Source organism: Lathamus discolor, chromosome 3, assembly GCF_037157495.1.
Source record: "Lathamus discolor isolate bLatDis1 chromosome 3, bLatDis1.hap1, whole genome shotgun sequence".
Classification (NCBI taxonomy): Eukaryota; Metazoa; Chordata; class Aves; order Psittaciformes; family Psittacidae; genus Lathamus; species Lathamus discolor.
The window spans coordinates 54,605,224-54,749,402 of NC_088886.1; the positions used below are offsets into that span (position 1 = coordinate 54,605,224).

Below are 144,179 nucleotides of genomic sequence, written 5' to 3' on the forward strand. Positions count from 1 at the left end.
GTGTGGCTTAGTGTCTGCCTCCACGATTTTACGACAGGTAGCTGCACACACCTTTTTATTTTGAACTACAGGGGCTTTACAGTGGCAAAATTTTAGAGTAAAAAAATATATGAATATTTCTCAGTCGTCCAATAAGCCCCAGTGGGTCAATGTGCATCCAAGGTATGATCTTCAAAGGTATGCTAAAGCTGCAATTTTGACATGTTCTTCTAAAAACAGCCAGCAGGATTTGTGCCTATACTTGTTTTAGATTATCTTCACATGAAGTCTCAAGAGCTTTTTCTCTGCAGGTGACCCCCTCAACGTTGTTAGTTTATCACCTAACACAGCTTCAGTCAAAAAGGCAGTTCAGCTCACAGCGAAGGGGAATCCCACTGCCTCTGTGGCCGTTTGCTGCCACTTACCCAAGTAAGACTGACAGGAAGCATTCGTCTGAGCTGATAACTGTGAATTAAATCTTTGATCTAGAGTAGCAGCAAAATTCAATTAATGTTTTACCAAGTGTGACTGTACATGTCACAGTCACACATTTGCATGGCTCTCTAAGTATTTTCTATTATGTTTTCCAAGGAGAGATTAGGAATATGTAGTGATAAACTAGGAGCACTTAATCTGTTGAGTGACAGTTCCTTTAATGACTTCAAACAAAAAAAAGAAAATGAAGTTTCGTTCCTCTGTAATGCAAGAAACATCACACTTACCTGGATTCACACACAGTTTTTTAAGAATTAAACTATGTTTTTCTATTGAAATTTGTAAATTTTATCCATGTATGGGATAGCACAAGATTTTGTGCATCTAGACGAAAATTATCAGTTTGCACAATACAATAGAACAAAATAATTTCCACCTTGTCTACTATAATCTTTTTTATTTTTTTCTAAAAACAGTAGGCTAAAATCCAGCAAGAAATAGTGAAAATATCACAACTGTAACATATAAAACCTCATAATGAAAAACTAACAAAAAAAAAAATCCTGTACCAATTAAAATCTACAAGGTTTGGAGGAAAAGCATCCAAGTATTTTCCAATTCTGAAAACAGGTCATAATGCATTCATGGAGGGAGTCCCTTCAAATAACAGTAAGCATAAGAAACAGATGTGCAAGCACGCTGTATTATAAGCTGTAAGAACAAAGATGAGGTGTTTTCTATCAGAATGATTGCAACGATTCAAGTGCCAATCTCCAAATCTTCGAGTCTAACGTTGAAATCTCTGACTAATATATGTGGAGCAACAAGGACACCTTGAGGCTATTTAGAAAAATGCAAGAAATTTCTATTCCACATTGAAATGGGAGGACTGAACAGATTCTCTGTAAACCTGAATTCCTTGGAAGTGCCACATGCTGTAAATGCTTAGCTCTTCAGACTATTTGGTAAAGTTTCACAAGTTGCACAGAGTATTGCGAAAGCAGTTCTTGGTTAGGACTCCTGAAATGCTAGAATACATGCTTACCAATTATGATAATTTACTTACTAATACTGCTGAAGACAAACCTGTTGTTGCAACACGCTCATCTTGTTCTGAATTGTTTTTCTCCTTGTTATAGAAGTCAAAAAATTTCCTTCCCACTGCTCAGCATAGTATTACACTGTACATATTTTGAAAAGAAAAAGTATAAAAGCAGCGAAAAGGTTTCTGAAGAAGTATTAAATGCAAATCTACACAAAACTTCAATTTTCACAGTTCTTCATGACTCTCACCAAGTTTCAAGTAATCCTTTAAATTTTTACCTTTGAAATACTGATATAACAGTTTTCATTTTCAAAAAAAAAAAAAAAAGTGGGAAGAAGAAATCTTGTACTTCTTCTTTTGCTTAAATTGTTTTGCACATGAAAAACCTTTTGTTTTGTTTTTTTACATAGCTTCTAAGTTACAACTGGAGCTGAGGGGCCATTTGCAGAGTTTTCTGCTCCTTTAGTGCTATCTGCAGCCTTAGATTCATCACATACTTCAGAAGCCTGATTTTCCTCTGGCGTTGGTGGGGTGATATCAATAGTGATCAAATTGGTTTCCTGATCTGTTTTTTCTACTTCACTGCAAAATTCAACTTTATCTTCCTGTTGACTGTTCTTCTTTATTTGTCCATTCTGTGCAGGGTAGGAGCTGGCAATGGTGTCATAAAGAAATTGATAATGTTCCTTGAATATAAAGAAAAAAAGTTAGTATGACTGGAATGCTCAGAGCCCAAGAATAAACCCATTCTTTCCCTGTTTTCTTAAATTTTATAAATGTAACATGGAGTTGAACATGAATATTGCACATGAAGTCAGCTGCACAGTTTTTGGTGTACAGTATTGCTTCTATGTTTCATTCTGATTTCATGTCGTGCTGGTTTTGGTTGGTGTAGAGTTAACTTTCATCAGAGCAGCTAGTGTGGGGCTATGTTTTGTGCTAAAAACAGTGCTGATAACATAGGAACATTTTCCTTATTGCTGAGCAGTGCTTACACAGAGTCAATGCCTCTTCTGCTTCTCACACCACTCTACCAGTGAGTATGCTGGGGGTGAACAAGAAGGTGGGAGAGGGGACAGCCAGGGCAAGTGACGCCAACTGACCCAAGGGATATTCAATACCCTTTCCATTCTATGTGGTGTCATGCTCAGTAGATAAAGCTGGGGGAAGAAGAAGGAAGGGGGGGGTAGACATTCAGAGTGATGGCATTTTTATTTCCCAAGTAACCGTTACGCCTGATGGAGCCCTGCTTTCCTGGAGTTGGCTGAACCCCTGCCTGTCTATGGGAAGGGATGAATAAATTCCTTCCTTTACTTTGCTTGTGTGTGTAGCTTTTGCTTAACTATTAAACTGTCTTTATCTCAACCCATGGGTTTTCTCACTTTTACTCTTCTGGTTCTCTTCCCCATCTCAACACAGGAGGAATGAGCAAGCGGCTGTGTTCTGCTTACTTGCCAGCTGTGGTTAAGCCATGACAATATGTAATGTCTCTGTAGCTGCTTCCAAGTTGTCACTTAGTACCTTCTTGGTTCACAAGTACCAAACCCATGGTTTTTAGAGTACCCAAGTTGTAAACAGCTAGGTCTGGATTGTTAGTAAATGCACAGTGTATACCACAGAGACACAATTTGTCTGGAGTGACCTAAACAAAACAAGTTGGTGGCGGCTAGCCTGTGAAATAGAGCTAGCAACCTACCTGCAGGAGTTAAGGGACACTGTGCACATCCATCCCTGAAGCAATTGCAGAAACATCAGTTTATGCAATTTGTAATTTTATAAGATGCACCCTTCTAGCATGGTGCTATAGAATTGCAGCTCTGGATAGCTCACAGACTCCTTCATTCTTATCGTTAACAATCAATTCCCAAGTAGTGGTGAGTGGCTGTGAGCGTCGTCATTAGAAGTAGTGTTCCCAATGAGAAAGGCTATGAGGATATTAGTGACTGTGATAAGTAATCCCATAATATTTTTCTGGTAATTCTAACAATTTACTTACAAAGGTGGCGACCACCCCCAGCCTGGTGCGGCGAAGAGCTTTTACTACTTGGAAAACATCTATTACTTCTTCTGTTTCTGCACTTTCCAAGAGATTCATTAAAGCACAAAATACACCAGTCTGCTGTGATCCATCACTAGAAGATGAGGTAAAATGTACATATGAATATTAAATGCAAAATCATCAAGTCCTCTAACTAAATGTTAGATTTATTTAAAATCTACATAATGAATTACTTTTCTAAAATATCTTTTGCTGTACTGAAATTGTTAAAATTAAGAATATTGTTAATATTAAGAATATACACAAGACAGTTTTTCTAGAGGCTACCTGGATCTTATGTGGCAACTTAAGGGGTAAGAGAGAAATCAGAAGCTTTAGATTTACGGTCGCAACAATTGTTAGCAGGATTAATCTCTGTTTTAGATGGTATGGAAGGCTATTCCTGGAAGTGGCCCTAAAAAAGTGAGCTTATGTACTGGAACAAGAGATAAACCCAGAAGCTCTGCCAGATCCTCATTAGTGGTAAGCTACAAGAGCACTCTGACGTAGCATTTATTCTCAAAATACGTGTATCAGGGAAAAGCAGCTAGCTCTGAACACCTGCTCCAGCCCACACTTGCCAAAGTGTGCTCACTTTCCATCACTCCAATCAGAAAGGTCAAGCTTGAGCAATTCAAGGCTTTGGGGAAAAGGTAGGAATCCCAAAACTGTGGTTGCTATGTATATCCAGAATTCATAGCTAGCTTAAATACATGCTAAATTCAGACCCACCGGCAGTGGACGACAAGCGGGACACTGCGGGTATTCTTCTTGTCCTCAGTGCCTGGTCTGACTGTAACTTTTTGTTTAAGGTTGAGAATCATGCTGACTAAATCTTTGGGGTTTTCTGGAACATCAAAGCCACTCCACTTGTGATACTGATACTGATACACCTTCTGCGTTTCTTTCATCTGAAAAACAGCAGTGGAGTTGTAGTCAATGTTCAGGTTAAAGATTCACATAGCACATCTATTGCAGCTGATTTACAAAAGAAAAGCTATATTCCTGAGGAATCGCATGGTGATGCAAGTTCTACCTCATGAACATAAGGTAGGTAGACATCCAAGGTTTGCTTATAGTGCAAAAGACAGCTGAACTCCCAAGACTCCACTAGCATCATCTCAGCAATTCACTAAATGGGAAATCTGACATAATTTTTAGCACTTACCATGATCGTCTGCTGGTCTGGAAGAACACAAACAATTGCATTTCTTAAAGCAGGAGATAAGTGCAGTGGGAATTGTCCCTTCTGGTTTTTTTAGACTAAGTTTGTAACAGGGAAAGAAATTTGAAACTTCCTTTTTGAATTTGCAAAGAAACTTCTACCTTCAGATGTGTAACATCAAATGCACGTATGGTATAGCTAGGACAACAGTTGACATCTGTCATTTGAACCTCTATGCCATCATATGATTGCTTTCCTTCTCCCCAGTACTGTGAACAGAGTTCCTAAAATGGGTAAAAATACAAGTCAGTGCTTACCACCATTCAAAACTCCTTTTATTTTATCCTGCACATGCATTTACAGATGGTATTGACTTTAAAGTAGTAAGAGTGTCATTGTATTATAAAATATACTATCATACACTCTTCCCCTCAAAAAAAAAAAAAAAAAAAATAGAAAGTAAATTAAGAAGGTAAATAATAGAACAAATAATATAGGAAATGCAAATTCCTCATCCTATGAAACACTTACTTGAAGGAAAGGAATGAGAGTGTTGTGCAGTGTTTTCTTTGCTTATAGAGGACCCTTAATGTGCCAGTGTGAAGACAATGCCCTCACCTGATCTCCTTCCTTCAGCTCTGTCAGCATAACAATGACTTTGACTTTTCTTTGGAAGACCATTTGCCAGAAGTCAGAGACAGTTTCCTGCAGTGGTCCCTGTGTTGCAATCATGGATTTCGGACCCCAGTAACCCTATAAAAGAAGGTTTTTTGGTTGCTTGTTTTTTTTTTTTTTTCTTAAATTAATTTGAAATGTGATTGTCAAGCAAAAGAATTCATCATTTGAAGAACAGCCTATGAAATAAACTACTGAACCCTTTTCTTTATAGGGAAAATATGACCATCACAGTAGGCAATGGTTTTACAGGAATTCTATGAGCCAAATGACAAGTCCATTAACAGCAGTATCACTTCCAGATCGACAACAAGGTATACTCATGCTGCAGTGGGAGAGACCTCACCCTGCCATTTTCTGCAAAGCATATTTTTTAAGGGCTAAAACCACTAATAAATTGAGTTTATACCACACAAAGTTGGAGCACCAGCCAGTTCACACTGAACTACCCAAAAGTAAAAAAAATATGTTTACTCTCAATATCATAACTTTGTAGCATTTTTAAGCATTCAGCTTTACCCAATTTACCTAGTAATTCCATTAAAATTAGTTACGCCATTCATGATGAATAACTGCTCTGCTTCTTTTGGAGGTATATATGATACCAAAAAACTGATAGCCCAAATTTTCAGCTGTAAAGTTTTGTATATATTAATAACTATACTCATATTTCACTAATAGGGAAAATATCAGTATGAAACAACTTGTAGGCAGGTGTGCACTACTAGAAATACCTGTTGTCATGAGGCCACTTGGAAAGTTAGTGGTTTTAAACGTAACACACATGTGGGGAAAGGAAAAAAAAAAGACATTTTCTGTGTTTAATCCCACTATTTAAGATTGCACAGACTAAGACCATGTAGGGCTAGAAGATTCATCTTATTACTGCAGCAAAATGTAGACGAATTTGATGATTAAAACTATAAACGGATTTGCCAGTTGAGTGTCAGAACTTTCTCTCTCATTCGGGTAAATCCTGTTCTATATGTGAAGCCAAAAGAATAAGAGCACAAGCTACAATATAGTTTTAGCTTAAAGTTTGTGAAATACTTATAGCAGATCTTCTAAATACATACAGTTATAAAGGAAGCATTGATATATTTGCTTGAGTCCTCACAGTCACTGTCCTCATCTGAGGAATCATCTGAATCATGTTCACCCTCCTTACTGCATTCATCTTCGTGCTTGATTGGTACTCGGTTAAAGTCATCTGTGTGAGATAAAGTGTCACCATCATGCCACACTGCTGCTCAGGTGTAGTGTTAAAGGGGGGCTGTCCCTGCGTGTGCAGGGGGGGAAATATATAGAAAAAGGATAATCCTTCAAAACAGAGTGCAGAACAAAGGCTGCTTGTTTAAAATATATACTACCAGTAATCCACATTTTAAAAAACTAATTTCTTTCTTAAATTACTATGAGAAGTTTCTAATTTTATAGTGTTGAGAAAATTAAATAATCAAATACATCTCAGTAAGGTAATTTACTGTCCTAATTGTTTTCAAAATTTAGAAGGTTTTCTTACAGAAAATAACAGATAAAATAAGGGAGAGTTTATGAAAAATACTTACATGGAATTATGTTGGCATTCCTATTTTTGCTTTTATTTTCCTCACGATTCCCAGTGTTCTGTGTCCGCCACCCCTTATAGGAAGGTAATCTCTAAAGAAAGAGGATGTTTGGTATTATGCTTGATTAAAACGGCTCCTGGGATAATTGTCCCCTCTGGACACCCACATGCAGTCACTTCTTTTAATTCTTTAAACTTTGGTCACATCTGTACTATAGTTTTAAAAGGCCTGTCATACCATGTACAATGGCACAGGAAATCATCCACATAGATATAAGTAATCATTCTATGCTCCACACAGAAGCATATATATTATATCTTTGTTATATATTATACAACAAAGATAAATATCTCTGTTAAAAATATTAACATCAAAAGCAGGAATTAAATTTTATTAATTTTTTTTTTTCCCTGAAGGTGAAGAAACTTTCTGTGCCAGAGAAATAAAACAGCACAGTAGTGATAGATAAAGCAAGGTATCTCTCCCTCAGGACTATTGTGCAAGGCATTTTCTAATGGAAGTGCGAGGCAATGGCACCAGAATGCAATGCTTATTTACCTGAAACTCTGCCTCCAGCAGAGAAGGATCACTCGGAGGATCTTTTCTTTTCAGATTGTTAAGATAGGAATGCAGTTCTGATAGACTGACCTCTGTTTCTCCATACTGATTGTATTCCACTAGTGCTTGATGGATAAGGATGTACTGTGACTGGTGTTTCCCATTTGAAGGTTTTAAAAATGATGTTGTTAGAGAGTAAAGAAAAAAAACAAAAACAAAAAAACCTAACACATTCGTACCACTTTTTAAAACCATTATGATAAACTATTATTCCAATGATGGTACTAGTGATAATAATATTAAGCATTAATGTTAAATAAGCATTAAATAAAAAAAATATAAAAAATCAGACATTTTGGATCTATAAAAAATCCAAATTAGACATTTTGGACCATATTTAGTGTGTTAGATGAAAAGTGCTCTGCAAATAAATGTAATGACATTCAAGAATTATGCAACTGAGATTTAAAATATCTGCAAAATGCTTAAATAAGTTAAAAACATGCATTGCATCAGTCCATAACTTTTGTTATATTCTCAACTCAACTGAACATCCCACCTAGACAGTTTTTAGAATTTGAAAAGTAAGTTTAACTATGCAAGTTCAATTTTGCATTTGTGAATTGTATGGCAAAAGCTGGATTATCAAATCTAAGATCTTTTGCTTTCCTTTTTTAAAGCCTAAAGTTAAAATGTTGAAGTTTATAAAACTAAAAATGTGTTGGAAGTTTTTATCTCTCCATGTTTTTCAGAGCTATATTTTCTAAGAACAGTTTCAAATTAACTATAGCTGTACCCAAGACTGAGCAGTGCACTTCCAAGAAATACTGACAAAGCCCTAGAGAACAGTTCTAAGTGATAGGAGTTCTAGCAAGATACCTCTACTTGAACCATAAGGCATCGCTGCCGACGAAGCTTCACGACATAGCCATAAACATCCACTCTGCCTTCTGCATCCAGCCCTTCCAGCATGGCATCAATTCCTATATATGTCCCGGTGCGCCCAACACCAGCACTGCAAGGCAGAAAGTGATCTGGTTATCAAGAAAGCTATCTGCGTGATCAAGTCCCAGTCTCACTCTTGAGAGGTGAAGAGTCAGTGAGGGAGTGAAAGGGGAAAAGTGTAACACCAGGATACAGAGCAACTGAAAACAGTTCTTGCTGTAAATTAATCAGCAACAGAAACAACGAGTTTGTATTTTAAGTAAAGTATTTTTTAATGAAAGTAAGGCAAATACTTCCAATCATGATGCTTGTAGCCAGAAAAGCACAATGTTTATCTGCCTGCTTTCCAGAAGTCCAAAAGTCTGTGTATTCTCAGATTTTATTGATCTGAATATCCTTTAGATCCTTCAGAAAGCAGGTCTTTTTATATATCAGTGAGTGCCTCACTCTCAAGTAATCAAGTCACAGAATTTGGGATCAGCTAAATACCTTTGCCAGGTCTTTTCTGAACAGCATCACTTCATTTAGCATTAAAAACACTTTTAAAACATAACATATCTACCTGCAATGAACCACTATTGGGCCACTAAAAAAGTTGCTGAGAGCATTAACTCTGCGTCGAAGTTTGAGAAGGAGATGTGGATCCTCAGGGACTCCATGATCTGGCCAGCTTGTGAACTGAATATGAGTGACATCTCTTCCAGCTGTCCTTTCTCTTCCCTAGACAAAGTGAAGTGTGGGGTTTATATATATATATATGTATAAAAAATTATATATATTATATAGAGAGTATATTCATATATATATGTATATATATACAGAAAACCAAAATAAAGTGCAGATATACAAAGCAGAAGAAAAATAAGAGCAATGGTCGTCAAATGTTGAAAAAGAAATTTCAGTGTGTTGTAATGTTATGATCCCAATGGACTCCAGATTATGACATTTTTCATATTAAATTTTAATTTTAAAATATTCATGAATCAAGAATACACAATGACTCCAACAGAGGACAAGCAATTGGTTCAAAGTGTTGCTAAAAAAACTTTTTTCTCAGGTTAGCCTATGGTTCCGAATATATCTCCCACTCTATTCATAAACAACTTGGCCAGTGTAAAGCCCTGCTTACTTCAAGGGGTACAGGTTGGTAATTTTCTTATGTCTCTTAAAAGTAGCCTGATGAGGTTACAATAGATTAATAAATTAATTAATTAATTAAACTGCATCTCAGACTTTTACACACAAATTACAGATTACACACAGAAAATAAATGTTATTTCAGATGTCTAAAACAAAGCAATTAACCAGCCTTAACGATTCTACACATAGCCAAATGGCAATTTTAAACGCTTATGTTTATAAATGCAATTGAGATTACCTGAATTTGTAATCGTCCCACTATATAATTATCACTAGGGTAGATAATGGTGCTCTGTGAGTCACATTGATTTTACTTGCAGAAGGTTATTCCGAGATACACATAAACCAGTGAAATTTGTATGTTAAAGCACAGGCTAAACATCTAAGGGAACCACAGTGTATTAAGTTTTCCATGCTTAACAACATATTAACAGCTTCCTCTTAAATATAGATACCAAAGTACTAAGAAAAATACATTTTTAACTTTGGAAATATATGTCTAACTCCTATTTCTTTAAGGAATGACACCATCTAAGAAGTTTCCTCTTGAATTATATGTTGCTTAGGAAAAAACAGCAGAGCATCATCCACTGATAGCTGACTCTTCTCCTAGAAGGATCTCTCAACAATACCTACAGACTCCAAATAGATGTTCCCATGCCAGTCTTACACTTTTGAATCAACTTACATTTGTGATGTGTAGTTTCTGAATGACATAGTCTGGACATGTTTTACTTTCATTGATCTTCACGATGATGTCCCCATATGTTGCAGAGCCACCCTCCATTGACGGCCAGTACTGGGCACATTTATTCTATGAAGATATGAAGTTAGTTCACCAGCAGTATAGCAAAATGGCAGAGAGCTGAGAGCTAGAAGAAAGTCTGATTTAAAACAGATAGCAATTCAATATAGTTTTTCCTACTTCTCTCAGGTATTTTCTTCTCCCTGAAAAGGCTGTCACTGCTTAGGATTTCAGTGTTAAATATTTCCAAATATCCAAAAATTTAAGTCTCTGACCTGAAGTTTATGCCCCTGAAATTTAACTTGGAAAATATGGTGAAAAGAATCACGTGCACTACTTGAAAAAGTGAACAGCCACTGTTGCTGTTGCCTGAAGGCTGCAGAAAAGTTTGCAGCTACTTCTATGGCTTCTTTTTGAGTCTTCAGTGGGGGATGTCACTCCTGTCTGCCTAAAACATCTGCCTGGGGACGCTGTAAATCTGCATGCTGACAGTATTTTAATCTTTTAAAGCAGTTAAAACAGCAGTTCCCCTGCTGTACATGGAATAAGGAACAAAAACAAGCCAGAAACACCCAACCTTTCAGTTAAAGGAAGAGCAAAGACAACAGATTAAACAAAAATATATATTCTGTCAAGAATTTACTGATGGCATTGCCAGGATTTCAGAAGATAGTCGACAGGAGAAAAATAAAAACAATACCTTTTATGACAGGTCTATGAGGAGCTACAGTTCTATCTTGAGCCCTTTTCTGGATTTATTAGTTGTAATTTGGAAGCTCACCCTCTGCTACTCACAGCTGGGACTAAAGTGACATTTTCTGATAAGACTGGTAATTCCATAAGACAGCACAATGTTTTGGCATGTTTTCCAAAATAAGTTCTGCCACAATGAGAGAACAGCAAAGAATGAAAACAAAGTACTAAGAAGAAAATGTAATTCACCACAGGACAGCAACCCATTCAATTTTCAGACAAAAGATGGATGGATGGATGGATGGATGGATGGATGGATGGATGGATGGATGGATGGATGGATGGATGGATGGATGGTTTCTCACCCTTTTTCCTTCCTCACAGCGAGTCACCATGACAATAATTGTTGCCTTCTGTTCCCAGATCATTCTCCAGAAATCATCTGTGGTTTCATCCTTAGGGCCTAGCAGGAGGTATTAAAAGGCAGTTTTTCAGAGCACAGATACATGAAAAAACACTTGGCTTCTTGACATGCATAGCCATTCAGTCTGAAAAGCTAACCAGAGATCACACAAATAACAGACACAAGCTTGATTTCATTATGACTGTTGCATTTAGGCTACAACATTTTAGAAGTCTCATATAGATCTTTACTGCATAGCTGTGAAATCTGAAAACTTATGGTGTAAAATTATATATCATGAGAAGTCTACCATCTGCATAAAATTGCCTAAGCAAAAACTCATTGGCAAACTTTTTCACATTAAATTTCATAATTTCAGATTTTCAATTTTTCTATAAAATTACTAATAATTTTTTACTGCTCTCTAACAAAAAATGGGTCAATAAAGCATATTCCTTTAAGGTTAAAAAAATACCTTGTGCGGCAATGTATTTTCTTGGTTCTTTAAAGCCCTGTAACAAAGTACAATGATGTTAACTCTTAGAAAGGATGTATGGACAATTTAAAAGATTTTCAACTTTAAAAATAAATTCAATATGCAACAGTGCAATAATACTGAATACATTACAGAGATGGAAAGAAATCAAACAGAAATCATAGAATCATAGACTAGTCAGGATTGGAAAGGACCTTAAGACCATCTAGTTCCAGCACCCTTGCATGAAACACACAGACTACAGAATATCTTCAGTAGTGCCTAAGACTTTTTTTAAGCAGAAATCACTCACATCAATATAACTTGCATTGATATAGTCTGATCCTGGGTCTCCTGGGATTTCTGAGAGCTCAACACGGTTATGATCATCTGTTTAAATCATTCAAAAACAATTTTAAAAATTATCTCAAAGCACTGAGAACATAAATATTTATAAAACATACAGAAACTGTAGCAAATACTCACATGGAAGGATATCAATATAACGGTTTTTGTTCTGATTATGGCTTTTCTTGGCCTCCTTTATTGAAAATTTAGTGAAAACTCTAGGAATACTCTGTAAAATACAATGTTTCCTTTTTGGGTACGCATATATTTAAATTTGCTTCTACTTGCAGTCAAATGGAAGAAATTTACTACTACTGAGTCTTGAACATAACATTCTGTTTCATGTATTACTACATATGTTTCTTATATCTAAAGCCAACAATTTTCTTACCCTTAATATAAATAATATATATCTCCACAATTATATATTATTTATCCCCTGTATATTAATTTATGTATGGCTATGCCGTAAGAGAAAGCATTAAAAAAAAAAGTGTATTAACAGTACTTTAGAATTAGAAGTATTCAAACTGTGTATTTTATACTTTTACTGAAAAACACCTTCAGGGAAAAAAACACCTTATAATGAGAAGAGCTTGGTAACAAAATTAACTGAAGCCTATTTGATCTTAATAATTAACTTAATTTTCTAGATTTATTTATAATCAGTGCAAATACTTCAAACAGGCTCTTGAACAGAAGTCTTTCAACCACTTGGCTACAAATCTGTGGTATTTTTTGAGCCAATAACAAACCTGAAATTCATCTAAGAAAAGTCTTCCTTCATCAGCAATCTTCCTCTTGTATGTGTCCAACAGTTGCTCTGAAGGTATTGGCTCTATGTTCAGAAGTTGCCTATCATCATCTTTAACTGCGTAGATACATAGAACATTTATCATTACTGACTTTGTAGATCACATTTCCGTAACCATGATACTCGGATTGTCAGATAAACTAACAAAAGGGAAAACCTCTTTATTTTAATAAAAAACATTTACTTTTCAAAAAAAAAAAAAGGTGTTAACTGAGCCAGCTGTGAGCAAACAGGCCCTGGGAATAACAGAATTTGTTCAGTTCTGATGCCTGACTGGAGACAAGTGAGGAGGACATCAACAGGGACACTCCATTAACAGCGCTTTATGTACAAAGTGCAAGTGCCATATTCAGGTCACAGCGACAGCTCCAACACCCACAACAGTTGCATGTCATCACCTTCTACTTGAATTCTGATCACTTATCATCAGTGGTAAAATCCATTACTGTGCAAACAACCAACAAATGTAACAACATGTATAGCCTGCTTTTCCAAATTTTCTCCAACCTATTCTCTGAGTCGCAATAACATGTAATATCATCTTGAATGATAAAGCAATGATTGAACAACTTCTAACATCTCTAACTAGACATTAATACATTTTTCATTTATATTGAAAAGCTTTAATTTTTTTAACAACTGTGCATCTAAGCAAATGGATTTGAATATCAACACATTATTAATTCCTATTTAATGTAGTTAACTTCTGTGGCCTTGAATGTCATAAATCTTTTTTTTCTTGGAGCTTTTTGGTATTGACTGATTCTGCCTTTCTTCAGAAGCTTTGAAATCTTGGGAAAATATTACACATAATGTTTGGTTTCAGTCTATAAGATTTGAAATCCTTCAAAATTTTACAGTAAAAAACAACTGGTTTATGTATAAATTCTTGCTTTGAAAAAGGTGCACAAGAAAGCTTTTTTGGGCTATTTTTCCTCCAGTTGAGCTGTTATTATGTTGATATCTGTAATCTACGTATGCAACCTAGAATTTAAGCAATCCAAAGGTGGCAGCAAGAAGTGACTAATTTTATTTCCACTTGCTAAATGTATAAAGATACTCACCTGTAACAAGGTTCACACCTTCAGAAGAATTGCTGTAAAAAGCAAAAGTATCTGTAAAAGCTCTGAATAGTAACACATATATATGAGTTTAAAAAAAAGCAGGTTTGTATGTGAACACCAAGACTGTTTATAATCTGCAGACTGTGTTACAAACTGTCTGTGAAATAAGAGTACTACAACTGGGACTTGCAGGCCCTACACATAGGAGGAGGAGAAACAAGGGAACCACATCAAACAGCTTAACCACTTGCATAATTTTGTCTGTATCACCTACAGCAAGTGTGTTTTTAATTTCTTTACTGGAGTAACTGCTCAGACCATCTTTGGTTTTCTTTTTTTGCTTAATAAGTGACAGAGACCCAATACATAAAATATTACAAAATTAATTTTAAATGCTAGGTAGCCAAGAACAAGCCGGACTCTCTTGGGGGGTAGATGAAACAGTGCTAAAGGAGCTGGAAGGGGTGAGTCTCCAAAGTTCTGCTGTTGCCAGAGGGCTGAGAGGTTCCTGAAAAAAATTGCCCTAGCTCCCCTGTCTCTACCAGCAGAAAATGGCACCACCTCCACCACATTGCACCACCTCCTTCCACAGCAATAGTAGCAGTCAGCCTGGCTTTCCAGGGCACAGTTATCAGGGAAGGCAACAACCATTTTTCTATTACCATCCTCTCTGACCTACAGAACTGCCACACCACCTAGATGACTATAATAACCAACGCCTCCCTGAGATATTGTTTCTGGTCAATAAGCATTTGAAAGAGTTCCAAGAAAGCATGCATTATTTTCAATACTTTTAGCTTAAAATGTGAAGGAAAGGTTTTCCAGTATATGTGCATATTTTTTCACAAACCTAGTGACAAAAGATTTTGTTCTAGCAGATGGGTTCTTGTGCGCACAGAGAAAGGCTATAAGGGAGAGATTTTAAATGCACTTTGTTGTATTTGTGTTGCCAGACAAAATACCATAAACTGTGGGGGGTTTTTGAAAGAATTAAAACGTAAAAGGATGTATTTTCCCATTTTAATAAAATATCAAATTTGTAACATTTTTGTACTACTGATTGGGAAACCTTGTGGAAAAACAGAAAGCCCACACACCACACCCCCATTTATATGAGAGCAAGAAACTTTAAACTTACCTAAGCTTATTTTTGTGAAGACCATAGATTTTGTACAGAACTAGTAGTAAAGCAATTGATGTCACAATGATCAAGAACACCAAGAATATAATCAGGGCTTTAGAATTATCTAACAGAAAAAGAACACAATTATTATTTCTTCAATACATAAGTAATGGAACAAAACAATTATTTTTCAGTGGTTTAATATAAGTTTGTTTCTCCAAAGTGCCAAAACTTTTTAAGCATGAAGAAAATAAAGAAACTTTATTTTTTCATTAAGAAAACTTTCATTTAAACTATCCATATCCACCTGTCAAAATGCTAACAACTCAGTCACTGGTTCAGCATTACCATGCTTGTCTCCTGTCAGAGGTCCAGCTCCTGAAATACAGGATCAGAACACAGGAAAATATTCCTGAAGTGAATAATTTAAGTTAGAGAAATTAATTTCTAGTTGCACTTGAATGTTTCCTGAAGAAACCATAGCTGTGTAATAACTCTGTTCAGTTAATTCCATTAATGACTTGTCAACATGGTCTGTTAATGCTGAGTGAGGATATTATTTTTTCAAGTGCAGATCAACTACTAAGCATAAAAACAGACAGCTTGGACTTTTAATTAGGAGCAATTGTAACAATTCACAATTAACACTATTCATACTATGCTAAAGTCTAAAAGTAAAAATGCTGTATATATATATTTACTTACATCTGGTTTTTATACTTGTCTTTACTGGCTGCCCTCTATATTGTCCATTAAACACCAAGATCTGCGTGCAGTGGGTGAGAATAACAAAGATAAGCTATAACAAGTCAAAATTTCTGCATAAAGATTTTTAAGAAAAATGAAGTACAATGGATATTCAAAATGCACCCATCTATTTTCAATGAATCAAACTCATTGACAGCAAGATCTGCTGTCAATCTTTGTACAGCTGTGCAGCTCAGATTTCTACCTAAGTCATAGCAAGATCTAAATCAAAAAATACGTAGATGACTGGTTAGTGAAATAAGAGACACATTTTACAAAATAAGTACTGAGTGTATCTCAAGGAAGAAATCAAATTATCTCTTACCAAATCCCTCAAATCTGAAAATTAACCATGCAATATATAATTAAACATCATTATTTTATTTGCTTCAACAGTAAATATACAAATAGTCAATGGAGTCGGATATTTTTAATAAAAGTTCCTGTATAGGAAGTAATTAATAAAAGTTTGAATTATAGAAGCCAAAATAAATTTTCAAATAAGCTGCTGTCTTGTAACATTAAATTTGAGATACTTTAATTGGTGTTAAGACACTATCTCTGTGTGGATGTGTTTATATTTCATAATACATATTACATCTATTGAATCTTTCAAATTGCAGTTAGGGTCAAAACATCACTAAACAAGAAGTATCCTAGGTAGGCTCCTGTTTATTCCCTGAACAATCCAGTCCAGACAGAAGGAAATAGTGACATCTGCCAACTCCCTCAGGTGATCTGTTGTTTGTTTTTTTTTCTTGAGCGTTCTATAACCTGACACAGAATTCTTTCACTACTAGTTAAGGCCATAAAGCTTTCTCTCTTTTTCCAGTGAGAATTGGACAAAATAAGGTAAAAGTAGAAGCCAGGGGTTAGAGACAAGCACAAGATAATTTCTTCTATAAAGCAAATTGCTCACTGCAATTGGTGTACAAAAAGCTCCAAAGAGTGCAGGGGTCTCGTACTATGAGGGCAATGCAAGCATTTGTTGATCCTACAGGGCCTCATCTTTATTTTCCAAATACAAAGCTTTCTGAGCAGAATCTCTTGAAAAAATACTGACAAAGCCTTGGAACAAAACCTAGACTATTCAAGTTCTCCGATACTGCATTTTCTCAGAAAAACAGAGAGAAAAGAGGAAAAGATTGTGAAAAATGAACAAAACTGGTTCCTGAAAGTAATAAAACTTCATAATTCCTGCTTGTTAATCTAAACTTTATGGAGAATTGCTACCAGGATATGAAAAATATTCTTAGTGGCCACATTATGGGGGCCACATAAGACCATTGGCTTTGCAAACAACAAATGCCAAAAGGATGAAATGCCTCAAAGAACAGAAAATAGCAGGAGGCCTTCAGGAAAGTGAAGCTTGTAAACAGAGGATGATATATTTTGTACGGAAACAACTGGGAAAGGATCTAAACTGCTTTACACTAACCAGTCCCCAAAGCATCAAAAGTCTTCACAGTGAAAAATATTGAACAATTTATTTCTGAGCAATTATCTCAAGACCTAAATCCCATATTTATCCTCTGATGGAAATGACTTTAAGTGAAATGTGTTTTAAACACGGAAATATCCGTTATACTTAAGGAACTATTTTTAAACTTATGGAACACCCAAATTTCTCTCTGTCCCAAGTACAAAGAATCTATTCAGCTTGTATTTTTCATGCAGTCAGAACCTATGTGGAATAGCACACAAAGGAATGATTGATCGATTGATTGATTGATAGGCTAGGCACATCTGAATTTTGTTTCCAAGGCAGTAGCTACTTCTTTACATCTGTGGTCTGCAGACCGACAAATTAACTCCTCTGACATCATATTTGCTTTTCCTAAGCCCAAGTATAATACACTTAAACAATGAAAATACAACAATATTTATATACTTAATTTAATAAGCCTACTTACCGTAAATGTATAGTTTGTTAAGTATGAGAGATTTTCTTTTTTAAAATCACACTCGTGTCTGGAGTCATTTGTTGCATCATTTTCCCAAGTCAATTCAAATATTTTTTGTGGTCCATACACTTGTTGACTTTTGCATTTAATTTGGACAGCATTATCAGCTGTCAATGTTGCATTAACATCGATCACTTTCTGTGGTTCTGTTAACAAAAAAAGTGTTGCTGGTTCTATTCTCATAATTTCAAACCAAACATTTCAACAGCTGTATCTATTAATGTCTGTCTGTCATCTTTTCTCTGAATAATTTCAAACATTTTATTCCTCAAAAATTTCAATCCCAATTTAACAAGATCAATAAAATCAATTTTGAATTAACCATAGGTTTAACTTAAACTGGAAAAGATGTGAAGTGAAACTGAAAAGGCTGGGAAAATCAGAACTCTACTGACAGTCAGGCTGCAAAGATAAGGATCTCAACTCTCTCTTTTGCATCTGACATCACTTTCTCATTTGAGAATCATGGGACAACAGACAAGATGGGGAACAGACAGTTTTCTGTGTGAGTATATGTTTTAAAACTTCAGTATATGTTTCAGAACATCTGTAAATGAGGTTTCCTACCAGGAGTTACTAGCATATTTTAGTATTTGAAATAGTATCATGCTATCAATTGCTGAAACAGCTGAGAGAAAGAAAGAAAAGAAGCATAACAAAAAAAAACAACAACAAACCACTTCTACAAACTATAATTACATCACTAGCACAAAAGTAATATTTTATTTTTCACTAAAAAGAAACCCAATCTTTTCCTTATTTAGTGAAATTAAAGGAAAAATTTAGTATCTTACTAGGTATTAAACCATCATAGTTCCCTTATAGCTGTAACTGTATATTAGCTGAGTCTGGAGGTGGTGGAAGTAGACTTAAAAAAGTACTGGAAGATTTTAGATAAACATGGGGGTTTGGGTGGGTTTGGGGATTGTGGTGTTTCGTGTGGGGTTCTTTTACCTCAAAGAAGGAATTAAATCAGTATGAGGCTCTACATCTGAAGATTCTTGGCAAATAACACTAGCACATATAAAATACAATGAAGTACAAAAAGAAAGCGCATATCCTCTGTGTTGCTATCAGCCTTGTTCACAACAGTTAGCAAATGAGAAACTTACCTGCTGATTTTGTTCTAAAGTTACATATTCCTGTTTTTCCTCTATATAGTCCCCTATTAAATGTGCTTCGGGTATATGGTGTCACAGACACAGAACCATTGGTATATGGCTCCAATTCGTGGCAAATATGGCTAGTCTTGTCAACAACATTTTCCTCTTTGAGAAAAAATGAAAAATTAAATTAGTGAACAAAGTTTCTTAGTAGCACAGGAACTCACACTTCACCAGAAGTACGTGGAACCACTAGCATGTGCACTTCTATTTTAATTCCCTTTTACTTCATTAGTTTGTCTTGCTTACTAATGCTAAGTGAAAGCTCAGGAAGAAGAAAAATACATTCCCCAGTCAAAAAGGTAGAAAGTTGGTGTTTTTCCGTTTGGTTTTATTATCTTTTTTTTTTTTTTTTTTTTGACTTTCTCAATATGTCATTAAAATGGCTATAATTAAAAACTAGCATAAAACAAACTGATAAGGAGATGCTGATACTTTTGTCTGTGTTCAGCTTAGGGGTTCATAAACAGATGTCAAAAGTCACTCTTTACACTGAGCAAGTGTGGGGCTTTGATGGCTTGTGGAACTGGCGAGCAATGGTCTTTCCATGTTTCATTCTGGCTGCTTCAGGTGTGACCTCCCTGCACCCCAGCATAATACGCTGGTCTCCTACACTGGCCAAGCTGGACCAACCATAGAAACTGGTGCATGGGGCTGCCACTCTTTCAGGGAGTGATCAAATTCAGGGCATAAAGAATGAAAGAGACGATTTATATCTGGGAAGCACAGGAACATGACAGCATTTGGTTTCTGTGGCAGTCCAGGTTTACAAAACATGTAGTATGTTAAGAGAAAGAATAAATTAACTCAGGACTGGTTTAAACCTGACATATATTTCCTGGAATCATCTATCAGACTCTTCATTTCCAAAACATCATTTCCCAGTCCTGTTTTGAAGAAAAGCTCAGACCTGGAAAATATGGTACCAGTATAATGGATACAAGCTTGTCCATCTAGATGAAAGGTGGCCTAATACAGCATACCTGAAATGAGTGACCATTTAGTAGAAGACAACAACCTGGCTTTACCTGTCTAAACATGCTTACGTTAACTGCCATACTCGGGACCCAACTTTTACATGCATAGCTGTTACTCTGCAGGCCAGTCCCTGACTTCTCAGAGAATATGTTAATCAGCAATAGCCGTTTTTTCTGAGACAGAGAGCACCATGCTACCAACTAATCAGGCTGCTGATAATCTTATGACAACTTATTCTTAACACAATATGCATGAGAACTGAATGGTGACAGAATTGTGTCCTGAAATGGTAAACTGAATAGCCACAGGGTTGAACTGGAATATCCTTGACGGAAAAAAAAACATTGTACCAAAAAAAATAAATAAAAAGGCATAGTCTGAAGAGATTCCAAAATGGAATGACAGTGCATCATGCTTAGTGCTCTGTAAATGTGAAAACATGCACTGAATTATTGAATACTGAAGGGGCCTGTACTTACCTTTGTCATTGCATGTCACTAAATAACCATCTACAGGACCCTTTGAAATGTCACTAGGTTTCTCCCATGTAACAGATACATGTCTGGCCTCAGAAATTACTGTAAGGTTTTCTGGTGCTTCTGGAGCTGTTGTAAAAGAAAATTCCTCTTTTTACCTACCTTGATTAAATTAAATTTCATTGGATACTAAAGCAAGATGCCAACAACATGCAATATTTTTTATAGTCTATTTCAGTCAAAGAAATTATACTTAAGTATAAATGGAGTATATGCAAAAGCATCACAGAGTAATATCATAAATTTAATTAATTCAGGACAAGGTGAATACAGCAATATTACATATTACTAAAATTTTCCAGCATTTCCAAATATTATATTGATTTATGCTGATTTCCTTTTTAATTTAGGGAAAAAAAAAACAACCAACAAACCAAAACAACCTGTCCCCCCCAGATAAAACCCCTAAGCTATTTCCAAGGACAATGCTCTGGAAAAACACACAAAAACATTCTTTGCAATTGTTCTATCACATCTTTCTTCAAATCAAGAACTTAACACTTGATTTTAACTAGGCCTACACCTTTTTTTCCTGTCTTCATTCAAGTAAAATTTCCTTATATTTTGTAATGCTCTCATCCTCGAAAATAAATCACACTCTCTGAAAGAAGGAAAGGAAGGCATCAAAATGAAAGACTGAGACTGGGGCTGGAGAAGAACAACCACAAGGGCAGGATACCAGGCAGGAGGAGCTGGAGCTGAACCAGAGAATGCCCGAGCACAGTGCTCAAATATATCTTCAACCCCAGGAAACGTGGATAGGGGGATTTATAGCAGGAGTTTCTAGAAATATGTGGAACATAAAGCAAAGTAAGCATTCCACTTACCACCATAATCTGTTGTTATGATGAACTCTTGGTTGACAACCATCTTTTCAAAAAAATGTATGGTACCAGTGCAGTTGTACTGAGAGTTGGCTGATAAGTTATTCAGTTCTTTACAAGATTGATTTAATTCTGTAAAGACTGGTAAATCTGTAGACACAAAAAGAATTTTACCAATATTTTTCACAACTCCAAGTGTACATTCTAACATTTTAACTGGGATTTGTCTACCACAGTTGTTCAATATAATTTTTAATAAACTGTCATAATATTCCAAACAGAAAAGTGTACAACCTAATCCAATGACTAGGGCATGGGTTCTTTTATACTAAGTTAGCTTGCATAGATCTTTATTCTTTCTTAGCAAAGGTAACATGATCTGACTTTCTAACAACTTTTCCACAGAAATCAAAACATTTCATGGGAATCTGGTAGGACCCTGGAGTGGTTTCTTTAGCTCCTCAGCTCCCTGAAACAGGAAACTTTCAGGCCCAGATACTCATCACACAGTTTTCTGGGACACATGAGGACATCCAATATTTGTACTTTCCCTACCATACTAGCTGCCCTTGTCTCCTCCCACTGGCTGGCTCCAGGAGCAGAGAGCCTGGCCTCTTGCCTCCAGGAACCCCCAGAGAGAGCTGTCAAGGTAGTCTGCAAGGGGTCAGCTCACAGCAGACCCACACATTGCAGGATTTCCAAATTCTCAGCTCCCCCTCAGACCATCAAGCAGGACCTCAAAATGCCCACAAGTCTGCAATTTGTGAAGCTGGTAAACTCAGGAAATGAGCTCTCTCAGTCTGAACTGTCCTCAGATCTGCAGTGTGTGGAGACAGTAGTCATCCTGGTGATCCCAGAAATTCTGAGCAGTCCTTCCCTCAAACTGGCACAGTTAATTTAAATCTGATAGTCTGTCATCAAAAGACATCACCAACATTGCCTTTTAAAATAAATAAATAAATAAACAACATTTGGAATATCTTGGATAAGTCTCACCTTTGCAGCGAACAGTCACGTTAGCTAAGCAGTCAAATTGCTTTCCCCAACATAATGTTGCAGATGTGTTGGTTTGATCATTAACTGTGAAAGGATTCTCAGCAATGTCTGAAAAGGATTAACATTATATGCCACTGTTACACTGACTATATTGATTCTTTAAATAGCAATTTGTTCTTTTATATTTGTTGACTTGTTCTGCAATATGAAGATACAATCGGCACAGAATAACATACAAAGAATTTAACAGGAAATGGAAAGTAAAAAAAAAAAAAGGAAAATTCTGACATGATACAAAGACACTGCTGGTGTTCAAATAATAAATGAAACTTTGAATCCAGCAATCTTTTTGGTGAACAGAATACCCAGCATAAATAGCAGCTTTCAAGTGCTGACTCATCTTGCTATAGCTAACCATGCTGCATATGTCCAACATAGTTAAAGTTCCCTTTTTTAACATCCCACTTCAAGAAAATACTGAAGGGTCTTAAGCTGCAACTTCAAAATATCTTACAAACCGAGCACAAAATATGAAAACCTGTCTGAGTCTCTGAAAAGAGACACGAATAGACTAAAACACCCAGGAAAGCTGGATGACTGCATGTAAAAAAAAAAAATCACCCCAAAACTACCAAACCCCTTCTGTACCTACCAGGTGGAACAGAAAGATACATGTCAGTGCAATTTTTAACACTAACTGTGTATCTCATGCATCTCTGAAGTTCTATTTTATAGATGCTGGATTCCACACTGAAGCTCTTGTTATCCTCCAAAATTACATATTCTCTATTTTTTCTGAGATTTTTCAGTGTAACTTCAGCCACATTATTCTTGCCTTTTACACTTTCTATGCTGTAGTCAAGACCATCATCTAAAAGAAAAAGATAAAATAGTAAACAATTCATGACAATTTTTAAGAACCATTTAATGTTTTATGGCACCCCAAGCACCATATGTGTTTTAAGAATAAGCAAATACAACTAAACTATCTGCCTCTTTATTTTAACTTTTTATTTATCTTTTGCTTTAAAAAAATGTTTTGTTAAAACGGAACATTTCCTTCAGAAAATACTCTTTTAAGTAATTTTTCAGTTAGAAAAACTAAAAAATTAAGAAGCTGAACATTCCAGAAACGGATTTGCTTTAATTTAAATTGTCCATTCAAAGTGAAATACTTTCTTTTGACATATTGAATCATTTGTTTGAATAGACATTTCAAATTTTCTCACTCAAAGCATTTCATAACCATCTAGCAAATAATGGCTAGAGTCTATTCCTGAAAATAAGAAAGGAGAGGTCTCTAACTCTGAAGAGAGAAAAACAAATATCCAAACTTTAGTTTTATTTTAGTTTTGAATTGCAGATTGCAGCATGTGGCTATCAATATGATGGGTAAAAATTAGAGAGAGGAATGAAGGCAGATCTCTTCTGCAGCCCTGATATCAACAGTCTAGTGCAGGGAAATTTAATAGAACAGTAAATGAAGATGAGAAGACCAGAACTGTTGATAACATTAAACCTACACCTACTGAATTGGAAAACAGATTATAAAATAATCTGAGATGCTATAATTGATCGGGTTTACTGATCAGCTCTTCATACTTTAGTTTACTGATTTAGCCACATTTGAAGACTGAGATAAAATAAGTAGTTCGGTTCTTACCACAAGGTTCATCTGTTGTCACTGAGGGAGTTTCTATAAGAAAAAATAAAAGGAAGGTGTAGCTCAGCAGGCTTGGTTTTTTTTTTTCCACAGAGCACTACAGGAGTGTGACTGATACTGCCCAAAACTTCATTCAGTATATCAAATACAAGTAGCTATATTTAGCACTCCACTCACACTTAAAAAAGGGAAGAAAACATCATCTACACAGAACACCATTTTTTAATTAGATATTTTAGGCATCACGTGTCTTTCATAATTTTCCAGTGACATAGCTGCCTACAAATCAAACTGGCTACTAATAACATTTCTACATACAAAGTTACAGAAGAATATTTCAAAATCACACATTCTCATAGTGATATTATGTGATAGCAGCTTCCCAGGATACATACGCTGTGGAACGGCTAACTGAACAGCACCCAATGTCACTAAAGAAACAAAATTAACCTACGTTTTATGCTGTTTAGAATGAGATTTCTGCAACAGTACAGATTGTTTTACAAATATTTTTACATCAAAATACTCAAAAGAAATTACGAGCTGGTATTTAGAAAATACATACAGATGCTTGAGCAAAGAACTTCATCCTAAAACAATTACTGAAAATATACTACAGTATAAGTATTACCAAAAGAGTTCGATACATAATTTTTTCAAAGAAGATTGGCCCTAGATTTGCATCCCTCCAGGCTGGGAGTCATCTGGCTGAGTACTGCCCCTAAAGAGAAGGTAGACTGAGAGGGTCCAGTGGAGAATTACCAAGAAGATTAGGGGCAGAAGACCCACGAGTAAAAGTTAAGTTTAGTCAAAGAGCTGACAGAATGATATAGCTACTTTGAAGGGTAGTTACAAGGATGGTAAGAGTCTGACTCCTGGTGTACTTTGCTCAAGCACACTCATGTATTTTACTGATCCGAGTAATTCCTAACATCCCAATAGCAGTAATAATGTGCATAAGTGTCTGCAATATTAGATCCCAAGAAAATGTTAATGCTGAGTGAAACAAAAAGGGTGCCACCAGAAAACAGAGAAGCACATAGATCTTGGATGCATTCATACATTTTTGCTACTTGGGCAAGTTTCTGTGAATAGCAAGAGAAGTACTGATGCAGTAATTGACAGTTTTACCCTTGTGCTATGCTACTGTGTGGAAATTCTATTTTTCACTTTCTTGACAAGTAGCAAATCTGGTACCTTTAATGCTACTCATAAACTATTAATAAGATTTCTAAAAATCCTTAAGTTTAATGCAGTTGTATGCCTGATTTGTATGCTCAAGTTTGATAAAAACATTCAAAATGAATTCCCTCATTCTAGCACATTTCTGTGCTCTCAGCATCATAACTGTGATAACTGTGTGCAAGTTTGTCACCTATTGTGTAAGTGGGGATGATCCCAGTGTTTGCTGGCATGCTGGCTGGTGAGATGGTGCTGTGCAAGGATGTTGAATTGTAATCATCTGTAAGGAAATAAAAAACATATCAGTGTTAAAATGTAAAATTCATTATTTTGTATGGCTCTATCATCAGAAATGCCTTATACTACAGCCTTTCTCTGCTTATTTTTTTCCTTCCCAGGATTTTTGTAATTTAGAGGAGAGTGCTGAAAGAAAAATCATGTCAATATATCAAATAAACAAGAAAATAATTATTTAAATAGAAGCAATTTTGTAGGAATATACCACTTATTAATGAATTTTGCAATGTATAAGCAGATTTTTTTATTTATTTAGGCTTAATTCAGATAGAATAATCATAAAAATGGCATTAATAATTGTGAACTGGGAAAAACTGTGACATTTTGATATATTCTTACAGTAAAACACAATTATGAACAGTCAGAAACAAGCACTCCATTAGTGTTCATTTGCCAGATCACATACCTTGAGCATTATATTACTCACTATATATCAGTATTTATCTTCCTGATTATAAATCGCTGACGGGTTTCTATGTTCTCTTTTAGGTCCACTCCTATTGCTCTTGCTTTGACAATGGCCTCGTTGACAGCAGCTAGAGTTTCGCTAGTACTGAGATGACTACAAGAACTGGCTATCAGATACCACATCCTGGAAATAATTCTGGTATTGCCACTTTGCCAAATTGCAGATACCTTTTCTATTTGACAAACCATATGCTGGAAAAGGCTTTCCTGAGGCTGAATTACTTAGTTTCCCACTACAGTTTAGAGAGCAGTGAGTGGCATCTAAAGGAAGATGGCAAACCTGAGGAAGCATTCTGGAAGGCAGTGGGAGTGTGTGTGGTGAGGGACGTAGTGCTGCTTTTTGGTGGGTTGCTGAGTGCCGTGCCAGGGATGGAGCCTGCGTGCGTGGAGAGATATGTGTTGTCTGCAGGAGAGAAACCTGTGGTGAGAGTTACAGCAGTTTCGTTAATGCTTCAGAGGCTTCCTGCTCAAGGAAGGACACAAAGCTCCACACGACACAGGACTGCTGTGCTGGAGCACTCTCATACTGAAGTACTGTGAATCTTATTTGCAAGCAAAGACACAAGCACAACAAATGCTCAGGCTGTTCAGAGGTCCAACAGTTGTCAGCTGAACATTCCGCAAGTGTAATCCTTTTTGGCGCTGACTACACCTCTTTCTTGCAGTGTTTTAAAATACACTCAAATTCATGACTCAAAACCAGACTTGTCTGATATTCTTGCCTCTTTCAACAGCACATTTCAACTGATTGGGCTGAGTGAAAAGGCGTTACACGTTCTGTGAGAGAACTGTGTGCAGGAAAAGGAAAGCAGAAATTATCAGTAAAAAACACCAATGCAGTTCTGTCATGTAAATTAAAAGTTTCTTACCAGGCGTAGTCACTGCTGACTCATCTCCTTTAAGAGAGAAAGAGAGAGAGAAATTGTAAATTAAACTTTCAAGGAATTAAACACAATCATATGCCAAAAATAAAAAAAGAAACATTCCTTCCTCCCAACAATCAACTGAGTTTTCCCCAGTGAATTACACATTCTTAAGTAATTACATTCTTAAGTAATATTTAGTGGCATGTAGCAACAACCAGACCCGCAAAATATCAAACATATGATACATGTGGAATGATACCGTCCACATTAAAAATCACTTTTTCTTGAGCCATGCGTTTGTGCTGTGCAGCCTGAGGGGTGGAGACAGCATCAGGAAGGCTGTACCTGATGCTAGTTCAGCTGAAACAGGAGAATAGCAGCAATGCCATGGTCCTGAATTCACCGTTACCTTCAGTGGTGCCTGGAGGTGAGAGTGATGTGGAGCGTGCAGGTGGAGGTGACATAAGGAAGGGAAAGCTGGTGTTTGCCAGATTTTCATCTCCTGCTGCACAGTGGGGAGAAAGATATGACCAGGTGAGCAATGTATGAAGGCAAGTAGCTCATCGCAAGCAGCTGCTCTCTGAATTATATTTCCCTCTCCAATAGATCTGCTTGGATTTACTGAAAGAGCATGGCTTGCAATTAGGTCTGCAAGACCACCTACTCCAAATTCCCACAAACTTGTCTAGAATGCCTTTGTGGGGAAGAGATTTGATCATTCCTTATCAAGTTGTGGGGCATGCACTGATTTCAGGTGTTTCAAAACACCAGCTGAAAGGTGTGAAGTAATGTACAGTTTGCAAAAAGCCCAGACTGACTGGAGTGGTTTTGTTTTGTGCTTCTGACCCAGGAAATACTCTCTTCCAACAATCATCAGATACTGCTGTGGTGCCTGCATGAATTGCAAGAAAGTGCCACTGTGACGACTCATCATGAAAAGCTGATCTGAGACCTCAGGAGGAAGGGGTGTCCATAAAGAACACATGAACTCCTAACAACAGCATGTTACACCCTGAATTCTTTGAAGAATGTGTTTCAAATCCCCACCTTTGATTTAATTAAAATAAAAAACCCTAAATATGTCCTCATTGCGTTAACAGTTTTTTCTGTAATACAACCCACCTCAGACAACATAAATGACTAGACTGCTTTCACAGCAATGGAGTTAACAAACACATGATAGAAGTAGATGCCAGTTCAGCTGAAACAGGAGAATAGCAGCAATGCCATGGTCCTGAATTCACCATTACCTTCAGTGATGTCTGGAGGTGAGAGTGATGTGGAGTGTGCAGGTGGAGGTGACATAAGGAAGGGAGAGCTGCTGTTTGCCAGATTTTCATCTCCTGCTGCATAGCGCGGAAAAGATATCACCAGGTGAGCAATGCATGTAAGTGAGAAGTTCATCTATAGTAGAAAAAGTCCAATTGTTTGTACAGCTTTCTCTAAACCATGTTTTCCAGGACAGATACTGTAATATTTTCTGGGGATACTGAAACATTTTCGTGTTTATTGATGTATTTTGCAATACCAAAAGCTAAAACTCTCAAAATCTTTTGCATCATCACACAGCAATGTATACATGTATAAGCAGCATCAAGAAATAGGGCTGACTTTTCACTGAATGAAGACTTTTGCTAAGAGATACCAATACTCTTGTCAAGAAAAATCCTACCTGTCTATAATCCTCATTATAGAAGAGCTGGAAAGCCAATCCTCAGCATTCCTAAAAGCCATTTGCTTGCTACTAATTTCTAAGTGGCTGTGCCCTTCCTGGACTATCCTGCTGATACTTAAGAATCTTTCCTAATAACTCCTATCCTCAGGTTATAAATTACCTCCTGACTTGAACTGGGAGCTATTTTTTCACAGCTATTAAACAAGCCTCATTTTTACATTCTGTTTTGAAATCCTGACCCAAAGCATTCTGTATTTGTGTAATGTAAAATTTATGCTTCAAGAGTGACAAAAAGAATGGCAATAGCTGGCACCGCAAGTTCGTTCTCAGCACTATATCCTTTACTCATTTTGAGGATTAGAAGCTTCCACTTTGACATGAAAGTCCTGAAATCCACATTGACATAAGAAACCTTGACAGGCTTGAGAGGTAGACCAGTGCAAACCACATGAAGTTCAACAAGGCCAAGTGCAAGGTCCTGCACCTGGGTCAGAGCAACTCCAAGTACAAATACAGAATGGGCAGAAAATGGATTGAGAGCAATCCTGAAGAGAAAGACTTTGAGGTGTTGGTTCATAAGAAGCTCAACATGACCTGCTGTGTGCACTTCCAGACCAGAAAGGCAACCATATGCTGGGCTGCATGTAAAGGAGCAAGACCATCAGGTTGAGGGAAGTGATTCTCCCTCTCTGCTCCACTCCGGTGAGACTACATCTGGAGTAATGTGCCCATTGTGGAGCCCCAAACATAAGAAGGACGTGAAGCTATGGGAGCAAGCCCAGGAAGGCCACGAAGATGATCAGAGGGCTGGAACACCTCTCCTGTGAAGACAGGCTTAGAGAGCTGGGATTGTTCAGCCTGGAGAAGAGAAGGCTCTGGGGAGATTCTAGAGCAGCTTCCAGTGCCTAAAGGGGCCCTACAAGAAATCTGGAGAGGGCCTTTTTACAAGGGCGTGTAGGGGTAGGACAAGGGGAATGGTTTTAAGCTGACAAAGGGTTGACTTAGATTAGACATTAGGAAGAAGTTCTTTACTGTGAGGCTGGTGAGGGACTGGAACAGGTTTTTCCTGAGAAGTTGTGAAAGTGGCACTGCTCAAATGAACACTGGCAGTGTCCAAGGCCAGGCAGGACAGGGCGTGGAACAACCTGGTCTAGTGGAAGGTGTTCCTGCCCATGGCAGGGGGGTGGATAGAGATGATCTTTATGGTCCCTTCCAACCCAAACCATTTTATGATTCTATGAAATACATCCCAAATCAATGCCTCTTCCCTCAAGACATCTCTCTCTAAAACAGCCTGCTATGCTTTCATCAAGGAATAAAGCCATTTATTCACATATGCCTTGTTGTAACTGTTCACAAACTTTTATCTGCTTATTTGGCTTTTCCTTTTCTGCCTTTTCCTACTATTTCTTTCCCACGATGTTTATTTCCTTTTTGTTTTGTTTGTTTTTGTTGTTGTTGTTTGGTTTGGTTTGGTTTGTGGTTGGTTTTTTGGTTGGGTTTTTTTTGGGGGGGAAGCATCTGTGTTTTTCAGATAGTACTTCACTGTTTATAATTTCTCTGTTTCTTCAGCTTCCCTACATGGTACTCCACAAATGTTGTAGCTCTACTCTTTTGAAAATAAACTCCTTCAACCTTTAAAACACAAATCCAGGGTTTTGTGAAAACCTGCAGTACTTATGAGGGATACATGTTCTGTTGCCCTGTTCATGTGCAAGCACCAAAAACACTTTGCTTATCTCTGACACAGAAACTCAACATAGGCAGACCTCCCAGAACTCCAAAGATTTTCTCATTATCGATCCAACAATCAGTGCTACCTGTGTTGGCTGCTCAATAGCCTCCATGGATTCTGCACCCTGTATGGCCAGTTCAGTTGACCAACAACAGCCACTAAAAAAACATGATCAGTGATGACAAAGATAGCCTGTGGAGATTGAGCAATTTCTGTATGCTCAGAACTGCCACGAAACCTGTATAACCCATGATATAAAAATCAATATAAAAAAAAACCCTAAAATCTTGTAGGTACTTTTCTAGTGAACAACTGAATTTGTTGTGGACTGTACATTCTTCAAGATCTTGTCCTACAAATTAAAACTTGGAAAAATCCAGAAATCTGATGTTTGAAATAAAAAGTATCAAGAGAAGTCAAATGAAGCTCACCTAAAAATAGTAACACAGAGCTAGCTACTTCATTCTTTATAGAGGTTGGGATTGTGTTGCCTAAAATCTGGTCCATGAGATGAGGATATGGGCCTGCCTATAGTTTGTCTGAAATTGTAAGAAACTTTCAAAGTAAAATTGTTCTTAATTGTAAGAATATAATCTGTAAAAAATGTAGTAGACTGACAAGAGACTAAATAACACAGGTTTAGAAGCTACCATATTAACAGCTCTAATATGTTAACTCATTTATATTTTTGTATCTATCTCCATTGAAACACAGGAAAACCTATGTTTTTCAGAGCTACAGAATGTTAACCTAACCTGACAGATGCTGTCAAATTACAAAAATATGGATGATCTTTTGATCTATCAATGTATCTGCAGCATCTAAAATCTCTGGGAAGGACTAGAACATTTATTACCAGAAATTCTGTAATCTGACTATACATTAAACTGTCAATGAAGTTTAGAAAACATGACATGTATATTCATTCATATTTGCCATGAGCCATGAATTTTCACCGTATTTTCATGTTTTTTTTAAATTCAGCATTTGAAAGCTGGTGGTTGGTTGCTCTAAATTTCATAATTTGATTTTTCTTTCTTCAACTGGCTTATCAGTTGAAGGATCAACTATTCCCCCTCCTTCCCAAATTTTACTTTGGTTCAGCACATTAAATACTCCTCAAGCCCAAAATTAACTTTCCGTGGGCATCTACACAGATCAACTATCACTTAAATAACTGTTTCCAAGAAAAGAATCAAAGAAGTTGCAGAAAAAGTCCTAAATGAAACTCCACTCACAGATCAGTGAAAGATTTAGAAATATTTTTCATTCAAGCTATTTATTGATCTCTAATGCAAATATATACTTTATAAAGTAATTTTCTCTATCCTCTCCCTTGTAAAGTCAGGAATAATGCTACTAGCTTAAATATAGCATGAGGTTTATTGCTCACTCGTGGCAGATGCTGAATTTTAGTCACATCATAGAACTCAAGCTTGGAAGTGACCTCAAAGGATCATTTAATCTGCCTTGCTCAGACCAGTTCAACTAGAGCAGATCACTTAAAACAGTTTGAAAAATAATGGTCCTAGATTGCCTTTTTTCCCCTCCAAATGAGCACTGGAATTTTAACAGAATTTCATGGCAGTTTTATGCTCTTCTAAGCATTTTAAAGGCTTCCTCCTCTTTTATGATTTTATTCTATTATATGATTTATTATAGCCATAGAATTGGACAGAGTTGAAAAGAATTCAATAGGTGGCACCAGAACACTAAAAAAATCTCAAGCAGCAAAGCAGATGCATTTTGCCATTTTGAGAGGTACTGGGTACACTGAAGGAAAATAAAGAAAAATCCCAGCATACCAGATTGTTACTCCAATATTAATTGGCATATTGCTACAATTAATTTATTTTCCCCAAATGTCCCACAGCTAACAAATATGTCTGGGCTAACCTCGGGTTAACAAATCTAACCTCAAAGTCAAAACTATCTGCTCATGTTTATATCTTAAAACATAACTCTGGAATTTTGAAGGCTGAACTCTAAGAATATCTTTACAATTTAATAAGGATGTCCAACCCCCAAAAAACATGCTGTGTGGTATGAAAACCTGATGATTACAAAACTAAGCAAGTAGGTCTGGTTTTAAACAGGAACTATCCCAAATCTTTGTACAGATTTTAAACTGCATCCATCCGTAAGACATTTTTAAGATAACAGGCGTAGGATAGACTGAGATAACCCAAGTGGTAGAATTAAAGTGTACACCAAGTTCCTACTAATGAAGGAAATTTTATAAATTTCCATTTCCCTTCTCTTGATTTGGCCACCAATTTGTTCCTGCTGACTTACCCAAAAGATTTACAACCCATCAGTAGTATTTGAGTTGATCTGGCTTTAGTCTGGTACCCCGCAAAAAGATTCAACCAGCACAACCCATGAGCAGATGAGAGCATGGCTAATCACTTTCATTCCCTTTCCTCTTTGGCTACCCATTGGCAGGCAGAGTGCAGCTGCTGCATGAAAGAAAAGGTGTTCGTGGAATTGCAGTCTATCAATAAAACACACCTAAAAGGTATGAGCTGATCGCCCTTCCTCCTGAAAGCTCAAAGACATACAGGACCTGGGACTTCTCTATTTTGAAGAAACCTTTCAACGTTCAACAAGAAGAGTAAATTAAAATGGCAAAGAAACTAGGCCACAAAAAAAGCCAAACACTTAAAACCCCAAGGACAGAAGGCTGTCCAGGCCACATTTGGAGGTGCAGGAGCTGCTATATCGCTGCTGTAGTACTGACTGCACTTGCGGAAGTGAGCTACAATCACACCCATATGCAAGAAGTTAACTGCTCACTGCCGTCCTAAGGTGAAAATGCTTCCCAACTCAACAGAAGATAGTTCAGACCCAGAATATGTTAAAAGACACTGTGTTCCAAGGAAGCCCAGGGTCTGATCTTCTCAAGCAGAAGGAAGCACTAGCACAAATTTCCTGTGTGTGTGTGTTATTAAAGGAAACTCCAGCTGATAAAATGAAGGTGGTGTTGAATCTGGATTAAAAGCTTAAAATCATTACCGTGTTTATACAAGCAAAAATACATTAGCTGATGACAGGGAACATGCCTTTTGACTCCATTCCGCTGCTTAATTTGCACAGTGGGTTAAATGGACCCTGTTTTTTATTTCCTGCTGGGCTGTGCAGGGGACTGCACCTGCATGCTAGAAGCTCAGGCTGTCTCCTCTGAGCACAGTAGTGCTGCAGGATTGCATTCCTTGATGCACACAACATAGAGAAATGTGGGAAGGAGGATGCCTTTTTGCTAGTCATGCATTTGGCATTTTATCTAGAGTGGTACCATACCAGCTGGCTCTTCACATCCAGCTGCACTCTGAGTGGCTTTGCGAGACCTGGGGAGTGGGCAGAGGAAGTAATCCTTCCTCTCAGTCTCGTATCTGCAAAGCTGGGGTTTTCTGCCAGAAGAAATGCTTAGTGATTCTGCAGAAGTGCTGCCCTTTTCCCAGGATCTCTTCACCCTTCAACATATTGGACAGACCCCAACAACCCCCACCGAGCAGCACTTTACACAAAGCAGCTAGTGTAGGTCCAGATTCTGTCTTCCCTCTTTTTTCAGCTGAATAGCACTGCTTCATCAAGGTCAGGGCTCTTCACATCTGCACAGAAAGCAACAGGATGTGGTCTACTTGTTCAGATAGGGTAAAGCTCTTTGAGGGGGTCTTCTAGCAAACAGCACAGACATTAGTCAGCTCCACTGCAGGCCAATACTAAATTGCAGAAAAAGAACAGTTCCTGGTGGGAGGTGAAGGGTGAGTAAGGCAAGGAGCCTTACAAAATGCTGCCAGCCACCCTGCTTTGATTTATTTTTAAACTTCAAGTAGGATGGGATGTAATTCACACTTACTTTAAGGCTCCCTTGTGCTGCTAGAACTAGCTAAAGAGACAAAGTAAATGAGCATCAGGGACAGAGATGTTACTCCTTACTTTTTGCTGCTAACATGAAATAAAGGGATCCATTCCTACTTTACAAATAAATCTGGCCAGACCTATAAATAGGCTAGCAAACACTTAAACATCTGAGTAATTCTACACCACAGAGGACCCTTCAAATTTCATAGGTAGAATCATGTATGCTGTAGTGCTCTCATAATAACAGAGTGCAGAATTACACTTAATTCTTTATCACCAACTCTGGGGAAGAAAAAACAAAACAAAACTGGTCCCAGTTTCTGGAAAAAATTGCTGCTTTTTGAAAATTGATTAAAAGAATGCCACATAGAGGTCACATTAAAGATGTGTGAAACTTTTCACGCTCCAAGTCAAAAAGGAAATTACTCACTTGACTTGAACATGTACAAACTTCTCAGATAACTGGGACATTTCAGAGGGTCCTAACAAAAACAATGCCTACGCTTTTGGTCATTGAAGATGCAGGCATGAGATCACTTCAAAGTAATCCATAATCTAATTGGTAAAATCTTCATAGCCCTACGGCAGGCATAGGAATGCTATACATTTACAGCAGCTGAGAATTAAAACTAAATAAATATTACAATTTCTGTTCCCACAGCAATGGTTACAATATTTTTCACCAGAAATTGGGAATAAAAATGTGAAACTGCAAATTCTAATTTAACAGAAAATTTAAAATGTTGTGATTAAGAAATGCCAATTGTTTCCGTTTGGCATCAGGGTGTAACATTCATTCCAACTCTAAACATGTAATTAAAACAGTTTCCCTTTTGAATTTCTTAAAATCTTACCTTTTATACAAATTTATTAATAATTGCACCCCCTCTTTCCTCCTCATCAGGCCAGCCTCAACACGCTGCAATCATCGCCTAAAAGCCCGATTCTGTTACTTTTTCCTACCACTTTCAATCTTTGGCTAAAGTATATACCTGGGGAGCCAAAAGCTTTTTCATTCATTCCTGAGGCACATGGCAGTGCTGAAACCTGAATTGCATTATGGAAGGCCTAGTCTTCCTGCAAATCACATCTCGGGAATAAGTACAGACCCACGCTATAGCTAAATATAAGATGTGATATTATTTTTTTTTTATGAAATTTATGCTTGAAATTTATGCTTGTCTTTGGTTCCCAACATTTCTGACCCTCTCCTTGCTCTCCAGCTTCCAGGGCAGCAGTTGTGTCTCTCCTGAACTTCAGCGTCAATTATAAGCATAAAGCAGCATTTACAGCACTGAATAAGGAAAAAAAAAAAAAAAAAAAAAATTAACCAGCAGTTAAGTATAAGGGCAGCAGCCAGAAGAAAGAGATGGAATTAAGAAGAATCTATAGTTGGCAGATACAAGGAGGACCATAATGTTGCAGGCTCAGGAAAGAGGAGGAAATACAAACACTGAAGTTTGTCAACAATCATCAGTTAAAACAATGTTCATCAGCAAAACCAAAAAACACACAGAGCTTGTCTTAGGGAAAAAACAACAAAATAACAAAAAAGTCACAAGAAAAATACTGTTGTTTTTTTTTTTCCTCACCTAACATGAAATCAAATGAAACATTTCTGACCATTTAAAAAAAGGAATTTTCTGATTCTGATCAGAGAAAATAAATTTATGAGTCTAATGTTTCCAGAGAAAAATAAAATCACAGAGAAAAACAGAAATCCCCCTTAGGAAATATTAATTACATGGAAGCAACATTTGTTACCAATAATATCTAGGACTTCCCAAAACCATTAACCTGAAGTAGAACAAGCACTAAAAGCAGCAATTCAAATACTTTTTGCTGTGTACACAGTTCTTGCAAACTTTAAATAAATATCCAGGAATATTGTGTATTTAGCAGGCAGAAGGACGGTGTTTCTATCAATCACTCTGCACTTTAAATGAGTGTTCATAGGGGGACTTTAACTACACTAACCCACTTGTACGACTACAGCTAATGATGCCTTTGCTGCTCTGTGGTTTCTCTCATGCTGTTTACTTCTGTTTTTCTTCTACAGAACCCTACTCAAAAGGAAGAGGGTGCAGCATACTGTGGTTTAGAGCTTAAGTGCTTCCAAATGGTGAAACTGAGTTACCATAGCACCCACATGCTCAAGCAATCGGACTTATCTTAGTGCTAAACCACAACTTCTCTAGTGCAGTCATGAAATTTCCCTATCTTTTCACCAAATTTGCATTTGTAATTATTTTTAGCTGCACAGGTCCCTTAATATGATACAGTGGGGGGTGGCAATCTTTGGGATACAGTTCAGGCTGCTTTGCAGGGAGTACCTGTCGCCATGTGAATTGTCTGCGAGAGTGGAGAAGATCAAACCCTGGTGTAACAGTTGCTTCAACTGTGAAATACTGGCTACTATTCGCAGTCATTAAGAAACACCTATACATGAGGAATGGAAGATCAGCTGTGATATCTGCTTGGCAATTTTGTGCTACACGCAAAAGAAAACCTGTGTTAATGTTTGTTTTGTCTTTTGTATATTTTCAGTATTTGCACATGTATGAAGTCAGGAGCCAGACTCACACTGATACCATGCTGAACTTGCCTGTTGTCAAGAGCCAGTCGCTAACTTTACCTATGACTTTTCTAGACCTCCTGTAACTTCCTTCATCTTTCTTTCCCACATGTACCATGAGCAGAAAGAAACACTTTGTCCATATTGCTCTGCTTAATGATACTTACAGACACATTCTGGATTTGCTGAATGCATATAGTTCATGGCAAGCAAAAGGAAGAAAGAACATGCAACTATTACATTATCCTCGAATTCCTACTCCCATGTTTCGGCAACTGCCAACATCATTAGTCCAAGGGAGCTATCAAGGACAGCTGAGGGCAGCTCAGTTCTCAAGAGTTTTGATCAGAAAAGGAGGCTGCAGCCAAGAATTGACTGACTATTGCTGAGAGTGTGAGGTAGGGGCTATCTCATTGGACCATGGTTTAGTTACACATCTGACTTGCTTCTCCTTCCTGACTGCACATTACTTTTTACCCAATTTTGCCAGAAATAGCAAATTGGTCCTTCGCTTTGCAAAGAAACAACTTGGAAATATTTCTCTAAACTGCCTTTAATCAGCTCAAATGTCAAACCATAAACAATATAGTACTGTATGATTAGCAGCATTTTAGCCACTGATAATATAAAGCCTTCTGAAATCAGACGTATCTTCTGTTTAGTAGAAATCTGTTAGCATGAAGTCCATGGATCAACAGCTCTGTACCTGCTGGGAGCATTATGTCAGTGGGGACTCTAATCAGTGATTTTCAAAAAGATGCAGCCAGTGATTTTTAAAAAGGAATGAACATTTCTGTCAAGAAATAACATCTGTCTGTCAGCTTTTCCTTTCTGTAGTTAGATTTTTCTCTGGTCTGTTGCTCTGCTAAAGACCCAAACAAACGTAGTGAACTGGCCTGTGGGAGCTGAGGGAGAAGCGCAGATGACACAGATAAATAGGTTGATATTCAGGTCCTCTGAACATCTATGTCTCCAGCTGATATCACCTGGATTTACAAATACTTAGCTTTCCTACAAAATAAGATCAAAGCACAATCAAAAATGGAAAGAAAACACACAGGTTCTGAAAAAAAGACCATGACATTTCCTTTAATTTACTTTTTTGTAACCTTAGATACACGTTGTATTCTGAACTGGTAAGGGGTTTTTAGACAGAAGTCTTATTTTCACAGTGAGATTGCTGTTTTCCTCAATCCCAACCATAACTCCTAGATGCTATATTCTATGCATGCTGTATAAAACACAACAATCCACCAGAGAGCAATGCTCAATACTGCTGCAAAGGTATAGTGGGGTGTTCCTAGGGGCTACTCTGATACTCTGGCAGCACCTGGCTATTGTGACCCTCAGCAGTAGAGGCTGGGGACAGCAGCAGCCCAGAGCCCCCCACAAGTCACAGAATACCTCTGGTTTAGTAACACAGACTGTTCCCACAGGACAGTTCTTCCCCTCACAGGGTGAAACTGCCAGTAATTCAGTATTGCTGCAAAAATCAGAGAGTACCCTGAATACAAGATTCCTCACACTTGCAGGAGATGCCAAGCGGCTCACAGGAGTGGTGCTCTGAAGCCTGAAGTGATGTTTGCTGCTATTGAAGCATCGCTACTACAGGCTGAGGCTGAAGAGAGTCAGCTAATGTCTTTGAAGAGAACAGATCCCACGGTTCAGATGAGCATACTGGAGTCAGAGTGAGGATCTGACTTTATCTACTCACAAGAATGACATGACTGTTTAATTGACTTCTCTGATGGTTGTGAGTTCTGGCTTAAAGAAAACTAGCTGCTTTATTCTGCAGCAGAGTTACGTACATGTCATTGCTTTGTACCTCCAGTGCACAGCACTGGGTTTTACTGTGCTGTTACTTTGCCTGCACAGCCCCAGTCTTTGAAAGACTCTTTACAGCAGGAAGGCACAAATCAGAATAAAGATCTGGCACAAAAATTTCACTTTCCAGTGAACTGTCATTTGTATTTCTACAGCTTCTTGCTCCAAGCTTAACAGGACTCTCAGCAGTCCCTGCGCTCCATGAGCCAAAGTCCCAAGCTCACATCTCCAAGGAGCAATGCTCTAAACTATCCTGCTAGCCTCAGTCATCTCCTATGACCCGGATTTCTTCTAGCATGAAGAGAGGATCCTAACCAGCACTGGCTGATAGACATCTAGCTTCTGTTTCTTAAAAGGGTAGAGAGTACAGAGGATAAAAAACCCACCCGGCTCAGTGGAGAACTGTTCCCATACCAACTCTGCCTGCTGGGCAGCTTCCTCGCCCTCCCAGGGCTGTCAGCTGCAGCCAGCAAACACTCTGTGTTTCAAGGGAGAGTGATTTTACTTGATTACTCTCCTTTTTCTCCCCAGACATTCAGGCCAGAAATAATCAGAATTTAATATCATCCACCAAATATTTTACTGAACAACATTTTTGTTGTTCATGAAATGTGACAAACCATGTTTACTGATCAGCAGCTAAATCAACTGTATGCTTAGAATCACAGAATCATAGAATAGTTAGAGTTGGGAAGGACCTTAAGATCATCCAGTTCCAACCCCCCTGCCATGGCAGGGACACCTCACACTAAACCATCTCACCCAAGGCTCTGTCCAGCCTAGCCTTGAGCACTGCCAGGGATGGAGCATTCACAACTTCCCTGGGCAGCCCATTCCAGTGCCTAACCACCCTTACAGTAAAGAATTTCTTCCTGATATCCAATCTTAACTTCCTTTGTTTAAGTTTTAACCCATTACCCCTTGTCCTGTCACTACAGTCCCTAATGAATAGTCCATCCCCAGCATCCCTATAGCCCCCTTCAGATACTGGAAGGCTGCTATGAGATCTACCTGCTAGAGTAAAACACAGTAAAATATACACAGAAAATGTTGATAGGAAACAGGGTCAGATTCTACCATCATTACTCATGCAAAGAATTGTTTGCAAAGTAAGTCATTCAGTGTAACATATCAATATCTTTCAGGAAAACTGCCCATTACAAATTATTTATATGTATTTTCAATATAATCTAATATGGAAACATTCATATTTTAATTGAAAAGCAGAAATTATCAGCATTTAATCAAAACTTCCTGTATTTGATATATAACCTGACATCAACCTTGTACTCAGCCAGCATAAGGAAAGTTGAGACTGTGACCAAGTCCTATTCAGAAGTTCTGCATTTTCCTACTAGGTGAGTGGCCCTGTAACATCCCCTGCAAAAGGGAGATAATAGCACTATCCTACTAAACTGGAACATTGCAACTGAAATTCATTTAAAATTATGAAGATTTCAGACAAGGGATCTGAAAGTGCTGTATATATGTATTAAAAAAAACAAACGAAACTGCTCATATCATTCTCATTGCATAAATAGGAACAGTCATATTGCTGCAAAGAAGCTCCTAGAACATGAGCTCCCCAGAGTGCCGTGCATGCACATGCAAAAGCCTCTCCCTATCTCAAAATCTGGATGCACAGCCTAGGCTCTGCCCCTTACGGGAAGCTGAGCCAGCACTATAAAGAAGAAACCTGTACTTCATGTCATGCCAGAAGCAATGATGAACAGATTTCAAAAGAGAGATAACATGCTCGACCCCTCTTGAAATCACTAAAAGCTTTGAGTGAAAGTGGTTTCTCAATTCCCTTTCCTTCTATATTTTTCTTCTAAAAATCAGATCATCAATTTTGGTGTGCAATTCTGGGCAGGAACCTGCCTTTTAAAGGTGTCCTTTTTTTTTCTTCCCTTATTTTGCTATTTTCATTAGAAGAAACTGGAGATGTGAGCCCTGACTTTAACTATCTGATAATCATAAACAAAAAGAGGGGAAAACGAGTCATCTGATTTTGCTTTGAAACCTGTGTTGGCCATGATTTTCTAAAAGGCAATGTATTCTGAATGTTTCAAGAGATGAAAATAAAGTCTCAAAATGCAAGGATGCCACTCTTCTCACAGGGATTGTCGTGCCCCATATTCAAGCAGGGAACCTGTGAAATCTAAAGCTCATCTTCCTCAGGATTTGAACAAAACTAATTTTAGTATCACTTTAAATAATTCGAAGCAGAAAGAAAATAAACAGTCTATGTTTCCATCTTTTGTATGTTGCAAGCAATTTTTGTTAGCATTTCATAAATATTTTCCTTTTTCCTATTTTTTATTATAATTTTTTTGCAGTGAGCAGTCTGGGAAAGAAAAGTAAAATCAAAGATATTAAATAAAGATGCTAGACAAGACCATGTAAGAAAAGAATTTTATGGACCTTTCAAAATATGGGGACCCAGGGAAAACCCTTAGGCCAAAGATAAGAGAACATCCAATTTCATGCTCCAAATAATTTTACACTCTTTATATAGGCAGAGCAATACACAAGCCAGCAAATTCAGCAGACCTGTAAATATCTCGGATGTCTATTAATAAGATATATAATATAGTAATATTACAATCTGATGATAATAGCAAAAACAACTCCTACTTGGAAGTGGGAGGTCAGAAACCTTGATCTGTAAAATAGGTCTCAGTTTGTATATACACATAGACGGAGCAGTTTGGAAGTTGCATGTGTAATGTCTTCTGTGAAGACAGATGGAAAAGCTGTAGCTGAAAGACACAGTATGTGCTAATGTGAGTAAGACTTTACTCTTTCAAAGTCTATACTTCAACAGCTTTTGGTGGAATTTATGACCATGTGACCTGTTAAAATTAAGTGCTCTTTCATTTTTAACAAAAGGAATATATCAGAAATATTTCAGTTGTGCAGATTAAGACAACTGAAGAAATTATTTAGCACCTATACAGCATTTTATACATATGCTGCACAAATTTCATAGTATGACCAAACCAAAGACAGAAAGTTCTGGCAGGTACACAAGACAGCACTTCACACAAATTCATCACTGGCTTCAGTAGGAATTAAGCCCGTAGTTTAAATTTAGATGATGCCCCGAATTAGGACTGCTTAGAGTCCAGCTTGTAAGCATGTCACAGATCCCCAGTACCAACCCAGCAACAAATATTAATAGGAAATGGGGACTGACAGTGCTTAATTCAGCATTCAGCTCTGCTGGCTTGGCAAGGCACCTGAGCCTTTTCTGTCCCTGCCACTTGGTTCACGTAGACCAGCTCCAGTGTGGAATAACCTGGCTTTCCATGGCTGCCCTGCCCTAACGTATATGCTGTTAAAAATACTTGGATAAACTGAACTACAATCAAAACCCTGCACAATCTACAGCATCCACAGCCAAACTCTGTGCCAATTTGTGTGTTTTCATAACACTTCATACAGCAAAACTGAAAACTTCAGGGCAGTTTCCTTCATATTATAATTATGAAAGACAATTCATAATGGTGCCAAATGTTAGCAAGGCAACTGAGACCACTATACCCAAAGACTCAGACAGGCTGCAGCATTTCAGTTACGATTTTCAAGATTACCCTCACATCCAGAAAATTTGAAAAATCTATGAAAATAGTAAAATTCTTTTCGTAGGAAATTCCACGGTCAAGAGTTCATGATGCTCTGCCCATTGTAATGTCTGCTGCAAAACCAATCGATTCTGCACTGTTTAAACAGCGCAATTTCTTTCCTTCAGGAAATAAATTGTGCTCTTTACATACATTTACAGAACCAAGACCCAAAGAAATTAAGGGCAGACAAACAACATCTGCAGCAATGACGGTGTAAAGCAGTCTGAAATAGTGTTGTGAAAGATAAGGAAGGAAAACACCAGCCTTCTTTAGGCAGACAGAGCCAAAGAAAACCTTTACAAAGATTAGTAAACTCCCAAGAAAATAAGGAACACGGTGATCAGGGAATGGAATTCCCCACCTGGGACATAATGTGATTCTGTTAGGGGATGAGTAACAAATCCTCTAGGGCCACAGCAGATGGTATAAAAGACAATTGAATTAAAAGTTGACAATTCATTTTGGCAGATGTCTGGGCCAGATAGATGCCCCCAAAGGAATATGGTTTTCTATAAAAGCATTCTCCAAAGAATACAAGAAATGGCACTAAGGTCCCAAATATCTCCTACATTTAGATGACTTTTCCCCTGTTCAGTCCCCCATCATGGATGATTGGGAAACTGGCTGTAGTGGGGGAGATGGCTCTGCAGAGGTGAGTGGCTGATGGCTGAGTGGGATCCCACTGCACTTGGTATCATGGGGAACTTCTCAAATTAGACCAAAAACAGTCTATTTGACCATGGCTTTCTCTCTGTGAATAAGGGTCTACATTACATGAGGAATGTGGGACTCTTGCCAGAGCATCTGCTTTCCAGCCAGAAGTGCAGGTGCTTTTTACTTGCTTAAGCGTACACAACGTTAAAACGTCTTAATCACCAAGCGTGTTTTGGTTTCCAGTTTTAAGTTATTGGCAGTTGCAAATTAAAGTCATCTTTTGCCTCATCAATGTTAATGAGCTTTGGCACTGTATTACCAAATGTGGTTGTAAAAATCCTGCTTCTGCAGGTAGTTGCGTTATTTCTCAATCAGGGGCCTCTCTGTCTTCCTTTGCTGCACCCTGAAGTCATGTCCTTTGGGGCTATGAGTCATTACAGTTAATCAGTCACATGGTTAAACTCCCACTTCAGTGTAATTCAACTTCAGTTTAGATTTGAGTGGCTTAACCATGGCAGGGTGTTCCCATTGTCTTGTTAAGTTTCTGCTTTTGGACCTTAGAGCACAAAACTGAGAGGTCAACATTGGTGTTTACCCATTAACTACTGGGTTTGGCAGAGAGATAGAGACATCACATAAGATGAAGAAAACCCACTGCAATCCACGACTTCGCTAGGAAAGGACAGAAGAATTATTTGAACACCTAAAAAGTAACCGAACTGTTGTCAAATGTGTTTGGTCTACAGTAGTAATTTCGTCCAGAGAAATATCTTCTTGTGTTCTTTCCCAGGATCTGCATTAATGCTGACAAATAACTTGCGATGCAGTGCTGATACATTCATGGGCTAAGAGAAGGGGCTGGGGCTAGCTGCAGGTCCTGCAGGGCTCCACTGCTTCCTGCCTATGCACCAGACAATGCTACCCTGCTGGGAAGCCTCAAATTGCAAAAGCTGTATGCGGTTTGCTACTGCTTGCTTTTGTTTTTTGTCTTTACCCAGCCTTCTCCACCCTCCACCACCCTACCCCCCTCCACCCACCCCCACCCCCCCCCCCCCATGGTTAGAAGTTCCTGATTCTCTGCTGCTTCTGAAGCAGTTTCAGCAGTCTGCCTCTAAACTGCAGTGGTCCCGTGTTCAAGGGGCTGATCTGTTCCTGTCTCTGTTCATTATCGTATCATCATGCATCTGCTTACGTCATGCTCCAGGAAACTGGTCCATGACTCTGATGATGACTTCACAGCACAAATATCCTCATCTAAAAGATATGTGCAGTCTCCAGAGCCTAAACACTGACCCATTCTTACATCAGTTTCACTATGAACTTGCAGTTGCTTCAGAGTTGTCACCTAGTTTGCTTATTTTGGGGTGCCTTGGCAGTTTGATATCTCTAATCTAATTCTAAGATTCACAGATGACAAGATTAAAGAGATTAGTTCAGCATTCTACAGAGACAGTAATTTAGATCTGCTTGCCCAGCAAACCTGTGACATGTGACCATGGCACTGTGTTTATCCTCCTAATATTGACCAGATCTCACTGGGCAAATATTGTTTGACTGCAGGTAATGAGCAAATTTACTGAAAATTTGTGTTTCTTTTCAGATGATAAAGAATTTCCAAAATAGATGCAGTCAGCCCCGTTCAATAATTTTTTAGTAAAGATAAATAAGAAATTAAGTTCCCACCATTATTGCTGCCAAACACAAGAATTAAAAGAAAATGTTCATTTTCACCTAGTCTATAACTCCATCTGAAACGTATTTGTATTCCAGAAATATAACACAGTTGGATTTTTGAAAATTATTTAAAGCTGCATATTTAACAGTTTTTGAAAAAGGATAAGAGCAGACACAGGAACTAACAGCAAATGATGATTATAGATATAACAGGAAGAGCTGGATAGCTATGAATTACAGGAACCTACTCATGTTCACCTGCAAAACTAATATGGCAGACAAGCATCCAGAGCTGGTTTTTGGTGCTGCTCTGACACCACCAGGAAGAGACTGAGTTTCATCACCAGGAGATTTAGCTCACAAGATACACTTAACACCTGTACACAGTATAAGGTAAATCAAGCATAACTAGTCAAGCATTCTGCTGTTTTAACAGCATTTCGAGCTAATGGACTTCTTTCAACTTCCTGGTAAATGGCAGCCTGCAAGAACTATATGGTGTCACAGGATGTGGGTGCCTTCATTTTATCTCCACTTTGCAGAGCACTGGTCTGTACTTAGCAAACCAGCTCTCAGCTTGCATTGTAAGCAAGCGTTTTGCCATTCCCATGGCAAGGCTGCCTGTCAACCTGCAAATGAGTAAGCTTCCTCAACTGAGGTAAGGTAGCAATAGTAGCAATGTACAAAAATATTAACACTTCAGCCTACATAATTTTAAAATCTTTTGCAAAACTAAACTACCAGAAAGTTTAGTTGCCCTAATGCATCAGGTTTCATTTTTAGCATGCTTCTTTAGTTACAAAGCACCACACAAAGCAGCCTCTACAATGACATAAGCCTCGTGGTACGTCACGGAATGAAACAATTATCCAAAAAATAAGATTGATTGCAGTTTATCTTCCATGAGCGTTACACTGTATACAGAATATCCAGTGACTGTCCTAGATTAGGATGATCTGAGGTGCCCAGTACAAACATCCAAAATACTTTTTCCTTTTCTAGCTCTGTCATTGCTATTTCGGGTATTCTTTAATTGCTGAAGGTTCATTGAACTAAAGTCCAAAGAGCCACCTTTAAAAACATAATTACTGTAGCACACTGACTACCTCCTCAATAGAAACTGATGCTTAGGGAGTTGGTTTCTATTTTTATTGCAAGTTCACACTCGCAAGTCCTTGAAGAACTTTTGGGTGAATTCCACATCATTCCGCTCCGAAGGTTACTTCCTGAAAACAACTTCTGCAAGCTTTATGCATAGTTCTTTCCTAAAAGAAAATCTAGCATCAAGACGAAAAAGACGCAATGGGTCACACTTCTTTCCCACTGCTCGCAGTAGCAAACACCCTGTGCTGTTAAACTGCCGTGCCCCCTTTCCCACACCACTAACAGACTGTAGCCAACTCTGGTTTCTAACATTGCCTTACACCTTCAGGCAGTGAACAGGAATCTCTCTGGGGCCAGCTGCATGAAAACTTCGCGAAAAGGCACATTTAGTCTTCTGTTTCATTGATCATGTTAGTTTTTAACAATATAGCAGACCCACCAAGTTATTCACAGCTTTTCTCACTTGCTAGAATCAATTGTTATTTTATTACAGTTTATGTTATTTCCTGAACTAATTTCTTCTTCATTTTAGTAATAATTACTTTGAATTTTACATATGGCAGTTGATAATATCTTTAGTTAGTATCACTCCAGATGGATTTCCAGCTTCAGAAGAAAACCTCTAGTATCTAAACACACCCTCTTAAGCTAGCTTTTATTTTTCTCTCTGGCTTTACAGCTCCCTCTCCTTTTAGGCTCAGGCACACACTTGCACAGTGTGTTAACACAGTTGCCTTACAGGTTCTAGTATTTCAGTTAATTTTTTTTTATATTTTCTTTCAGTTCATTTTAAAATGCTTTATCGTAGAGCCAACTTCCAAACACCACTTGTCCCAGAGACCACTAGTGCTTATATTCTGCAGAAATAGCACTGGGGATTTCAGAGGAGAAGTAACTTTTACTGTTTAAATTATACCTAGAAGATACCATATTTCTTTGCAAGACATTGCATTTATGTAACATCCTCACATCTCTCACTTTCTAATACCAATTGCACACAGATTTGTATAAGACTAACTCAAAATACCTAGTTATAAGATAGGAGCTCTTCATTGTAAGTCTATACGAATGTCCTAAATTGTCCAAGCCCTTTGGTCAGGTATAGTGGAAGCTTAATGCAACTGAGTGAATTAACTTTGCTTGCTTGTATGCCCATTTTCCAGTCTAACTTAGTAGTATTTGCAGTGAGACTCTATGAATTCGTGCCTTGTCCTCACAAAATAAAACTTGATTACTGTGCACTTCCTAAGTACTGAGAACAGAGAAGGATTTTTCAGGCCAATTTTAAGACAGATGTAAAAACAAATTACTGCATCTGCATATTGTTACCTGTGGCTTTCTTAAAGTAGAATATATTCTCTGTAAAAAAGTATCACAACATGTCATTAAATTAAGTCCCTATTTACTTTAAAAAGTGGTGATTCACAGCAACAAGAGCAATGCAATCACTGGAAAAACCACACATTGCCTAACAGGTTTGGGCACAGTATAATAAGAGGCATCCAAGTAGCCTCAGATTTCACCCTTACGCATTGATAGAAATGGATGACTATACCAACAAACCGATAAACACTTCCAAACTGACAGGTGCAGATTAAGCATACAGACACCAAACGGGAAGCACCTCCATCTGCCATACTCTGGTTGCTACATGAAGGAAGCCTAAATCTGCAGGAGGGAAGGGAGCAACAACATGTACCAGGATGTCTCCCAGGACAGTCAGAGGGCCAAGGCTGTGCTGGACAGCTTAGAGCATATTACTACCTTCAGAAGAGATCCAGTCAAAGATGTTTACACCTGGGCATTTCACATCTTCCTTATAAATTTTTATTTTTTTATGTCATAGCTTGCATTATGAAGCTTTTAAAAAAGGTTCCTATTAAAGCAGTTTCTTTAATTTAAATATTATAAAAACCCACAATCAAACAAACAAATAATTCTGTCTGCTTAACAGAATTACAAAAATTAAGAACGGTAAAAAAAAAAAAAAAAATCAGTTGATTTCAATGAAATTCCCCTGATAGAAAGATCATAAATGTCATTGAAAATAAGGTTTCATACCATGGATTAAATGTATATTTATATAAAGAAATATAGACAGTTCACTCTGATAGATTACTAGTCTGCTGGCAGTACAAAGTGCTAGGGATTTGGATGTGACCTTGAAATGCCTGTGGCCTTGGGTTTGCAGAAGATGTACAACCCTTGCATCTCCAGAGAATCCTTTGACTCCCCCAGATCTGGAGTATCTGTACTGTATGATGTTTAAACCTCATGGTTGGTTTTTTTTTTTTTCATTGTAGTATGCAGACAACTCCTGTCTAAGTTGAGAAACTAAGGAAACTTTTCTACTTCCTCTATTATAGCAAGGCTTCACCTACAGAAAATGCATGAGCTGGTCTAGTGCTCACCAATTTGATCATTATATTATTAAATACATCAAAAGCAATATTAAAAACATGCAACAGTAAGATTTTAAACATTGGATACTTAACTAATATTAAATCTAATTATTTTTAGCTAAGAATCATCAAAGAACTAAAATCCAGAAAGGATTTTGAATATTGTAACAACAGCAGGCATATGAAAAGCAAGTGTACTACAAAGATAATGAGCAGAGAGACCAAGCTAGGATCTATTTGCAGTCAAACTGGTTTCTTCTCCAGCAACTGCATTGTGAAGCTTCTAAATGGAATCTGCAGACAAGAAACCAACATCCAACACTTCAAATGCTTGGCATCACACACTGTCAGTCATTCCCAGCATTCTTCATTATGAGTTAAATCTCCTGTCTCACTATGAGGAGAAGTCATGGCGATTTGGTTTTGAGTTTGTTTTTTAGCTAAAAGCTTTGAAGCACTTTTTGTTCTGAAATGTGGCATTACAACGAATTTCATGACAGATCATTTCCCTAATGATCACATTTCCTGTAGTGAGTCTTCTCATCTGCCTCTATGACTGCATCAGCACTGCAACCACACGCACTCTGCAACACCTTCCAGCTCCAGTGAAAATGCTATTATATGTGCACAGATTGAAACAATATCAAAGAGATATATCACTCTGACCTAAGACATAGACTGGGAGTCTGCATCATGAGCACAGCTGAACTGTTGATTTTGGATTTCTTTTACAAGGAGAGTAGATTGTAACTTTCACAGAAATCTGCCTCATTAAGGTCTATTGTTGTAGTCCTTATCATGTTAATTCTCATTTGCATTTGCCTCCTGCAGTACCACAGTATGTAGAGATCATAAAATTAAATGCAGCTGCTAAATGTACTGACCCCTGATGCAAAATTACTAGTGCATTATTGTTATTTCCCTGCTCCTGATTTACTCTTGCTCATACTTCAGAACATCTGAAAGGTGCTACCCTGTGATCTACTCCAACTGCCCAAGCAACCCTTTTATTTATGCTTCAATCTGATCCCCCTGTCTGGATGTAGGCTGAAATTTTCTTTTGAACCTGACAGAAATCTTCTCCCAGGAAGAGGGATTAATACCTTCATGTCTTCCTCCACTAACCTTTGCTGAATATCAGATTAAGTTCTTATGTCCACCCATTGGTAGGGTGACAAGTACATTGCACAGAAGGTTAACACAGGATTTCTGCAACTAGCTGAGGTGATACACAGGCCTCCTACCACTTTGCTGACTAACAGGATTCGCTAAATGAATGGTTTATTGGTCACAATAATCAATGTTACATTCTCCTCATGTTGCATTGTTCAGTATTGACTTTCTGCTTGAGTTTGCTACAAAATATTACTTCCTTTACGAAATAATTCACAACCAACCAACTTAAAAGTTTGAATTAAAAAATGCTCTGTCTCCATTTCTCCTCTTTTTTTTTTTTTTTTTTCCTTTTTACTCTGCAAAAGTTCCACGGTATTTTTCATGCCTAACAACTTTTCAGGTGATCTTTCAGAAACCAGCTCTCTGGATCTGTTTCCATTTACCCTGGGAATAGTGACTTTTCTTCACTAAAGTGTTTTGAGCTTTGTTACAACAAGATATTTATGAAGGTGCATTGAAGTCCATTTACAAAGAAGAAATATTTTACATTAGCTCTACAGGGTGACAATTTGCTATGATGAACATTTGTCCCAAGGCTCTTTTGTTTTGCATTTCCTTTAAGCACTGATGTTTAGCAGCACTGACTAAATAAACACACAGTTTGATTCCCACAAATACATACTTTTCCCTGTAATGACACAAATATTTTGCAAGGTAATGTTCCATGAATGAAAAATGTTCCATGGTTGTTTTAAGGGAATTGCATTTCTTTGTTTCACCAATATGTATTTTTGCAGGCAAAACTCTCACAGCATAGTTTGAAAGCTTCTACAGGTAAGAACTTTCTGAAGGGACACTACAATCATTTCAATAGTGCAGTTCTAAGATACAAATGAGATGCCTTCCTGACTGGAAAAAATATGTATTTTCTTAACTAGATATTACTTCTTCCCCCTGCATATGCTTACTCCCCAGAGAAGGGGAACATTCTCAGCCACTTCTCTGAGACAGAATTCCTCCCATCCCCTTTAAGAATTGCCTTTACTCTTTGTTATAAATAGAAGAATGATAGTATTCTGCCTACACTTCCTGGAAACTCAGGCTGGGCCCATGTATCTGCTTTTATCAAAATATCCATCAAAGGTCAGGTAATTTTCCACACTCATCTAGAGACAAAGATGCTACCTATCTTGATGAATCAATGCAAGAGTGTGAATGCTACTCCCTCAAAATGAATCAATTCACTAAGAAAGTGAAGGACATTATTTCCATGACTATAAGTGTGCTTGGAATTACAATCTTATCTGATTCCACAGCTTCTTCCACTGTGGGCCTTCATTCCAGCTCTTGCCTGGCTTTGGAGTTGGTGACAGGAGACAAGGGATCAAACAGCAAACCAGTCAGTAGTGAGCTAAGCTGTGCACTAGTTCTGTCTGCTGTCAAAAAGTATGAGGTCAATTAGAGAGCATGAGGCACCAAATGCTAGTTTAAATAAATAAAATAAATAAAAAATAAGAAGGGCTTTCTTCATGCTACCACTGAAAAAATGCTGAAGATATTAGGTTTTCATCCTTTTTAATCCATTTTCTCTTAACGCAGTTTCACTGTACTTCATCTGATGTTCTGGGGTAGCAATAGGTATACCATCACATCCTGACTCACTGTCCCACAGCACTGATCTTCCCCCATTTGGCTCCATATCTGATCAACACTTCTTTCTGAATGTTAGCTCTTGTAACTACTAGAAAATTTCACTAAAGATGCCAATTGCATCCACTAACACCGTAAAGATCTGACAACAACCATAAATTAGAAGACTTATCACTCTATCTATCACAGTGCTTTTCAAAGACTACTGAAAAGATCTTCAGTGGTTTTTTTTTAAAAGGATGTAGGGTTATGTACCTGTTTCCTGTTACCTGTGGTTGCTCACTGCCACAAGGACAAGCTGACATAACAGACAGAGCTCAGATTTTACAAAAAGACAGTTATTATTAAGAACAGATACAGAAAAACATCCTTAAATAGTTATTACACATCAGCTTCATTCAAGACTCTACTCACAGATGTACCTTATCATTAACTACTGTAATAACAAACACAGCTACTCCAAACCCTTAGCATTTCACAACAAAATCCTTTCAGTCAAACTTGCAGCCATCTAGAAACCAAGTGCTTACGACCCTGAACTACAACCCAGCAAATGAATCACAACCAATTAAAAGGAAAAGAAAAAAAAATAAATCTGTAGAGTTCAGCAAACATTTCAAAAAATATTCTATACTGTAATATGGATCCAGGTCACACTTGAATTAATTGCAAACAATTCCCAGAGCTTGTCTCTACACAGTTCATCTGATATTCAGGAAACATGATGTCATCGTATGCAACCCTGAAGATAAGTTCCATATTTCTTTCTCCTTGCTTTTTTTCAAGAGAAAAGAGTTATAGCATGATATTTTCCCCCTCAGTCTAAATAAACCTGTTAGGTCAATTACAGGTAAAAATCAATTTATTATTGTTATAAATATTTATGAGCACTTAGATATGAGCATGCTGAAAGCAACATAAAATTTCTCTGAACTGAATAGAATGTGGTCCCTCTCTTTCGTATACAGATGCTGTTCAAGTTAGCTCATCGTGGATAGACTATCTGCTACAATACTTAAAAATCAGACGAGTGAGCTTATGTTCTCTCCCATACAAGAGTGAATGTGTGTGTGTGTGTTTGTAACACATTATCTACACATTCTGTTGTTTGTTTACCATATTTCACTCACTGTTGGGAGAACGTAATATGTTAATGAAAGGATTAAACAGCTGGAGAAAATAAGAATTGCAAATAATAATAGTACCTTTGTATGTGACATGATCTTTTACTGTTTCTTTATAGTGAGAGAGGAGCTTTGGACCACTCTAAGTTTTTACCTGCAGCAGTTATAGTTTTAAGAGCTGTCTTCCAGAAATATGCGCATCAGTTGCTGTCACACAAAGAAGTTATAACAGCGCAATGAGAGACCTGCAATACATGGACCTATGTAGGAGAGTTTATTTCAGATCCAGGAAATAATTTATTCAGTTGTACTCTGCTTTGAATGAGATGTTGCATGTCCCCTTCTCAGAAAACTAAATAAATAGCACAGGAGATTACGAAAGCTCTTTGGCTGGGCACATATGCTACTGCTACTTTTTCCTTTATGTGTCTTTCCTCTTGCCTCTATACCATTCCTTTTTAAGAAATACTTACAAACAGCTCCTTCCTGACTTTCCAAGCCTTTAGTATTCATAATTTCATACAAATTTTCAGCAGCTGCACCCTCCTATTATTCACATCACCTCAGCGATGAGCACAGGAAGGCTTCCTGAAAATCTGATCATTTTTGTCTATGAAAAAACAGTTCTCAAGTGTTTTGGAGCTTACAGACAAGACTAGGGATGTTTCCTCCAAACAGCTTTCTCAGGACAGCTCACAGGAAAACAGAACCTTGAGTCTGAATACCTCCAATATGTAAAAAAAAAAAAAAATAAAAGTGGACTTTATTTTCCTGATCTAATATAAAGCCAAAGAAAATTCAAAACACTCTAAAAAGACCGCAATGGTAAAATAAACCCTGTAAGACACTTGAAAGCCTTTTCAGACTTTCCACTGACGTCACCACTGAGGTGAGACTTAGGTGAGCAGCAATTCTGTTACAAAGAGAAACAGAGAGCATAAACTGCCAAGAGAGCAACAGAAAATGCCATATCTAACATGCAATGTTATTAAAATGTCCTCGTTGCTCAATTAAGAGAGTTTTTTGAGAGGCTGTGATTTGCAAACAATCCTTCCCTTGCCATTTAAGGCATGCTCCTGCAATGACAACACACTTGCTGACATCTCTGGAGCAGAATCACTTACTTCCACATTGCAAATGGCTCTCTCCCCAACACTGACACATAACCTTAAACCAGCTACTGCGCTATACGCTTGCCCGTTTATTCAGGGTCATGCAAAACTGCATCTTAGCAGACCCTTTAACCCAGGATTAATCACAGAATTAAAAAAAAAAAAAATGCTTTTTTATTAGGTTTTGGAATAATCTGATCCTCAAATCTCGGAATTTTTGTGGAATCTTTTCTCCTGAACTCTTCTATGATTTCTAGAGAACTTGATACATCCTGTGTTGATTCAAAAGGCATATGTAGGGAAGATTTCCATAAACATTATGCCTCTATAAATCTTACTACATATAGAAACTTACCTATTCTCTCACTTAGAAATCCTCATGGCCAAACTGGCCAACCTTCAGAAAAGTATAAAGTACTAAATTCAGGAGGCCTATAAGTATTATGAAATGGTGAAGTATCACAAAACCTTGATCCATTAATATCAAGGATAAATAACTCTTTACAGATCTCACATTCATCTCCTTGAAATGCCTCCCTTGCATTCAGCACCATTCCACTATAAACCTTCTGAACTGTAAGTATGTAAATTGACAGTATGTTAACCTGTTATTATTCCTAATGTTTCTTAAGAGTGAGAAGCCGCGCTGGGTGGCTCTCAGAAACATTTGTTTGTAAGTCATTTTCTTAACAGACTAGGACAGCAAAATCAGAAGTGCTGCTAAGTTATACTAAAGCATATTTTTTACCACCATTTCACATCTTTCCCCCAAACCCTAACTACATTTCATACTTCAGACTAACAAACTAGACTGCAGGTGTGTGGAGGATGTAGAAGAGTCTTTCAGTTCTGTTGAGACACACGGTTGAGTACAGAAGCATTAATGAAACTGCAAACAAGGCCAAGTCTTTTTGTGCATTTATTGGGCAGTTTCAGGTATCATAAAGGTTAAACTTCCACTCATACACAGATACATGGCACATGCATGCACATTCAAACTTATTTGGGGATGAGGGAACTTATATATTGCTTTCAAGAGACTTAATGCAACATTCTCTCACTGCCATCAGGGGCCAAATAAAAAAAAATATACATAATTTTAAATATATATGCTCCATTATAATTTTTTTTTTCCAAGAAAGAGTGATATGAATAAAGAAATCCTTCATACTCTATCCAAAACTCATTAAAACCAAAAGATTTCTTCAAGGTGAAGATGCATGTGATTCTGCATTCATTTTAGATATTGTAAGTCTGTCTCAAGATTAAATAAATTGCTGCAGTAGCAATACTGATCATCTTTCCTTCGCTTATGGCAGTACATAATTTTAAATCATATGCTGACAATTTCTCCAGAACTGTTGGTCAATGTTTATAAATGCTATCAGTAAGATGCCTAAACCACCCAATTTACTATACAGGCTCACTATTATATTTACATCCTCAAGTGTGGACAGTGCTTTGTAACATGAAACTTTTTGCAGCTATAGTCCATTAAGCACACTTTCTCATCTCATCCACATACACTGGAAGCCAAAAGCTGGCAGTCTTGTTCTTGTGTCTCACAAGGACTCAAGCAACTTTAGTTATTTCATGCTATGTTTGTTTAAATGGAGACTACATTTGACACGATCATGTTTTACAGAATTTCAGATTTGCTCAAGTTAAGCAAAGTACGGGTTGTTCTTACTTAGCACTAAAGTATCAGCTCCCCATTGACAACACCTGTGCTTTAGCACTGAGATCAAGGTAGAAATTTAAGTCATTTTTTTCATAGGTTTTATTTTCTTTGCTCAGCTACACTATTTACACTATACACTTTCATCACAACCAGTTCCTTTAGATTAACTTGTAGCAGTTTACAGGTTGCAAAAGACAAGTATCCCTCAGAATACTTAAGGAATTATGATTCTACATTTTGCAACAAGGTAAGCATTACTACCTTCAACTTTACAAATGATGAAACTGAGGTCTGGAGAAATGAAAATGACTTAACACGTCACACCATGGGTTTCTGAGACAGGCTAGACTGCAGCTGACATCTGTGTCTTAGATCTTATTCTAGAAGCTTGACAATGCTCTGCCATTTATCTTATTTCCACTTTTTTCCACTTACATGTCTTAACTCACAAGCATCCAGAAACAGTTCAGAGACTAATACTATCTTAAATTTTCTAGTCACAGCTTCTGCAATATAAATGATAACCTGGAAAGGCTTTACTAGCAATATATTTTTGTACCATCTTAGATGAGGCTCTGTATTGTACTGTATTTCCCCAAGTGTAAAGTCTTTCAGTTCATATAGGACATAGATGCTTCATTTAATGAACTACTAATTCCTTATATGTTGTACAGAAAGCTTCATTGTATGGCTTCATTTTTCTATTAGACAGCTAGCTTGATTATTTCTCTCTTTGTCAGGAAAAGAATGTATTTCAAAAGGAAATTAAAGATATTGCTCCATGCAGACCACATTTTTGCAACAACAAAAAATGTCATTCACACACAACAAAAGATACCTCTAGAGCTCTGTGCAGGGCAGTGGGATTATGAATGAAGAATAGACAGATTGTAAGAGAAGTCTTTGAAATCAGAGAATAGAAAGCTAAGCTTGCAGGCTAGCCGAGAAGGCACTGGCACAGAGGGAGTAACTGGAAGAAAAGTACTGCAAAGTAGTGGTATAAAAGAAAAGAAGTGGATTCTGTTAGCTATACAACACTATGGATAATATAAGCTGGCAATGAAATGCTCACAGCTAGTTTCTAAAATTCTGGCTCTATAGCCTCCAAACTGCTTTACTTGGAAGGGAAAGCAGCCTCGAAATAGAAAAAGTGCAGTAACAGTTACTGAAACACCAATAGAACAAGATCTGTTTGCAAGTGAATGGATAGCCTGGAAATGCGTCAGGAGACACAGTACAAAAGTCTGAGAGAATCACAGCACAAGAATCTGAGTAAAATAGCATGGGGAAAAAAAACAGCTACCACAACTGAATGCTATTTTAATCTTGATATTTACACGAGGAAGTCAGAATTTTACCACTTTAAAACTTATTACCAACTTTTGCACAGAAATGCTTCAGAGCCAGCCTAACCTGAGCTTTGAAGAGAGCAAATTATTCCCCCCAAAGTGTATTGGATGTTCTGTACTTCATAGTTTGCCTGAAAGAAACAACTGCTTCATTTCTAGTTATATACAATTAAAGATGATTAAATGCAAACACTGGACGTCTCCACACAATGCAGAAAGCAGCAAAGGTCTGGTACAATCACTGTCTCCCAGAGAGTGCTGGCAGTCAGAGCCCCAGCAGCCCGCTCAAAGGGTGTATCTGTCCCAGGCAGGTTACAGACATTCATTCCAGCCCTATCTAAGCTGTTACATTCCTGTTACACTTGTTCTTGCTAGGGTTTGAAAGGAGTTCGCTCACAGCCATGAAAAGCTGAACTCATGCTAGCAGGCCTTGCCCAGCATGTGGCACTTTCCTGCGATGCTTCTCACTCCTCTGCTGTCTCGGGTGCCATCTCTGCAGCCACCCCTGCACTGTGTTCCCCTGTGGTACTCACCTCAGGGCTGGCAACACCAGAGGAACAGCCACCCAGAAGGGGAATGACAGAAGGGCAAGACTCAGGGCAAGTCTGTGCTACAAAACACAGGGCAATGCAGAGACAATCAAGCTAAACTCTGAGCAAGGTAGTTAAATGAGTATGAAGAGAAGTCAAGTCACAACAGCAGACAGCTCACTGTGGGCTAATTTGCCCTGTCTTCCCAGTGGGCCAGATGTATGCTTATGAATATTAACTCTTAAAACTAGACCAGGAATGTAAACAGAGAACAGAACATTTTCATGACCTGCTGTTCTCCTTTCCTTGCTTCCAGCATGGTACAGTATATACCACAACACAGCTGCACAGCAAAAGAAAACAGGATAATTTTCATGTGCTATATACAATACATTCACAATTTCAGTCTGGAGACTGCCTACTTGTTTAACACACACACACACACTCCCAGGGAGGCAGGCAATTCTGCAGATAGATCACGGGAGTCAGAAAAAGAGAGCTTGATTCCTGATACTGGGAACATTTTGAAGTCACTTCATCCTGTTTCCTCCCCTACATTTCTTCTGCCTTATCTCATTATATATGCAATGTTCCTAATCCACTCACTGCCGATTTCTTCTTCAGTACCTAAATATATAAATGTAAGTTCACCAAAGTAAAACTGAAACTAAAGGAAGCGGTTCCAACATACCATGCCATGCCACTGAGAGCTGGACTTTCTTTAGAACTTGTCTCTGCATGGAAGTTTTGGAGCTTTAAGTCTCAGTATGTCAATATACTGATGTGAGTGAATACAGAATGACTAGCAAATATCTTTTCCATACTATGTAAGAAAGACTCATCAGACCAGAATCAAAATCTCTTGCCTTATCTGCAGTTATAACCTACATACCACATCACCAATCCAGCTACCTGCTTGCTATGTCTGTGCAGGTCTAGGTGAACAGGTAAAGAAGATTACGCTTGGTTTAAATCAGTAGCTAATTCTAGTCCAGAAACCATGTAGCTATGCTAGTGTGCTGCTGTGCTCTGATTAACATGTGTCTTGCTGGCAGCTTAGGCACAACATCATAATGAAACTGAATGGCTTCCAGCTTAGAAGTGACTTGCATCTGGCCAGCCCAGGAAATGAGCAGGACTACCTGTACCTCTGTGCACACACAAATTCTCTCAGTTGATTTTGAATAAAGTATTGGTAATGTGCAAGATGTGAAAAGCGGGCAATTTGTTTCAAATTATTAAGAGGTCCCTGAGTTCAGGACTCTGAGGTATGTATTTCAGAAAGCCTCAAAGGCACTAAAAAAAAAGAAAATAAAAATAATATGACAGTCCTAATCAGAACCTGCAGTGTGGCCTCCATAAGAAGAAGACAGAGGCAGCACTCTGAAGCTTTCACTTCACTTTCATCTACCTCAGTACCTATCCTCCTGCCAGATCAATTCCCCTAGTGCTAGTTTTGGCCGGGACAGCATAAATTTTCTTCATAGTAGCTGGTATGGGGCTAAGTTTTGGATTTCACTGAAAATAGTGTTGATAATACAGAGTCATGCTCAGCATATAAAGCTGGGGAAAGAAGGAGGAAGGGGAGGGGGCATTTGGAGTTATGGTATTTTCTCTTCCCAAGTAACACATGATGGAGCCTTGTTCTCCTGGAGACAGTTGAACGCCTGCCTGCCAATGGGAAGTAGTGAGTGAATGTCTTGTTTTGGTTGTGCTTCACTAACTAAACTGTCTTTATCTCAACCAACGTGTTTTCTCACTTTTATTCTTCTGGTTCTCTCCCCCATCTCACTGTGGAGGGAGCAAGTGAGCGACTGTGTGGTCCTTAGTTGCCAGCTGGGGTTAAAACACAACGGTCCCTTTTTGGAACCCAACATGGTGCTCAAAGGGTTTGAGGTAATAACAGATTTGATTGCAATGTGCTCGATCAAATTCATAGCTGTTATTGTTGTTTAGGCATTATTGGACAGGCTCCTGTACTTGCTATAGAGCTTATTTGCCTCACACTGTCCCAGCCAAAACCAGCACAGTGTGCCTGCTGAAGCTTGGTAATTTTAACATGGAAAATAAAAAAAAGCCACACCCAGAACTATCAAGCAATTATTTAGTTTCCTGAAATAAAGGAAATGGTTCAGAAGTGGGTGAAGGCTTTTGAAAGCTGTCAAATTGCTAATATTTCTGTGGAGAGTGGGGGAGGAAGATGAATTAATGATCTAATGGAAAAAAACAGTGTTTGTCCTGCAAGCATTACTCTTTTTTTTTTTCCTAAATTGAGGCAAAGAAGGTTTTTATTAGTTCAGGTTTTGTTGGGGCTTTTTCTGGGGGGTGGGCAGGGTGTTGGGTTGGTTTTCTTTGGTGTTGGGTTGGGGTTTTTTTTCATTGGGTTCTTTAGAGGTGGTTTTTTTTCATTTAGGTTGTTTTGGGGTTTGTTGGATTGTTTTTATAAACAGGCATGGATGCATTGTACCAGGTATGTCGGGATAAGTTTTTAATTGGGAGATTAGCTCAGATATTAGAAAGTGTTATGTTATCAGTCTTACACTAAAGATTTTAAGAAGCATACATTTGATAACTGAAGATTTATTAAAGCTAGCTATTCCATGTATGTAGAGATGAAAAACTAACAAACAGTACACAAAACACTCATGAATTTAATGGGATGTCTCAGCAATGCAAATATTCAGAAGGACAGACTGAACTCCAAATTTGGTGTTTACTGGTACCATACATTGCTATGTATAGGCACATCCACAAAAAATATTCCTTGTGTATTTCTTACCAGGATAATCAGCTGGATACATGTCTTTTACTTGAGGGATTTACATGGTGAACAGGCCTTTGTGCAGGCTGTAGATATTCCTAACTTTTCTGTTGTTGCTTGAATTTAGTTTGATGCTCTGAAAAGTGGTTTGGTGATTACAGGAAATCAGAGATGTTTTATAGGATGTCTGTGCACGTGGTAGATGCCAGACACCCTTAAAATTTCTCCTGCTAGGTCCTCAAAATCGCTAGGTACAATAGGCTGTTGAATAACTAAAGTCCCAAAGCTCACCAAACACTTACTAATGAGCGCCTGAAAATTGTTCTTGCCATAAAACCACAGTACCTTTTCCAAATGCTGCTCCACAATTAACAAACCCCTCCCTAGAAGACCAGTCGCCTATAGCTATGAGGCAGAGTAATCTACGCTGCAAACATGAAATATAAAGGTTCTGGCACCCTGACAGGAGAATCAATCTCTGTGCCAAACTACATGGTGAAAACAAGGGTGTGAAATTGAGTACTTGATACTACAGTGTGAGGCAGTTTATTGCTTTAACCATACTAGACAACAGTTAAAATGTTATTTCTTTGAGGCTCTTCAGTTTAAGTAGAAGCATATAGTGAGAAACTGGCTCAAGCTAAACCACTGTGTGTGGACAGAGAAAATAACTATTACTTGAAATAAAATACTGCTACCCCTCTGTCTTCCGGCCCTCTCTGTTAGCTAACACATCAACTGACTGTGGAGGTGGCTGAGAGAGCAGACGGTAACCTGCCCTTTCTGGAGAAAAGGGAGCAGTGGGAAGTCTCAGAAAGACTGATAAAATGGAAAGTAGGACGGCGGATTAAAAAAAGAAAGAAAAAAATAAAAAAAAAATGGGGACAGGAAAAGCAAGAGATTTTGTTCTTTTCCTCTACAGTACAGCATTCACATGTTTTCTTATAGTATCCAACAGCTACCAATCAGATTTATTCAAGTGCTGCCTCTCTTCAGAGACTTTGAGGACAAGAGAACTAATGCTTATGCTTCAAATGTTCTTCTTAGCTGGTTATCAACTAAAGGCAGATCATTTTCTTGCTTACATCAGTATAAACCTGGAGTTACTATAGTGACATGATGATAGAAGCACTCATAAATTCAATTTATGTAAAAAAAGGTTTCAGCCCTGCATATAATCTGCTGCCATTTCAGAATATATGTTTCAAGCCACTTTTTAGGGTGAATATTACTTCAGAGAAAAGTTTTTCTGTCTGCCTCAACTAACCCAAATTACATTCACTCTCAAAACTGATGGAAGTTACATATGCATAGAATGCTGCATATTCTTTTCAAGAAAAGGTTTTCTCAAATATACATCAATTTTTGCCTTTATATAAAGTGTTATCTCAAAATTAGTTGCTTTTCTTGCTACTCACATTATCTGTTACACCTAACATGTTTTGCAAGATCAACCTCTTGAGCTCTACCTTCCTCTCAGAAAATTAAAAGCGACAAACTCACCTGCAGTGAGGCAATTGAGCAGACAATTAAAAACCTTGAAGGCTCTTTAAGAAGTGTTTTTTATAAAATAAATAAATTATATTTTGAAAAAATAATAAAAAATACCAACTATAGAGATTAACCTACAACGTTTAGATAATTTTTATTAACCCTACTGCGGTAAATATCAAAATTTGAGGAACTGTAACCAGATTCTGAGATCAGGGAGTGGCTAAAATGGAAGGGAAGATTTTCCTCTTAAAGATTTAAACACTGAAAACAAAGTACTGCATCGTGAGGTCAAACCAAATATAAAGACTGTATTGAACAGGTTCATAAGCGATCTATATGTATTCTTTTTCAAGTACAACTACAAATCTTTTTTCTTTCTAAACGGTTTGTACAGCTGTCATGTATGACCATGCGGAAGACATTTTAACCTTGTACATTATGTGTCAGTCTTCTGCGTTCTGACACCATTGCATACAATTGCATTCTAGTTTCTGAAAAAAAATCATTATTCCTCCACTTTGTAAAGCTTTCATTTTACTTCTACAGAGGACATTCAGAGATCAAAAGGTGAGAAAGAAATATTAATTTCTACCTACCTTTGACAAAAGCATCCTGTCTCAGAAATGCAAAACCAAATGCTAAGAGTTTAAGCCACAAAAACATGGTTATTTCTGGAAATCAGGCGTATCCTTATGAAACAGCATGTGTGTCTCTCTGGAAAGCAAAATAAGTGTTATCTGTCTGCAAAAGAATTTCTCTGCAAAACTTGAACCAAAAAGGAGAATAACTAGGCACCTACATTGCACTGCCTGCTTATCTGTGAAGGAGTTGCTTCCTCTGTTACCCCGAACTAACCACTCGCAAACTCACGATGCAGTTTAGTGATGTCAGAGACAATTACTTCTTGAGAAAAAAAAATTCTTTTAGTTCCAGGAAGTCAAGAGGGTTTTTCTCAAGTTGCTGCAGTAATGCTCAGCTTCCTTAATTCAAACAAAACAGGGGGGTTTTGGCTATTTCTTTCTACTGAGGAGCTAAACAAGATTTGGCAAAGATCTGGATTTAACAAAATCATTCTTCATATTCACTTTTTTATTACACATGTTCACTGAGCACCTATGTTATGGATGCTTCTTAAGATTTCTGTTGAGAGAAAGAGAAACCCAAACCATCAGTCAACAAAATCCTTATACTAGTAACAAGGCCTTCATAAAAAGACGCATCATCAAGTGAAGTGACTGCTGATTCAATGAAAACCCTTTAAAAGTGAGATATATTTCTGAATCTTTCTGCAAGGAGGCATGCAATCCTACATACAACAGTAATACACAACAAATGGATAGAGGCAATTTAGTCCTGTTTTCTGTAATCTTCAGTTCCTAATTAGATAGCTCAGTGCAATTCTTTACCGTGATAGTGCCAGAGGATTGTGGGCCCTTTCCTGGAGTCAGTGCAAGGTAAACCAAAGACATTTTCTCTGACTGCATGACCTGAGATAATACTCAACAACTTGATGATGCATGTCTGTTGTACAGTGTGTTACAAATGGAATAAACATTAGGATTGCCTCTCATATTGGAGGTTAAAAAAACAAGCAGAATCCTGCCACAAGACAAATAAAGGGGAAGAGAATATATTTGTGCTTATTCTTCATATCATAAGTCCTTCCTAAGAGGAAGAATTCCTAAGCATCACATAGGAAAACATTGCACAAATTCACATAATAATTCACAGATGACATAAGAGAATCAATCTCCTCATAAGATTAAACCCAGCTTTCTACACATCCAACTTTGAGTCAAGCCTTACAACACAGGCACAAAATCTTAGCTTACATAAGCAGTATGTATCTATGCAAAATAGCTGTAATAATAATTATGTTGTAAATATGTTCAGAACAAAACTAACATAGAGATAACACTGACAGTCCAGAGACCCCAACTTTCATATCCAATAATTTCATCATCCTGGAGTTGTCACAAATTAAATTTGGACTGTAGTCATACATTTTCTGCACCACTGACATCTTAGTCCCTGCTATCCTACACAAAACTGGGATAACAGAAGGGCTGAAGTGTGCCATCTGATGAATAGAGTGCAACACTTATCCTGTGGAGAATTTCACTTAAAGACTCTCACCAAGAACCAGGCTCCAACAAGAATCGGGAGCCATTTCTATCTGACCTTCCCCAGTCCTCAAAACTACTGCGGACCTGGTCTAAGGAGGAGGAGGAAATATACATGTTACAAAAAGCAAACTTTCTCAAGATTCCTCCCCTGGTAATGACCCTTTGAAAGCAGGTAATTATCAACTACATACACAAAGCTGAAATTTACACAAAAGAAAGTTCAGATTTAAGCAAAAAGCATAGAATCAAAGGGAATCAGTGTACTCTGCTAGCATTTGCATTAGATCATAGGTCACAGGATATAAAGCTGTGTATATGACAGGCCTTCAGAACCCACAGAGTAATAGCAGTTCTACTGGTTAATGAAGGAGGGCAGTTTAGTTCCTCTCAGCCACAGGGAAGGTCAGAAAGCGATTGTTGTACACTTGCTGAGTGGAAAACATGCTCCATAAAAGCAGTTGGACCGGAAAGAGAAGACTGTTTAAAGGGGAAATTCTTACAGTGCTCTCTGTACATCATTTTTGCCTGATGCTTTATGAGAGATAGTGCAGAAGGATGAGCTCCGTTTTTGGGTTTATCCTTCAGAAGAGGACTGCAGTTTATGTTTGGAAGAAGACTTTGTGTGTTCTAATAGCCTTAAAAACATTTATGATTAATTCTGAGTAAGCCACAAATAGGAAATGATATACGGGGTGTAAATACACTGGTCTAACCAAAATCTATTAATTTATCAAAAGCTGCAGACTGAACCTCCACTTCTGGAGGAGTGGGAGGGAATTAATTCACTCTGTTGCAGATTAAGCAATGGGCTTTTAAAATAAACCCTTTCTCAGGACACAGCCTTAATCTTTAATCAACCAAATAATTATGTCAGTGCATAATTATAGTGGTATACTTCCCCTGTGCTGGAAAGAAGCAAAACCAAAACCAGCAATTTGTACTGTTAAGGATTTCTAAAATGGCATTATAAAAATGTGGAAATGCTTAAATTATCCATCTCTTTGGAAGTCTCACTCTTTTGTAAGTTATGAAAAGAGCTAAAATACCCCAAACAAAGAAGCAAAACAAAACAAAAAAAACAAGCCACCTGCAAGAAAGTTAAATCTTTTTCGATTTAACTATCTTGCAATACAGTCATTTGGTAAATTACCATAAATGTCTCCATATTCTGTGCAGTTAAATTCCAGCTCAAAGGGTAATTATATCACAACTGCAATAAAATTTAAAAATATGAAGTGCCAATAACAATCAGTTTCCCCCTCAATTTACATGTGAAGCCATTGGAAGATATCACAAATATATGCCTCCTGCTTCATACCAAAACTTTGCATATATCAGTATGAAGCAATTCACACAACTTTACATGAAAATACACTGAAATCATAATCAGAAAATAGATTAATATTATATTAATTTAAAGTAGTTTAAGACATAAATGTTTGTTATATGACACTAATTATACCATTTGAAAATACTTCTATCCTGAAGCTATTATATATTTGCAGATCAATTAACCACCCAGATCTAGTTTAAAACAAAGAAAATGGAAAGGAAAGCAACAAATGAAATAAACTCACAAGAAATAACAGAAACATAAAACAAGTTGCATTTCAGAACTAGCAATCTAGCTAACATTTTACAGGTATATATGCAGGCTATAATCAGCTTCAGCACCTAAAATACATCACAACTGGCTTTGATTGACAGTTGCCAAAACCAGCTTGGCTTTACTGTGAGAGTGAAATTAAGTCACAAAAAAGTATACTATTAGGGTCTGTGTATTCAGACACTCTATCCTTGCATTAGATTTCTGAAACAGATGATATAAGGAGGGAGAAAAATCAAATTATTCTATGGAAAGATGCAATAAAAATTCTGGTTTTTATTTGCATTGATTTACATGACACATATGTCCCACATGACATATGCTACTAATGACACCGCAGCATTAGATCAAGGAGTTGTGATCCCCAAAACAATACACACACCTATCCTCCTGCACAGTCTCTCATAACATCAGGCAAAAACGTTGCAGTTATTCAGTGACTGACATTGCAAAACCTCTTCCCAGATCCCAAACAATCTTAGAGCTTGCTGAGAGAGACCGGGACCTCTGATTGATAGCCTCCACAATCACTACCACCTTCATCTATACCAGGAGGTGTGTCTGTAGCTTGGTTTTGTAAATTGTGCTGCACAAAGGCATCAGATTATAGAGTGCATGATCCTCAAACACTACGACACAAAGCATATCACATTTTTCCTTCTGAAGGCACTTAGCAGTGGTCCTGCCTGGCCAGGTCTTATGACACTGTGTAGGCAAAAACAGGGCAGAGGACGAGAAAATTCAGCTGAACATGCTTCATTCTGTGGTCAAGATTTCCTTTTGCAGAGTATTTCACCAACTTTCAAACCAAACCAAATGGACAGCCTGGGCTGTACTTACTCTTTCAAGATCTCACAGTGAATGAAATCACTCGTGAAGGCAATTGCATTTAAGTGGGAAACCTGCAAAAAGGGGCCACAGCCTTTTTAATACATCTAAGGGGAAGGAAGAGCAACAGCTGGAGTGTAAAAAGGTACCCACATAGGCTAGATAAACATAAGCACTTCTCCATAGCTACCTGCTCTACAATAGCTTTACTAAGAGGCAGTTTAGGGTGCGTGGCATCTTGCCTTTTTCAGTACAGACTCCTGTCTTCTTTCCTACCTCCAAGCAACAATGACATCTGTGTCTGTTTAAGGCAAGGGGGAGGAAGGAGCACACATGACACCTCTATCCCAGAACAACTCTATCATATGCTAATGAAGCTAAAAAAAATCCCCTATTATTCTTTGGGGAGAAGCCAAGGAGTTGGTTTGTATTTCTAGGAAATAGGAGAAAACTAGAGAACAGACATAAAACCCACCACCATCTGCCCTAAAGGCTAAGAAAGCATGGACTCTTTATCCTTATAAGCAACTTTGACACCTTTTGTACCTCAGAGTGTTCCCTCTCTCTGCCTGGAACCACAGGGGTAGGAGGAAACAGACTGGAAAGATGAGGGAAAGGCAAGTGTAGCAGTAACCAGGGTATGAGCAGCAGTTTCATATAGCCACAAGCCAAATAAATGCGTCCCAGCTTGGATTATTGTGAATTGCCCCCCAAAAGACGAGGCATCTGCCCTCAGGTATCAAACAACAGCCATGCTTACCCTGCACACTAACACTTACTGGGCCTGTGCCACCCAAACCCTTTCATTCCACTGTGTTCAATGCCATAGGAACTGTTACTAAATTACTAATTACTAATAATAGTAATATTACTAATAACTAATTACTGTTACTAAAAGTTCTCAATTCCGTACGATTTCCACTATGAATATAGCCTGCATATGTCCCTGTAAAATATTTATGCCCAGTTCCACCCTGTGTTCATTTCCCCAAGAGTTTAGTCAAATAACAGTGGGGCACTCATACTCCTTATCCAACACGACTTTCAAGTCCAGATTTTCAAGGTCAATATGGTGTCACTTTGGCATTTATCACAAAGAATTTTAACTGGATTACATTTTGAGGGAGGGAAGGGGAGTTGTTTGGCTGGTTTTTTTTGTTGTTGGTTTTGTCTTTTAATTCAGACAATGGTGATCTCCACCAGTACTTAAACTTGATGCTGTCTTATTTTAATGTGTTTACAAAATGTTGTATAGATTAGTTTTCTTAAGAAACATATTCTTAAAAACCAATCTTTGGTCTCTTCTTGTCCAGGGGCCTTGAAAGAACATAGTACAGAGCATGAAATTTAACAAAAAAAAAAAAACACCATAATTTCTCTGCATATTCCATACATCACTAGGACTTGAAATTATGCAGACTTTCTTTGCTTTGCATAATTTTCCTTGCATGGAAGTCAGCTCTTATGGCTCAGCTCAGTTACACTAATATTCAGCATAGCTGCACATCAGAATTAAGCAGTTCCAAAGAATCTGAAGGCACACACCTTAGAAAACCCTAATAGACACAGGATAAATTCATCCCAAGGGCAACTCTGTTTAAATCAAGGAAACTACCTCCATAATGCATTTCATCCTGTAAAATTAATTTGACAGCCTTACTGTGAAAACATTATTCATGCTAGAGAATATATGTTATAATACTCTTTTTTTGTTGTTGAATATTTTTAAGGAATCTATTTTGCACATACTTTTTCTGGCTTGTTTGCAATTGCCAAGAACTACTTCTTGAAGAAAGAAAACATTTCTACTTAATTTGTCAAATCAGATCAAATTATTTTAAGGTCAACAGTAAGCAATACAGCTTTTTGTGCAGGCATACTGCTATGCTGCTATCAACCCTCAGGCAATGATGATTTGACATCTTTGCTTCATAGGTTGCCTGTATGATCTAAGCTGTACCTGTTCAGGACAGGGATCATATTTTGGTACCCTTGAGGCACTATTCACTATCTGTCCCAAAATGAGAAATAAATCTATGATAAGCTATCAGAAGTGCCACACACTTATTTCTTGCTTACACATAAAATCATTCCAGAATAACACTGGGCACAGTTATTCTGAAATGGGTGTTCTGGAATACCTCTAACACACCCCCTTATAATTTTGTGCCCTTAGATGGTGGCAGCACACCCATAAGCACAGAGTCATATTTATGCTGAACATCTTCTCTTCATGGTTTTGCATGAATGCTTGATGTTGAGAACAGCTCAGGATTTAGTTTTGTATATGGCATTCAAAAACTGCACAATGAATGAGTTCATTTTACACTATGAAATGTCGAATAAACATTCTTACCCATCGTGTCTTTTCTTCGATTCTTCCCACCATCCAATTTAAAGGGGAAAATGAAAAGGAGAGAGAACATTTATGTGAATATTTGTTGCCCATGTACCGCTCCTTGTTGAACTCTCATTCAGAAGAGCCTTTCAACAATGCATATTTTTCCTTCTTTTAGTCTGATATTCCTTTTTTCCAGTTTCATTTTTCCCTAGTACTAACTTCTAGATTCTTATAGACACTAATATGACTTTGCCTCAGCAAATGAACAAACACAACTTTAAAAAGCAATGAGGTGAATGCCAGGCAGGGAGCTGTGGTCTGCGCAATCACACTGAAACAGGACTACCACCTCAGATGAAGGTACTAAACAAGCTCCCTCTGTGTGGGATCTGCCCTATTACCTCTAACAAATACACCCTGCCTTTAGCAAAACAGATTACTTGCTCACTAATTGCTCCCTACCAGTGAAGCTGTGTCTGCTAGTTAATTTTCCCAAATTATATGCAAAATCGCACATGACTATGACACTGCAGTAAAAGCTGTCTTACCTACTCTATACAAAAGTCATAGTTGTGTCATGTTTGCAGAAGTCCTGACAGAGCTAGAGTCGAAGCAATAGTAGTGCCAGCCAACACAAAAGAGCTCACACAGAAAAAAAGAAAATGCCAAAAGAAGCAATCTTTCCCATAGTATTTCCATTTCGGTTACAAAATGGCACTCACATACTTCACTGCAGTTCACAGGACATACCCTTATCTCTTGGATGCTTTTTCCTGTGCACTCTAGAGTATACTTAAAGATATGCCTGTTCATTCTGAATCTACTGCCTGAAATAACAGGGTGGGGATTTTATTTTTTTTTTTATATTTTTAATTTTATTTTATACAAAGCACAGCTTTAGCTGAAGCAAGCCATGACCACTGTCAGGGTAGGCTTCTGAACCTCTATTTTGGACTATCTTTCCTCAATATGATACTTCCGAGCTAACTGCTGATTAGTCTGTGTCTTAATGAGTAGACCAGCTTGCTTGCTGCAGGTTCTCTGTCCATTTTCAGTTTTTATCCAGTAAGTATCTTATTAACTTCTGTATTGTTTGCTTCTAACACAGTTTTCTGCTTCCACATGGACCGCTTCCCAGCTAGCATGCCAGATTCATTGTCATACACAATTAGCTGTGGTCTGCAAGTCCTCCCAGTGTTTTGCTATCTGTCAGATGACAAGAGTACTTGTGTTTGGTTCTAATAAGATACAGGATAGCTTCATATTTGATATTCCTAACATTCAAATTATGATTATTCTGGGGATAGAAATATATTCCCACAGCTGACCGCAGTCATTATGACATGGAAGCACAAAAATGCCTTTGAGAAAGATATTTATGAGCATAAACCACAAATATTTACCTAGAAGGCTGGTCTGCTTACAGCAAAGCTGTCGGTCATCTTCTGATAGCACATCTTACCCTTCTCCACATTTTGACATGATTTTTCTCTCCAGGGATGTCCGAATGGGTTAGACAGAAGTCTCCAAAGAAAGCACATGGCAGGCATTACTTCTTCCTCAGTGGCTTGTCAAGAAACTATTGCTATAAAGCTACAAGAGTCCAGAAGATTTTTATAATCTTAACTCATAATGCCCATCTTTTAATTTGAAACAGTTAAGAAACCAGACTGATTCCATAGACTTACCTTGCACATCAGGGCCTTGCACATCTCTCTCCCTCAGTTTCCCTGCTTGTAACTTCTTCAATTTATATCTTACACACATACACACTCTAAGACATCTTTAAATGTTCATAATACTGATAATGCTGAAAAAGTCTGTCCAAAGATATACTGGCTGGCTTTGTTTATTTTCACAGTATAAAAACAACAAAGTAATTAGAACAGGCAACAAATTCAAAGCTTATTTACAGAAAAATAGTAAGAAGGAATAGAATAAATTATATAAATATAAATAATATAAAAAATAATAGAAGGAAATATTGAAAACCAGTTCATTATAAGCAGACGCAATCTTTTCTGAGAAGTTTATGTATCACCAAAACACTTCTGTAACACTGAAAATCCCAAGAACCTACATCCTGGAACATACATTTTGAAATATATTTTTAAAAGTATTGTCCCAGAAACATGTTCTATGAAGTCTTGTGAAAGTCCACGTACCTGGCTTATTTGCTCCATTGGTAGAGGTGATAACAGAATCTGATATTACCACCCATCTTCCTTGACTGATGTAATAATTGTCACAATACCAGTAAGAAATGGGGGAAGAGGGGACAGAACAGAAGTAAAAAAATATGTGAGATGCATTGCAGTAGCATGGGAAAAGGTTATGTGCTGCCTATTAGATGTAGTTCATGGACAAAATATTTCCAATTGATTAGTTGCCTGCAATAACAGTTACACTAAATCCAAATTTACAAAACTATCAGCCTTCTCATTTTGTCTGCCACCTCCAAGCTGATTTTATCCTTTCTTTTAATCAAGAATGTTATTTGTCCTAGGACACAAAAAACATTTACTGCAGATGAAAAAACAACAATGGAAGAGAAAAGCTGAAGACAACACTAGATTATTCAATAAAAAATTAAGACACTCGGGCTGGTCTTTTTAGATAAATATTGATTTGGCATTTTCCAAACTTCTACAGTATTCAGAAAGTTCTGTGAAAATCGCCCTACTTGGGTAGACAGGTGAGGGTCTGAATGAGAAATGCAGAAGGTAAATCTGAGTAAAAGTTAGATTCAATTAAGCAAGCATTTCAATTTAATTTAAAGGATTAAAATGAGTTTTATATAAAGTCATTTATGCAATTTCAAATGTGTCTCTATCACCTCTTGTTAATGGGCATAATTAAAGTCAGCAAACAGAGGTGCAGAAATATTAGAAATATATGGTTTTAAAGTAACAGCCAGGTAAACAGTAGGCTCTTGTATGAGACAAACTGTGGCAAAGCGCCAAGTAAATACTTGAGTGATTTAAAGACAGGTAAAAGAAAAGACAGCACGGGGAAATTAAGCACTCTGAAATAAAAAGATTTGTTTCATTATTTTTGTTTCATTACCATTTCACTGTAGGATACTTTGTAATAAACACTTAAAGACATTTAGCACAAGTTGGTTATTTTAATTGTGTTATAAAAGCTCAAGAAAAATATTGCTGGGACCTTATAAACACATACGATTCATTTGCTGCATGCAACACAATAGAGTAGCCAAAAAATAGCCAGAAGAGGATGGTAGAAGGGAAAGCTTGTAATGTATCATGCTGAAACAGTCCATATTCCCAAAACACCTAGAATTCTCAGAGTATATAACAACTGAATCACAACAGGGTTAGAACAGTATCAGATTCCTCTGGTTCAAGAAAAAAAATCCTTTCACATATCTCAAAGAAATATCACAATGTCACAATAGCTAATTTTATATGTGCTCACGTGTACACTGCCAAAAATCTAATCTGTGTCAAAGAGAAAATAAATAAAAAGGCCTAGCATTGCTATTACTTCTTCAGTTTGTTCTGAAAAGTGGTAAAAGGTTAGCAACCTATATTTTGGAACAGCAAGAATAGCTCATTTTTTCCAATATCAAACTCAGGCTGGCATAGTGAGGTAATATGATGTGCTCTCCCCCTCCCAGGATCAGCACACGCATCCTCTTTCTGCTTTACAATAAGTGCTATTTCCTAGAGTCAGTAAGTTAGGAAATATCACAGAAGATGAAATCTCACGCAACAATTATTTAGCAAGAGGCTCTGTATGTCATCTACTCATAAGAAGATCCACTTCAGTTTATGAAATTCTGGGTTAAAATATAAAGGCACCACTTAAAAATGGGTTTTATTCAAAAAATAAACAAACAAAAAACCCTAGAGTTGTGAGCTAAACATTACAGCTCCTAGAGCAAAGTTAGTCTATCAAGCCTGTAAGCCGGTAAACAAAAATTAAGGTTTTACCTTCAGAAAAAAAGTGTACTGAGTACACAAACAACCTCATTCCAGATTGACACCCCAGCTTTATTTTCAGTTTGCTGATGTTCAGTAAGTTGGCCCACACTCATCATTGGAAATGCATTCTAGAGGGGTGAAGTTTCTGACAGATTTTATCCCGTCCTCCAGCACCCTGTCATTTTAGGTGGAAAAGACTAACCAGTACGGAAAAATAGAGATTCACAAAGAAGTTTTGCTAAGAAAAGAGATCTGTTCATTTTCCTTTTCTTCTTCTATGGTAAACAGGCACAAAATTTAAAAACACGTGATTACTGCCTTCCACTATCTCTGACCCAGAAAATCCTTCATGCTATTCCGTGTCTTGAAACCTTCCTTTCTCCATATTTCCCCACACCTGCCTGAAAAAATACCTTCCAATATCTAAACTTGCTCACTACTGTTCACGGATAGCTCATCTTTTTAAATCATCAACATTTAAGGTCAGACTTACACTTCCTGGGAAAAAAACTGTTGCATTCTATTACAATATTCAGACAGTGAGAGTGCCAAATACCAGTCCTGAGGAAACCAAGCTCCAATCAAACCTTTGACTTTGAGGCACTTGGGGTGAGGCAGGGAGTTCAGTCTTTATTCCCTTTTCTTTGCATGAGGAACGCAAGCAGGGTAAGAAAAGGGAAGTTCCAAAATGAGGTGGGAAGAGCTTTTCTCTGCTGTTTCCACAGTGGCCTCTGCTCTGCTCCAAAGGGGTAACAGGAAGTAGAAAAAGTGGTTTTGAGAAAGTATGACATACGTCCTAGCTCCGTGTTGGAAAGTTGAGAAGCTGAAAATGCACATATTCTTTGCACAACCATCCGACCATGTGAATTCTCTGAAGATCATGCATCTTTATCCATTTATTCACTATAAAGAGTTTTATGCATTCATTCACATTCAACTTAATTAAGAAAAAACAGTTTGCATAATCTACAACAGTTAGATTATGTAAAAAAGTCATAAATTATATACACCAATCTTCAAAACCTCTTAAAATTATTGATCAAGTAAAAGCAAAAACAGAAAAATAATAACCAATTGCCCTGTCAAATTGATTATTTATTTCAAATTCAAGGAAATACCCACTTTAAATATGGGTAGTACTATTTTTTATGCTGTGCTTGCCAGTACTTCACGTATTGGAAGCAAGTTTTGTTTAGCTGCAACATTAGATACATTTAATGCCTTTACTGTCAATTACGCCATGAAAGATCAGCAGCAGTGTTTTCAAGACTGTCAGATTAGGACTATTAGGCCCCCAAAAACTGTAACTGAAGTTGATATAACTGAAAACCAGCAAAAACTCCTGACTGCTGCTTTCCACTTTTGCCTCAGCTTAGCCTGCAAAGTGATGCTCTCAGCTTTCCAAGCCAGTTTCACTTTCTGGTTCCTGTATGATAATTACCAAGGCCCAGCAGTGGGGCAGAGCTGCAAATTCATAACTGGGGCCTGAATATAACCCCCTTTTCTGGCTAAGTGAAATCCAAGATACATCGGTGAAGCAACATTTTCACTCATATTGTCTCTGGTAGATCTCTTTAAAGATGGACTTTCTGAATGTCCCTGAAGTTAAGAAATATTCTGGGAGCTGAAAACAGAGGTGTTAATATTCAAACACACACTCTCCAACTTCAGTTTAACATACTGACACCTTTTATCTCAGTGCATGCCTTCTTACCTTTGGATTGGAATTCTTACATTTGATTTGTAAACACTGGTCCTTTGGGGACAATCTAATTAGTATCTCTGATTTCACTGTGTACATCAGAGGTACCAAGCTCCTTGTCACCAGTCTGGTGGCTTTGTATTTGAAGTGCCACAGGAGCCAGCACTTTCTTACTCAAAGTAGAAAAGCACAGTGACAGCTAAATACTACACAAATTCTCATCTAAAGACTACTTTGAAGATCCAGTAAAACTTTTTCAGTCAGTTGCCTCAGGTCCTTCTAAAATTGATAAGCTGGTTTCTTAGCTCTTGTCATGATACATTGGATTATGTGAAGTTTGCACTGAACTAAAGCATACATGACACTGACTTCCAGGTCCTTGCAGGACCAATGAACCCTACTCCAGGGCAGTGGAGGGGTTACCAGAAGTGTCCAGAAATTTGAAGTTCTGTCCAGTCCAAGTGCTGAGAGCACATCTCTCTCTCTGCCTGGGCCACAGCTGCTTTTTCAGCTTGTTGATCGCTTCCTGTTGACAAAATAGGACTTGAATATGTTCTACAGAACAAAATGGTTCATTAGACAGTCCTCCCTAAGACCACTTTTTAGTAGTGCATTCAATGGGATTCATGTTATGTCTCAGTGTGTTTTGGCTTGCAGTTTAACTACACATTTCAATCTACTTACTGTAGACACAGTTGCTAGTGTCTCTTCCTTCCCTTACCAGCTAATGAGGAGTGAGGTTGGGTTTTCTGTGTTTAGAAAGCCACAGCTGTTTATGACCATTTTTGCAGCATTCTTTGGAATAATTTGAACATTTTAATCTTTGGAAGACACACTGCATTACTAGCACAACTAGTGCATTACTAGCACAACTAGCACAACGACTGCATTACTGTGCTGTCCTTCACCTAAACTGGGGACAAGCACTAACAGTGTCTTTCTTTTTTCACCGGATGTCACCTAACTGTGCTACTGTTCAGAGAAATACACACTTTGATTAATCCAGCTCAATGCAGCACACGTCTTCTGGAAGAACAATGCAAATGTGTGTGGGAAGGAAGTGGGAGGAGCAGAGGAGAAAAGTAGATCATGAAGAACTGGTGATGACTCAGAGTACTGCAGATGAAAGCAAGATGCTGGTAATAATCTCAGCAGAGAAAGCATGATTGCTGGTACAATGTGCTTCACTATAATCCAACTCCATTTAGGTGCCAGGTTGCTGTGCTCTACACTTGGCTCTATAGGCATATAGGAAATACCAAGGAGTATTTCAAAGGGGCAGTGATACACAGGATCCTCAGTGTGTATATAGGAACATGTACATGAGTATGCACATGTCTGAATTTGCAAAACAGTTATCATTTTTAGATGGAAAGAGTATCGGGCTAAGAGGATATTTTACATGTTCTGCATTTGTGTAACACGGAATATGTTTTGGGTTCCATGTTACATAAAAAACCTTTGATCATATACTACCTTTAAGCAACTCATACTACCCAACTTAGTCAGGTTAATGTTCACATTTGCTGCTAAAATTGATGTTGATAGCATTTAAAGGGTCACTTCTTGGAAGCTTTAAGCTCTAAGAACAAGGGAAAATTCATATCTCCAAAAAGACCTGGTAACTCAGATTTATAGTTTGACCTTGAATTATGGGAAAATATTTTATAACATTCCAGATTTATGATTCTCCTTCCTAGAGACCCTGACCATAAAAATGTGGCTGGACTTCAAGAAGCAAGTTCACTTCTGGTTTTCTTAACAACAAGATGGTGTCCTTGAACTGCATGAATCTTGTAACAATTCAAAATAAGACAGAGAAGCTTTCAAGTAATCTAAGTGCTCCCTTACAGCTAAAGGCTTTAAATCTGTGGTATGTATTTCCTTAAGTCCACAAGTGCGAGAGACTGAGCAAAAAGGCTAGCTTTTATTAAAACACTTCCCTGATTACATTTTTTTCTCCATATCCAAGCTTTAAAAGTAGATTTTCTCTTTCCAGATTTGTAGCCCACAAAGCCTTTGCACTATAGCATATCAGAATTTTCAGAATTATATCAAACAAAACAGCCATACTTAACTACAGAAAGAAATTCAGATGTAACTGCTTCAAAACCTTATGGCCTCACTCCTGCATAATATGTAAAACAGACCAGTCGTCCTGTGATCAATAAAATCTGCCAGACTAGAATTTCACTATAGAAAACTTAAATACAACTGTTATTCACTTGACAGCTTAAACTGACAATGACAGATATGCTTATAATTATTTGATTTATTTAGGAGTCAAAACATAAACCTACTTATATGTTATTGCACTGTTTTCTGCTACAGAGTTTTGCACCTCTCATTTAATTATAGCAGTATAGGGAATTGGAACACATGATGAAGCAGAAAACAAACAAAAAAAAAAGCTAAAAGGAGATGTTATTGCTATCTTCAACTACCTGGTTTGTGATTATAAAGAAGATGGCATTAAATGCTTCTCAGAAGTGCAAAATGAAAGGATGAGGAACAACAGGCACCAATCACATCAAGCAAAAATACGACTTTATGTTAAAAGCCAGATTTCACAAGCTCAAGTCATCCAATAGAATGAGCTGCCCAAAGCAGGCATGGAGCAACCATCCTCAGAGTCAGAACTCAATTAGAAAGGGTTGTGAGCAATGGTGAAGTAAGCCCTGTGCTGATCCAAGGATAGAGGCAAATGACGTCCTGAGAGCTTTGCTAGCCTAGGTTATTTTGTAACACCATTGCTTAATATGAACCAGAAGAGTTTCACCAAGTGCTTGTGGAAGGTATGGAAAGTTGCTTTCTGAATCTGGGTATTTTTTATAGGATTGGGGTTTTTTTCTGTTTTCACCAGCTTCAAAAATTGGAAGTTTACTTACTTTCCGTTTTTTTCAGTTTCCAGGAGTAACTATAAAAACCTTAGATTTTATTTTTTTCTTCAAAGGGTTGCTAGAAATAGATTTCAAATTATCAGAGGTTCCCTCTCTTATATAGGGCCAATGAGTGACCACAAGAAACACGTATTGAGGCATTAAATGTATTTGTTTGAAATACCTGATATTGAAATTCAAACAGCTCGTCAAGCAGAGTTCCTAACAAGAAGGATTTGTGACAGGGAGTCTACAAGATTTACTTTCAAGAAAAAAAAAAATGTGTGTTTAAGAGACCCATGAACCTTCAAAAGAACACCTTCAAAAGGTCCCACCTCACAGCTATAAGGGATTTTCAGAAGTTAATGTATTTACATAAAGTGGAAAGACTTGCAACCTGTACAAGGCAATTACTGGAAACAGTGATGTAGTATTTGACAGAATGGTCCTGATTTTCCTTGGGTTTTTTTAAAGAAATCTATTATTTCTTTCATCTACACTAAAACTATAGGCCAAATCCTCTAGTCCTTACTACAAAAAAGTCATATTACAGACCTCCTGCTGGTCTTCTGTACAAAGAAAATGAGTACTCCAATGAGATGAAGGGCAGAAAGAAAAGGAGCTTGAAAATACAGTCCATATGGAAAGAAAAACTGCATTTAAAATGCACCCAATAAACACTAGAGATGTATTAGCATGTAATTGAGCAGCTTTTGCTGACACTTATATAACTGTTTGTACGTGTCTATGCAGACGCATACACACACATGTATATGCACACTTCATTCCACAAATAGCTATCCAGATTAAAAAGCCTACCTCTTGTAATTTTTGCTCAGAACCTGTTGAAATCTTTGGTATCACTGAGATACTTAGTGCTCTATAGTCTTTTATTGTGACATATTTCAAATCAACTTTGTGAACATATTAAAACTGTATTTCAGGAACAGAAGGGCAGAAAAGATAAAAGATACAGATAAGCAGTATCACGGCATTTCTTCTTTGTTCTTCTTTTAAAAGAAAAACCTTTGAAAGAAAAACTTTCTCCCCCCCCCCCCCCCCCTTCTGGTTTATGTATAAATACTTTCTGTTTTCTGTCTCACACCTTTATGTTTTCTCCTGATCTCTGGAATTAGCTCCAAGATGCTTCAGAGAGGAGGATGCTTTAAAATTATTTTTGCAGCACAGAGTAGGACTGATAAAGCTTTTCATCAACATGTGTGCACATGCACACACTAGCACATGTACACACGATCACACGTACACACCAACATACATACACACCAACTACCACACATTCACAGAGGATTCTTCCCTGATTTGTGTCATGGTTTAAGTGCAGCCAACAACTAAACACTTTGCAACAGCTCATTCACTCCACTCCACTCCCCCTCACAGTGGAATGGGGGAAGAGAATCAAAAAGAAAAGGTGAAACCAGTGGGTTGAGATAAGAACAAAATGAATTACGCTAGCTGAATGCTTCATGCTGTTTAAAATCATGTTGTATATATGAAGAGCAAAAATATAATAATCCATTTTTCTATACATCATGCGCAGCATTCAAATGCTATGAAAAAAATCAAGGTTCTGTAGTTGCAGATATCTACATAGCTGACCAAGAAGATTGGTCATAATAATGATACGTAAGTATCGCCTAATTATTCTCTGTAATTAACAAGTTGGCTATGAAATGCTAAGACTCTGAAGTGACATTACTTCTTGTAGACATTTGCATGGTGAATCCTAAGGATGGTCATGAATCAGTAACCACCTTTCTTTTAATATCTAGAGTTTACAGATTTACATACAAGCTATAACTGAAAGCAGTTGGCAGAATTTTGCATGAAGTTCATTTGGGGCACATTAAATGTATTTTTTTCTGAAAAGCCAGACCTCCATACTTAATGCAATGCTTTCTTTTTTTCTTCATTAACCTTCACTTTATTATTTTGATTTTTTGACAGATAAATACAGATATTTCCTGCCCATTTAATATGGCATTTTGGAGATAAAAATATTTCCAGCATTTCTCGTTTCTAAAAATAGAAGTATATACTTCCAATACCATTATTTTATCAATAGTAATACCACGGAAGATAATATAAAGACAACAGAGGAACTTCAAACTATGCAGTGTGGTGGGAGGGCTTTCAAAACTAATCTCTTAATCCTAGCATATGACTTAACATAACAGTTCAATACACATTGTAGGGAGAGAGAGAAAGATGGGTAACAATCTTTAAAGTCAATACCAATCACTGATAGAGACCTAGGCTCACTTCACACCAAAACTGTTAGAAATTCTCTCCATTTTTATTACGTTTCACCAGAAAACAGACAAGAATAAAACCCAAGTCAATAAAATGCAAACAAGGCCACCACCTCTGGAATGAAAAGTCTACAAAGAAGAAATCTTTTACATTATGATTTCAGAAGAGAAGCAATGGTTTTCATGTATGCCACTCTGGAGTGACCCTACCTGCCTTTTTTCCCCCTGTCAGTCCATCTTTACAGGAATCTGAAATATTCCTGCTTTGAAACATTCTTTTTAATGTGAGGGTTTCCTACAAATGCAGAACCTACTGCCACTCACCTTATACTAGAACTCTGAGCATTAAGAGTCTGTGTAATCACTGCAGTAAATGCAATGAACTCTTCCAACCATTCCTTTGCTCTACTCTAAGGTTTCTCTGCAGAAACTGTGATTTAGTAACATTACTGAAAACCATAGGCCTGAAAACATTTAACTGAGGTCTTGATGACTTCGTAGGAGAAATACAGCCTCTCAGGCCTTTCCATCTTCCCACGTGAATATGAGTGCTAGCTCTAGGAAGCACTTACAGGCTAGATGTATGCAGCAGTTTTCCTGTTTTGTCTCTAGAACTAGAAATGAAACTTCACTCATTAAAGTGACATGGGCACACTGCTTGTTACCCACTTCTGCCTATAGCTGTTAGACAACTTGAAAGGCATCAGGCAGTACAGGAAAAGAGCAGGTCATACCTGCATCTCAAGACCAGGACACAGACAGGCTGTCCATGGACTGTGCGGTAGAGGTTCTGCCATGCCATATCACCCATAGTTTTGCCTCTGGGGACTCAGGACACCACTTCGCCACACTCTATTAATCCGCTCCTTGAGACTTCAAGCAAATTGCTGATAGACAAGGGACTAAAGCCTCTTCATTCACAAATGCTGCTAGAATTCAGTGTGCTCATATCATATTCTACTGGGGGTTCCCCTTGCAAAATTATTTTCCAGGTCAGTTTTCCAAATTAAACACAGATTCTTTGACAAGTGAGAGTGTTAAGATTCGTGAGCCCAGTAACAGCACAACATACATCTAGCCACAGGCATAAGTATCATTTCACACAAACTTTAGGCTTTTTGGTAACAAGCCTATCAGATACTGTCTGGGGAGGGTGAAGGTTCCCGTAAGCAAGACATCCCTTTGTATTTTTAATCTTCAAACTTCAAAACAGCAAAAACTCGCATAAAGGAAGTCAACGTTACTGTAAAGTGCCAGTTCTCTTACCGCCAGCTCCCCTCCCACCCTTTAATTCACATACCTATTGACACAACTATCTATGCTGTAGAGTCTTGTTATTTCTTCAGTACCATCATTGCTTTTAATAACAAGTGTTTCACATACTGCAGTACTGCAAAAAACAGAAATGTGAGAGGGTCAGAAGAAAACACTGGTATCGAAGATAGAGGAGATGATTTATTCTGGGAAATTGCAGGGAAATTATAGTGCTCTAACTGTAATTCTTCAAAATAGTCCCCAGCATAATAAAATATATTCTTGCTTTTTCCTGGAGTATACAGGATATAGTATGCCCATTATGAAATATCAACCCTTTGCTATTAGAGTCACTTTGCACAACATGCAAAAAGCTTGATGCTGTAACAACACAGTTTTTTGATGCAGACAGGTGAGTGCTTCCCATCACACTTCACTTAAGCTCACAGGTGGAAAGCCTTTTCTTTTCATCACCATTTTGATCCCTCTCCTTCCCAGGTGGGATTGATAAAGACACAGCTGCAGGAGTGAGTGAGTGAATGGGCTGGCAGTGCTATGCATGCAGAAGCCTGTCTGAAAGTCATACTGAACACGAGGCTCTGGACAGCCAGCACTGCTCTCCATACTATCACAAAACACAGGCCTGCTCTCCGTACTGTCACAGGTTATTTCATAAAGCCAATGTCATTTTTGTTCTGAAGGCAAGGAGGAGTCAAGTGGTCAGAAAGAGGTAGAAAAAGAATTTCTGAGATTCTCAGTACTTTGGCATAAGCAGGTCACCCCTACCTAGAAAAGGGAGAGAAGTGAAATGGACAGCTGAACTGCTGTAATATTCTGAATTCTACAACACATATCTACAATCACTTCTGCTATTAAGAGGAGGATCTCAGGTGGTTTGGAAGGAAAAGATCCAGTAGGGCACACTGACAGAATAAAAGCTATTACCTGCTAGGCCTTTACTAAAGAATTTCTATGGATTTAATTTAATTTCAAGAGGGTTTTGGGAGCTAATATTGTGTAGCATTTTATCAAGGGTTACCTTACTATAAGCATGAGGCTTCTTTTTTTAATGTATCTTCTGAGGTTTTTCAAAGAAATGTTGGTTTTTTTTTTCCTTTTGAGAGGCTTCTATTACAGCCTGTGCCATGCTCTGCAAGAGAAGGTTTAATCCATGCTGCTTCTGCTGTTACTCATAGTGTCAAAAAAAAGAGCAATGCAAATATTCACAATATCCTCAGACAGAAATACAGAGACACTTTGATGCTTTCATAGTAGTCTAATTCCATTTATTTCTCTAGGAAAAGAAATCTTTCCAGGTATTTATTTCAAAGATAAATTGCACAGCTGCTCAGAATAACCAAATTGATAATAATTTGTCTATATTGCCATTTCCAGCAGCTCCTGTCTGACCATGTGTTTCCTACAGAAAACTTTACATATTAACAATAACTGCATGTTAATGAAGATCCATTTTATATCAAAAATAAAGCTACTTAAAAAAAGTCACTTGCCTTGCTCCTGTGATGACTTTAGAACAGGATCCATAGTCAGAAATTCCCCTTTGAAATGCTGCATGAAACCAAAAATCCCACGGCTCTCCACAGGGCCAGAAAATAGTTCCTGTGGGTAGACAAGGAACTCCCAAAATGTTCCTGCTGTACAATACTTAGTTCCTCTTTGTTCTTTGCATCTCCCAGACAAAGTTTGACCCTTAAAACTTCCATCCAATAATCACAGAAACACAGGCCCACTGTTTCCACACAGCAGCTGAGGGAGACATGGAGGGGCTCTTCCATGGTGGGCCCTGCTCCGAGATCCACCATTAAAAGCACAGCTCCTGTGAGAAATGTGCCTTTTCAGTCTTCTATGCTTCCAGGACAATGACAGACGTCATCTTTGACCTCTGTCTGCTCACCACTCCTGTTGTTTTCCACCCCACACTAAGGACAATCTCAAACAACACTGAGCCAAAAGCAAGGTTTAGAGCTGAGCCTCACCGTTCCTCTGGGAAGGCATTGTGAAGGTCCCCATTTCTCTGTGTCTGGCTCCTGCCGGCTTTGTCTTCCTGTTCCCAATCCCCCTACCTCAAACCAGGCTCATAACCTCATGTCTCTCTCCCACACCTCACATCATCCTCCCCATCAGTCGGACTAGCCCAACAGCTCGGGGCCTGACTAGCAGGCAGCCAAGCAACAGGCACAAGTAACACAAGGAGAAGGGGGCTCTCTACTGCACCCCAAGCTTTGCTTGCCTTTACTGGTGATGGCTTCCTTCCACATACAAGGCCACCCATGCACAGTGTTGCTTTTCTGTATGTGTTACCTAGCTCTAACTCTGATTGCGGTCCCCATGTTTTTTCTTCATAGTTCTGCAATAATCTTTGCATCTTAAGGACTACTGAATGCCTAAAGTAATGATTTAAAAAATTATAGTACTGCATTAGGAACACTGGTTGATGATGCATCATGCCATTGCCCAAAGTAATCACCAGCGATGGCTCACAGAATATAATCTGAGGTAATTTTTGCAGTGACTGCCCTCAAAATATAAGTAAAACCTATCAGGAAGGCCTTAGGTACATCTCCTTGATGGATAAAAGAGCAGTACTCCTCATGGTAGAACATGAAGCCTGCTGCATGCAGATATGCTGGTGTTTTTACAAGCTCTGCATGCAGCAACATAAATCACCCAGTTTGTAAAGCAGTCTGACACCAGAAGTCAGGACACATTTAATGTGTGATAATTGTGCTTAGTTTAGCCAAGATCTGAAATTACTTGCAAGTGAAGTCTTTCACAGAAAAGCAAAACTAATGGTGAATTTCACCCCTTTTTCCAAGCCCATAAGAGGGACAAATGTTTTCCATAAAACCAGAGATCCTGATCAGCAGAATTACTTTTTGCAAAGAAAAACTCAAACCCCTATTAATTACTGACAGACTTGCTTAAAAAGAAGTGTGTTTACTGCATGGGGGCTTGACAAGTCTTTTCCCCTTGAAGATGAGGAACTGCCTGACATGCAAGACTTGCTTCTCACAGCCACATGAGGAGCGAGAGAAACAGAAATACTGGAGACATGATGTAAGATGGTGAATAGGCTAAAATTAGTCAATGTTCCGATTTTTTTTTATGAAGGGAGGTTCTTTTTTCTATATATATATAAAATTAAACAGAAAATCCTAGAAGGCATTGGAAAGTGAAGAAAGAGAGATTTGAAATCTCAGTGCACAAACTCCTGCTTGCTTACGTACACATGCAATAGCACAAATACATATACACGTTTCTCATTTTAGGAGCACTAATTCAAAAGAGGCCTTATAAAATAAGGAGAAAAACACCTCCTTTGCCTTCATAATTGTATCAGGAATAATGTCAGGCACTAGCTTAGCTAAGGCAATGTCTACTCTGCTCTTAAAAGTGGTCAGTACTCATATTTTTTTCCACCCTAGGTTTTGTGTCTTACCTTTCTAAATACTCACTAGCTTTACGAAAAATGAAAGAAAAAAAAGACCCACACAGAACAAAACAACCCACACCGATTTTCCTTCTTCCAGTTGTAGTACTAATATTTTCAGTAGAAAAAAAAAAGAGGAAATTCTTATTCTTTTTATTCTTTTCCAGTTGCTCGAAGCTGGAATGAAACACAATGAAATGGCTGAGTAGAAAATTCAGATTTTATCAAAGGTCAGCAAATTGTTTAAATGACCTTGAACTATATACAAAGCAGCAGCACATAATTACTGCACAAATTCAGCTCCTCTAGGCTGCAAAGTTGGCCTGTTCTTTGTTCATCTCAGTAAATGTGAGCACTGGAGTTTTCTGATATACTACACTTGGTTTTCTTCAAGCAAATGTTGAGCTGCAACATGGATGCAAGTTGTTGGTTAGCCTACATAGTTCAAAATACACTTACATGACTCCCCACTTCCCTTCCCCGCCTGCACACATACGCTTGTGAGGCTGCAGAAGTCTTTTGCGGAAGGCAGCAATATTAGAAAATCTTCAAGAGGATGTAATGCGGGAAGAGGCATGCTCTTTGCACAGAATGGTGGGAAAGAAGACAGCAAATAGCTGCACTAGCAAAAGACTAAGAAAAAAAAGATAAAGAAAAAGAGGAAATATTGGTTTAAATTAAATAATATTGCATGGTGGGTCTGGCTGGGATGGCATTCATTGCTTCATCGCAGCCCATACATTGTGGGCTTGTCACTATAACTGTGTTGATAACACACCAATGTTTTAGGTGTTGCTGAACAGTGTTTGCAGGGTGTCAAGGCTTTCTCTGTTCCTCAGTCTGCCCCCTCAAGAAGCAGGCTGGGGTGAGCAAGAGGCTGGAAGGGGGGACAGCCAGGACAGCAACCTAGGGATACCGCAGGACAGTCGACCAAAGGGATACTGCATGCCACATAATGCCAGGCTCAGCAATAAAAGTGGGGATTTGGTCTTTCCACAGTAGCCACTGTTTGGAGGCTGACTGTGCATTGCTCTGTTCATGGGAGGTGATGTGCAACTGCCTTTGCATCACTTCACACACACACCTCCTCACCTCTTCCCCTCATTTTTTATATTGGTTTTATCTTGCCCCACAGGTTTTCTCACTTTTGCTCTTTTGATTCTCTAACCCATGCCACTGGAGCAGTGAGTGCGCAATATGCTAGGGGGATGAACACACCAAACACTGAGAATAGGCAATAATCATGACTATACTGCTGGTCAAGTTATAAATTAATATGAAAGTTTCAAAGACTACAGCTTTTCCCACACGCTTTTTCTTATCATTAACATTACCTGAACTATCACACAGGTAGTGAGGAAAAAAGTATACATGGATACATACTTTTGCCTTAATTTTCCTCCTGGGAGTTGAAGGGATTTTTAGAAAAAAATAATTAAACACATAGCTCATACGGGCTTTCTCTGAATGCTAACCCAAACACAGTTGAAAACATAATGAGTCATATCTAGACACAGGCCCAATTTAGGGAAAAATACGAGTTGCTTTATAGGTAAGTGCTCAATATAGGGTAGGCAGACTGCTATGCCAGCTGAAGCTGAGGCTGTGTAGACAGACTTGGCCAGCAGTCAATAAGCTCACCCAAACAGTATGGCAGCAACCCACCCCGGCAATATTTTAATGTTTATTTATCTTTACTTACCTATTTGTTCCCATATTTTTCAGGCCTCTGGGTGAAATTCAGGCTGCTGGGGTCAAGCGCACCAATGTCAACAGGGTGAGAATGTCGCTGTCAGAAAATGCTATAGCGAGAATGCTAGCTTGCAGACATAATTACAACTTCAGGACAAAGTTTGTTACTATTTTTCTTTTAACATAAGCATAGTTGTTGAATTCAGAGGAAAAAGGCCATGCCTTTGAGAAATGTGTGATGGTTTTTACTGCACATATTTTAATTTATGCACAAAGACCTTTTGACATTAACCCTAAGAGAAGCCCACTTCTCTTTCTCAATGTGATAGATCTTACTCTGTTTGAAGGTGCTCCATTTTCATAACAAAAGCAGTCCCCATCGTGATGTAGGAAGCTATGCAGGTGTGTACCCTGCTTTTCCTTATTTAGGGCTTTCTAGAGCAACAAAACAAAAGGCACACTCTGACACACAAAAGCACCTGTGCCAGCTCCCCTGCCTGACATGCTGCTGATTTTAAAGCTTTATCATTGAATCAGTGTCGCTGCTTTGAAGCTGTAGCCTGAACAAAGCATGGTACTTAGTAGTCATAGCAGCTCATTCGGAAAGAATATTTTTTTATAATAAAAACATGATTTAAAAAAAAAATTAAATATGCATGCTTTGGGAAATACAGCCACAGAGACAATGCATGGGAGACCTTCAACTTAAAACACATTTCAGCAGAAACTCTGCCCGCTGCCCTCCTACATATAAGGGAGCCTGTGCACACTTGAACCACAATAAAAGATGCCACAGCACTGCCTTTACTGCGCAGTGGCAGGCAGACTGAGAAGCCATTATACTCAAGATAGGTAAAGCTCAATTTGAGTAACAGCAAGCAGATTTTTTGTCAAATAAAATCTGAACTACCTGGGGTGAACCTACCCACTGGCCCTGACCTACCCACTGCAGAGAGAACACAGCAGCTGCACAGCCTCTGTTTAAACTAGAAATGCCTGATTTAGAATGGTTCTGATGGTTAAACTGTAGATAAGCAGGAGGAGCTCAGCACACTCTCTCATCTCTTGTAAGATTCTTCACTTCCTTGCTCTACACACCTTTGCTTTGGGGGAGCTAGAATTCCAGAATTGAGCCCATTTTTCTGTTTCTGTCACTGTGGATAACCAGAAAAGGCTCAGGAAATTCTGGGGACCAAGATAACTGGATGAAGTGCTAAGAAAAGCGAGGAGTCTTAAAAAAAACCCACGCCGACCACAACACAACCACCGAACACAAAAACCCACCAAACACAAAAACCCACCAAACTTCTTTCTCTCTGCCCTTTCTCCCACCAGTAACACCTCTCCTCCCTCCAAGCACCAGTCACCACATCAGCTTCTCTTCTCTAATTAAATGAGTCTGCAGCTGACTTGGAAAGAACGCCAGGGACACAGAGAAGTTTCTTATTAGCTTGTGTGATGAAGTAGGAGCCTGTTTGGTCAGTTGGTGGCTTAACCTACTTTATTTTAATGAATTATCCATGAAGTGGGATACACAGAGGTGCCATGTAAACGTAATCTGAGATCATCACCATCATCATCAGACAAGCTTTGAAATTAGTTCTAAGGTGCAGTACTTTCTGTGGAGTCTAAAAAAACATATATAAGCACCAGCCAAAATAAACTATTATCCTGTCCCCTGCAGAAGCATACCAGTACCTGCTGATGTGGTGAGGAGTGCCAGCGTGGCACTGGCATGCCACCACACTGTATCTGAACTAGCTACAAGGAAAGTAATAAACTTACCTTTTTTTTTTTTTTTTTGTTATTCAGATAAAGCATTGAAATGTGTGAACTGTGACATCTGCAGTTTCATTGATCCATTTAAGAAATAGACGATATTTTTAACAATGGAAGAGCTTTGTAGTCTGTTCAAGGGTGGATTTTTTTGCCTTAAAATTCATCATACAAACCTATTTTCTGTGATATATTAAAATTAATAGATTGTAACTATCAAAATTCAGATCATTCCTGAGGCTCAAATAGTATAACAACAGCACTGAGAACTGCTCTGAAAAAAAACCAAAGGGTCTGTCCCCTGATGCTTTCAACTAAGTCCCGAAACTCTGAAACAGTTTACTTTGTGTCCTGGGTTGAGAAGTTTTGCAACATTTCTGGTAGCAATGAGATTTGCTTGACGAGACCCTTTGCCAGGAATATGCTTCTGATGTTTGAAACAAGCCTGACATTTCCGCTTCCTATTTAATTTTTAAGTAACTACTGCTTTAAAGTTCTGAGCCCAAGTTTCCTACCCCAAGTAAACCAAGTCTCTTCATTTTTTACTTTCATTTTCCACTTCTGCTTTTCTTTGCTGGTCAGATCATCTGGAGCTAAGCCCCAGTGGCATTACAGGCTTCCTAACCCTACATTTTGTGTTTCTACATTTTCTGTGCAATCAATCATCACTTCCTCTTCTATGTCTGAATAAAATAAACTTCAAGGCTATGCATTAAAATCTTCTAAAAGCAGTGCCATGTCTGCTCTCTTGCAGCAGGAGCAGACCTCAGATTTCAGTGCCAGAGATGAGGAGGCTTCTTGTACAGTTTCTGGATGAAAGAAGAAACTCAGTGTTTCATATGCTGTAAGAAATCAGCATTTTCCCAAGAGGCAGCCTGGGTGGAATTTGACTCCACGATATCTCAAATCCGAAAATAAAACAGCTTCCTTTTCAAAGTCTAAGTAACTTCCTTTTCAAAGTCTCAGTGCTACTGTCATTCAGAGCACAGCTGAAGACAGCGGTAGGGAAAGAGGCTTCCCCTTCCATTTTCCCCCAAGCCTGCAGCTGTTTGGGATGGGCAGGGGGGGCAGAGGGAGGGAAGAACCTTCTTAACAACAGTACTCATTTCCTCATAAGGACTAGGTAACAGCCTTGCAGTCTGCAAGCACAGCTGCTCTAGAAGCCCCCAAAAGAAAGGGCCCTACAGCAAGGGTCATTAGCAGGGAGCACCAAATAATTTTTATATATACATATATATGTATTTTATACTCTGTATGCAGAAATCATACCTATATACATATATTTAGAAATATATATCCATATATATAATTACAGTCAGGAAAACAACAACAACAAAAACTAAACAGAAAACCACCACATTTACAGCAGAAGGTGATCTCTGGTCCTGACAGAGCTGTACCAGAAGAACTTGTAATAAATATGCTTTACTCATGCTATGAAGTATTAAAACAAAAACTTATATAATTATGCACCTTGACATGTCCCCCTCCTGCACAATGGCTGAAGGTCCTGTGATAGTGGGATCTGTCGGGCTTTTTCAATAAGGATTCAAAGTATGAACATGCCGTCTATCCCTGCAGTCTCTCACAAGACATACTTTCTACTGTAGAAAACAGAATGTGCATCTATAGCCATGCTCATGAGTTCACTTGACTGTTGTGTGTTAGTACTTTGAAAGTAAGACCACCAGACATACCTTCCCAGAGCCTGGATCTTAGAGCTAACACCACAACTTCCCACCACAACACTCATCTCCTTCAAACAGATTATAATGCAGAGCACACCTCAACCACCACATGCTTTTTCTAAGCTTTAGTCTCTTAGGAATTAAATTCCAATGAAGATTACTTTTTTAAGTGAAAAAATACAGCAAATAATGTAAAAAACTAACACCAAGCAGAAGCCTACAACCAGTTCACTGTGTTCAATCTCGTTGACCGAGTCTGATTCTTCACATTCAGGGGAAGTTTTATTGTAAGGAAATTCCAAGAAATGTTCTTTTTACCTCAGTTCCTCTGACAAGATTAACTGTGTTCTGCTTCAGGAATAAAAGATTTGAGAAAAAAGTAAAATCCCCATTAAACTACAAGCCACTTGGAGAGCTCTTTTCTTCCTTTCCAATGTGTTAATCGGACACTTCAGCTTTTCTGTGACCCTGAGGAGGGGAGAACATTCCTTTCAACCTCACTGCTGTGTTTTTCTGATTGCACTAGCAGGTCTTTTCACCCAGCAGCAATCCAGGCAGAGCCGGCTGGTTTGGTGCAATCTGGAAAGCTGTTGTAATAACAGACAGAACAAAAAGCACAAGGAAGAGCCTGGCAGCTGTATACAACACCCTCGGAGCTCCAGACCCACAGAAGTTCACCAGCCTCAGCAATCAGCATGACCAGCCAGTCTCAGGGAATCCAGCAGCTTTTGCAGGCAGAAAAACGTGCCAAGGACAAACTGGAGGAAGCCAAAAAAAGTGAGTAGCTGGCCTGATGTTACTGTAGTTTTCAACTGCAAGCTCTTCAGGATTACAGTGGCTTACAAACAACCAACATTTCATCTGTGTACTTCACAGCTGTGCTGCTCCTATTCTTTCTTCACACTTGCACTAGCACTGTGCCTTGATGGCAGCCAGGTATTTAACCAAACCTGAATACGCAGAGTTTGCTTAAAATTCTGTGTGCACGTGTGCTTGTGTGCGCACGCATATGTGCCTTATTACATTAAACAAGGTTTTCTTTGTTACATTTATCCTGTCAGCTAGATTTATTCTTGCTTTATCTCAATGCCAATAACATCATAATAGCCTTCCTTAGCTATTTAAACTAGGAATCTACATGCCTCTGACTGCCAGTCCTTGAAGATCACACTCCAAACTCTTCTTTATAGATCCTGTATAATTTTTCAGTATTCCTCTTTACTTATGAAATCTAGTAACTTTCTTTCTAAACTTAGCTGGGCTTAGAAATAAAAATACATGAAAACAACAGGAGACTTCAGCACAATGATAGTAATCAAAGTCATGGTACAGTCACAAGCACCATCAATGCTGTATAGTCATTGATATGTCTTTCTACATGGTGTAAGTATTCACCAAATGATTTAATGTTCAGATTAAAATAAATGTCTTATTTACTGAATACCTAAATGCCCAGGGAAAAGCATGTTTAGATATCCAATAATAATACCTTAAATACTTTAATTCTAGGTATTTATAAGCAAAAAATTAACAACAACAAATAGAAAAATTAAGGTGTCTGCCAGAAGAATTTAAATCAAAGAAATAATTCCCCTGGCAGAGTTTTTCCATTTAAAGCAAAAAGAGTCATTTAAAGCAAAATATGGTGACCTTATTCTCCTGAATGTAGGTACCAACCACGAGTTACTGACCTGCATTAGAACCAGAACTGTTTTGTAGAGTTATCCTAATTTAGAAATCAACAGCAGGAAACAATGTTGTCCTGTCAAGTAAAATGCACAAAGATGATATCGTGTGGAGCAAGAGTGTGACAAAGGAACATATTTTGTTTTCCAGGGTGAAACAGAAGCTAAACAAAAATAATTTGTGTAGCTTCTATATCCCTGTTACAAACAAATCAGCTGTGTGCCCATTAATTATTAGTTTAACATGCTAATTTGTACAGCAGCACACGAAAAGTAAGTAGAGAGGCAACACCACTTCCCTGGGCATCTAGCCACTACCCATGCCTTGAAGAATCAACGGGGAGGCGGAGAATTTGCCCACCTTTATAAAACAGAAGGTTCACAAAAAGAAGGTGTTTGGAGGTTGCTGCTCCCAGCCAGAAAGCAAGGAATAATTAAGAAGTGATTCGACCTTTACATAGCCAAATGAGGTGCTCTAGGTGGGATGATTCTTCCCTTCTGTTGGGCAGAGGAAACGCACTGTTCCCTGAAGCAATAAGCAAGAAAGCATACGACCTGGAAAGGCACATCCCCCACTGGAGGGAGTGGAAGTTTGGTCTGAACACAGGCTGCAGAATCAGGACTTTAGCCAGAATAGCTTGATGCTGATCGTCCTTTACTTTTGGTTTTGGCCTTTTTTGATGTCTTCATTCCTAAATTAAAATGTTTTGTTTCAGTTTAGCTTTTTCTAAAAGAACCAGCTAAAAAGTGGTTTTGTAAATTAAGGAGCTCCAAGAATGAAAAACATAATTATAACATAAAAGTAGTGACCCAAGTTGTCTTGCAGAATCCAGACATAGTTACTGGTGCCTCTACTCTGCTCTGCCAAAAAATGCACTATCCTGTCATCACCTCAGCCCTATACAGTGTGTTTGTGATAAGCACAAAGCTCCTTACAGATAAAGTATCTTCCAGATACCTTTGAGTATGAAACTTGAATTAAACCACTGCCTACGCTTACCTCAACACTAATACACTGGTAGAAGTTATTCAACAGCTACAGAAAAGAGCTATTAAGAATTTTGCTACCAGTAAAAATATTCAGAGTAAAAATATTTCATCAGTATGACTTTCTTCTCCGTCACTTCTAAGGGCAAACAGTTTTTTGCCTTTATAAAAATTTAGGAAAATGAAAGTTTCTCATACATAAATATCTGGATGTAGAGGGGGAGATGGAAGAGGATATAAAGAAGACAGAGCCAGACTCTTTAATGGCATCCCCTGAAAGGGCAAGAGACAATAGCAACAGTTTAAATGTAAGAAAACAACTCTGTAACTGTGAGGGAGATCAAACCCAGGAACAGGCTGCCAGAGAGGCAGTGGACATCCTCCATCCTCAGAGACGTTCAGACCCGCTGGATATGGCCCTGGATCAAGCTGCCCTTGCCAAGCCTGCCCCGAGCAAGGGCTTGGAGTAGACCCCGAAGGCTCCTTCCAGCCTCAGCAGTTCTGTGTGATCCCATGAGAAACCTCAAGCATTTCTAAGAAATTTTATTCCTGGCTGTAGTTGATCAGTGGCAAAAAGTTTAAATAACCAATGAAGTGGCCTATTCATCTACAGCCTAGACTCTGTGGTTTCCTTTTGTTCATGTTAAATACTGACAACAGTTTCTACCAGGGTGTGAACAGCAAAGCTCTTGTGAGTGTTAGATCTCATGATCACACAAGCAAGGTCAGGCCTTAGTGTTTCTGATTTGTTTGGGGTTTTTTGAAGTCCGCCCTGGATTTTGTGTTAAAAAAAAGTTTTAGTTAATCTAACAGAATAATTATAGTTATACAATCAATATAATTACAGAATAATTATAGCAATACAAAGCTATACAATAATATTATATAGCTACATAATAGCTATATAACTTTATTATATTCAACATTACAAGAGGTTTGCAGTGAAGCTACAAAATAAAATATTTTAAAATCTCCATGTTGTACTAATTTCAATTTTGTTCACAGCAATGTCACTACACCACCTTAAATACTTAATATACTAGCATAACTTAAATGCTGTTGGACAGGGTTAAAAGGGATTCTTTTCATGCCAATCTGGTTATGCCAAGTCAGAACTACTTCAACAGTCTCTTCTCCAGAATGATTCTGCAGTTAAGTTAGAATAAAGGATGGCAAAAGTTTGAGCATAAAAACTAAGATAAAAGGAAATATATGAAATGCAACCAATATAACCAGTTTAATCGGTTAACCTGTGCACATATATACAGTCCAGTGAGACAAGGTGAGGATGTGCTGCTCCACCGCAGCAAATGCTGGCCCAAATCCACCTGGTACCAGTTTAGATCAGCAGCTTCTGCTCAGGGGCTGGCACTCTGCAGATCTAGGCTGCAAGTGAAAGCAGTGAACCATTCAGTGAGCCCTGGTGCAGTCCTGTCCCTGTTAAACTCCACCTATGACCTCCTTTGTCACTGAAAACAGTCATTGCACAATAGCCCTGAAGGTATGGGTCCAACTGTTCTATTTACATTGTAATGTGAGAAGAACGAATGGCAGGTTGTTCAAGGGACACAACCAGAAAAAGTCATTTTCAAGGAAACGCAATTAGAAAAACTCCCCTTATGCAAACCCTTCACTGTTTACAGTTGATACTCACATAACCAGAACAAAATGTAGTGTGAACACACATTATATTGTATATAAACAGATAACGGGCCTATTTTTTGCTGACATATGTGCAGCTCTTTGTAACGCAAAATCCATTTTGGACAGCTAAAAAATTAGCAAATATATAAAATTCTATTTATAGACATGAACCAAAGCAAAAAATACAAAGAAAAAGGCTGTTCTTTACATGCTTTTTCATACTTCTTGCTCAATACCCTTTATCCTGGCTTGCAATATCTTTACTGTGTCATTGGCTGACATCATTTATACCTGAAAAATTAGTAATAAGTTGTTGATAAATGCACACATGTAAGGCTGAAACTATTGATTAAACAAACCAAAACAGTCTGAAATCCTTTGGCCTTCTACACACAGCACTGCTTTAGCTATCATTTCTGGATGCATTGTCAGAGCCAAGGCATCAATTCCTGAAAATCCTTTTGGGTAAAACAAGGGAAACCAATGTGTCATGAAGACCGTATTTAACAAAACTTGTTTTCCTATAAATTTTTCTATCTTGGCTTGAATTTCTAGCACCTAATAAAATGAAAACTCAGATGAAAGATTTCAGAAATTCAGATTAAAAACAAATGCTAATCAAAAGACGATATTGTAAACAGAATTAGATCCATGGCATTCTCTTGGATAATATCCAGGCCATATTTTATCTGCCGAATAAACTATACATACTGATCAGCTGCTCCTATTGGTTTTTATGAAAAGTGTAAAGTAGCCTTCTCAAAATAAGCATCCTAAATCCCATTTTGCAAATGATTTAACACTGTTGAAGACAACTGAAATGGTCCTATTTAAAGAAAACGGGATTAATTTTTGGGAACATCTTCATATGAAATTATTTCTATACAAGACTTTGGCTAGAAGCCTAGATGGTACGTTTGAAATCAGAAAGAAAATTTTAGCATGGCAGTTTTGGGGAAGTACTGTGTTTGAGCAAATTAGAATGCAAGACTTTTGCTTTCTACTGTCTTTTTCTTGCAAAATCAAAAAAACCCCAACAACCTAAAAACCTTCCAGTTCTTTTGGATCTAACCAGAGCTAAGACTTTCATTAACATTACAAAAAACACCTAGAAAAAAGAATACAGTGTTTCTCCATGCTAGTAATGCTCTCCCATGTTAGGTAAGAAAACGTGATACAGGGCTGACCTGTTAAGATTTGGCCAATTTAACATGGTGCCTAGAAGCGTATAGACTGTCAGCTCCAGTAATCATGGATGGCAGTGGACAAGGAATCCAGAGCACAGCTGCTTTGCTGCTCTCCATCTTCAAGGATGGGAAAGAGGGATGAAGGGGCAGCAGCAAACTTGACCCCCACAGCTGGCCCTGTGAGAGAAAAATCTCTTCAAACTTGGAGCTTTCTGTACCTCACCTTTATGATCCTAGAGGAAATATCATAGGGACAGGTTGGTTTGCTCATCCTCCTGTATTTCTTTCCCTCTTTTTGCATGATCTTGGCTGAATTTCAATGCTCTGCCATCCTTCAGTGTCTAAGGCTTAATTTCAGCTCATCTGTGCAGATCTGCAGATAATCCCATCCAGAAAATCAGTGAGACTTTGAAAAGGCAATCCCATATTGCACAACCAAGGTAGCAGACAAGTGGTTAATAACAGACTGATTAATTAATTTTGGTTTGTCTCTAGTGAAACAGCAGGTTAAGCTCTAGTTTCTGCTTAACTTAATCAGGTGCAGCATATGCACTATCGCATATGTTGGCAGTTGCCGATTCTGTCCACAACGTTGTTGAACTAGCAGTAATTTACTCACAGCTTTTCCACTTAATTAAATAAGAAGCAGCAGGTTCCTGCTGTGCCAATCCTAAAGGCATCATGGAAAAATGAAATGGCTGCCACCCTACAGTGACACCCTATGTATTGTGCTTACTCCAGTGCACTGTCAAGAGCTGACACTTATGCATATATATACTTTTTGGTTCACTAGCTGCATTGTCAGAGGCAAATGAACTGTTGTTTTACAGTTACTGTCTTCCCATTTTGTTCATTTTAAATGGATTTATTTATCTATCCGGTGGCCAAATATGCAACATATTTACTACAGATGGCCCCCCAGATGGAATTTGAAATTAAAATCCCACTGATTTTGAAATAATTTAATTTGCTATAGAGATCCAGTTCCTCAGCTGGTGAAATTGGCAGAGCTTCATTATAGTCACCCCCCCGACTTACAGCTTGAGAAACACCCCCCAGCTCTGCTCCTAGAGAAAAGCGCTGTAAATGTCTGATCAGCTCCAAATTTGGAGCAGAGAATAAAGGAAACTCCAAAATTAAGACCTAAGCCTGGATCAAAATTTTGATGTCCAGATTGATGTCAGGCTCCTGTACAAATCTGTCAGTTCACACAATCTCATCCCAAGACTTCATATGGTGAGTGGCAGAAGCTGAGGGAATCAGCCTTTATCACACGTATACAAGCCCTAGGAAAGTACATATTAGGTTTTAAACCACCTCTCTGCCCCTTAACACATAAGCACAGTGCCTGGGTGGTAGAAGGACTTTGCACGATATAGTTAACTACACAAGAGAGCACTGCTCTGATGAACTGAGAGTCAGTAAAGCTATCTAGTTCCTCACCAGGTTGCTCTTTCCTGTAAAAAGCCTTTATATGATCATGCACCCCAGTTCCCACAATAAGAACACCCACAACATCAAACAGTGCAGGAAACAAGACTTTAAAAGTCAATTCACATTTCAGGAACCTCTCTGCTTCTAATCATCTATCTGCAGATAACGATTTGAGAAGGAGCCATCAACTGGGCAAATAATTTACTGATGGATCAGGCATTTTTCCCAGGCTTTTGTTGAATCTCAGATGTCTCATAAACAACAGTCTTCCTCCCAAGATTCAGCTTCCTCATTGCACCATGCTCAATGAAACTAGACTGCTATATGCCACACCTGATAAGGCTTCAGAAGCCGAGCACATGTGTAACCAATCCAATGCAGCAGCCTGGAGAAAATAAACCAGAAATACTAATGCTTGTCATTCTAGTTGTATAATGTTCCTTAGGATTTCAGAAAATGTACTGTTTTCAGCTTCCTTGCTTGAATTGAATGATTAAAAGAACCAACCAAACAAACAAACAAATTCAACAAAAACTCTCAGGAGTATTCATATTGCTCAGTGATGTTTAGTAAATAAATAAATGGATGGTTCAGGAATGAGACCAAGATGTCTTTTTTCAGTTGCTCAGCCTCCAGTCTCTCATTCTTGTGATATCCTAATTTAAGCAAACAAGAAATAGCTTTTTTCAGCCATTGAAGACATTTTTTCCCTGTTAAGAAAAGGGGGCAAGCTTATCCCCTCTCACTCCTAGCTGTTCAGCAGAAAGATATCATAAAAGTCACCATCAGCCCAGGTGTCTCAAATATAACATACCAACTCTCAATGCAAGACTTTTATAGCTACATCAGTTAGAAAGTGACTTTTTCCAAACGAAAGCAGATTCCTGTGGTGATCCATGAAACTTTACCAAGTTTATACAAAACAAGCAGACAAAGATGCATCACCATGGGGTGGTTGTGGCATGTTCGACACCCACTTCATGTAAAAATTTAAGCATCACATCCCCATCAAACCTTTTACTCCTTTGCTTTACATAACATCCCTGCTACACCCAGGAACAACCTTATGCTTATGGTCATTAAGGGAAAAGGGTGAGGGAAAAGGGTGAGGGAAAAGAAGACAAAGCCTGAAGGTTGCAACTCAGTTTGGTAGTGGCTAAGACATATCTTGCAGTACTTTGGAAATCCGACAGCTCTAGCAGAATCCAGTCAGTGTGGGATGAAGGGATGCTGGCAACCCATCAATAGAGCAAATCTGACAGAATAAAGTCTTTTCCTATTAGTGACAACTAAAATCTGTTATCTGGCTGCTACTATTGCTGATGAAGGAAAGATAGATATTTATTTAAACACCAAGCTGTGATTAAAAAAAAAATGCATTTATGTTATGAGATAATGTGTAATTGCAAAAAGACTTCTGTTGTTAGCAAACCAACAAGCTTTTCATTTGATGTGTGCTTTCACACAGGGAGCTGGTCTCAGAAGATGGGTACTTTTGTGACTGGCTTTCAATCAAAAAGCACCTACCTAAAATCACTTTGGCTCTTCTGACTATTCTTGTGCAAACAAAGCTGCTGTTGATTTTGCTCAAAGCTTTGTCTGTTTTACTATGCCAGGTAAAATACGTCTGATTTAGAGATATTAATTTTTGGTATACAGTGACAACTGTGTGTGAAGTAAATCTCTGTTTTTTCCCCCATTAGGAAAGGGAAAAAGGCTGAAGCAGGCCAAAGAAGAAGCCATAGCCGAGATAGACCACTACAGGTTACAGAGGGAGAAGGAATTTAGGAACAAGCAAACAACTGTAAGAAACCTGCATATGTTCTTTTGTAGTGTCAGTCTGCCCAACGGTAAAACAAATTGATTCAGTGTTACACAGGGACTTCCACAAACCAACATGATCATACTGATTAAACAGAGGTATCACCTACAGTGTGCATATGCTTCATTTTGACTTCTTCACAGGCTTTGAATGCATTTGAGAAGGTATTGCGGACTTTCATGACTAAAATTGTCCAGATTCTGTATTTGGTTCATGCTTGTCCTTTGAAGACATACCTCTCGAAGAAAAATGCCTTTGGGTCCTCTTTCTTTAACACCAGAAAGACCTCATTCCTGTCTTGAAACTGGAGGTTTCAGTAAGGTGGATGTTGCAGTAAAAGCAATGATTTAAAATCTTTCTTTCTGATTGTGTTCTACTTTAGCTGACTTTTTTGACTACATCTTTGGTGAACTGAAATCTTCAAAACTTTGGGGGTTTTCACATATTTTCATAGTAAAGATATTGCTTCGGCATGAACTCAATTTTTTCATCACAAACAAAATTAAAGCTGCAGGGAAAGGCCACTGTCTGTGACTGAACATTTCACACAAGCAGGACAAAGCACATATTGTTCCTCAAATGACAGAATGCTGTACAAGATCATCGCAGCTCTCCTTCACATTCCCTGACCCCATTATGTCAAACATTTATCCACCCAGACAAATGTCTTCATTATTAACCTGTGCCTGGAAGGCAGGCAGGAGTTCCAGCTAAGCCAGTGCAGAGGGAAGTCTGATGCCCAGTTCAGTTAACTGGCTCAGGTATTTGGACACAAGTATTTTTAATTCTCTATCACAGTCCCATTTAATGTTATTTCCTCTTCTACTTTTTTCTGGACCAAAACTGGGGTAAATTTTTTCATATTATGGGATGTTCCACATCAGTCCAGAATGAGCAACAGAAGCAACAGATTAATTTGAAGTTAGAGTGACAAGATGGGGGTTTTTTTGGTTGGTTTTTTTTTTCTTTTGTTGTTGTTGTTTTGTTTTTTTTTACACAATATCTTTTTTCAAAACATACTAAATTTAAGCCCAAATCTCAAACCAATTTTGCTAGTGCTCATGGTGTTTTGTACTCAGGGTCTGAGATCTGTCACCTCAGGAGTTGTGCAGGCTAGTTCTGAATTATGTGGCTTCCAAGTCAGTAAGTGAAGTTAACTTTTTAGAGACTTTGGAATGACACGAGCACAAAACCAGTAAGGACAAAATAAGGGACAAGCCTTCATGGCCAGCAGAACATTATCTGCATTCTGACAAGCAAAAAGTCTTCAAATTGAGAAGCAGAAAACAGTTAAAAAAATACGCAGCAGAATTGACTATCTTGTTACAGTATTAGTATGAACTGAGAAAGCAGGTTCCCAGTCTGCAGAAGCTCTTCTTATACTATTATTATAGTACTTTTCTTGAGGTTTTTCAAAAGTATTTAGCAACTGGATAGCACACAACCATCCAGGATCTCTAGAAAGTTATTTTCCCTAGTGGAAAACATCAGCTTCATAAATCTTATCTAAGCTGTACAATCTTCCCCACATGAGACCTTTACAATTTGTCTAAAAGCTAAAATGAAATGACAGCTAAAACCAGTTACTATAGCAAGCTATAATATTTTCCCAATATTTACAATTACATTTACATCCTATATTACTTCCAAATCAGAAAGCGTTTTACATCTGGATTACAAGAAAGCTTTTTACTACATTGTCAGGTACTGACAAAGTTGCAAAAGATCTTAGCTGCATTTCCTTCTTTTAAGGACTAAGTTGGGCTGAAATCACATGGAAAATAAAGCTCATCACTCCTCCCTTATTTCTGGTCATGCTCTATGTATTCCACTAATATCACAGGTTAGCTTCAGCTGCTAGTCCACTCCAAAGAACCATGGCAGGAATATGAAGAACACATTATTTACTCCTTTTTTACTCTGTCATCATGCAGAAATGCCTTCTGCCCTCCCCCATAGGATTTTTTAACTGGAAACCTTTTCTCTGCTGGTATCTATAGGACTTTTCCATAAGGGAGGAATTCTAGGGATGTTGGGGCAGTGGGGGAGGAAGGAGCAAAGTCACAGATTTGGAACTCATGCATCTGTTAATAACATAACCTTGCTAAAATGTTCAGCAAGTCTAGAGTTAATTAAATTCTAAGCGAATGTCCTGATATTAACTGTGCCAGAAGCTGTCTGGTATTTTGCCAGATAAGAAAATGTAACATTAACAGACCTTGTCTGCGGCCTGTTGAGGGTTGTACATCACTAACTGCTGAAGACATTTCAAGTACTCTGAAACTGTAATGTTTTGCTCCTTAGCCACACCCACATTCATTCTCCGTGAGGCCAAATGAAGCACATGGGTGACAGAACTTAGTTGACTAGTCATTAAAATAGAAAACAAATTAAAATGAGCGATATAAAAGACAAACATGCACAATGTTGTTCCCACAGTGAACTGGGAAACTTTCATTACATGGGGAGATTCCCATTGCTAATGAGCATATGAAAGAGTTCCCTTTAATCCTGCTTTTATATATACAGTTCAACCTAGATCATACCCTTACTGCTAGGAAGCACTGTGACATGTTCAGATTATGTTTAGACTAGATAATGGAGAAAAGTACAATAAACACAGTCATACATAACCCTTTATTTTGCTCAGAGGACTTCTGCTTTTCAGGTCATGGGCTCCCAAGGTAACCTCTCTGCTAAAATAGAAGAGCAAACAACAGAAAATGTCCGAAACCTCACCAGCAGCTACCACAAGAACATGGAGAGCATGATGAAAAAGCTTTTGAACACGATATGTGATATCAACCCTGAACTTCACCCAAACTTCAGACACGCAGTTTAAGATCCATTGTTGTACTTCAGGACATTTGTAAAAGTAGCCTTCTTTCTTGATAAGCATAAATATTTTCTCATTTATTGTTTCTGTATATGTGAAATTAAAAGAACACTAAAGCCAAAAGCACACAGTTCCATATATGCTTTTAATGCAACAATAATTACACAGGGTTTCACAAGCATTTGTTGGAATATTGTTTCCTGTTGGTAGCTAAGCCGCTGTCATTTAGACAAGGGAACATCAACAACAGTAGAATAAAAGATTATTTGACACCAGCAGCTTTTCAGTAGGAGTCTTTATTCCTTTTCTTTCATAAAACGTTCTGTAGTGCGGTATAGTTCTTTACTTCAAGAGTGGTAAGACACTGGAGCAGGCTGCCCAGAGAAACCATGGCTGCTCCACCCCTGGCAGTGTTCAAGGCCAGGTTGGTCGGGGCTTTGAGCAACCTGGTCTAGTGGAAGGTGTCCCTGCCCATGGAAGGGAGGTTGGAACAAGATGATCTTGAAGGTCCCTTTCAAACCAAACCAGTCTATGGTTGATATGTGATTCTACGTGGTGTTACATAAAGTCTGCTTATCCCAATCTTCATTGTACTTCAAGAATATCACAGAAACTTAAAATAAAGGATTTCTTCTTCCCATGTAAGACACAGAGTGCTCTGCTTATAGAACATACAGGAAGTCTGCAGCCTTTAGTCAAAAGGAATGGGTCAAAACATTTTCAATTTTTGTATGCTAATTTGGAGCAAAATATAGCTGACTTTTACAGAATTACATTCAAAAGCCATACTCAAAGTATTATCCTTTAGTATAACCACACCATAAACTTTATATAGCTTCATTAAGTTTGAAAACTGAGAACAGGAGTAATCATTATTTACAAAATTGCTTTGGTTCAAGGTGCAGACTGGCAGATCCATCATTATCTATAAAGTTACACCAAAAGCACAGGAATCCATGGGCTCAAACTCTACAGCAGTTACATTAGAGGGTACCTTAACCCACAAGTTGTCCACAGAAATCACATCATTTAGAGCTCACTTCTGTTACTCTAAGTGACCTTGAGCACTATTCAATGGCACAGATTTCCCTTGCAATGAATTCTGCTGCAGTTTGGAAAATACAATATGATCTGGTGCTTTCAAGGTGAAGACCATTAAATCTGATGGGAGGATGATGGGAGTCACTGCTGAAGTGGGGGTCTGGCAGCTGCATCATGAACACCCTTAATGCCTTGTCTCCAGTGCAAAATAACACCGAATTAGAAAACAAGCTGGAGAAATTGCAATGACCAGCAAACAATACCCATGATTTTCAGTTCACATAGACACAGACAAATCATTTCAATTTCACAGCAGCTAGTCATAGGCAATCTCCTGTTCCAGTGAGGTTTACACAGCTGATATACTGTCATGTGCAAAATGACCATAAAGCTGTAGTCAATGTCAGCAAACATGACTTCTCAAGGCTGTGCCTGAATGCCACATCATCTCCCAGCTCTGATTGTTACAGTCTCTTGTGCTTGATTATATTCCCTGGGGACGCAAGGATGCTGAGGAATAGGAAAGAGACTAGAAATCCTGTTGAAGGATTTAAAATCAGTTAAATCAGCTGAAGGCTCATTTATTCCGGAGTGCTTTGAATCAAGTTATGATAGGTTTTGATCTATTGAGGGGATGAAGGAACTCCAATCCCAGCATATGCACATGAGACAATGCAGGCACATTCATGCATGGCACAGGGCAGTCAGGACTGCCTCATTTCTTAGGTGCACATGCCTCCAGCTTGGGTCATGGCTACAGTCCCAGTGCAGTCCCTCAAGTGTGAAGCATATATTTTCTGTGAGCTTAAGCAGTCACCAAGGTGGACACTAATCTCTCACAAGGACTCACTGCAGTGTTCAGGACTGCTCCACTTTCCCTTCTGGGCTACATCAGACCCTTTCCACCAGTTATCATTTCTAAACATACAGAAATGTTGCAGGTCCACTGCAGAACTAAATCAATGGAGTTTTCATTGCCAGCTGTATCGGAAAACAATACCCCTAAACAGGAGCAGAATTGCCACAGCACAGTTGGCAGCAAACTAGAGAAACAGCTTTCCAGGAAGTCACCAACACAGATTACATGAAATAAAGCTTTGTCTTCTTGCATTGCCCCACTCCTTTTTATGACATTCCTCCTTTCCCTCATTCTTGAGAAATCTACCTTGTCACCAACTGCTTTTCTTGCAAAGCTTCTGCCCTCCTTTCAATGCTACTCTCTACCCTTCTGGCCCAAACAGCCACAAACACATCTTATGTAGATGTTTAAAGCACATCATCCCATGAATACACCCTCCTTGACAAAGACCCAAGCATGTGGTGTGGGACAGCAGAAGCCACTGGAAGCATGAATGGACATTGTCTGGAGGGGACAGATCCGGTCTGCCACCTCTCATGCACTGACATTGCACTGCAACCATGGCAATGACCTGACTGTACCCTTGCTATCACCTGCATACTTGAGATATAAATTGGGTCTTAAGTACTCAAACTTTCCGAACATGAATATTGTCTTGAACTGTGGCCAGTATCAAAAGCTACCACTCATGAAAAGAGAATTAATTCATTATGATTAGCTCTTTGATCTTGAGAGATATAAATCTGCGAGCTTTGAGCACTGTGCATTTGCTGTCTTCTACATTCATTCCTACTTACTGACAAGGAAAGAGTGATTACACCATCACTTTTAGTGATGTACAGAGGTAAAGGTCAAATTAGATTTCATGTGATTTGGCAAGATACTGGGTTTTTTAAATGAAGAGTGTAAAGTACCAGCTGCATCAATGGAGCATTGAGGTGCCAAGAAAATGCCTGCTGAAATTACAAGCGCACAAAATATCTAGTATGACATTCACATATTCAGGATAAAGGCAAATAATTATTCCACACAGAAGAAAAAGATATAGTAGAAGCAAGGAGGATTCATTTCCAAAGGCTTTTAAATGCATCAGAAAAGAGTAAAACCAGTTACTCTGTATTAGCAGTCACCTACCACAGGTTATTACAACCACCCTGCCACCTCCTGGGGAGGATACCTGGAAGCCAGGGAGCCCCCAGCCCTCACAGTGTCGTGGCACTCTGTTGATTAACATGTACCAATGCAGCTGCCAAATAAAATGGCAACATCTCACATATCACAACACAAACAGATAGAAAACCACATACAAATAGAGTTCATGTTTGTGCAAATCTTTTTTTTTCCCATAAATACCTCTGAAATCAGGGTCTTAGCAAACACCTGAAGAGCTCCTATGACGGTTTCCATCTCTCCAGACACACTTTCCATTGGAAAGGGTGGTTGCCTGACCACAGCACCACTTCAGACAAAGGGATTTTCCGCACATCATTGGAAGCCAAACTCTGTAAGGATTAACTATTACCCTCCCTGCCCAGTGATAACTCTACACAGCAATGGTGATTAGCACTTTCAGTATTTCAATTAGTATATTCTACCTATGAATAAATCAGTAATCAATAAAATGAATGGGGATGGGGATGAAATGAACTTGGGGAGGTTTCCTACATTGACCACATTCGGCACTGTCTTACAAAAGTGGGTTAACAAAGCTTTTGCTGTCTGAAAAAGAAGAGCTGTATTATACAATAAATTCTAAATCCACTGACTAAAGTGCCTCAAACAACAAGTAGTGGAAAAGATCATACCAGTGGAGAGTACAAGAACTGTTTTATACAACTCATGACACGAACTGGGCTGAATTTCTCTGGCTGTTTTCCCTCAATATTCTACTCTGAGCTGCAATATATGAGGGGACAGTGATGTGATTCCCATTCATGGGTGATGAGGGAAGATCTCTGAACTCATGCCAGTAAGATAGAATATCTTTCAAGTCTAAATAAAGTAAAATTAAACAGACGTGAGGAATTAATGCTATGTTCTATGTTCTATGTAGAGGCTTTCTACTGGCTTTCTCATTAATTTCTGAAGGGCGGGGAAACCGAGATTTGGGAAGTCAGAACCACATATTAATCTGGCTATGATTATGATATTAACTGAATACATGGATTATGACATTATCTGAAATCAGATTTCATTCCTTATATATAGCTGCCTCAATTAATTATTCCATATTAAAATATACTTGGAAGTTTGTATAGTCTGTAAAACCTAAGTTGTTTTGTAAATGATCACACATGTAGGACACAAGTCTGGGGGAAGTTCTTTACAGAGCAAAATATTTAAGGCCCTGACTTTAAAGATTTTGCAGTTCAAGGACTGTGAGCAGTGTTGCCCTATAAGATGGGACAAGATGACCTGCTGTTGCAGATCTCAGAATTATAACAGGACAGGTGACAACAGGCTGCCATGATGTACAACCACAGGAGATGTGAACCTGCAGATACATGCCTCCATAAGCAGCCTTGCCCAGAAGCATCCTTAACCACAGACAAAGCAAGAAAGATATCTATGTGTAAGGATTTATTGAGCACCCCTGCAGCAAGGGGCTGTGTTGAATTCTGGGTACATACCTAGGCAGGGTGAGACTTCAAACTGAATCTGAAGATGAAATATAAACATGTTTTTAGGCCACTAAGCAATACCTTCCAACATTTGCTGTGGCATCGGCCATTAGCTAGATTGACAGGCAGGTTATACTGTCTATCAGTTAAAGACATAGCTATTGTGAAATAGTAACAGCTCTTAAAAAAGAAAGGATGAACCTTGCCCCTGTGGTCCACTCAGTGGGAAAACACTACCTTCAACTGGAATTTCTCTTGACTAAAACTGTATGAGAGTGCCACATCTTTCAACTATGGATTTGTTTTTCTCTCAAATAAGTGCCCAGACTAACCAAACTTTATCCAGACAAAATTGTTCTCCAGCCCCAGCCACTTGTCAGGTTCCTACTCTAGGATGTCCTCACCAAAAGACTAACCCAAGGGAATGGGACTGTGTGGCATGTCATCATCACCTTCTTTATACCATGGGGCAAAGAACATTTCCCTGACTGTCCATGGGGAGCCAGGTGCTACTGAAAGAAAAAAAAAAAACATAAAGGGGGGAAGGATAGCAAGCAAAGACTTTGGGGTGACAGCAGCAATTCCAGTTCTTTCCCATTCCAAAAACGCACCACAGTCTTGTTGATTAAGTAGGAAACTTGAATGTTACAAAGTTAGGTTCTGCTTCACATATACATGCATGTACTTGGAAATAATTTCCTCCAGTTCATTGCAGAAATAGAGGAAATGTTTGTTACACAATACACAAGTGTCATATATTTCTGCCAGGTTCACAGTGGCCTGTCCTTCACAGATTTGATTATTCCGCATTTTATGGTAGTATAAGGCACTTCAAACCCTGAGCCCTCCCCAAGGAATGTTAACGCTTGTTAGAAGTACATGACCCAACCAGTATTACTACAAAACACTTGGAAAATGTTACATCGGAGTACTATTAATACACTCTACTGCACTTACAAGACATGACTGCATGCGGAAAATCTGATGACTTGCAAGCTTATTAACTTCCTGAGATTCCTTGTTGCTTTTATGAACGATATGCCACAACTGAATTACCTGACCCAGGGTGATTCCTGGAAGTCCCTCTTGCCTCAGCTATCTGATTTATTTGCAGGCACATCAGACTCCAATATGCTACCAAATTTCCATATCACTTTTGGAAATACAGAAATTCTGAGTACAGCCGTGCTTCAAAAACTGCTGCTTTAGTTAAAAACAAGCTTTCTGTGAAATATCATGCCAGAAAAATGACCTCAATACTTGCTATTACATAAATTTGGCTTTAAGAAACACAGTATTTATAATTCAATTCACTTGTAACAAATGAAATAGCATAAATATCAATGTAAAACAAATAAGCAATGTCAATATAACCTAATTTTTATAACTGCCTCTATATATCTCATGTAAATATTTATTTTACAATCCTGTGGCACTGATTTATTGTAGAAAATAGATGGATAAAACCAGATATATAACATAAATGTAACTTAAAGGTGCATGCGTCACTCTGGAAAATAAATCTAGCATTTTGTGGCAGTCCTCTTTCCATTCAGACTTACTTGTGGGAAATAGCGCAAATACACGAGTGATCCCATTGCTGGCAGTGGGATAATTCATACCTGTGCTTAAATTAAGTAAAGGTGAAGTGTGGTGCAGCTCAGAGAGCCAGAAGTGAGACCTACCAGCAAGGACAACCTGCCAGGGCACTGCTGCTGCTGGGAATTGCTCCTGCCATGAATTTTGATCCACATCTCTTCCCTGCACCCTGCAGCTGCCCTCTGCCTCACCCCAGTATAACTATTCTGCCATCCCAGGGAACATGTACCATGGCTCTCTAATAACCTCAGGACCTAATTTATAACTTACTTTATAAACCTGGCTCCCCATGCATCAGGAGGATGCATTTTACCTCTTATTCATGCTTTCCCTGCTGTTAGCAGTAGTGAAGAACACTTAATAAATGAAAAATGGTGTCTTAGCTTAACACTTTTGAACATATCTACTAATATCAGTTGCAAGGAGAAAAGCCAGCATCATTTCCTATTATCATTTAACTTCTCTGTCTGCATGAACTAAGAGAAAAAAACGTCTTGTGGCACAGCCTGCCAAACCTGTTCAGCTTATTTTCCCTAATGGTTTTTCCATTCAGCTCTGGAGTAAGTAACTTCAGTATCTTTCTCTTTCTTTAAACCATTTCTCTTCCATCTAATTTCTTAAATACCCTTTGGAGTCATCCAAAAAATTGACATTGAGACAATAATTTAATCCAAGATAAAGAGTCTGCAGAATCTCCACACACTTCCATAAGTGCTCCAATTCCCACTAACTTACACAAGTTTTGTTGATAGTTTGATACGTACAGGAGCACAAACATGTCTCATATATATCTTTGACATTAAAAAAAAAAAAAAGTTTATCTGCATTATTCATTCAGTTTTGGGGTTTGACCATAATTATTTATTTACCCTGGGTTTACCAGGAGCCATTTTGCTTCTTCTTAGTAATCAGTGCAAGCTCTGTGCTTTGACTTCCAGCCTGGGCAGACAGCTGATAACACCGATTGTTTTTAATTGTTGCTAAGTAATGTTTATTCTGGCCAAGGACTCTGTGAGTCTCATGCTCTGCCAGGGACAAGGGGAGGCCGGGAGGAAGTAGAGACAGGACATCTGACCCAAACTAGCCAAAGAGGTATTCCATACCACAGCACGTCATGCCCAGGGAGGTAATTGGGAGTTACCCGGAAGGGCACACTCTCTCTTTGGGGGGGTCAAACTCGTTTGGCAGTGGTATTGTATTCTCTTGTTATTTTCTCTTATCAATATTATCATTGGCGGTAGCAGCAGTGATTTGTGTTATACCTTAGTTACTGGGCTGTTCTTATCTCAACCCGCAGGAGTTACATTCTCCTGATTCTCCTCCCCATCCCTCCGGGAGTGGGGAGGGTCGGGGGGGGTGGGGTGGTGAGTGGATGAGCTGTGTGGATTGGTTTAAACCACGACACCTGGAAAAAATAAATGAGAACTACTTCCTTACCTGTTTGTGTCAAATTCAAGCCTGAATGGTCCATCAATTTCCACTTAATCAATACTAAAAATAGTCATAATCGACCATAAGGGGGGGTTAAATCTGACCTAGGAGCATGTTTCTAAAGCAATCCCAGGTTTTCTGGCAATATTCCTTTCTAACGTTTTGGTTAGGTAGAACTGTTAGAATCTTAGATTTGACTGTCTGCTGCTGGGAATCACTGCAAGACAGACGATACCAACAGAGCAGCTCGACTCGGTTTTGTGAAAGTCTCTCAGGTGTGTTTCGGTGTATACGTCTGGCACTTATGGTACTATGTTATTCCCTAATGTCCCAGCACTTCTGCTGCTCTGCTGATCCTACTGCTCCCATCTGAAACCAGATTCAGTAAGAAAAACACCTTATGATGGAGGGAGTCGCTAGACTAACACGGTACAAGACTAAAGATGATGTGCATGGTCACAGTTTGTGCTAGGTCTGTGTGCCGTCACTTTCACTCCCAAAATAGCAATGAAATGGGCTGCAGAGTGCACCAGAGAATTAAAGAGGATTTCAAAGCAGGAGGGTGTCTCAGTAATACTGGCATTTTCTGAGAAAATTTTCCATCAAAATTTTATCCATCAACCCAAGCTTTAAACTGTGATGCTGTATTCTTTTCAATGAGAAGAACTGTAAGAAAGAGATCTTACTGTGAAGTTCATTGTGACACCCTTTGGAACACTGCTTGGACAGAACAAATGGATATGGCCATGCTCAGTGCAACATGAAAACTTGGCACAGCTTTGATCTGTACAGAAATTCAGTAATTCCACAGTACAGCGTGGTGCTTTAAAAATGTGACTCACTTGTTTGAGATGTGACTCGTTCAAGCAATAAGACCAATATTTGTACTCTTTGGTGGTTAGGATGTTATATTCAGAAGAAAAAATATGTTCTACCCAAGAAGCATGTGGGCTTGTCAGCAAACACTGAATGCAGTCATATATACCAATACATTATGATTTGCTTTGTGAATAGTAAAATGAAGTCCCTGTTGAGCTCCAGAATGAAAATATCTTTCCTCTCCTTGAAATGGTGAGCAAACGTGCATCCTACATTCAAACATGCGCTCCAGCATTCCTCAAAATCTTGTGCAGCTTTTAAACTTGATATTCAATCTCTAATATCAGGTGGGAAAGGGTAAGACGTGTACTAGTCAAGGCAGCAGCTAATTAAAATTCAAAGCATTAACAAGAGCTGCACTATGCTGTTTATGATTGAGATGCAAGCATAAAGTTTAATGAGCCTCTTTGCTTTCTCACCCCCTGCGACTTGTTCCCATTCTTTTAACTATTTTTTTGCCTTATAAACTTCAGGTCCATGAGAGGTGAAGATCAGTTGGAAGGTGCATAACATAACAAGCATGTCTGAGTTTGTGTTTCACTGCCTTGTTTCCTCTCAGCTGCTCTTCTGAGGCTGGAGTCTTGCAGAGTACTAACAGCAACCAAGTTCAGAAGTCAACCAATAAACTGGCACTGCAGTAGTTACAAATGTTTGCATAGGAAAAACATTAGTAGTACATGTGCAAGTATTTGCTGACCTTACAGGCTACTATGGGAATTCAGACTTCAGCATGTCTATGAAAGAGCTGGGAATTGAAAGAGCAATCTTAAGAGCCCTATAAATGAAAGGAAGCACACTCCAACAACATGGGTTTGTACGAGGTCCAGTTCGTGACTTGAAACCTCAGATTAATGCCCTAAGGAAACTGCTGAAAGTGCAACATCCAGCTCCTCGGCACTGCAGTGGCTTTCAACAACCACTGGGGCACCCAATACTTTTTTATAGATTTGTTCTAACACAAAAGAGGCAGGGAAGGACTATTTCCAAAGATCACACTGCTGATGTGACTGAAGAACTTGCAGTCATCCCTCCATAATTAGAGACAGGGAATTCATCTCTGTTTCAGAGGATCCTTGATCAAATTGAAAACACCTACCTCACCAAGGAAGTGCAGGTGCTAGAGTAACTGGTTTTTTGGTTAGTCTCTTTCTTGTAGCCACTACTGTCATTGTGAAAAATTATGAGGGGAAATGAACAAACCAAAGCCTCCTACCATCATCAGCCCAACATATTCTCTCACACCACATGCAACCTGATGGTTTTTTACTTCTAATGTGTATCCTAATTTATCCCCACTATAACCGCCTTAATTTCTTTATGGATTCAGCTGGCATTATCCTCTAATTTCTTTCTCAAATTAGCACCTTCATGCTTTCTCCTCCTCTAAATGTAATTCCTCATAGACATGCAACACATCACATCATTTTCCTCCTCCACACTCCTCATCAGAAGCTTCATTTTGCTACAAGTCCTACCAAAAAAGCATGACATCCGCATAAGAAGTTGTGTTACAAGACTACTGGCTATCACATTACCCAGTAACATCTCAATCATTTCCTTGTTTTCTCAAATCCCTATTTATCTGCTGTCAGGGTGTGCTACAAACTCCTGGAGACAGTAACCACCCTCCTCTCCTACCTCAGCCTTGAGTCCCACCCTCACTGCAGTCCTGCTCCGTGACTGCAGTGCCCAGGAGTTACCAAACATGATTCATTACTCTTTAAGCAGCAGGGGTTTTGTGGTTCTGTTGCGCTGAGCCCTATACAAACTGAGGCAGAGCAATCCCTGCCTCAAGCTGGTTGCAAGTTTGCTGCGTATATTTGGTGCCAATGAATACATTCAGAGCACTGCCCACCATTGCACATGCAAATCCAACTTTCCTGACAGATCATGCAACAACTTTTTACAGCCTGCTTACATTGACACAGCTATATCAAATTGCTTATGACTTGAACAAAACACTTGTTAAAATTGGCTTAGATTTCAAAGAGGGGCAGGCTGAACCTGAGCATTAGCCTTTCTAAAATTGAGAAGCAGTAGGTAATTCTAACCCATCCCTGTTAACATTTGGTAGAAAGCAAGAAAATTCCTTGTGTTTATCCCTGGGGTGGGATTAAAAAGGCACATCGTAAACCTAAAAAAATCCCATTTGCATTGTTTTTACTGAAAGACTTGAATTTAACAGGTCTGACCTGGATTAAAAATAATGACCCTCCAAATTCCAAACCTTCTTCATATAAATACTGGCTGTTCATTTATAGTATAATTTGAGCTAGTTCTTAACTTGTAGCTGGCTCCCCACTACCTGTCATTAACGGCTTGTTCAAAGCTAAACCTAATTGTTCAGAGGTGAGAAGGAACAAAGGAAACCACCACAGTTATGTCTTACTATCTATCTAAACTATTTCTTACCATCTATCATGATCGTCTCTAAGCATGCCACTGCACTGCTGGTACGCAGAGTAATCTGTCAGACAAAGAAAGGAAGGTTCTGCTGCTTTGCCATTACTGCCGCCTAATTTTATTAAAATAACAGTATCTATACAATAATTAGGTGTCAGAAAGAATGGGTACTGCTCTAGGTCGGCCCTCTTCTTCCTTTATTTGACTCAGTATTTCGAGAGAAAGTGAGCCGGTGGCCTCTAGTTCTGACCTTTATCAAGTATTCCCAAGATCTGCAGCCCAGCTTTTCTAATCTTACCTTGACTCCCCTCCAGTGACACCTGACCCCTCCTTACAGACTTCCCCAATTACCTCAATATTCACAGTATTCCCTAAAGCGCCACTACATGGAATACTATTATCTCTTATCTATTTTATCAATTAACCTTAGGAACATTTGGCAAGCTATTATGGTCAATCACTGTGCTTAGAGAAAAAGGACAGAAAAGGGGTTGTGCTTTAAAGGTGTGTTTGGAAATTGTTTGCCATTTAGAACAAATTTTGCATTTTCTTCTAAAGGACAAAGAACTAGGTATTTCAGAAGCAAAGCCAATGTATCTCAATTTAGCCTTTTCTCTGTTTTGCATTAAGAACTCATGTATCTTTTAAAGATGCTTCTACTTGCCTGTATTTTTCCCCATATATTTTCTGTTGCTCACTCCTCACAGAGTCCTTCAAAAGGCAAGACCCACCTGGGGATGAAGATGTCCTGGATATCTAACTCCAGCCCCATACCCTATTTTCCAGGTCAACTGCCAGGTTCTTAGGTTGGCGATGCTGTGCATCTGCCTTGGGATGTGAAACAGACTCCTGAAGAGCAGGATCCCTCAGGAGAAATAGATAGTTTGGGAGAGAATGAGCAGTCAGCACTGAAGAGACAATAGCAGCATAAGACAGTAGTTAAAGCTGGAGAAGAGATCAGCAGGAGCAAAGTTCATTCCCATTCACGTGCTGTCAACAGAACCGGCAAATTACTTCTAAAATTATTTATTTGATTTCTAATCAACATGTTTGGAGCCTTTTGAAATCTGAAATTCAGGAATATCGTCTGTTAGGACAGCCGAGATTGACTCTTCAGTTCTCTCACTGGTGGCTTGCTTGGCTTTTTTAACTTGCATATTTGGCCACATGATCAGATTGTTGCTGACGCCAGATAAAAGGGGAAAGAATTTGTCTGCTTCACAAACAGACTCAGAACAGCGTTTTCATCGGTTGGCTTTGGTTACTGCTACTTGTTTTAAAAAGGCTAAAAAAAAGCCCCACAATCTTCCAGTGTTCCAAAAAGCTCAAAATGTTTTTGAAAGCCGTTTCTCATTTTGATGGGCAGAGCAGTGGCAGAGGCCAGAGGGAGAAGGGGGAAAAGGGGCTCTGCTGTACATTTGGGGTGAGATTTCAAAAGCACCGTTCTGACTCCTGCACAGGCAGACCCATATCCCAGAGCAGTCAGGCAGATTTAGGGGTTCTGAGCTCTTCTGGTGAAAAAGAAGGAAAAAAGAGATCCCAGCTATTTGGTTCTTTCCACATTTAAAGCTGTTGTTTAATCACGTAAATTTTACGTCGAAATAGTGCAGAATGCAATCCTCAACTAGAACTCAGCGCTGATTCCATTTCTAATCAGCAGATGGCACCATGAATTCATCAAACAGGATGGAGACCAGAAAGAAATATAAATTTATCTCCCCAAAAAGAAAAGAAAAAAAAAGAGGGAAAAAAAAGGATACACCCAGCTTGACACACATAAATCAGGAATTAAATTCAGAGGGTGTAACTTTCCCCACATTCCACCCCTCCAGAAAGAAAATGGGCTGTGGAGCATGCTGTGTAACATACTGATGCACAAACAGCAGCTATACTTGAAATGTCCCAGCCTTGCCCTGTCACTGACCTAAATTGTCTCATCACCTCCTGGGAGATTAATAGAAAATGAAACAACAACGACAACAACCCAGAACTATTGGTCCAAACTCTGTCCACCCCTTTCTCTGAACAATGGTGCCTCTGGAGGAAAAGGCTTCCCCTGGGCTGGAAGGAGGGCCCAGGAGCAGCCCACTGGGAAGCTCAGAGGAAAAGCTGGCAGGCAGCGCTGCCGATCCAGCCCCAGAGCTCCAGCTGGCACTTGGAAAGCCTTGCCTGGGTCTCCTGGTCCATGGACTAAACCCCTTCAGCTGTGATACTGCAGCATGCATACAGATGCACGTAGGGGTCCACGAGTCCACCCAGCTAACCAAGGCTGGTTATGAAGAAGAGTTCATGAGACTTCATTTTATCCAGCCCAAAGAGCAAAATCCCTACTTGGGATTCAAAGGCTGGTGAAGGCAGCCTCATCCTCTCCCTCGGCAGCACCCTACATCCTTGGCAGACCATGACATGAGCCAGCAGCTCTGCAGCAGAACCTGCCAGGAGGCAAGCACTGTTCAATGGAGAGTGCAGCCTACCTGGGTGCTTGCTCTTCTCCCGACCAAGCCGCGCTGATCCTAACCTGTGTTGCTGGGATAACCATTTTGACAGGCATGGAGCTGGCACCCACCTGGCACCACTTGACACCCACCGTGCTCCCACAGGGCTTCACTGGTGGGTGTGAAGTGCAGAGGGAAGGCACGTTCCTGTGCACACACCAAGTGATGTGCAAGATGTGCTCACCCCCAGCAAAAATCTGCTGCCTTAAATATGGGCTCTCCATGCTCTTACATACGAACAGCGAGTGTGAAAATCCTGCCTGTCCATCTGTTCCTTAGAGGTTTCTTTCTTTTGCTGCATGTTAGCATTTCTCCCCAAATCTTCTTCAGCAGTACAAATCACGCCAGTGACATTTATAGGTTAAGTAAATAGCATGAGGCTGACATCATCTAAGCACTGTAACAGGCACAGTTAGGTTGTCTATGGATAGCTTTAAGGCTATGGACTTCAAGCTCCATTTATCTTGTTCTCAATGAGCGGTAATTAAAAACTGCAGCAACAGAAGTACTGCTCTGAGAAGCAACAGCACTACCATGAGAAGCACAGATATTTCGGCAACAGGAGAGAGAGCTCAGTCAACTGTTTCAACCATGGCACAGAAGTGAAAACTCTGACTTTTGAAATTTCGAGAGGAAAGCAGCACAACAGTAAAAAGATAAGCTTACCTTGCACTGCATGGAGTCATCTCGTCTCAGGCCCAAGCAGTAGATGCTGTGAATTTTTGCCATTTCAGGCTCTGCATGTCTGGTTGTTGTGAAGTGATTTTTCTGCCTGACCATTCCTTATTATTCTCCCAGCCTGCCTAGCAGACACAACTCAGGAATTACCAATACCATTGGCAGTGACACAATTGATTAAGCATGAGCAATACCAGCTTGGGTTTTGCCTTCAGTCAGAGCTCTGTAATGGCAGCACAAGGGGCCTCGCTTGTTGAGCGAGAAGGGCTTTATGTCCCTTGTCCCTAGAGCAAGGCACAAGTGAGCTTGACAGAAAAGGCAGCAAACATACTGTCAGAAGCCATATTCACAGGGAAAAGGCAGAACAATGGAGATTATACGGCAATGCAGAACCAAGGAATTAAATCACCCCCGAGGCTCCGATATTCCAGGCTTCCCCACAACACCTGCTAGAGACACAGGGGAGGACCTGGAGCAAGCCCCTGTGCACGTCTCACTGCCCGCACCAACACACTGAAGGAAAACCTGCAAAATCAATTGCAGTTCTTCCAAAAATCACGGGCCATGCAACTTCATCTCCTGCTGCATGTTCACATTTTGGCCTGTTTTCCAGTCTGAAACCAGACTGGAAAACAAGGGTAGGATTTCTTTGAGTCCAACTTTGTTTTTACCCTCTCTGCACAGAAGCGTAACTCTTGCCTGCCCTCCTGCTGCAATAGACTAGTTCACTTTCAAGTGATTGTAATAAGAAAGGAAAATAATTGCTTGCTATAAATCGAAGGAGGTTACGTAGGCCACTTACACACTGCTAACTTGGTAATTACACTTCTCCCTAGGGATGGGACGGACCCTGAACCCATGTCTGCCCTTTCAGCAGTGTGCCCAAATCACCGCAGCAGGGTACTCTGTGCCTGAGTTTCTTTCCCTCTGGATGCTCTTCCAGCTGACACTGAACAGTGAAACATTTTTTGGCTGGGAAGATGGTAACAAGAGATCTGAGACACATCTCAGCTCCGGCCCTAGTGCCAGGGAGGAGTTAAGTCTTCCACAGACAGGGAAAGAGCTTGAACAGGGAAAACTGAACCCGTCAGCTCAGCCTATAGCAGCTGGATAGCCACCCTGTCCTCCCAAGCTGACGTGGAGACACCTTTGCTCAAACCCTTGGTCTGAGTCAGATGGAAAATTTAAATCTTGATACTGCCTTTCCCAGATTTGTGCTGGGAACAGTCTAAATGCTTGGTAAATAGTAAATGCTTCAAAGTCTTGGTAAATGAGCTCAAAATCCAATTATTGCAACTTAGCACTTCATTCTAGTGAATAAAAAATATCTGCTTCTGCGGAGTAATGTTTCAGGCTGGCTGTAGATTTGGGAAGTCCCTTGTTACTTCTGGTGCAGTGATACATGGGGATGATGGACACTGCTTGTTTTATAGCTCTCTATGCCTCTTCCTGCTGGTACACGGCCACCACCACCCTGCCTCTTCAAACCATCCCTCGGGTTGGTACGAAGCTCAGAAATCTTACAGTCTGCTCTCAGCTCTGTCAGAGACATTGCCATTCAAACCTTCATTTTTCACTTCACTTTTCCATCTCTTGCCTATAAAATGGGAGTGACAATAATAATTACAAAAAACCTAAAAAACTAACTACATCCATGTGCAGTCTCTCTTTGCCTCGTTTTCCAAAGAGCTTCAGGTACAATGAACCATTCTCCTCTTTCTCATTATTTATTTAGATTAAAAACATCAGGCAGGAAAGGTTGCAAACAATTAGCGCAATCCTGTTGCCAGTGTCCCATTGCCAAACCTCTGAGCTTGCAAGGAGGTTCCTCCATACCACTGATGCTCTCCATGGATACAGGGCTGTGCCTATGCAAGAACAAGACACTAGCTTACGTTTGCATGATATCAACGATTGTGGGGTCTTAATTAAAACCTGAGGCCTCTCACCCCTACCAGTACGAGAAATAATCCTTAATTGGTGCCAAAGTGTGTGTAGGCCATTCACTATGTCTTCACCGAACCGGTCTCCTGTGCCGGCTTGTAATAGAAGAGTAAGTTACAGAACAAGAGCCACCACCTGCTTGGTAGTCAGTCTGAAATACAGCAACCCGTGACTGCTCAAAAAGACAATTAAATAAAGGCAGTTGATGTTACTCTATTCAATTATTTTTCAAGGAAAAAGTGGCCAGCAGCAATATTAAGAAATCTATGTAATTCATTCACGCTTGTTATCAATACAGGGTTGTTTTCCTATGTACTTTTCTCCTCGCCATCAGGGCTTTCTGTTCAATTTTCTCCAAGCTTCAAGTTGGACAAAATCTTTTTAAAACCAGCTGCTTAAAAGGAGAAAACTATTCTTTTCAGCATGGCTTAGGAAAGTTAACATTATTTGTGCCACAGTGTAATAATAGGAATCATTAGGAATTTTGTTTAGCCAGAAAGGATACGTTTAAGCTAACAACCAGAACACACCTTTAGGACACGCAGAGCATGTGCCTGGTGACTTGCTGCCTCTGCGCAGCTTGCTACTTCCTACAGGCGAGATGGGAGGCTACCACCACCCTTCTGCCACCCACCTCAGTTATCACAGAATAATGTGGCTTTAGCGCCAGTCTATGGCTTTCATAACTCCTGATATTTCCAATTTTACATGTACCTGCAGCTGGTTGTTGTTTAGAGAAGTCCTGGGTTATTAGGGAGTAGCAATGACTGATGGTAAGCCTGAAGCAGTACTTTCACTGTAAGCACTGCTGTTCGGCCCTTGTAAGTGGAGCTAAGTAATTCAGGGAGAATTTCATTTGACAGTCATAAACATGGTATTTGTGAATTTTGATTCTTTCACACGAAGAAAACAGACCAAATTAATCAGGTGTGTACTGCAATTTAGCTACTCTCCCTGGTGATAAGCAACATGGCTTTTACACCAAATCCACACCTCTTTTCACCCACTGTTGAAAATTTCCAAGAACATTTCTTTGTGAACAGGTTTCTGCTCACCAGCCCGTCCCCCAGGAGCTTACTCACACAGCCTGATTTATAGCTGAAGTCTGAAAAAGTTTTCCTTCAAGTTCTCCATCTCGTGTTCCATGGTCCAAAACGCTTAGTCCCCCCAGGGCCCTTCTCAGCTTGTGCTCCCCTTTGCTGCTGCAGCTGCCCTTGCTTTTCTGTACCACCCCTTGCAGGACTCTACAAGGCGCAGGAAGAAAGAAGGCACCTGGCAGCAGATATAGGCCTGACTGCATACCAGCAGCCATGGAAGATGATGGAAACAAATCCCACCAGGCTTTGTATCTATCTGCTACTAAGACACAAGTAATTTTAGGGGTGTACCTGAGCTATGGAGCAGACAGAGGTCTGAAGTTTATTCACAAAACCAAAGGACCTCTGCAACAGGTTAGCACAAGAGCCCGGTGAACGCAACATGAGTTTCAAACTGCAATCACAGAGCTGTGGATAATCATTGCAAAGAAATATCTAACTCTTCAAATGCATCATTGTGCTAATGTCAGCATTAACCTAGAAAATGTGTAGCTGAATAACAGCAATTTGATCTCAGAAGCAAGCTGAAAGTATTATACTAACAAAATGTACTTTATGACATAGCCCACACCTAGCTTTAGATGCCTTACAGACCCTTAATGGTTTGGGAGTTTTTCTTGATGGGGGTTGTTTTCTGGGTTTGCTAATATTTCATTTACAGTAAGGTTGAAGACCGTATGCCAATATATGCACTTGCACCATATTTCTTTAAATACGTTCCAGGAAATGCCATACTCATGAACTGCTCTGTAATGTAATCCTTCAGACTGGAGCAATTCATAAGATCCCAAGAACCAAAAAGCTTTTTCAGCAGGTACAGTTAATCAGGAAGTGAGTACATGCCACATTAGAATCCCCCAAGGGTTTCTAGTGCTCAACCAGAGTATGGCCAGTTTGTTGTTTTGCTGGGAAAGCTGTCATAGGACAGACACCCTCATTAGAGCTCCATTTTCACGTTCTCTGGAGTTGGAGCAGAAGCCTTGCTGTCTCTGCTCCAAGACCTTTATTGGTTGTAACCCAGGATGGACTCCAAGGAAAATTCTCAGCCCTACAGTCAGAAAAGTTCACAGTGTAAGAAGCAATTCACACTAAAGATAAACTGTGAAATGCATTCTTAAAAGTGTTTTATTATCATTTTTATTTGAGCCTGGTGCTAGAGGTAGACATCTTCCTTTGACACAAAGCCCCTTGTCCCACTACCAGTGTGAGAGCTCCAGGGACAAAACTGCAAATTGGTTTCCAAGTTTATTTTAAGAGCAGTTTAACAATCAGAAGAGAAAATGTGATATTTAAATCAAATGGCTAAATTTTCCAGTATTAAAAGTGATGGGGTGAGATCTGCTCTAATAGCTCAGAATGAAGAAGAAAATACAAATATCCACGCTGTGCACGGTCCAGCACCTGCTGAACTCATGAGTTATCTACCTGCTGACTTTGGCAGGGGACAAGGCCACTGGAAAACTCCTGGGGGACTGAAAACCAGGGGGCTGGCATCATTTTCCTGGCACAGCGTAGGCAGCCTATGCAGCATCATATGCTGCAGTGGTCAGTAGTGAGCAGCACTCCTGCTGCAGCATGCAAGTCCCAGTTTGTCACGATAAACTCCAGCTGCCTGGCAGCTTCCAGCAAGATCGTCCACCAGGGAACATTTACCCAACACCATCGCATGAAGACACCAAGCAGCAGTAGTTTGAGGAACATGACAGGTCTAAATATTTCCCTTTCCTTCTCACTGCTGGAGCAGACTCAATTAGAACAGGATAACGAATTACATCAGGTTGGCACATACAGCAATAACTCTCCAAACATGCAGGCACACACTCTGTGTGGTATTGCTATATACAGCAACTAAGTTTGCCCTGTACAGACATTCAAATCCAGTTCACCTCACACTGTTTCCAACAACTTCACTAAATATACTCACAATATATGTAAGCAAACGCAGATTAGCAATTACCAAGGAAAGGTTTCTTAAGAGTTTTTATTTAGCTATTTTTGATTAGTACAGTTACGTATTGTTCACTTGCAGAAGTAGAAGGCTTTTATAGCTCTTTTGCCATAAAAATAAAACAAACATTATCAGGTGAGAACATAACTGCACAGAAGAGAATGGAGCAACACTAATTTACATGAGCAAAGTATCCAGCCTTCAAGGTACTCTCTGTTTTCAAATTAAAATGAACAAAGTGCAGCATTTAGGCTGAAAGAGGGTAGTCCAGTACAAAAAGTCCCAAAGAAACACTACTGCTTCAAAACCAGCTGTGCCCTTGTACTAACTTTTCTTATAGAGCACACTGTACATGTTTTCTTGGCCCGATTCATAAAGCAAAGTACACAAGTACACGCCACACGCAGCGGGTATGCAATTCAGCCACATGCTGCTTTGAGTGTGTCTGCCTATACCACTGCTCCAAAAGTCCAAATCACAGTGTCATCAACTGAGGAAAAGTTGGTGCTCTGAAATGTGTCTGCTCACAGGAAATTGGAACTACTCTGCCTGTCTAAGGGTTTGTCAACATAGGTGAGATTTACTGAGGCAATTATACTGCTGTAACTGAGCACTAAACCCCTGTAGTCCCACTGATGCAACTCCCTGGTACTAAAATACTTATTTGCAGTTCAAATTAAATTGCTGTGAATACAATATAATTATTACGTTGCGTAATCGTAAGAGGAAACATCCCTTTGCAGACAACTTCTAAGAAGTGAAAGCCTCTTCTGCCCTGGAAAAGACCAGGCAGCTACAAATAACTTATCAACAGATTTTTTCTTTCTCTGACTATGTGTGTCTCTGTTAACAGCCTGCAGTCAGGCAGCTTGGGCTAATGAACAGAGCACAGGTTCCAGACAACTAGCATCTCATCTCTGGTTTTCACATGTTGAGTGACACCAGCTAAGTCACCTCTTCTTTTTGCCTTGGGGTTTGTTGGTAGCACCAACATTTTTTTTCTGGCAAATCAATACAGGAGAAACACCAGCTTAATACAGTCATTGTCTAATTCTCCCAATTCAGATACTTTTTTGTCTTAACACTGACTAAAATAGAGTAAACCACCTACTGGTCCAGTGTTCCACATTACCACATTCCTCACACAAATACGGTTCCTCTGCTCAGTGTATCCTGACAGTTGGAAAAGGTTTGCACACTTAGAAACTGAGCTCGAAAGTGAGCTCCTCTGTGAATCTAACTGGTGTAATTCTCCAGAGACTTGCAAGGAAAAGCAAAGCCACATTTGAATATACTTCCTCTGAAGCCACAGACAAATAAGAAGTTCTTTGTTTCAGCATGGCATTTTACCTGCAGTGCTGCAGACATGCACATGGTGACTGACATCCCAGATGTCCAAAAATAGGTCTTACGACACTATTTTGCCCTGCTAGATGAATGGGACACGCAGTAGGTCTGCTATCTGATGTAAATTACCTTAAAGTCTATTTACTGATAGGTCAGTGGTGGTCTAGTCTCCAAAACCCATACTGTGTACTTAAAAGACTCACCGCAACTAAAGAGTTGTGCAGTGCCACTGCTCCAGAGCATGATGGGCTGCTGCAGAAACAACAGCACCTCACAACTGGGCACTGGGACGTGGGAGCCCACATGCCTCTGGAGACCCCAATACATCATCTCCCACTCCATCAGCCTCTGCCACTGCTTCCCATTCCCAGTAAAGGCTTTATGTGGCCTCCATAAACACCAGCCTATGCCCAAACTAATGGGCTTTCAAATTTAGGAGATCAATAATGTTATGTACTCAAGGGCTGGATGATGCCTGGACTGTCAAAATTACTCCAGGCTTCCTCTGGGGTAACCAAGTCAGAGCTCCCTTTTCTGAGGCTCATTTTCTTTGCTTGTTTAACTGACAGGTGGGAGCCAGGGGCAATCTTCCTTCTTACCTTCAGGTGCCCGCCAGCACACAGGGGTGTGGGGACAGCTACTGGGGACTCAAGCAGGAAACCAGCCACAGCAAGCAGCAGCAAAGCCAGCACCCCTGCCTCTCCATGGCTCCCACGAAGCATGCCAGGCAGGGAGCCCCACAGCAGGGATGGGTTGGCCTGACATTGAAACCACATGTCCATGGGGGCACTACGCCACACTGCAAAGGCCACATCAAGAACACAGCTGCCCAGTGCCCTCGAGTGTGGACCCTGCGCAATGCCCGACGCTGAGTACACACTGCACTGTGACTGTGTTTTACACGCAGGCTGGCATGCAGGAAGCATTTCAGAAGCAGAGTCATGAGCAACGAGAAGGCTAAAGAGATAACAGCTTGACATAAATGAGACAAAGGCGGTATGCCTTCAAACCCAACCTGCAAATAAGTGAAAAGAGCCATTGCTCCCTGGGCAATGGTCTGAGATGATTCAAAGTCAGCGGTGTGCCATTGTACTCCTGAGCACACCTCGGGTTATTAATTTTTCCCCTAGTACCTTTGCACAACAAAGTGTAAATCATGTGAAAAGGTTTGTGTGTGTCCTCCTCCACCCAGCTGGCACAGGCCATGATCAGGAGGATAAACGAGATGAGACATCCTGCAAACTGCCTATGAGAAATGAAATGTGGTGAACGTGCCAATGCGTCCCATTTAGAAAGAATAGAGCAAGGCAGAAACATGCTGGCACGCAGCCCTTCAGGTCAGCATTACTGTTCTCCAGATATAATACGATCTGGAAAATGTTAGATTTCAACTGCCATCATAATCTTTCAGGAACATACAACTTTTGACCTTTTTTTTTTCCTCATAACATGGAAAATTTCTATCCATATGGTTCTCCGCAAAGCGGTAACAATGAAAAGACTGGGAACATCTCACATAGGAACAGTTTTGGTTAAATAAACATTAAGGTGGGAATATATAAAGATAGCACCTGCGTGCTACCCATCTAACACTCAGTCTTGCACACTGAAACGTCTGCATGAAGTCCTGGACTCACCGAGATTGGGAGTCAGAGTTTTATTCATTGAGAACAGGTAGGAGAAACATTACACATAAGAGAAAAGGGATTTTTAGTTTAACTCATCAGTGAAGATAACACTTGGAATCTTTCTGCACTATCATATCTTCACGTTTTAACATGGAACTCATCAGTATCCTGAAATGCTTAAGTTAGCAGCTTTCATGTATTCACAGCTTAATGAAGTACAGCTGTCGTGTGCTGCAGATATTCACTTTATGCAATCAAACGACCAGTTCATGATCTTGCAGGTACCAAAACATGCACACCTACCTGCTAAACTGAAAAAAAACCAATCCATATTTCATCTATCAGCTGAGGGGCACATTCTAAAATCACTATTTGTTATTCTCAGATTATTTAAACGTATAACTCACATACATATCACATCACAGTCCAAGGGCCAAGGTAACTGTTCGGCTTCATACCTGTGAAAGAGACAGCTCGTGTTTGCTAAACTAAACAAATATGCAATCCTCTGAAGGCATGGGCAACAGTTTGAGACATTAAACTGTATAACAGAAAAAGCAATTGCATGAGCAATCAAAGAGATCACAAAGACATGTCCAGTCAACACGACATGGCTATCTCACTTTCGGGGTACTTTTAAGAACAGTACTAGAACTTAAAGAGATGCCAAATACTTCTCTTCAGAGAAAAATCAAGCCCATCTTAAGGTGCTAGACAAGAAGCTTGCCCTTGCAATAGAAGGCTTGGGTTTAACTTCTACTGCACTAAGAGACATTCTGCCTAACCTCAGCAAACCTGTAAAACACTATGATGAAAGGTGCATTATTCCACCTTTTGTTAAATTTGGAGCTTCCTTCATTTTAAATCTCTTGCTTGGAGCCCCAGCACTGAACAGGGAGCAGCGTGGGTCCCCCAGGGCAGCACAGTGAGCTCCAGTGCTGCAACTGGCTGCTCCAAGCAACAAGAAAAGTAAGAGATGAAGGGCATTGTGCACTTTCTAAGCGTGGGTTGTCAATGAAGTTGCTACCCATGATACTGTTTGGTGCGGGCACTCGTTTCCAGGAAACACTTTGGTAAACAACTTTGAAGTCGAAATGAAGAATTACAGCCCGAGTGCTTTTTTTGCTTTTATCCACCGTCCCTTCATGACTGTACTAGTCCATTTAAATGGCAAAGCAGTGCCGAATGCAATCAGCCTCCTTCTGCAGGCTGTCTCCACAGTTCAATTACCAGTGCTTTAACAGTGCTAATTAGCATTCCTCAGAGCTAGATCTCTTTGAGTGACAGGTAACCATGGAGAGTCACAATCCTGTAGGTGATCAGCAAGAGTCTGACTTTTCTTTTTAATTAAAAATTAGAAATGCCTTAAACAATAATAAGAATTCACTGATTTGTGCTATTATCCCAAGGTTGCCAGGCTGGTGAGAAGAACATTAGCGTTGTAAAAATGAAACAATTTTTAAATGAATAGACCAGGGCAACAGAAAGCAGAGCAGGTTTATTATCTGTAACAAGAGAATGTACTTGTAATGATGGTACAAAATAGTAGACACTTCTCCAGAGAGTTGGCATGGAGACCAAAAATAGGACACTTTCCAGAATGTTGGATGGGATTGCCCCGATTTGTTTGAAATTTTAATAAGGTAGATAAATACTAAGTCTGTAGCACAAACGGAATTTTCATTGGGATATCATTTCAGTAAGATTTAACCAGGAGTTGATACTGAGAGATAAAATCGCATCTGGTCCAAGTGAGAGCCAAGGCTGGAAATCAAATAAGTCAGATAACCAATTAGTGAAAATTGTTTTCAACGTAACTATGCCATTTCCTGCTGGCTAATGATCTGGTTCTCTTTTCAGAAATGGACTCCAGCAGCAAAAAACTCATAGTCCTATATTTGAAATCTGCAGCCGGTCCAAATCAGGTTGACCCAACATAACCCAAGTATCATTCATCAACAAATAATGATGAAAATTTTTAAGCCAAGCTTGCCAAAGATGGGGAGAAGAATAGATGCAGATTCGTAATTATGAAATATTTCCCAAGACAAAGTCAGCAAATTCATTACTTGTAGATTCTAATGACAATGGTTGCATATAAGACAATAAAAAGGAAACAAATAATAGAGCAAAAATTATTCTAACAATGATGACAATTCAAAACTCTAACCACTGTTCACAGGTAAAATCACAGCTATTATCAATGAGGGCTCTTCAATCCTTCCCCATATAATTTATTAATATATGCAAAAAAGAATGGCATTAAATCAATATGGTTCTCTCTGCTATGGAGTTATTTACATCTTTAAGAGAGTATCATGCTACTAAAATTTAACTCTATATGGGAAGGAAGGAAGGAACTAAAGGTAACTACATACCTGTCAGAATTTTCATTAGATTTCCTTTTAAAATCAGAATGGTAATCTAAAAGCTTAATTTCTACAAACGCAGGTCAGAACACTTTCCTAAAAATACACGTAAAAAACCCACAGACAGCGTTCCATCTTACCAATTATAAATGTATAGTGGGCGCTAGTAACATAAAAATGCCTAATTTTCAGCTCATTAAATAAATATTTTAAGCTTACGAATGGACAAAAAAAGTAGCTATCTATAGCTGTCAGGTCAGGCAAATAGCCAGGGCTAATCACAGTTTTACTGAAGTTTAAATAGAGCCAGATAAAGAAAAATAAAAAGAAAATTAAGACAAAACATGTCTCCGAGTCTAATATTATCTTTGGATTTTTTCCATATTGACAAAAATATCAGCCACTGACAGATTTTTAACTCCACTGAATGCTCCAAACTTTTTATTTTGGAGGGAGAAATTTTACAGGCAGACAAATCTGGGAACTGACTTTATGCTGTCTCTTAAGAACTACTCAGCCCTGCGAGCTCTCATCCAAAGAGGAAATATCAGCAGAGCTGTTAGCACTGAGCTGTCCCAGTCTCAGCTAACCCTGATGATTCCCTGTATATTTAGCTTGAGTCCTTACTAGTTATCCACACAAACATGCACATCTCCAAATTCTGGGGACTTGTAACCTTCTTCTGACCCTCATATTTCAAGGAAATAATGCATCAAGACTAATAATAAAGCTACTTTGGTGCCAATTCAGTCTGCTTATGTATCATGCAGAATGGTGCATTCAAATACTGTAAATGTTAGTCACCAGCATCAACAGAGAATTCTTAGTAAAAGACAATTGGTGGAAAAGAACTCTCAGAATAAAGGCAGCCTGCTTTTGAGACCAGGTTCTTCAGCTTGTTTTTAAAGCTGTTCTGCTTTCCTTAATCTCTACTGCAATGCAAGGGAGCAAGCACGGGAAAAGAGGCAGCTTATACAGGAATGGGGCAGGAAAATAAACCCAACACTCAGTGAAATAACTGGTCTTGTCTTTGCTCTTCAAAAGAAAAACTCTCTCACAGATCTGCTAAAATTGTCACCTACTGAAACAGAAAGTAGATTTAAGCAACTACACAAATCACTGACTCCTGTCAGTAAGTCCCAGATTTAAAGAGTTAACAGAAAATATGCAAAGTTTTATTAGAAATAGTTATCTTCTCGTATGCTACAGAATCTTTTCTAAAGTGTTCAGTTCAGAGCTATTTTAGTTAAAAAAAGAAATGGAACATAGAAAATTAAACCTTCTATAGGTTTACTTTGCTGTTTAACAGCGAAGTGCTTACTGTGTCCTTACTGTGCTGTTCAACAGTTTATATCCTTTTTACTTCACTCACCTAAATCATCGCATCCTGGCAAGTGTAGGTGTTCAAAGATTAATTAGCCTATCCAAAGATGATTCATTTGCCTCTAAAACAGTTTCCCTTCATGTTGGTAAACTGATATTAACATGCTTACATGCTACTCGTAGGCTACAATCCAGTCTGCAGCACCAAATCACATTTGAAATATGAAATGAGCTCTCTACTAACTCTCAGCTGGGGGATGAAGTTCACTGAGAAAGGAAGCTGATAAATTCCCCCCAGAATGGCTATCAGAATTACTCTGCAAGGTCTCCTGATAGGATAGCCTCCCTGCCTTGCCCTGCAACTGCGTAGCTGGAGGGGTTACTTGGTGGAGTTTCTTGGTTTCTTTTGCAAAATCTTCGACAAAATCTTGACCGCTCTAATCCTTCCCAAAAGTCAATGCAAGCAATCAGATTTCCTTCAGTACAACGAGTACCAAGACTTAACAGCACTTCTGTTACTGATTCTGTGATTGAACGTGGTGGATATTGGGTATTAGCAAGTATTCATAACATTTCAGAATTTTATATCATCTATGACTTCTCCTTTTCCCTGACAGAAAGCTTCTGGCTATAAAATTCATCAATCTGGCATTTTTCTCAAACCATGCTCTGATTCTTGTCTTTCAACTCAGTCATCTTAATACCAAAAATAACCTCAATCCAGTCCGGCCTTCCCATTAGTATACTTGTAGGTAGGCATCATAGGATACTATAAACAATATGGACCAAGAGGTCCATACTCTTCACCAGCCTTTAACTGGTAGCTCCCAAAAGCAGCAGTCTTCATAGGTGGTGCTTTAACGCTCTGTCCCTGCCATGATAATCTTGCGTTGCTTTCACCATTTCTTAACATTCTGAAGTGTTTACAATTTGATACAACCCATTTTCTGAATAACATCATTGGAAGTACTATAAATCTGCTCCTTATAAGTCCCTCTGGATGGCTGAATAATTATAGAGCTGAAAAAACTTCCTTCAGGATGAGAAGCAAAATGTACCGAAAATACTAAAGCGTAAAGACTGCTCTACTGAAAAACAGGGCATGACAAGAAAACGTTTCTGATAGGGAGTTACATGGCAAGTTTGTAATTTACCAGTGAACTACACAATGAATTCTGTAATTCCTGTCTCTTTCACCAGAGCCCACACTGGACACAGTTCTCACCCGACTCTGGGGTTCAAGGACTGCCCCAGGAGGTGCATAAGCTGGGCCCTGCTGCAAGCCCCCTGCAATCACAGCACACTGCAAGCGCAGCACATAGGGCACTGGTGCTCTGCCTTTTGTGGCTCACTACGGCATGCCAGTAGACAATCAGCAGAGGCTGCCCCTCAAGATGTTAAAGTCCAAAGCATTACAAACTGGTACCTATATGCAATCCCTACAGGCTGAGCCACATGACAGGAATGTCATCTTCTCTTACTTCAAATTACACTAAACTGTATTTCCAGCAACTCTAGAAGAGCCACCAGGTATTCTGCAGCCTGAGCTCAGAAGCAGGAATACTGTAGGTGGTGAACAAGGAAACTTAGTTTGTGCTCCTGACTCAAGCACAAACTAAGAGGTCAAAAGTTGAGTGTGGCACTCACTGTTACTTGTCTTACTATTATATTTGTGTTAGGTCCAATTTTCAGTCATTTTATAAAGACTGCAAGCATAGACTGGATTACTGACCTGCTCTCAGGCTCTTTTGTGAACGCAGATATAGGATTAGTGCTGCTTCCACATGGCTAAATTTTGCCTAAACACACACGGCACAAGGAAAGAGAAGATGCAAGTAGTCAGGCGTTCAAGAAAATAACTTTTGCATCTCTCTTTAGAGTTGCTGCTGGAAAAGATGCTGGCAGTTGCAAAAGCCCTACTCCTTTCAGACTAGGTGGCTAAATGGGAAGTTTCAGTGCTGCCCAAAAGAGATGCTGCATCTTAACTTTCCCAGGAACAGAACAGGAATTGGAAACTAATGAAAGTTTGCTATACTTTTTCCTTTGCAGTAAAGAGGCTGAAACACACCTGAAAGCCTAGAAAGAGAACAGTAGCATGCAAGATCTTATTCCAAAGAATTACTTGCAAAGGAGACAGTATCACACAACCGTATATTGAGTTTAAAATGTATGTATGCAGGTAGCTGTGCACAAGCTACAAGAATTTCAAATGCATAGGGGCTAAATCTGACTTTCTGGGATGTCAGAAAGCTGTTTGATACTTATTTCAGCAGGCCATAAGTGACTTTATATTCAGCAGAATGGGACGGAAAGTATTTCTCTTAGGTACAGCAAACTGAGTATCTTGCAATGAAAGGAAGCATTGTTTTATTCTAACTAAAGAGAAATAGTTGATGAGCGAATAAAAGCATGATCTAAAGCCTGCTGAAATCAATGGAAATATTCTCATTGACTTCTCCAAGCTTTGGATCAAGCCTCAAAAGAGAGCTATTTCTCTCTGATACAGCAAGGAATCAATTCCCTCTCCCAGAGGTACTCTAAATAATTCAATATTTTGTCTCAGATCATTTCCAAAGAAAAATGATGACGATGTTGTTTAAGTGGGTGATACCCTGAAGTGACAGAGTTTACAATGCGCTCAGCCATGTAGAATCTCCTCTGCGTTGTTCACTCACACAAAGACAGCGCAGAGTCAAAGCACCCCTCCGATGCCAAGGAATGGCTAAGCCACTCCTCAGTTGCAGGACAACAGACAGTCACACTTCTCTCACTGGCCAGAAAGAGCTGGAGGAATTTTGCTAAGGAATGTCTATACCATGGCATACCTTTAAAGCAGCAAAATTACTTTGCAGTAAAATCTGAATCACAATTTGCACAATTCACTTTGGTGCACACAGAAGGGCAAAACTGCACTGCTGATTGTGCTATTATTTACCAAAAGAAACGATACTCTCACCATTCTCCAATGCTTTTGCTTTATGGAGCAAAACACAACATGGAAATAATATCTTCTTTTGAGCTCTTCTGTTCTGCATGAAAAATCGACCGGGAAAGAGCAAACCAGCGTTAGAGTGAGGAACTCTGCCCCCACACACAGCAAAACCTTGCTAACTTTTACTCTCCTGCCACAATCAGGCAGCCTTCTGCACACCAAACCTTTTCTCCTGTAAATTGGACAAGCCTGCTGCAAGTTATTCACGGGCAGCTCAAACACGAGCGGCAGCATCCATGCTGTCTCCCACACGTGGAGGCCAACAGAAGCACAGCCCCACTCACAGCCACACTCTGTTTCAGCCGGCAGCAGAGCAGCGCTGGGAGGGATTCTCCCATTTGCACCAAACAGCAGCAATTTGCAACACGCCGGTTTAAGGGTGGAAAAAAACCCCCATCCCACTTCTCCACTCCCATCGGGCAGCTCCCTAGCAACAGTTGACAAATGCACAGGACGAAATGGGTACTGAGCTACGACTCACGCGATTATCCCCCTTCCCTATCACTTCTGATTGAGTTACACCTGCAGGGAGCATCTCACCCAGCAGCACCTCTGATGAGTACAGACGTGGCAGCTTTGGCACGTTCTCTCTCTCCCATTCCCAACACAAAGCACAGCCACAGTCCGGTCTTTCAGCACCATCTATGGAGAAATACTAATCAGCATCTGTTCAAGCACGCTCCCGTTTTCCTCCCAGCCTGCTTGTTGTATACATATATGTGTACTCATGCTCTTGCTAACTGTGCATTCAACTGAGCTGGATTACAGACAGTATTATCTGCTTCCAGGACCAAGCATTACACCTCAGCTGCACTGTGGTACCTGTCCCAAAAGCTTGCCTTGACTCCACTGCAAAGCCTGGAAATCCTCACGTGCAGAGAGAAGCCAGCTGCTGAGGCCAGCTCCCCTGCCAGCTCTGCCCTAAGAGCTGGAAAAGACTCCAGCTCAGGGCTGCTTAGTGATGTTTTCTGGAGATCAGTCAGGTATTGCTGCCAAAGCCCACCCGGATGCTCAGCCGGGCCAGTTGGCTGCTGCTCATCACTGGCACAGCTGGGGCAGCCGCGGGGCATGGTTCACTGCCCCAAAGAACTCGTGAAGTCATCCTCATGGGTGGTACAAAGCACACCTGCTGTCCTCTCAGATGCCAGGAAGCGTGTGGTCTTGGCAAAGCCAGAGACAGGGATCCTCAGCATCCTACACATGATCACCCAGCTCAGCATTCACAGCCTCTTGTTCTGCATCAGTCTCCAGAGCTCAACTGTCACACCAAAAAAGACCACGATACCGATCTGTGTGTATCACAACAGCCTCATCAATAAGGCACAGAGTAATGCCTATGTGTACCTTCACCCTGATCCTCCAACCATTTTAAAGAACAGGATGAGACTGTCACAGTCCTGTGAGTAAAGGGCAAAAGACAGCATGAGAATTTAACAGGTATACGTACCTAACCACAACAGAAATTAGCTGCTAAAACACCACTTCCTTTTCTAATGAGCAACTTCATACAGCAACAGATAAGATAAATTTGAGAGCTGCTATTTATTATAATGCTCAGAGCACACAGAAAGTAAATCTACTGGAGAAGACACTGCATCCAGCCCTTAAATGTATTAACCCCAGACTCAGATGGGGAGAAACGTTCAGCTTTTGCTTTAACCAACGCTGGTTTTGTGTTATTAAACACTCCCCTCGCTGTTGATAAAAAACAGCGGTGCAGGGGACCCCACACTAGCAGTCTTGCCTCTTTTCCACTCCAAGCATGGCTCTGCCTTCGGGAGGCTCTCAGCCGGATCCCACACTGTCAGGAGCATGTGTACACCCACTCTGCTGTGAGACACACAAAACCGCATTGCAGCCCCTTTGATTCTGTACTTTCTGTCCCTGCCTAGATAACTTTTCAGAAGCTGACAGAGCCTTTACAATTTAATTGGTGTTGACACCTTTTGAAGCAATGCCTTGAGGCACCGAGGGTCATTGTCTACTTTATCCTGCTTTTCTGCGGCTGCCTCCATTTGGCTACCTTGCAGCCTGTGGTGCCGTGGTGGCCCCTGCACTCTTCATTCATGTTTATACTTGTACTGGGTCCCGTTACAAGGACCCTTGTTAAACGCCCAGCAGGCAGCACTGAATAGAGATTTTGACTATCTGGGATTTGAAAGCCTCTAGCAATAACGGAGAAAGCCCTGTAAACACAAAAGTATCCCAGTAGCAGTGGGGCATTAACGTAATCACACATTTATGCCACAGGACCTCAGGACCAAGCTCCTTACTGTCGATTCACTGGCTATTAAGCCTTGGTAATTAGGTGGTTTCCCGTGACTTTTCTTTCTTGGGATTCACCAACTATCATTTTCCATATGTCCCTTTTTCCCAGAGCAGCTATACACCCTCGCACATTGAATAGGCTGGGCAGATGGTACCATGTACCAAGCTCTGAGCAGCCAAAGCCAATTCAAAACAAGTAAAAAGGTTTGGCATGGCATTCCCAAAGCTGCCCAGGAAACCTGGATCCAAAAATCACAGAGGTCCCATGGCCTTATGATAGCAAACACATCTCTCCAGGTTCAGCCCTGCAGTGCCTGCACCACTGGGACTCTCACAGGCAGCCACATCCAAAGCAGCACTTACACAGAAGATGAACAGGAGAGATGCTACCAGAACTCTAGAATTGTCTTTCACTTTATAAACAACTTGTAATATGCATTTCGGTGACTTTTTCCAGGTTTAAATAATTAAGGCTCTCAAATTTCCTACCAAAATTGCAAAGGAGTCACTTCATTCTGTCCTAAGTATCAGCCTGTGGGCACATCTTGGTAAACTCAGCCTCAAACACTGCATTAAGTCAGTGAACAAATACGAGCAAACCCAACTAAACTGGGAAGTAAGATTCCAATTAGGTAAGTTTGAGATATTAAAGAGTGGCCAAAATTACCTCAGTGGCTATTTCCTATTTGAAAAATACCCTCCCCTCCCAGAAAGCAGTCTTGCTCGTCAAACCCCATGGCTGTGCTTTGCCAATAATACAATAATCAACTGCTCCTACTTTCAGTATCATTTGATCCTTCGCGATCTGAGGGATGCTTGTTCCTCTGTCCATGATTCCACTAATCCCTTGCTTCTACTGCAGAAAAAAGCAAACAGAACCGGGCCCTGTATACACCTGCACCCCATGGAAACTGGGATCCAACTCCAGATCTTTACTCCTTGTTGCCTCTCATGCCTGCAAGCCTCTCACAGCAAGCTCCACCCCTCGGTCCCCAGCCTGCCTGAAAGATGGCTGCATCTCCAGGCTCTTTATTTGAACCACTGCCGCAACATATAACATTTCCATTAACTCGATTAACACACAACTGTAAGCGTTACCAAGACTCAGAATAAAAACTACTTTCCATCCACTGACAAAGCTGCATTCAACTATGATAAAGGACTTCTCCTTTCTTATGCTCTATGAACTCCATGTGCAGCTTCCCATGCCCTTCTCTGGCATGGCACATGACATACTTTCAAAAAGCCCTGAAGTCCAACAAATAGGGCAAAAAAACCCCTGTAGGTGCAGCGGAAGAAAGGAGTGGCTTTGGAGAGGCCAGACTGGCCTGGTTATGAACAGACATGATAGAGAGTTCCACAGAAACCACCCGCGATGACAGGTATGCTGTTTCAATGAGCTAAATGTAAATAATGCTAAGAACAGCTTCCAGCTGCGACACGCTTCATCAGCTCTGTTGGTTCAGCCAGGAGAGGGTTCCCTTCGGCTGACAGAGGAGAAAGCCATCTGCAGAGGACAAGTATCCTATGAACAGCATTAGCAGTGACAATTTGCTGCAGAGACTTGAGAAGAAAGTCACTGGGTAACAGCTGATTACATCCGCCTATGTGTCTGCTCCCTTGAAGGCTAAAGTCAATCAAAAGGTCACTACAGCTGAGCTAAGAGAATATGTTGGGGCAGAACCCTGTTTTTCTTCTGTTTTCATCATCTCATATAGAGTCTGCAGGAGAGGACAGCAGCCAGTAAATAAAAAGTAAAGAAGCTCCTCTAGACTGGCCACTCTCTGACTAAGTTCAGTTCAAATTGTTCCTGGCAACGATTAAACAAAAAGTACAACTCTTTCCTCCTGAAGGCAAGAGCTTGACAGAGTCCATCGCAAGGTACAGAATATTATCTATGTACATAAAGACCAACCATACCTGGTCAGATGAGAGGCTGACCTCTTCTATAACTGACCTTTGCGTCCTTTCATTTAAGAGCCTTTAATGAAGTTTTCTTTCACCATCACGCCCAGTCTCTTTCCAAGTCCATACAAACTTTTGATACCCACCACTAGATATCCACCCATTCCAGAATCATGATGTTCATTTAGAATATCTGTTGTTTTCCTAACAAACCATATCAAATAGCACAAAGTACAGGAACTGCTCCCACAGCTAGAAGGTTCCTCATCTTGAACTCTTATTACAAAAGCCTATGGAGAAAACATTAATTCTATTTTTTAAATGTTCAATAACCTCTTTTTGTATTTTTTTAAAATTCTCCTGTATTCTTCCAAGGTGAAAGGAGCATTCCCTATTCAAGGATTTCTGTGCACAGAATCTTCCTAGCCAAAAGAAGGCCTGTGTTTCCCCTCCCTCTGATATACCTTATGTGGGAGCTAGCTCTCATGGACCTTTCATGCCCTGAACACAGGCTTGCAAGAAAGGATATACCTGTTCTTTTTAACAGCTAGCATGGATAGATGATATTCAGGTATAGTCTACATCCAGCAAGGTGCAAAGGCTTCCCCAACAACTGTTACTAAAGCCTGTATTCTTAGGGCCAAACAGACATGCTGATTTCAGTGAGCTCCAAAATCTGCTTATCCAAGGGAGAAAAGGACTAAAAAAGCCAAACTAAATGTTTCTCTATATTTACAAAGGGAATTTACTCTTCTTTGAGCTGGATCTATAGCTGCTCTGGTTGTCTTCCAGGACTTTACCTCTGATTTACAGCATGCTGGAGATGAAACTGTCCATCTGACTCCAGTTATCAGAAAAAGCAATGCTGATCCTACTGGGCGTCAGAGAGGGGTTTACAAATGAGGGAAGGGGATGCCCCAGCTGACTGGACACACTTCAAAATCCTTCCCTTTCTGCATCCAGCATATGCTTTTTATTAAAGAAAAAAATAATAATGCAGTGTTTACTCAGTGCACAAGGTAGCTGTAAAACTGAATTAATCACTGTAACTTAGCTTGCTGAGATTTTGAAATGAAAAGCCCTATAAAAATGTAATGTTCATATAAAGAAAAACCCTCAAAATTGCCTAACTTCCTAACAGCTTTTGTACTGTACCTTATGGACCAGTGGCTGGACACTGCGTACAGCCTTGATTCAGCAAATTACCTGGAAGTAAACATATACCCAAGCTAATGGACACCAAAGCATGCACTGATACGGTTGATTAGGGATGGACTTAAATTGGTGCCCTATAGACTGTCTCCTTCCATATTTCCCATCCCCCTCTGAGGGCATCCAAATTATCAATGGAGCCTTCTTTTCTCACTCAGAGATTTCCAAATGCAGCTCTAGTCAAAGTACGAGCCCCTGTTTAATAGCACCTTACTTCATGAATATCCCTATGGGTCTGAATGAGCATACTTATTTCAAAGTATGTTATTGTGAAAAATAATTACAACTAGGGTTGCTGATCTAGAAAAAGCAAGATTTCCACCCCCCAACAGCACTTGCTTGGGATTTGCCCCAAGGTGTAACACATGAATGCACATCGGTGGTATAAAAGATGAATGCTGTATCTCAAGTGTTTCTTTTGTCTTCTGGGTAATTCAGTTTCATCATATGAATATATACTGTTACAAGCTGATAATCCCCACAGATCTCCTTTCTTCTAAATCAGATACGCTAGAAGAGAACAAATACTCTTTTTTGCCCTAATTTACAGCCTCTAATAAAGATTAGGACATAAGGATGGGATGAGCACAGAATGTTTCCTCCCCCTACAGATACTATTTTCACTGTTCCAGTCTCAACAAAAATCCCTCATGGGTTAATTTTTTCAGTTACAGGGAAAAGCAGAAAAGGAAGAGGGCCCCTAGTGAGGTACAGTAACACGTGCAGGTTTTCTTGGATCAATTGCCAGCATTGACACTGTATCCTTCAGCTAGCAGTCTGTGATGAATGGTACCCAGTAGCATTGGAGAGAGCAACAGCAGCCAGGCAGCATGGGTGACTGCATGCCCTTCTAACCGGCTGATGAATCAGGAAACTCAAGAGAGACTCAGAGTGTGGGAGCCAGAGTGGTAAATGTTTTCATCTTTTTCTTTTATGATCTTCCCTTCTCCATTTATATAGGACATTTTAGAGATTGAGCTTTGCTACAAACTATTAGCCCAAGGCAGTGGGTTGGCGAAGTGAGATTTCATGGAAAGACAGAGCACAAGAACATGTGAACAACTGGAAATACATGTGATATTAGTGGTTTGTTGTTGAAGGAATTTCTGTTTGGATTGTAGTTCAGACAGTTGCCTTGATGCACTGGAATGAAAATCAGCACCCAACGTGCCTAGAGACAAACCACAGAACTGTCAAAAAAGAAAAGCCACTCTCCTTTTTATCTCCCAGAATCTTGAATTCAAAATGAAAAGTCCCCATTCACCCACAGCACAAAAAATCACAGTACTGTGTAGTACTGTGCTACAGAAAACAAGACAAGCAGCTCCCCCCAAAAAGCGTCAAAGTGAGACACTGGTGTATCCCATTGCCCAGATATACTCTGGTGTAATGGGACACTGGTGTATCCTATTGCCCAGACACACTCTGTCTCACTCCATATTGTAGAACCTAACTTGAAGCAATCCCACCTCTGGTCATGATCAAGAGTGAGGGAAGCATCCATTCAGATCGACCAGGTGTCAATCTAGGGCAATTCTATGAATCCATTTTTCATTCTTCATTTTCTTCCATACAGTACAAAAAAATATAGTATTCACTAAGAATATTGTGATGCATATGTGAGCAAGGCTGTTATCTGTGGGTGATCATTTTGTTCACCTGTGTTGCAGCTTCAGCAGGTGTAAGGTCTCTATCCTCCATGAATCCACACTGGCTGAAGGCACATCTGGGAGTGCTATGAATTTCTCTGGTCTCTTAATTAGGTACAGCTCTTAACTACAAAGATGAGAAAGCTGGAGCAATGAAAATAATGTCTTTCCCAGCAGCGTGTGCTTGGGATGGTAACACAAGAGGCTCCTAAAAAAATACACACACAAAAAAACCACATGAGGAGTCCATACAGGGAAAGGGATATCCCGGGACAGCCCAGAAACACTTGATTTCTCTGATGGTCAGACAACCTCACTCACATGTTTCAATTTAACTGAAGGTGAGTAATGATGCAATGCTATGAGGTCCTGCATGGTATTTTCTTGGGTTTACTGCCAACACGTCAAGGTGGGAGCCACTCTGTGAGTTAATTCCATGGGCACATTACAGAACTGCATTAGATGGCTGAGTAGTCTTGCAGGAGCTCTACCACTGACCAAAACTGAAAATATTGTCTACAGCTTGTTCAAACAGTCCGTTTTGTCCCTTTACTGAGAGGACTCACTGTGGGACTTTCTTGCTGTCAAATAAATGGTGCGTTTTCCACTTGGAGGGAAACCAAACTGCCTACTGGGAGAGCCCTGCAATGGAAATGGCTGGGGAGCAGAAATCCCAGCTGTGAGGAACTGCGGGCTTTAACCAAAGGGAAATGTTGTTTTCCTTATTAATCAGTTTACAAAATATGAGATCATGGGAGGGAAGGGGAGTTCCTCTTGTTAAATATTTACCATTAAATCTCTGCAGGGACTCCTACCATAAGTCAGGAATTAAAGAACAAGAGAATTAAAGTAATTATTTCCTACACCATGGTACACACAATGCCTGCAGGATGGAACAAAAATCTTCACCCTGAAGGAGAAGCAGTAAAGATGGAACTGCCTTCTCCCTCCGAGTACACCTTTGATGATTAGTCTCGTCTTTTGCACTCCTTAATTTTTATTAAATTACTTCATATGAAAACTTAAGATCTTTGGACAAACATATTTAGTTTCCAATCTTAATGACAGGAAACTGAATACTTACATTTAAATACATAGCTTGATTTTCAAAAGCACAGGCTACAATTAATGGATTTACAAACCCAGCTTTATCTTCTATTAAAGTTGCTTTTTAAACGGTTCTTCATTTTATTTGAGAGTATTATGTAGAACAATTTCATATTCTGTTTGTCCTTGCTTTTACAGAAGAGGGAAATTTTGAGTTGGCTACACACAAGTGACTTCCAGGTCCTTCAAGCAGATGGAATGGAACATGCATGTTCTACCAAAAAAAAAAAAAAAAACCCCAAACCAAACTAAACCCAGAAAACCCCACAAACAAAAACACAAAGGAAAATCACTGTTTTCACACTTAGAAAAAGATTTGAAAAAGTGCTGCAGGAAATCTCCAGACAAAAAAGGGGGTTGCTGGAAACTTAAAGGTTACTGAATGGACACCGCAGTGAGCGACTGCCACATTAGAGGCAATCTGACATGTATAGTCAACAAAAATCACACAGGTGATTCACCATGGCCGTAAGCATTCATGACATATCTTTCTAGTCTACCTCAACAAGAAAAAACAGCAATAAAAAGTCTTCCCTAGACTAGCACAGCCATTAGATCATTTCCCCATCACTCACCTTCCCCTCACCCAAAGCAAAGAACTTATCATCCAACGTCATTCATCCAGGGGAGCAGCAAGAAGGAGGAACCAAGACATCAGGGAACACAACAGAGAACAACTACAAAATCCAAGAGCCTGGCCTGACAAATTACATGTCAGGCTGTGTTGAACAAGCCCATATTCTGACTGGTGTGGGTCATGCTAAGCAAGTATCGTATTTTGTTTATTTCTACAGGGAAATAATGGAACGGAGGAAGAAGCATCAGAGGAGGCTGACAGAGGAACCCAGCAAGAGTGACGAATGTTTTGGTTACAGTCACAGGTCACTCTAGCAACCATGGTTGATTCCAGGAATGCTTTCACCTAGCTCTTGCACATAAAAAAGCCTAAACTTGTCTGGAATATGTTTAGGTTTCACCTCATTTGTAAATAGTCTGTGTCACTTTTAATAGAAATTCTTGTTCTCAAAAGAAGCCCAAATAAGGCTGTCAGAATTACTTCAGTCAGGAAAATCAAGACTTCCCATAATTCTAAGTAAATGGTGATTTTCTGTAGCCTTCAGCCCTCGGTCTGGTCCAAAAGCAAGTCCCAGTACTGCAGCATTAGAACGATGGAAGTAGCTGTCAATGGTTGAGTCCTGAATTATTCCAACAGCCAGAATGTATTGTATATAATGTGAGCATGAGAATCAGTGCAGGACCTGACCTAACTCCACTAATCTGACTCATGGTATCCTATCTGCTGGTTCAGTTTAGGAACAAGGTAGAGTCCATTTCTCCATTAACTATCAAGAAGGCAACAGTGGGAGGGAAGAGTGGAAATCATTCCCATTGTCCTTGCGGATCTCTCTGCTACTGTGGTACAAAACCTGAAAAGATTAGGATCAAAACACAGCATCAAACAAGTGTTACTTCTGGCCTTCAGTTTCAGTCATGCAAGGACCACCTTTTCACTTCCAGGTCTCCATGATTTCAGGCCACAGAAGCCTGTTGTTGCCACTCGAGTGGTGCTAAATGGAGCGGACAGAAATTCATACTGAGCAACGCCTGCATGCAGAACAACTGCTTGTCCTCCTGGCTTAGAGACCCAACATGCTGTGGATAGGGTTAAGTACAATAATGATGTCCTTAAACAGCCTCAAAGGCTGATTCTTCCAAAGCAAGTATGAGGCAGCCCAAAGATATCACAGAATCACAGAATCCCAAGGGTTGGAAGGGACCTCAAAAGATCATCTAGTCCAACCCCCCTGCAAGAGCAGGGTAACCTACAGTACATCACACAGGAACTTGTCCAGGCGGGCCTTGAATATCTCCAGTGTAGGAGACTCCACAACCCCCCTGGGCAACCTGTTCCAGTGCTCTGTCACTCTTACAGTAAAGAAGTTCTTCCTGATGTTAACGTGGAACTTCCTATGTTCCAGTTTACACCCATTGCCCCTTGTCCTATCACTGGATATCACTGAAAAAAGCCTAGCTCCATCATCCTGACACCTACCCTTTACATATTTGTAAACATTGATGAGGTCACCCCTCAGTCTCCTCTTCTCCAAGCTAAAGAGACCCAGCTCCCTCAGCCTCTCCTCATAAGGGAGATGTTCCACTCCCTTAATCACCTGGCCTTGTCAGTCCTGCATCATTCCAAAGCACTTAGAGCTCCTTTTTTTGCTATATCTCAATAAAGACAAACTTCCAGAATTAACCCCTAAATTTACATGGCAACAAAAGACAGGAAAAGACATATGTTTATTGATATAACTTAGGAAAGGTAAAATGATATAATTGAGAATCAATCACTGTTGAAAGTAAAACAGAAAAGCTAAATGAAAGGACCCCACCTGCTTTTAATTTGAACCCACAACACAAGGGAGAAGTTAAAACTCAAATAGCTACATACGTTCCTTTGAAAGGCTAGGTCTGCGCCTCAACAAAAGAAAGAGGCTTTTCACTTACCTCCTGTGGTATCAAAGAGCCCATTAAAAACCAATAAAATATTATGAAGCTTTTCCCCTTTGTGAAAAAGTGCAATTAATATCCTTCAGCAGATGATTATTGATTTTTATAAAGCAATTTACAGGCTTCTAAAGTCATGATTATTCAACCCTCTGGGTGCCAGAAAGGAAGAGTTTTCAGAAGTAGGAATCACATTCTCATTTCCACATCGGCACAGCCAGAATTTACAGACTTCTGATTATTTCTTTGCCCCCAGGATATTTTTGTTGTTGTTGATGGTGCAGTGCTGCAGCACAGGATTAACCCTTCTATTCCCTCCCACCTGAGACAGATTTTTTTCATGACCTGCTCTTGAAGTATATTGCCTGTCAGATATTTATCTGCTACTCACGGCTGGCGGGTTGGATGCTCAGCAGAGTAGACTTCATGTCAGAAAATACGCAGCTGCTCATATATCATACTGGTCATTAGTAGAGGATCATTCTGGACCTTTGCCCACAGCACCTTGCTATGGCAAGAGAAAGGCTATAAAACCCTAGGCCCTGTCAGCTGTTGTCATTTAGGTGAGAATTTATCAGGTCTCAGAGTGCCCTCTGACTGGATTATTATGAATAATGAATGAAGCTTTATGCCACACTGAGGCATTAATAAGACTGGGTTGACTGGGAGAAATTCAGTACAACATCATAGCAGTAACTTTCTGCGAGCAAGTACACAGCTGGTGGGCTCGCTGGATTTAAGCTTATGTTAGATACTGCGACTGAAATGAGGAAAACTCATTTAATTATTAAGCAAGTAGCACGATGCCTTTGGTTTAGCTTACGAGTGGTGTTACTGACCTATTCATGGAAAGCTTGCAACAAAAGGCTTTATACCCTCTAACGAAACTCATTTTCTGCTCTTAGGAAGCTGAATCAGCAAACCCCTCTCTCCCTCCAAAACCCAATGAATGTTAATCTCCATATTTACTTTTAATCAAAATTTTCAGAAAGGATACATAAAAGGAACCAGTTAACACCCTAAAGTCTCCTAACACAAGTTGTCTAACCTGTTAGTGATGCTCTGGGGATATGAGTCAGAATCACTGATTCTCTTCCTTATTTTAACTCAGTTCATTCAATATGTATCCCTACGGCGCACAAACGGGAAACAGAGGCTGAAGGAGACAAAAAGGCAGCCACTGACCTAACCGGGAGAGAAGCAGCAACAACAAAAAAAAGCAGATGCACAGCAGAGGCTATTGGCAATAATCAGCCTCCTGGTGCTGCAGTTCCAGCTGCACTCCAGAGGACTGAGCCCACAGAGCTGACAAGCACTTGAGGCTGTCATTTATCTTGGTACCAGCTTCACTGGGAAAATTATTTGATAGAGCTGGACACACTTCTACAGACTGTTCTGTATCTTAGGTGCATAATATCATTAAAACCTCAGGCTCTTAGCATCTCGCCTCACCCTGTTCTCAGCAAAAACAAAACCTGCATGGTATCTTCCAAATAAATGTGTCACCTCTAAACTAATTTTCTTTTTACTTTTCCCCTTTAATTTGGCACGCAGTCTCCAGCAAATCTTGCTAATATTAGGCCAGATCTTAGTTCGTCCAAATGGCCCTGAATAAGGAGGCAGTGAAACAGGACCCAGCCTGAAGAGCACCAACTGGAGACACCATGTGTCCAAAACACAACTCTTTCTCAGACAGAAACACATGGAGAATATTGCAAGCTATTACTCATGCAGGCAGGCAGCCCTAGGACTTGGCCTAACTCTCACATCTACCTCTCAATTAATGGCTTTTACAGCAGAGCTACTGATGCACAGCCAAATGATGAACAGTGAGAATCTTCATCTTTTTAAAAGCAAATATGCCTTTTTGGAAGGGCTGGACATAGGAAACACCCATATGAAAAGGTTCAGCTTTCAGTCAGAACTGGAAAACAGAAGAGCTAATGGCAGACTGAAGGCAAAACATTGATCTGGTGGGCAGCCTTCAAGAGCAGGGACAGACCTGGGCACACATTCACAATGTTCACAACAGGCAATCATGTCAGAGAGGTTTAAGAAGCTTTTCTCTAAAATATGAATCAAATTAATTTAATCAATTCAATTAAATTAATTAATTGTACCTGGGTACAATATTAATGTTACAAGTTTATAAATACAGTCTCACTCTAGCAACACCCAAAACAACTATTAGGTAAATTAAAAGTCTTTGATTTGTCCCAACTCAGTTTCTGCTTTTTGGTCCTAATTCCTCGGACCTTACCCTCAGACAGGACTCATTTTCTAGTTCAATATTCAAGATCTTTGATTATCTAAGAAAAAAGAGAGCAGGAAAAAGAGAAAAATAACCCACCATAAACCCCAGACTTTTCTGAACAACACGCAAGAAAAGAGCCTAGGACAGCAAATTTCATTGAAATAAAGGAAGGCAGAACAAACGCTGATTTGCAGTCACAATATTGCCCTTTCTCCATACTTTTGCTACTTTTCTGAGAAAAGCAAATGATAAAGAGGATGACAAGCCCCTGCATTCCTTTGGTACCTAAAAGTAATGTAAAATGATTCCCTTTCATTATTTCAGTGCTAGACACCTCTATAATTAACAGAGAACTAAGTGTAATCTGGAGCTCTGAAACCACACTGTACAACTCCTACTAAACCAGAAAGATTCCTATAGATTTCTCCTTTCACTGGGTTTAAAATATTTATCATTAATATCACTCACTGTATATTTTGCGGATAATAATATCTTCATATTTTTACTGCTTTGATCTAGAATGCCTCATATTTGCATCCTGCCAGTTTTGCTATGTATATGGAATTTAAAGATGACAGAGTATTCATGTATGGCTTTTTGACTTGAGGATCTTTTCATATGTGTCTTTCTCGCAATGAGTCAAGACTGTAAATAATCCGTGCTTGATTTCACATTGGTGAAAGAAGCTTTCAAAAGCTGCTTAGAAAGATAGGGAAAACTGAGTTTGCTCTTTTTTATTAAATAACTTCATGCTTTTAGATAGTTTCCATGATAGCAAGAACATTTTTATGCTCACAGCATTTGTTCTGTAAGAACCTCCTCGTTTGCTAATAACAGACACGGTTCCATTTGGATGAATTGCAGCAAGAGTGCGAATAAAACGCAGAGTCCCATAATTAATTGAAGCAAAATGGTTACAGGCTTGGGGTGCTTTGTTTGGGTTTTTTTAAGGGGTCTATGGGAATCTGGCTGACAACAGCAAATGGGTGCTCACCTCACTTGAGTTTCCCTTCTGTATCACATAACACTGCTGTTTGATAACCTTCTTTCGATCCGTGCCTGCTGAGGGTTCTCCTCATTCCCCATTACTGCCTTCTCTGATGGAGCTTCCCCACAGGTAGTGTGGGGACAGCCAGTGCTGCTTAGCCCATTTCAGACATGGTATCCACATCCCACCCAATTAGAGGAGTTCCCACTGAGTAGCACAGGGCTGCAGGGGGGCTTAATCATAGAGTCTACATCATGATGCTCTGTACAGATTACATGAGAATTAACACAGTATTGCTGATACTACTCCATCCACTGCACCTCCCTTCCATCTCCCTTGGCTCACAACCCACCCTGCTTTTCTAGCATTCTATTTCTACAGTACAACAAACTATATGCATGTGATTATTTCCACTACAATATTTAGAGGCAAGCCTGCAAATGCCCTGGGCACCTGCAAATGCCCTGGGCACCTGCAAATGCCCTGGGCACCAGCACTGCCCGCCCGGCGCAAGAGCTGTTTTGCAGGGACAGATGTGGGAGCCTGCTTTGCTGAGGGGACAGGCATGGGCTGGGGCACCAACATCACACCCAGCTTTTTCTGACAGAAATAAAAGTGGCCCTGCAGATCCCAAGTGTTTGCTTAGAGCTTATTTATAAATGAAGTTATGTATCCTTAAAAGACATCATCCTTTAAACAGTGGTATAGGACTAGAAGAAACCCACCCAGTCTTGGCAGTGTGAATCCTCCCCATATCATAAGTAATATACCAGAGATTTGCAGATCGGATTTGTACATCAGATGTTGGTAGAACTGGCATGATGTTGATTCTGGTTTCATCTGTGTTTTTAACTAACCATTCGGAACTTAAGGTCCTTTCCAATCCTAACTAGTCTAAGAGTCTATGATTTCTGATCTCTTGCTGCAAAATATTGTTGTCAGCAACACCTAAAATGTGAGAAATCAATGAAACATTCCCCCCCCCCCCCTTTTCCTGTTTTAAGTCATTGCTCTGAGGTAGGTGAGAGCTTACCCATGCACTTATTCCTGAGCAATCGCAATGTTTCAAGTTGCTTTCATGTTTAAAAAGTGATGACCACAATTCACTGAAAAAACGATATTCAGAGGCAAACCTGCTCTGGGGGGTCTCAATGTCCAGGACTTACACAAAGCAGAACAGACTGATTCTTGAGGAGAGAAGGGAAGAAAAGTCTGTGACCAGTGAATAATGGCAAAAAAAGAGCTTTGGAGGCATTGGAATGATTTGTGAATTCAGCTGTGTTTTGACTACTGAAAACAACCAAACATATACTTTAACATAAAAGTTGCCTCCTTTGTGCAGTGCTGATTTTTCACACAGGAACTCTCACGTTTTTTCTGATGTACCATTATAAAGGAGCAGATACCTTTGGAAAAATACAAAACCTCTCAACAGAACCCCCTAGATCAGAGTCCATGCTCACAGGGAAAGCACGTCATACATACACAGTAGGACCCCTCTCATTTATTTGAGCTAATCAAGATTTTACAGTGCCTGTGAGCATCAGGGCAGAGCTGATATTGCCACACACTCAACATCCCTTTGGAAAACAGTATCCACTAGTGAAATTGGGACAGATTCAGGAAACA

The 144,179-nt window shown here is 39.3% G+C and overlaps 2 protein-coding genes across 19 annotated transcripts; one reads left to right on the plus strand and one right to left on the minus strand.

The window, feature by feature from the left end:
• Window positions 1-851: 851 nt before the first annotated feature.
• PTPRC (protein tyrosine phosphatase receptor type C) lies at window positions 852-69,365 on the minus strand. Of its 18 annotated transcripts, XM_065675280.1 has the most exons (34): window positions 69,155-69,365; window positions 67,767-67,788; window positions 61,447-61,564; window positions 28,148-28,243; window positions 27,307-27,402; window positions 26,901-26,927; window positions 26,312-26,449; window positions 25,460-25,546; window positions 24,085-24,117; window positions 23,074-23,292; window positions 22,422-22,529; window positions 21,429-21,575; window positions 20,545-20,670; window positions 19,037-19,192; window positions 17,874-18,070; window positions 15,919-15,979; window positions 15,229-15,337; window positions 14,091-14,122; window positions 12,968-13,083; window positions 12,351-12,441; window positions 12,178-12,254; window positions 11,865-11,901; window positions 11,352-11,449; window positions 10,237-10,362; window positions 8,971-9,128; window positions 8,343-8,478; window positions 7,464-7,613; window positions 6,906-6,996; window positions 6,414-6,547; window positions 5,281-5,415; window positions 4,824-4,946; window positions 4,230-4,408; window positions 3,456-3,591; window positions 852-2,145 (listed from the first exon to the last, which is right to left on the minus strand). In XM_065675280.1, the coding sequence occupies exons 3-34, from the start codon at window positions 61,511-61,513 to the stop codon at window positions 1,873-1,875; spliced, it is 3,759 nt and encodes a 1,252-aa protein (XP_065531352.1). In that variant the 5' UTR covers window positions 61,514-61,564; window positions 67,767-67,788; window positions 69,155-69,365; the 3' UTR covers window positions 852-1,872. The 18 variants fall into 18 exon arrangements, with proteins under 18 accessions (XP_065531352.1, XP_065531353.1, XP_065531354.1 ...); XM_065675281.1 differs by lacking the exons at window positions 67,767-67,788; window positions 69,155-69,365 and adding an exon at window positions 61,650-61,708 and having other exon boundaries at window positions 27,307-27,399; XM_065675282.1 differs by lacking the exons at window positions 67,767-67,788; window positions 69,155-69,365 and adding an exon at window positions 61,650-61,708 and having other exon boundaries at window positions 26,312-26,434.
• A 19,610-nt stretch (window positions 69,366-88,975) lies between these two features.
• Window positions 88,976-100,650, plus strand: ATP6V1G3 (ATPase H+ transporting V1 subunit G3). Its single transcript, XM_065675298.1, has 3 exons — window positions 88,976-89,187; window positions 97,051-97,151; window positions 99,838-100,650. Exons 1-3 carry the CDS (start codon window positions 89,106-89,108, stop codon window positions 100,009-100,011), a joined length of 357 nt encoding a protein of 118 aa, XP_065531370.1. The 5' UTR covers window positions 88,976-89,105; the 3' UTR covers window positions 100,012-100,650.
• Window positions 100,651-144,179: the final 43,529 nt, after the last annotated feature.

Excerpts from the sequence above, each read along its gene's own strand:
- PTPRC (XM_065675280.1), bottom strand. The coding sequence starts at position 61,513 with ATGTTTTTGTGGCTTAAACTCTTAGCATTTGGTTTTGCATTTCTGAGA. Across the intron at positions 11,450-11,864 it reads AAAATACATTGCCGCACAAG|GCCCTAAGGATGAAACCACA; the intron begins GTATTTTTTTAA and ends ACCTCCTGCTAG. Across the intron at positions 10,363-11,351 it reads GCTGTGAGGAAGGAAAAAGG|AATAAATGTGCCCAGTACTG; the intron begins GTGAGAAACCAT and ends ATATCTTCATAG.
- ATP6V1G3 (XM_065675298.1), top strand. The coding sequence starts at position 89,106 with ATGACCAGCCAGTCTCAGGGAATCCAGCAGCTTTTGCAGGCAGAAAAA. Across the intron at positions 89,188-97,050 it reads ACTGGAGGAAGCCAAAAAAA|GAAAGGGAAAAAGGCTGAAG; the intron begins GTGAGTAGCTGG and ends TTCCCCCATTAG. Across the intron at positions 97,152-99,837 it reads TTAGGAACAAGCAAACAACT|GTCATGGGCTCCCAAGGTAA; the intron begins GTAAGAAACCTG and ends TCTGCTTTTCAG.